Here is a 113,845-nt window from a genome sequence, read left to right as displayed (position 1 = left end):
CGAGATACAACATTCCTGTAGAGTTTGTACAGAGGGTGTTCTTGTAGATACTCATATGACTGTTTTTTACATTATGTACATTTTTCATTTAAATCTGTTTTTGCTATTTCAACTTGTCATTGGTTTACATACACTGAACCACACGCTCTATACTGCTGTACACACTGACACAGAAATGAATTACCTTAGTGGCGTTCAGACCCCAAGCAGACTAAGAAAGCCTTGTCTTCAATTATGCTGATTTCCTGTAGCACTTCTACACAGAAGACCCCTTCAGGCAAGAATGCTTTGGTAATACTTTAGGTACAATGTGATATACTCTTCAAAATAAAAAAAAATTGTTTGAATGTACTTTTTATAGCATTAGTATAGCAGTTTGCATAGTAAAATAGACAGTTCCAAAGAACCTTAACCTATACAGAAATCATTAAGACATTAAATAGTCACTTTCAAAGGTCAAATAAAGTTCAAGGTCAACAGAAATCAGTAACGGGTATGCCCACCATTGGCATCAATGACGGCCTGACATCACCTGCCCATGGATCAAATCAGAGCCTGGATAACATGCCAGGGAATGGCAACCCACTCGGATCTGGTGATGGAGAAGGCCAGGGAATCACTTGGACATTGTTCTGAGTGAGGAAAGCTGTGGTGGCCTGGGCTGTGTGCAGTCATGCATTGTCATGCTGGAAAATGATGTTACGATGGTTCATGCATGGGATCACATGACAATAGTGCTGAGTTGTCAGGTTGCCTTGAACAAGAACAAGGTTGATTCTGCCACTGTCTGAAATTGCTGCCACACCATGACACTCCCACCACCAAATCTGTCAACGCTATCACACACAGTTGGCAGCAAAACGTTCACGAAGTCGCCTGTATACCCGGGCTCTTTCATATGCACTTTGAAGCAGAAATCTGGATTCATTACTGAACACCACATTTCTCCATCTTTGTATGGGCCATACTCTGATCATGACACCACTGAAGTCGTAGTATAGGATTTAGCCGCCTTGCCTGGATACCAGTCTCCCGTAGGCAGTTTCTGACAGTCTGGTTGGAAATTCTGCGCTTTCCTGGTACTGCAGATGTTGTAGAGGTTGCAGTGGTGAACTTGTCACATAAATGACGTAAGTGTATAAATCTGTCCTGGGCTGTTGTCGTCGCACATGGTCTACCGGATCTTGAGCAGTCAAGTGTTTTGTGTTGGTGGCAAACACCAATAAGACAAGCAAGCTGAGAACACTTCACTTTTATAGCCACATCTTGGCATGTTGCATGTGCAGTGAATGCAGGGGAATATTGCAGGTCTTAAGCAAATGGTGTTAATTTTGGAAATATTCACGTGTTTTGGCGAACGTCATGCGTTTTCGACACTGTCAGCAAAATGTGTTTAAATAAAATACAGTTCCTTTGATCAAGTTTTGTTGCAATTTTTAAGAGATTGAAGAGAAAAAATATCTGCTCTGCGTTTCTTTTTTTCAATGGTATATAATAGGGTTAGCAAATGCAATTTCAGCCCCCTCTTCAACTGTGGTAATCTTTAAACACAATCACAGTTTCAAAGACATTACAGCTGCACATCCTTAGTAGTCAATATTAAAACTACAGAATCACTTGGATCCTTTAGCACCCAGCTTGACAAACATTCTGAGATCAATGAGGTACTAGAAACCAGACCAGCTTCGATAGGCTGAACGGCCTCCTTGGTGCACTATTGAGATCTGCTCCAAAGAAGCTGAGCAGCTACTGACCGCTCTGACCTCGAGAGTGTAAAAATCAGCTTGTATTCTGCAGTGCTCTGAACAATATATACCATTGATATCAACTACATTTCATAACATGGCATTTCCTGTATGTTCAATATCCTATTGGGCTCACTATCTGATATTTACACTATCGGTGTCAGCTTCAACAACATTACAGGGGAGTTGTTTCCAGATTCTCGCAATTCTCTGTGTAAAAACGTGCCTCCTATTTTCTGTTCTGAATACCCCTTTGTCTAATCTCCATTTGTGACCCCTGGTCCTTGTTTTTTTTTCAGGTCGACATTGTCAATACCTTGTAGAATTTTGAATGCTTGAATCAGATCGCCACATAGTCTTCTTTGTTCAAGACTGAATAGATTCAGTTCTTTTAGCCTGTCTGCACATGACAAGCCTTTTAAACCCAGAATAATTCTGGTCGCTCTTCTTTGCATCCTTTCTAGAGCAGCAATATCCTTTTTGCAGCGAGGTGACCAGAACTGAACATAATATTCAAGATGAGGTCTTACTAATGCATTGTACAGTTTTAACATTACTTCCCTTGATTTAAATTCAACACTTTTCACAATGTATCCGAGCATCTTGTTGGCCTTTTTTATAGCTTCCCCACATTGTCTAGATGAAGATATTTCTGAGTCAACATAAACTCCTAGGTCTTTTTCATAGATTCCTTCTCCAATTTCAGTATCTCCCATATGATATTTATAATGCACATTTGTATTTCCTGCATGCAGTACCTTATACTTTTCTCTATTAAATGTCATTTGCCATGTGTCTGCCCAGTTCTGAATCTTGTCTGGATCATTTTGAATGACCTTTGCAGCTGCAACAGTTTTGCCACTCCTATTTTTGTGTTGTCTGCAAATTTAACAAGAATGTTAAACATACACAATCCATGTCTCAATTGTATCAAAGCTTAAAAATCATTATTTAACCTGTCTCCCCTTCATCTACACTGGTTACATCAATAAGGGATCACAGCTTTCACCTGGATTCCCCTCATCAGTCTATTTCATGGAAAGAGCAGGTGTTCTTAATGTTTTGTACACTCAGTGCAGAGAGAACTGCAAACACATGGTGTCTGTATTGGCACAGAGCAATCAACTAGACCATTTTGCCTTATGAAGCTATTCTGACTGTACTGCAACCAACTATCTCACTGTGAAAAGGCAGCTCCACCGAGGCTACTGGCTTGAAAACTAGATTAGAATCTGCCTCCTTCATCCTATACCTTCACATGCTGGAAAAGGTGCTGGGTATAACAAATGCACTCTTCGAGCAACTACAACAAAGCGGTCTTGTGTTGCTGCAGACTTGATCAAAGTTACCAGCAATCCGAAGTCAGAATTGGAAGCTACATTGGCGAATGCAAAACGTTTTGCTGAACGTGTTAGTGTTGCGATCGATTTCAACCCTGGCACTTTCAATCTACATTTACATCCAGACCAACAAGAATCCACCAAGTATCAAAACTCTTGAGACTGTTTTACCAACTCCAGTACAGGACAACGAAACAATGATGACGAGCCAAGCAGCATTCCTACAAGATGAGATGACTTGCTCGCTTCACTGCCGAATTGACGCGACACTTTAAGGATAATGAAAAACTTCAATCAGTGGAAGCGCTTGATACCAAGTCTCCGAAGTTCACGGATGTCGACAAAATTGAAGAATTTTGAAAAATGTACAGCACTCACATTGATGGGGTCGTTTTGAAATCTCAAACCTGTGCGGTCAAACCGTATTTACATTCAGTCCATCAAATGCAGAGGACTGCGACATTCTCACACTGCTTAACAAATTGCAGACTCTGCCTGTGGCGTATTGAGAAGTTGTGAAGGTAATTCAAATCTCCCTTCCCTTACCAATCACACCGCTGCCAGTGACAGATTCATCTCAGTTTTAGCAGTGAAAACCTACATCAGGACAACTATTGGAAACGAAAGCCTCAGCAATTTAATGCTGATGGCAACTGAACAACAGTTCGTTAAAACATTTCATCTTGATGTTTTAGTGACTGGTTTTGCTAATATTCGAGAACACAGCATATTCAACCCAAAACATCAGCGTGCAAGTGGCTGTAAATTTTGTAGTATTTGCTAAGAAGAAATAGTGTGTGTAAAAACTGTGCGCGCTGTTTATTGTATATCACACCGATGGTTTACAGTTCATTCAGCTGCCCTGTTTGTGCGCACTGTTTATTGTATATCACACCGATGGTTTACAGGTGTACATGCCATTTAGCTGCCTTGTTGTGAGTTAAGGGACATTTTAAGTTTAGTTAGTGCTCAAGGAAGAGCTAGGTTTTTGCTTTCATTTCGTAGGGAAAAGTGTTTTTATTTTTCTCCTTTTTCTCCGTCACTGTATATGTATACGTTTGTGTTCCTGTGAGGAAAATTTTGGCCACTGTTTAACTCACCGTGTGTATGTGAAAACACGGCACGACTTAAAGGGATTGTGAATAAAAACACCCAATTCACTAGCATCCTACCCTAGCCTCGCACATAACACACACACACACATCCTGTTACACTGTTTAATTATTGCCTTGTTACTGTGGAGTTTGAACTGTTGTCTGTAGCTGAAGGACTGAAATACACGTAAACAGCTGGTAAAATGCAGGGGTTACGTTGGAGCTCATCGTACATTACAATACAAGGATTGACAGGGAAGAAAGCCTGTATTTTTAACTTTATAACTGTCGTTATTATTGTCTTGGATAAATTGTTACCTGTGGCTTTTGTTTGAGGATACAGCATTCGATCACAAGTTTACTCATTTTGTTAAATATTTGTGTTTGTGTGATGTTGTGTTGGAGTTTTGTTATTGTTTTATTATTTGAGTGTGGCATGTTGATGTATCGTTGCTTTGTTCATTAAAGTGTGTAAAGTCATGTTTCACCACCTTGTGTTAAATGTATATAAGATTAGCTGGACATGAAGTGTTTCCTGTGATGAACCCCAATGAGCACCACTAAGTAATCAGGTTTCTAATTCGCCCCCTCCCCGAAGCTTTTGCTGAATTGACGACACTGCGTAGTTACATCATCCCTTCAAGCACACAAACATGCTGCATACAGCAAATGTAAGGTCAGTGTCATAAATAAAAGAGTATTCATAGTTAGAAAGCAGTGCCACACAGTGCTTGAAGGGGATATGGGCATTTTAAAGAGTAGGCTAGCCGAAGTATATTTCCCAAAATGCATCTGGTGGGCAGACTACATTTCCCAGAATGCCTCCATGTTATGGGGTAGTTTTTAGTTTGAAGTTCGGTGCTGCAGAGCCCTTTAGCAGCTGTCAGCTAGTATTGTGTAACGTCTTTGTCAGCAGTTTTGCATGAATCTTCTGCAGTCATGTTTGCTCGTTCTATATGTGGATCCACGCTACGCAGAGGAATGTTTGTTGGAACTCTGGTTTTAAGTAAAAGTGCCAGGATTAACCCGAGCTGTGTGAGGCCACTTGCTCTGCACACTCCAAGCAGGGGGGAGCCACCCCTTTCAAAGGGATTCCTTTTCCAGCTGGCCCCATATAGAGGGCTGTCTGGATCCCGTTTCAATGTACCACCAAGTGCTGAATTTGTTGCAAGACCATCAGGGATTGCTTCCATGTTTAAGCTACCTATCCAGGACTCACCTGTGGGACTTGATGCCGCTTTTGTGGGGGTTCCCATTGACACTGGCACCTCCAATCGCCCTGGCGCAAGGTAATGTTATGTCATATTTCAATCTCTTTTAAGTCTCTTACAAAACATTTGTCCTTGTGATCCAATGGCCATTGCAGGGTGCCACTTCAGGAGCAAGTTGGTTGCTATCGGCTGATTACTGAAATGAACACATTATGTTTATATTTTAAATATTTTGTCACAGTGTTGTATATGGAATTGGTGACCGTCTCTTTAATTGTGTACAGTTGTAATATGGGAAAAAGCGTGCTGCAGCTTCCATGCTCAGTGTTAGCAAAGTCCTGATCTGACAGCATTCACATTTGGAATGTCATCTGCAAACTTTGTTGTGAAGCAATAAACAAATTATTTTGCTACCACTTGAAATGGGTAACGTTCACAGTACCCCAGGAGCAGAGGAGGCAAGGGAGGCAGTGTCACTGGAAGCTGATTGGCTGTTCGTACTCAGTTGTTTTCTAAATATATATTGGAATGTTATTGCCCATATATGTATTGTTGTGTAGCACCATAATATAATAATGTTCAATAAAACAAAATTAAATGAATTTAAGAAAATGACATTTTAACTAAACCCCAGATTCAACAATCCTATATTAACAGCAGTTCTGGCTCCTCAGAGGAGGCAAGTCTCTATTAGAAACTCCTATCCGCTATGAAGCGCAGTACTAGCAGTAGCAGATCATGTGATCTGAGCACAGGTTTTAATTGAAGGAGCCACTCAAACCCTCCCGCCCCGTGCTGAAGCACTGCTACTGAGTGTGCTCCACTATGAGTGAAGTGTTGAATAATAGAAATTGCAACATTTAGTTTTGCGTTCCATTTTCTGAAGGAGATTTTAGAGTGACCAGAAATAAATCCATCATAACTTAGGAAAAATGTTTAAAAAAATCTTGACAAAGTTAAATGCGAAGCCAGCATTGTTGGCATACGTGCATGACAGGAGTTGTAGTTTTCCAGATCATATATTGCATTGTTTGTGGCATTCTAAAGGTTACATGGGTTGACGATAAATAAATGAGCAGTGCTACTGATCATAACAATAATAATTTCTTAATTACAGTTGCCGAGTCTCTCCACATCAGTAAGGTGGAAGCTTTGGCTCCATTAACTCTGGCTGAAGACATCTCCAAAAAAATAATGTCTAAAAACACCTGTAGCCAGTGCTGCATGGAGAGTTGGTGAGGAGGGAGCCAGAGTTGCACAATCATTTTCTTTGCAGCAGTCATGCTTGCCAGCCACAATCTACGCTCATTCTCAGAGAGAGGAAATTTAGAAATGTCACCCAAGAGAAAAAGTGCAGGGTCCAGTGGGAAGAGTCTTCAGATAATAGCAGAAATGAAACCGGCTGCCTGCCCCCAAAACTTCAGAACATCTGGGCAGTCCCACAGTATATGCATTGGAGCCTGGTACTCCAAGGGTGCGCAAAGTACAGCATGGGTGGGAGGCTAGCCCCATAAACTGTCTTTTACGAGGGGTCAAATAAGTGCTGTGGCATATTTTAAAGAGGCAATGCGGGCAGGAACTGATGCTGGTAGTAGCGTCCATCTGTACAAATCCCCCTCAATTACTGTTTAACGCTTTTGTGTAATTGTTTTGAGCAGTTGTTGATATGGAGGGATGTATCTCAATAGCCAAACAAGTTGTTGATGTGAGACTGGAATGATGGGGGGATTAACTCTGCCTGCCTCCGCGTTAAGTAGCATTAACACGATTTTATATTTTTACTATTAAACAAAAATCTTCAAAAATCTTAAGTATATTTGGAAGAGAGCGCTGTAAATCGGACACATATAAAAGTGTGTCATTGGCCTTTAGTGAAATTGAGTGGCAGGACGATCCAATTTTTATTGGTGAAACTAAGGGACTTTGGTGGATAAATTGGGCTAAGGGTTCTAGTGATAAGTCAAAAAGTAGAGGGGAGAGAGGGCACCCTTGTCTGGATCCACAAGAGATACTAAATAAGTCTGAAAAGATTCCACCTGTGGTAACTCTCACAGATGGCTTAGAGTACAAAACTTATATCATTCTAATAAAATTTGGACTGAAAGCAAATCCCTGTAAAACACACCATAAATACTGTCATTCCAAGCGGTCGAAAGCTTTTTCAGCCAACTTGATTAATTCAGTTTTCCAGCTTCAGCAGTAATATGCAGTAAGCGACGAATATTGTCGGATGCTAATCGACCCTTGATAAAACCAGTTTGGTTAGGATTAATCAAACCATTTATAACCTTCTCCAAAGGGAGAGCAATAACTTGAGCGTGCATTTTATTGTCCGCATTGATTAAGGAAATAGGCCTGTAACTTGGCATTCCTGGGATTCTTGCCGGGTTTAGTTACGGTAATTAGTGCAGTATTACAGTCTCGGTGAAAACACCCCTTTGTGATTGCAGAGTTTATGGTGGATAACCAGATTGGGCCCACAGTATCCCACAATGCTAGATATAGTTCAGCTGGCAACCGTCGATCCCAGGAGAGCTGCCTTTTTTAGTGGTTTTTACAGCTTGATGTAATTCATCTATTGAGATTGGAGAGTCTAGGTGCTCTAACTCCTCTGCAGAGATATTAGGAATATTCAAATCCTGTAGGAAGGCTTGGCAGTGGCCAGGGGAGGGCTGTTTCTCAGAGGAGTATAATTTTGCGAAAAAGTATTGAAATGTTTTGTTGATATTTTTTGGATTTGATTTGAGGATTGGATTTATCCAGTTTGGAATTGAAAAAGGTGTTCATATCAGACCCCATAATCAGTGAACACTCTGCCAGTGGTAATAGTTCTTTGGTAAGCCATGGAAAGAATAAAGGGTCATAGATGGTGGGTGCATACATTCTGACAAATGCCACTTTCTTACCCTGAATGGAGGCGCAGCAGAAAGCTAATCTGCCAGTGTGATCAGCACTCTCTCAGTTGTTAAATTTCTGCTTCGTCTCATCAGTATTAACACACCTTTTGTTTGAGAACCATCTCCAGAAGCAACTATTAGTTTAAATATACTGTTCTGGAGTCGAATTGTATCCTTTGGCTTTAAATGCATCTCCTGTAGGAGAGCTATGTCAACATTTTTCCTTCGTAAGAGATCCAGGACCCATGTGCGCTTAAATAGTGAGTTTAGCCCTCTAACATTGAGGAATACACTGTAATGTTAGCCATTATCAAAGAATTCCAAACACCATCAGGGAGTCTGAAACATTTGAGCCTGGGCACAGCATGAATATAAATGATCTATGTAAGATCACAAGAACATTTATGGTAAAGAAGCAGGAAAATCCATGTAACCCACCCCCAGATCCCCTCTGTAGCAAACACCTGTGACGAACATGATGTGATGTCAAGCATCAAACATCAAACACCAGTGACGAACACGATGCGATGTCAAGCATCAAACGTCAAACACCTGTGACGAACACGATGCAATGTCAAGCATCAAACATCAAACACCAGTGACGAACACGATGCGATGTCAAGCATCAAACGTCAAACACCTGTGACGAACACGATGCAATGTCAAGCATCAAACATCAAACACCAGTGACGAACACGATGCGATGTCAAGCATCAAACGTCAAACACCTGTGACGAACACGATGCGATGTCAAGCATCAAACATCAAACACCTGTGACGAACACGATGCGATGTCAAGCATCAAACATCAAACACCTGTGACGAACACGATGCGATGTCAAGCATCAAACATCAAACACCTGTGACGAACACGATGCGATGTCAAGCATCAAACATCAAACACCTGTGACGAACACGATGCGATGTCAAGCATCAGACATCAAACAAATAGGAAAGTCTATCAAATGGTAGTCTAAAGAGGTTAAGCTTTCAAATGATATAGGATAGACTTTGAAATGATATAGGATAGGCTTTGCCCCACTTTCAAATGATATAGGATAGACTTTGCCCCACCTACCGGTAATGATCACCCAAAATTTTGTGCTTCAGCCCACATACTATTAAATCAACAAAATATGATGTATATTAAAGTACTTCTGGAGGCTCCTGGTTTTGAGTGTTCTCAGGGGGCACGCTAGGGTGGAAGGTAGGTTCGGAGGCTCCTGGTTTTGAGTGTTGTCAGGGGGCATGCTAGGGTGGAAGGTAGATTCAGAGGTTCCTGGTTTGAGTGTCATCAGGGGGCACGCTAGTAACAGCTCCACACTGCACATTGAGAATGATATCTTTACCAGGTGTAGTAGCAGCTCCACACTGCACATTGAGAATGATATCTTTACCAGGTGTAGTAGCAGCTCCACACTGCACATTGAGAATGATATCTTTACCAGGTGTAGTAGCAGCTCCACACTGCACATTGAGAATGATATCTTTACCAGGTGTAGTAGCAGCTCCACGGTGCACATTGAGAATGATATCTTTACCAGGTGTAGTAGCAGCTCCACACTGCACATTGAGAATGATATCTTTACCAGGTGTAGTAGCAGCTCCACACTGCACATTGAGAATGATATGTCTCTAATGGTCAATTTTCCAACTTTCATCAGCGAAAGGGGTGAGAAGTAATTGATATGAATTCCCTTTTGAATAAAAGGTAAAGAAAGATAGCTCTTCTTCACCTGTGCCCCATAATATTGTGCATTGTATCTTCAGCATTGTGCATTGTGTGTATCTACAGCATTGTGTGTGTCTTCAGCATTGTGTGTATCTACCACCAAATCCAAGGAGGTTGTGATGAGGTTGTATAATGCACAAGTGAGTATTGTGTTCACTTCTGGTCACCACAGCACCAAAGGGACATTGTGGTCCTGGAGAGATTCCATCGAAGAGCAACCAGACCAATCCCAGGTCTAAAAGGAATGAGCTCCGAATCTCTTCAGCCTGGAGCGAAGAAGAATTAGGAGGGACGACTGAAGTCTTTAAAATCTTAAAAGGAGTTGACAAAGCTAACCCTAACTAATACTTTAGCAGCACAGAAACCAGGACAGAGGACAGCTGTAATGAAGTAGGTCAATTTCACTCCAGTGGTCTAGTAGCATTGCAAGCACGTAACCCTTCAGAAGAGGAAGTGGTTGGGTATTGGGTATGTGGAAGTGGCAGATTATTTGTAGGATGATTGATTATACAGTGTGGGTTATTGAATGTGTTTGCAGGTTTGGACCTCGTCAGATTAGAGCTGAATCCTCCTTGATGAGGGCTTACAATGGCGGCACTCGTGCTGCCCCGTATGAGTCTCTGATGGTTGCAGACATTGGGGACGTGAATGTCAACATGTATGACCTGAAAGACACCTGCAAACGAATCAGAGAAGCCTACCAGAAGATTGTTGCAGGCGGCTGTATTCCATTAACACTGGGTAAGAAACGAATCCCAAAGAATTCAAGTGTTAGAGTGATATGAACAGATCAGGGCTGTGATGTCACCCTTACTCTGCATTCATACTAAACATGGGCTTAATAATATTAATGAAGATGATGACCTGTGTGTAATGTCGGTGTGCCTTCTTAATGGAATCTGAGACCTGCGCCTTCAGTAGAATTCTCAGAAACATGTGGTACACAGCAGCGTAGCCACACCCTCTGCAGCACTCTGCACAGCTCGACACAACACAGCTACACTAGACTGCAAGTCAGCCTCAAACGTCGTCTAAACTGGAATTTCTTTCTGCAAGAATATTGTCTTAACTGACATTAAAAATTTGAGTCCAAATTATGTCTTGTTAATTAAGTGAACACAGATAACAACAGTTTACGCAGTTACTCTTCAAGTCTAACTGTATAGCTTGGTATTAAACATTCATTCATTAATGGAAGTGTTGGTAGACGTGTTGGGATGGTTTAGCCATCTTAATGAATTAGTCATTTAGCAGACACTTTTATCCAAAGCTTAATGAAGTAGCCAAAATTTTTCTGAAACTACAAGATGGTAACTTTGCCTCCAAGTGACTTTCAAACGACACTTAAGGATTTTCTATGGAAATGTCTATTACCACATTTCAAATGGCACTGAAAGATTTCATATGGAAATGTCTATTAAACATAATACCGATCTACAAGGGAGACAAAACCGAACCAGGCAACTACACACCAATAATAATAACTTATATTATATGGAAACTAAAACAAAATCCAAAATGGAAAATTATTTCTATGGCAGTTGTTTAGGAAAGGGAGATCGTGTCTAACTAACCTGCTTGATTTTTCTGGGGGGATGCAACATCGATAATGGATAACTGCAAATCATATGACATGGTTTATTGAGATTTTCAGAAAGCTTTTGACAAAGTCCTGCATAAAAGATGAATTCTCAAACTGAACGCAGTAGGGATTGAAGGAAATGCATGCACGTGGTTAACATGTAGAAAACAGAGAGAAAAACACATGTTATAAGGTCCTCTGCTCTTCCTAATCTTAATGACTTAGATTCTGGGATAGTAAGCAACCTTGTTAAATTTGCAGAGCACACAAAAATAGGAGGAGTGGCAAACACTGTTCCAGCAGCAAACGTCATTCAAAATGAACCAGACAGCATTCAGAACTAGGCAGACAAATATGGCAAATTACATTTAATAGAGAAAAGTACTGCACACAAGCAATAAACGTGCATTATATATATATGTAGCGGGGGTTTAGATCTGTCAAATATTTAATAAATAATTTATGGTAGCGGTCTACGCTGCTGAAGGCACCTCCTTCAGATTCGGTTCAAAATGTCTGGGTTCTTATGTTTGGCACGGGAATGAATTTAGACAAGAGAAAAACACAAAGCAAGTTCAACAATTTATTTTTCAAGGGGAGAATATAAATAACAAACAATATTATTTTCAAGGGGAGAATGCAAATAACATACAATAAAAGTTTAAAATACAGAATAAAATGTTATAAATCCAATGGGGTCTTTCTTTGATTTCTTTTGTAGGCCCTGAAGCACTCTACAAATCAAGCTAGCAACTATAAGAGTAAACTAGCCACTGCCCAATCCCACTTACTGTTTCAGGCACCTCAATTGCACTATGCTTTTAGCCTGCAAGAGACTATCCAAATTTATGGCCAATTCTGAATATAGATTTTGACTTGCAGTACCTTAAGCACCCACTACAGGCAGGGGTGCTAAAGAGCACTTCAATTAGCTGGCCAGTGATATTTAAATAAAATGGATCTCCTCCAGCCCCCCAATAAAACAATTAATCACAATACATAAATAAAAAGAGAAAATAGTTGGCCAAATAAGCTGGCCAAATAAGAATTAAAACAAACAAAAAAGGCTGCTAACTGCATGCTTAGTTCAGACCTGTCTGCACACTGTTATCAAAGTCCAGTTCAGTCTTTTTCCTTTCTTTCGCCGCATTTCCCTCGGTTGGGCTGGTAGTCTTTCAACTGCAAGGCGTAGATTCAAGTGAGGTCAGCAAGACCCAACACACTCGAAGAAGCTGTATAGGCACGCGCACGGGTCGTCATCAGCACGCACTCTGTGTCAGACCAGGAACATGAACCTTCAAGAACAACACCTAGTGTCAGACTAGGAACAGGAACCTTCAAGAACAACACCCAGTGTCAGACAAGTAACAGGAACCTTCAAGAACAACACCCAGTGTCAGACCAGGAACAGGAACCTTCAAGAACAACACCCAGTGTCAGACGAGGAACAAGAACCTTCAAGAACAACACCCAGTTCCAGACCAGGAACAAGAACCTTCAAGAACAACAGCCAGTGTCAGACCAGGAACAAGAACCTTCAAGAACATCACCCAGTGTCAGACGAGGAACAAGAACATTCAAGAACATCACCCAGTGTCAGACGAGGAACAAGAACCTTCAAGAACATCACCCAGTGTCAGACCAGGAACAAGAACCTTCAAGAACAACAGCCAGTGTCAGACGAGGAACAAGAACCTTCAAGAACAATAGCCAGTGTCAGACCAGGAACAAGAACCTTCAAGAACATCACCCAGTGTCAGGCAAAGCAACTGTGTTTAAGAAACAGAAACCAGACAGTAATTAAAACAAACCTCATACAAAACAGAAACTAACCTTCAAGCGCAAGACGCAGCATCAGGCAAAGCAGCTTGACATGGATTCTGAACAGCTGGCTTTTTAATCTACCTGAAGCGAAGTTTGGGGGACGGGTCTCTTGCTTTACAACCTATCGTAAGATCTTACAAATCATTCCATTGAACCTTGTTGAGCTCCATAATATGCTGCTTACGTCCCATCAAATTAAGAAAATCACTCATGCAAGACAAACTAAATAAAAATGTGTGCAAAAAATAAATAGTTATAATAATAAGTAAAAACACACAATAAATATAAATACTATGTTACAAATACAATATTTGAGATACTGAAATTGAAGATGGAATCTATGAAAAAGATCTAGGAGTTCATGTTGGCTCAGAAGTGTCTTCATTTAGGCAAAGTGGGGAAAACTTTATAATGTATTAATACGACCTCATCTAGAATACTGTGTTCAGTTCTGGTCACCTCTCTACAAAAAGGATATTGCTGCTCTGGAAAGAGTGCAAAGAAGAGCGACCAGAATTATTCCTGGTTAAAAGGGCTGTCATATGCAGACAGGCTAAAAGAATTGAATCTATTCAGTCTTGAACAAAGAAGACAACGTGGCGACCTGATTCAGTAGGGACCAGGGGTCACAAATGGAGACTATATAAAGGGGCATTCAAAACAGAAAATAGGAGGCACTTTTTTTACAGAGTATTGTTGGAGTTTGGAACCAAGTCCCCAGTAATGTTGTTGAAGCTGACACCCTGGGATCCTTCAAGAAGCTGCTTGATGAGATTCTGGGATCAATAAGCTGCTAACTACCAAACGAGCAAGATAGGCCGAATTGTCTCCTCTCGTTTGTAAACTTTGTTATGTTCTATGTCTGTTACCACATTTCAAACAACACTGAAGGATTTATTATGGAAATGTCTATTACCACATTTCAAACAACACTGAAGGATTCTTGTTTAAAGACGATGCTCATAAAAATGAGAGCCATATTTGTAAAAGATTAACACAAAAGGGCCAGTTTATATACAAAAGAGTTGTCATGTTAGGTGTAATAATGTCACTGTGGAAGGGTGGTGGGTAATTCACTGACACAGGAGACAGACAGGTGCATTTGGCAACACCGCACAGGTGCCCAGTTTTATTTCAGGGTGCTGTTTTTTCTTTAGTCCCACAGATGGCGCTGTGGGTCTGTGGTCTGATTTACCAACGATGGTAAACAGAACCACGGGCATACCAAGCGATGGTACACAATACCAGCGCCCTTGCAGGTGCTTCAAAACAGAAGGCACAAAGAAACAGGGAAAATAAAACAGTAACAAAAACTACAAAGAAAAGGTACTGCACTTTGCAGCGATATCCCGGTCGCCACTGCCTGTGCGACCCGGATCTCCGTCCTACACTGCCGGCTCACTAGCCTGCTCTGATATACTAATCAGGGGTCTGCCCAAGGGTTCTCCGCCCTCACTGTCTCGCTCTGAACCTCCGTTTCTTTCTCTCCCACTGGTTCTTGGTCGTTGACCAGCGCTTCCGCACTCTCGGCGCGTTTAACAGAGCAGACCTGAGGAAACAACAGAGTGTTAACTTATAGGGCTAACAATCTCCCAAGACGCGCCTCTCAGCCATTCAGAGAGGGGGAAAGTCCACACACCCACTTTCCCACCTCCCCGTGTCACTGCCATGACTCACAGGCGGTTGTTGGACGACTGCCGCCCTCTTCCTGCAGCCCGTTAACACGCCAGCAGAGTCAGCACAGATCTCTCCTTGTTACAGTCACACTAAGTATAATAATGTCATGTTAAGTGTTAAACACAAACTTGTTAGTTCATGTTGTCTCCAGTTCCTGCTGCAATACAAATGATGGAACACGTGTCTTTACTTTATTTCATATTTACGCTCACCCTTTTTTGTATATAACTCAGCCCATTTTTCCAGACAGTTAAGGATGACTTTTTTTGAAATTCAGATATTCTTAGATCAAGAAAAGGGTGGAATTATTTTCTTTAAAAGCCTATTTTCATTCACATTGAAAATACCATTGCCATGTATACAAACTGGAAGGCCAACAATGGCTGTTTCTCATGCAGCACCGTGCCAGAAGAGTGAACTGGAAGAAGTGTAGTAGCTGCTCCTCTCTAGGAAAAACTGTTGATTCCAGGACACAGTCTCCTTACAATGTTTAGCCTAATTTGAGTTGTGATATTTGTTTCTTTACAGGTGGAGATCATACAATATCCTATCCAATTCTCCAAGCAGTTTCTGAAAAGTAAGTGTATTTAAAATGTCAATCCCACCCCCCACCCCCCCCGAAAACTAGTTTCTGTTCAAGAGCATTCCAGAGAAAACCCAGCTACTACTCTGTGAAACCACATGACCTGCTCTGTGAAACCACATTAGAGCAGTGATAATGTATTGTGATGATGCTGAGAGCAGTGTGATAATGCATTGTGATGATGCTGAGAGCAGTGATAATATATTGTGATGATGCTGAGAGCAGTGTGATAATGTATTGGAGTTTTAATTATATGTTTAGATGGTCCCCAGCAAGTTTGACAGTGCCCTCCTATTCTTGTTTCCTGCAGACATGGGCCGGTGGGACTAATCCACGTGGACGCCCATGCAGACACCAGTGACGTGGTCCTCGGAGAGAAGATTGGACATGGCACACCGTTCCGCCGCTGCGTGGAGGAGGGGCTCCTGGACTGTCAAAGAGTTGCCCAGATCGGACTACGAGGCTCTGCCTACTCAGCTGACGCATACCAGTGGAACAGAGAACAGGTGGGGCTCCAAACCAGCCATCTCAACCAAGAGATGCACAGAACTGGGATGGTTCTTTCAGACAGTCTTCTCAGCATCAATAACATTTCAGCTTGGTAACCCATTTCACACCATCTTCACTCTGTATGTAAAAGTGTCTCCTCTGTCCTAAGTCTCAACTTCATTTTAGCTGTCCTCTGGTTCTGGTTACTGGTTACTTTTACAGAACAACTTGCTTTCTTCAATGTAATGTGATGTCTGGGTCATGCTCCTCAAAGCATTCACATACAATTCTGACATGGTGGATTAGTGTGCTATTGTCTTGAAAGTAACCACTGCCACCAGGGTATTTGTGCATCTTCCCATTCCAAATGGAAGTCTCAAGTGTCCAGTTTTGAAAGAAATCTCTGTTTGCAAGCCATGCTTTCAGATAGTGTTGCACTTGCATGGTCTTTCACCTGGAGGGTGGACTTGCTATCAGCCAGTAACAAGACCCAGAAGACACTGTTGAGGTGAAACGACCCAGGAAGTGCAAACAGATAACTGAGAATAAAAATCAAAACTGAGCCTCCATTAACCAAAACAAGTACCAGAGGTTTGAAAATTAAAATACATGTGTGCTATAGCAAAACTCTCGCAAAACTGCACATTTTACCAATATATGTACTGGATAACTGGTAAGCTTTGTGAAGTGATTTGTGAATTGATTGTGCAGGGTTTCCGAGTGGTAGAGGCCGGGGAGTGCTGGTGGAAGTCGTTGACCCCGCTGATGGCAGAAATCCGAAAGCAGGTTGGCGATGGCCCTGTGTATCTCAGCTTTGACATTGATGCTCTGGATCCTTCCTACGCACCCGGCACAGGCACTCCGGAGATCGCAGGGCTCACTCCCATTCAGGTAGTGAACAGGAGGATCTGGACTGGGGTTTCCTGTTCAGTTTATAAAGCAAAACTATGAGAAATCTAGTCAAGCAGATGTTTTTGCTTTTTGGAATTGCACGATAAACTCAATCTCAAACAGCAAAGCATTTACTCTAGCTGATTTTTTAAAAGGATGTCATGATAAAACTACAAATGAAGAAAAACCTAACTTGAGAGCTTAGGAGCAACATGTTACATCCCTGAACCTCCTGGTATACCACGTACACCAGTGTGTACCAATTAATCTGTCCTCTTACAACAAGTATGTATTTGTATGGTTACTGAAGGATTTCTTACACTTCAAATACGAGACATGGGGGTTGTTCTATGATGTACCGTGTCTTTCAGGCTCTGGAGATAATCCGTGGATGTCGTGGGATGAACATTGTAGGCTGTGATCTAGTGGAGGTGTCCCCTCCCTACGACACCACAGGTAGGGCTGAACAAAGAGACAAAAGCAAAGCAGCTGCATTTCTTTGTGCTGGGGTCATGGTTTCAGCCTTACTTATATAGCCTACACTATTTACATTCCTTTTGTTATTGTTCATTGTCACACTGCTGTACATAATGTATCGTATATTACTAAAGAAAGCAGTCCACAGCAACCATATTTATTACATCTTCAACTGATTAGTCTGAATTGCATGTACCTGTCTAGCACTACACACCAGAAGAAATATTGCGTTAATCTGTACTTCCAATAGATCCCCAATGGAAATGTTAAAGGAAATAAAAATTAATGTATGCCTCCCAACAGCACTAGAGAAAACTATATCAGATGAAACATCTACATGCTAATACACACTATATCAGATGAAACATCTATGCCAATGTCAGACAAGTTCTTAGTTGTCTGCAGTTATAGACTATGCAAACCTAAATTCATTGATTTTACACAGGGAAATGCAGTCACACCTCCATGAACGGAGCATCATGGGCTAAAGCAAGCACAAGTGATTATGAGATGAAGAGATTTCATTTTATCACCAAAGCAGTTTTCTGGTTAATTCTAACAAAACAGGCTCTTCTGTCTGAGACCCCTGCTGGTGAAACGCTGTGTTGCAGTGTGCATCTCTAATGCAGTTTCTAGTGTAAAATTAAACACTGCTAATACTGGATAGAATTGGAATGCCTTTGGGTTCACAAGCATTCAATAGAGGGCAACTGCTGAGGCATTTTAAACAAGGGTGTGTAGTAATGACACTGTATAATCATGCACATTAAATACAGCTTACAAAACAATAACAAAGTAACAAAATAACATTGGAATTATTTTACTTTGTTATTGTTATCATCATTACTTCATAGGTCTCATATTTCACTATTATTCTTCCATGAAAAATGCACTCAATAAATAGCAAACATTCAGAATGTTTTTTTTTTTTAGTGAAATATGCATTTTTTAAAATGGAGTCTTTGTCTAACCGTGTGTCATGCATTCCTACTACGGGACAGGGAGGGGAATACCTAATGTGTGCATCTTTCACACAGGCAAATGAGAGATCTACAAAGTTATGTTACTGTACACAAAATCATAGTTGCTGGAATTATATATATATATATCTATCTATATCTATATCTATATATATATATATATATATATATATATATATATATATATATATATATATATATATATATATATATATATATATATATATATATCTATATATATAATCATCATCTTCAGCCTTTTTCAATCCACTGCTGGATGAAGGCCTCCCAAGATTCTTCCATAAAAGCCTGTCTTTCTTCTTGCTACATGTACAACCAACACTGCCATTTCCATACCTGTCAACCCTTTTTGAGCCCAGCTTATATACCAGAGCTTTCAAACCCTTAAGGAATGCTTCCAAACCTTATGAAATTCAGCTCTGACTCGAAAATCATAGTATCAAAAAATATGAAAGAAAAATAGAGAACTTCTCCCAGTTTGTTAATTGAAATCTGCAGAAAAAAGCTTTTTCATCATTTGCTATGTTCATTGTTATTAACATCTTTAACATTTCACATTCTTCTTACATGGAATACAAAACACGTAATCCCCACCATCAGGATCAAGTCACGAAATCCGGGGTCGTCCTCCCGTTCCTTAAGGTACCGTCCACTGTACAACTTTCCAGTTTTCTGTTTTTTTGTTGGCGGGGACATTTTTATGAACTGCTTTAGCCTTTTTTGAAGGAAGCAATCGGTGCCTCACGTGCCCTGCGTGCTTTCCCTGACCATGAGGTTTTGATTTGCCCATGAAAAACTGTAAGAAATACGGGAAACCCGTAAGAGATGACAGGTATGCATTTCAGTTTTTTCGCTCATAACACTGCATACTTTTGTTCGCGCTCTTGTCAATTCTTTTCCTGTCTCTTCTTGTTATTCCTAGCATGCATCTTTGTTTGTAATTCTTCTAGGCACGTTGTAAATATAAGGATGTCAGCAGCAAATCGCAGGTGATTCAAGTAGGCTCCATTGATCTTCAGCCCCTTATTTTCCCAGTCCAGTGTTTTAAAAATGTCTTCTAGGGTGGCCATGAAGAACTTTGTGGAAATTGTATCTCCTTGACAAACTCCTTTTTCAATTTTGATTTTGTCACTGTTTTTATGGAGTCTTACTGTGGAGGTTGCATGCTTGTATATGATGCTGATCAAGTCTCTGTATGTTTTCTCAATTCCTTGTTTTTTCAGAGAGCTTAATACAGCTCTTGTGTAAACAGAGTCAAAGGCTTTTTCATAGTTGATGAATCCCAAGCAGACTGGTAGTTCATACTCGTTGCTGGTTTAAATCACTTCTTTAACTCCTTTCTTATGTAAAACTATCACTTTCCTGTCTTCATATGTTTGATAGCATGTTTAACTTCTTCTGGTAGAACATCTGGAACTTCTTCCTCGGGTTGCGTTTTTTTCTGTCTCGTCTTCGTTATCTGCTACATTGCTCTTTTCATCTTGATATAATTTTCTGTAAAAGTCTTTGATTCGCTTCAAAATCAATTTGCGGTTCTTGATGACAGTCCCGTCGTCTTGTTTGATTGCTAAAATCTGTTTTTTCCCAATGATTAGTCTTTGTTTAGCTTTCTTCATGCTTCGGTTGTTTTCAATAGTTTTCTCTGCCAACCTACAATTGAATGACCGTGTATCCTTAGTAATGCACTTCTTACTGTCTTGCAGAGCTCATTGTCTTCAATCTTTGACTTCAGAGCTGCTGTTTGTTTCATTTCCCTTCTTTTAAGAACATAAGAACATAAGAACATAAGAAAGTTTACAAACGAGAGGAGGCCATTCGGCCCATCTTGCTCGTTTGGTTGTTAGTAGCTTATTGATCCCAAAATCTCATCAAGCAGCTTCTTGAAGGATCCCAGGGTGTCAGCTTCAACAACATTACTGGGGAGTTGATTCCAGACCCTCACAATTCTCTGTGTAAAAAAGTGTCTCCTATTTTCTGTTCTGAATGCCCCTTTTTCTAAACTCCATTTGTGACCCCTGGTCCTTGTTTCTTTTTTCAGGCTGAAAAAGTCCCTTGCGTCGACACTGTCAATACCTTTTAGAATTTTGAATGCTTGAATTAGGTCACCACGTAGTCTTCTTTGTTCAAGACTGAACAGATTCAATTCTTTTAGCCTGTCTGCATATGACATGCCTTTTAAGCCCGGAATAATTCTGGTCGCTCTTCTTTGCACTCTTTCTAGAGCAGCAATATCTTTTTTATAGCGAGGTGACCAGAACTGCACACAATATTCAAGATGAGGTCTTACAAGTGCATTGTACAGTTTTAACATTACTTCCCTTGATTTAAATTCAACACTTTTCACAATGTATCCGAGTATCTTGTTAGCCTTTTTTATAGCTTCCCCACATTGCCTAGATGAAGACATTTCTGAGTCAACAAAAACTCCTAGGTCTTTTTCATAGATTCCTTCTCCAATTTCAATATCTCCCATATGATATTTATAATGTACATTTTTATTTCCTGCGTGCAGTACCTTACACTTTTCTCTATTAAATGTCATTTGCCATGTGTCTGCCCAGTTCTGAATCTTGTCTAGATCATTTTGAATGACCTTTGCTGCTGCAACAGTGTTTGCCACTCCTCCTACTTTTGTGTCGTCTGCAAATTTAACAAGTTTGCTTACTATACCAGAATCTAAATCATTAATGTAGATTAGGAATAGCAGAGGACCTAATACTGATCCCTGTGGTACACCGCTGGTTACCACACTCCATTCTGAGGTTTTTCCTCTAATCAGTACTTTCTGTTTTCTACATGTTAACCACTCCCTAATCCATGTACATGTGTTTCCTTGAATCCCAACTGCGTTCAGTTTGAGAATTAATCTTTTGTGCGGGACTTTGTCAAAAGCTTTCTGGAAATCTAAATAAACCATGTCATATGCTTTGCAATTATCCATTATCGATGTTGCATCCTCAAAAAAATCAAGCAAGTTAGTTAGGCACGATCTCCCTTTCCTAAAACCATGTTGACTGTCTCCCAGTACCCTGTTACCATATAGGTAATTTTCCATTTTGGATCTTATTATAGTTTCCATAAGTTTTCATATAATAGAAGTCAGGCTTACTGGTCTGTAGTTACCTGGTTCAGTTTTGTTTCCCTTTTTGTGGATCGGTATTACGTTTGCAATTTTCCAGTCTGTCGGTACCACCCCTGTGTCAAGAGACTGCTGCATGATCTTGGTTAGCGGTTTGTAAATTACTTCTTTCATTTCTTTGAGTACTACTGGGAGGATCTCATCCGGCCCAGGGGATTTGTTTATTTTAAGAGCTCCTAGTCCCTTTAACACTTCTGCCTCAGTTATGCTAAAGTTATTTAAAACTGGATAGGAACTGGATGACATGTGGGGCATGTTGTCAGTATCTTCCTTTGTAAAAACTTGTGAAAAGTAATCATTTAACATATTTGCTATTTTTTTTTCTTCCTCTATGATTTTGCCATTTGTATCTCTTAAACATTTAATCTCCTCTTTGAATGTTCTCTTGCTGTTGTAATATTGGAAAAACATTTTGGAATTGGTTTTAGCTCCCTTAGCAATGTTCATTTCTATTTCTCTCTTGGCCTTTCTAACTTCCTTTTTGACTTGCATTTGCAGTTCTGTGTACTCTTTCTGTGTACTTTCTTTTTGGTCCTTTTTTAAATGCTCTGTAAAGTGCCTTTTTTCGCTGAATATTTTTTTTAATTGATCTATTAAACCATTTTGGCAATTTAGTTTTACATTTAGATTTGTCTACTTTAGGGATATAATTGTTTTGCGCCTCTAGTACTACATTTTTGAAGAACAACCATCCTTCTTCTGTGGGTGTTTTCTCTATTTTACTCCAATCTACTTCTGTTAGTCTCTGTTTCATACCTTCATAGTTTGCTTTTCTAAAATTGTAAACCTTAGCTTTAGTCTTTACTTTTGGGGATTTAAAAAACACTTCAAATGAGACCATGTTGTGGTCTGAGTTTGCCAGTGGTTCTCTGACCTCTGTTTTAGTTATTCTATCTTCGTTATTTGAAAAGACTAAATCAAGGCATGCCTCCCCTCTAGTCGGTGCCTTGACAAATTGTGTTAGGAAGCAGTCATTTGTCATTTCCACCATTTCTATTTCATCCTTCGCGCTACCCACCGGGTTTTCCCATTTTATTTGGGGGAAGTTGAAATCCCCCATTAGTATGGCTTCTCCTTTGCTACACACATTTCTAATGTCATTGTATAACAGATTATTGTGCTCACCGTCTGAATCTGGCGGTCTATAGCATGCTCCTATTATTATGCCTTTTGAATTTTTGTCTGTTATTCTGACCCATATTGATTCGGTTTTATTTTCTTTGTCCAGGTTTAACACCTGGGCTTCAAGACTGTTTCTTATGTATAGCGCTACCCCTCCTCCTCGTCTGTCCTGCCTGTCTTTCCTATACAGTGTATACCCACAAATATTATATTCGTCCCCATCACTCTCAGATAACCACGTTTCTGTAACACCTATCACATCATAGTTACCTGTTAGTGCAGTAGCTTCAAGTTCTAGAATTTTGTTTCTGATACTTCTAGCATTTAGATAAATACATTTAATGGTTGTCTTACCTGAGTTGTTGTTCTTGTTTTGATGCGGTCTCCCTTCTGTTTTTTTGTTCATTTCTCCCCCCTTCCTTTCTAGTTTAAATGCTTCCGAACCTGCTCGAGGATCTTTTCTCCAAGTAGACTAGTTCCCTTGTTATTTAAATGCAGTCCATCCCGTCTATACAGATAGTCCTCGTTGTAGAAAGTGGTCCAATGATCAAGATAGGTGAAGCCTTCCCGTGTGCACCACGTCTTCAACCATTGGTTTTGATTTATTATTTCCAGCTGTCCATATGGTCCTTTGCAAGGTGCGGGTAGTATACCAGAAAATACCACAGTTTTGGTTTTCTCTTTTAATTTCCTTCCTAGCTCTCTGAATTTGTTTTGCAGGGATTTTGGTCTGTCTCTTCCAATGTTGTTTGTACCGATGTGGACGACTACTACCGGGTCGTCTCCTGTTCGTTCTAGGAGCCTGTCCACGTTCTCAGTGATGTGCTTGACCGAGGCTCCCGGAAGGCAGCACACTGTTGTAGTAAGGGGGTCCAAACTGCGAACTGAACTTGCTGTGTTTCTCAATATGGAGTCCCCAACAATCATGACCTCCCTTCTTTTTACTGTCTTGTCACCACTGTCAATAGGGTCCTGGATGTTGTTCCTTTCATTCTCTTGTTGTTGGTTCTGCTCATCACCATTCTGAAGTGACTCAAATCTGTTGGTTGTTTTGATTTCTGGTGGTGTTTGACGAAGTTTCTTTTTTTGCTTTTCTTCATGAGGTCTTTTGTCTCTTGCAGCTCTTCTGGTCTCATTTTGCACTGTGTTCCTGTGATGTTTTTTGCTGTTTCTGCAATTACCTGCGTCACTTCCTCGTAGATTTTGTTTACCTCGATTGTTTCATCATTTTGCAGATCTTGAAGAGCACTGAATCTATTCTTCAGTTCCAGTTGAAACACCAGGCTTTGCTTCTGGAGCATTTCTACATTGATTATGTTGGATTTCGTCATCACGACTTTCATTCCCTCCAGTGCTGTGTTTAGGTGTATTTTGCATCAAGTCTGTGGTCACTTCCTGTGTTAAAATTGTTTAGTACTGAGACATCTTGTACGGTGTGATTCTTGTTGGCGAGTATGTAGTCAATTTCATTCTTCACTCCACTGGGTCCTCTCCATGTCCATTTCCTGGTGGATTTCTTCTAGAAGGTGTTCATGATGATTAAGCTCTTGTTCTCTGCAAATTCAACTAGTCTATCGCTCCTCTTGTTCCTGTCACCATGTCCAAATTTGCAGGCCAAATTCATGTGTAGTTCTTGTATTTCTTCATAAAAATCTTTGACTTCATCCGAATAGCTTGTTGTTGGTGCATATACTTGGATGACCTAACGGTCATATTTCTTTGAAATTTTTACTGTCAGACTTGCGGACCTCTCTGATGTGCTGTCAATCTCTACTACCTTACTCTTGATTCTCTTGTGGACATTGAATTCAACACTTCCTGCTTGTCCATCTGTAGTGCCTCGGTAGAAGAGATGTCCACTCTTGAGTTGTAGTAGTCCTTTGTCTTTTTGATGTACTTCGATTAGTCCTACGATGTCCCACTTGATTCTTCCAAGTTCTTCCAACTCTTGAAGTCTTGCTTCACCTGAGAGAGCTCTGCAGTTGTACGTGGTCAGGGTCAGTGATCTGCGGCAGCCTAAAATCGTAACCCGGTGATTTTTAGCACTCTCTGCCTTCATGCCTAACCGGAGGCTGCCTTAGTCGGTGGCAGTCCAGCCTCTGGGGAATGAGGGCCATGCTTTTGTCTGTGCTTTCATCATGGAGGGTTGGCCATAACTCACCACTCTGGCCAGGCAGGTTGGTGAGTGCCCCTTCCACTTTAGCTGAGTATGTTACTCAAGCTTTCGCATCATGGTTGAACCTGACAGTCAGGGGACCCCGCTGTATTTCGTCTTGAGAACCCGTTGTCACCCTACTTCCTCGTTGAGGCAGTGGAAGTTGTGCTTTAGTAGGGATAGATAGATAGATAGATAGATAGATAGATAGATAGATAGATAGATAGATAGATAGATAGATAGATAGAAAGTAAATATGGACTGGAGAGGAGGGCTATAGTGGAAAATTATTGGCCCGATGGAAAACTATTGTTACCGACAGGGGGCTGTAATGCCTGAAGCCATAACAATAGTCTTCCCGAGAGGCATTTCATTTTCCACTATAGCTGAGTCTGCAGTACATATTTAACATTTGAATCAGTCAAGAAAATAAGAACATAAGAAAGTTTACAAACGAGAGGAAGCCATTCGGCCCATCTTGCTCGTTTGGTTGTTAGTAGCTTATTGATCCCAGAATCTCATCAAGCAGCTTCTTGAAGGATCCCAGGGTGTCAGCTTCAACAACATTACTGGGGAGTTGATTCCAGACCCTCACAATTCTCTGTGTAAAAAAGTGCCTCCTATTTTCTGTTTTGAATGCCCCTTTGTCTAAACTCCATTTGTGACCCCTGGTCCTTGTTTCTTTTTTCAGGTCAAAAAAGTCCCTTGGGTCGACATTGTCAATACCTTTTAGAATTTTGAATGCTTGAATATGTCGCTGCGTAGTCTTCTTTGTTCAAGACTGAACAGATTCAATTCTTTTAGACTGTCTGCATATGACATGCCAATAATTCTGGTCGCTGCACTCTTTCTTTGCACTCTTTCTAGGGCAGTGTGGCAAAGTGGTGAATACGTGCAGGTGAGTGCAGTGCAGAGTGGATAAATGACACAGACGATGATATACAGGTGCAAGGGTGTTTATTAAATGAATTCAATGTCCAGAGCCTTATAGCAAACCTGCAAATAATAATAATGTTGGAAGTGGTACAGCGGCGTGTATCACTTCTAATTTATAATCCCACAGGTTTGACCCGTAACCCAAAGTCCAGTTCTTTCACCCACACAAAACACAGACACAATTCCGACAGTGCGTGATTTTAGTGCTCGTGGTGCAAAGAGACGGTTCCTGTAGTGGAAAGGTGAGTGGTGATATCCGGGTTTTACGCTGGCCTGAGGCTGCAGCTCCGGATCGTGCTCAGTAGTCTTAGTGAAAACAACACAAGACAAACAGTGTTAATACACAAACAAGCAGGACACTCACGGTTTCGGTATACAAACGGGCTCCTTCTGGGTTATTTAGCGTAACCATGTGCAAAGGAACAGATCACAAAGCCACGCCCCCCTATTTATACCCTCGCCCATGACCCCTAGGTTAACGAGTGCATCCGCTCCTCCAATCTTCAGACGCCACACCGTTTACCGTCCGGGTCAGTGAGCTTGGGTGCCGTAGCTCCGCCCCTTTCCTAAATGGCTGACTTTCACCTACCCTTCGGAATAAATTGTCTTGCCATTTGTTTAAGGTTACTCTGTTCCTTCTTTCTAGTGCCCTCACCGGTCGGGAAGGATATCTAACATCAAGCGTCATTCGATCTCTGTCACAAGCAGCAATATCTTTTTTATAGCGAGGTGACCAGAACTGAACACAATATTCAAGATGAGGTCTTACTAGTGCATTGTACAGTTTTAACATTACTTCCCTTGATTTAAATTCAACACTTTTCACAATGTATCCGAGCATCTTGTTAGCCTTTTTTATAGCTTCCCCACATTGTCTAGATGAAGACATTTCTGAGTCAACAAAAACTCCTAGGTCTTTTTCATAGATTCCTTCTCCAATTTCAATATCTCCCATATGATATTTATAATGTACATTTTTATTTCCTGCGTGCAGTACCTTACACTTTTCTCTATTAAATGTCATTTGCCATGCGTCTGCCCAGTTCTGAATCTTGTCTAGATCATTTTGAATAACCTTTGCGCTACAACAGTGTTTGCCACTCCTCCTACTTTTGTGTCATCTGCAAATTTAACAAGTTTGCTTACTATACCAGAATCTAAATCATTAATGTATATTAGGAATAGCAGAGGACCTAATACTGGTACGCCACTGGTTACCTCGTTCCATTTTGAGGTTTCTCCTCTAATCAGTACTTTTTGATTTCTACATGTTAACCACTCCCTAATCCACATGCATGCTTTTCCTTCAATCCCAAATGCGTTTAGTTCAGAATTACTTATGCGGGACTTTGTCAACAGCTTTCTGGAAATCTAAATAAACCATGTCATATGCTTTGCAATTATCCATTGTTGATGTTACATCCGCAATAAAATCAAGCAGGTTAGTTAGACACAATCTCCCTTTCCTAAAACCACGATGACTGTCTACCAGGATACTTTTACTATATGGGTCATTTTTCATGACAGAGGGAGACTATTGCCCGATGGTGTAAGGATGATGTTAAGGCAATATTTCAACCTATTGCTCCTATGATGAGATTTTAACCAATCACAGGCCAGTATTTCCAACCACAGATTCATATCTATATATGAATCAGTATATATCTATATATTTATTGCTCCTTTGCTATAAGGCTCTCGTTATAATGCGCCTCGGATATAACACTCCTACAGCATGTCCCCCAATTCCCTATATTAGTGATTCATGCAATATTTCTACAGTAAATACAGTACCAGTGTTATTCAAACTGTAAACAACTTCTCAGTCTAACTTCCGTTTCTGTCTCTCCCTTTTGATACAGTATCTGAAATAAAGAAAAGCTGCACTGGCACTTTATAACACAGACCTCTTACTCAGCATTCGTTTTATGACTAAATAAATATTAGGCCTATTACATGGTTCTTTCCTAATGTATTAACTTTTTTGCTGTGAGAGGAGCTGTGGCTTTCTCGACGAAACGCTTCAGCTTCGCTTCAGCCCCGCTCCCTCAGCCGAACCTGGGGCGAGCCCATTCCCTCTTCCCCTCTCCCGACCCGCTCTCCTTCTCGCACTTGGTTTGCTTGTCTGTCACTTCAAACTGAACTTCCGACCACAATTTAGCCTGGCTATTTATAGTTTAAAAACTGCAAATTAAAATGAATGTTACCTTATTTATTTATTTATTTTTTTTTGTAAAAAATATAGCGTTGATAACATGGTGCTTTATGCATGCATCACTATATGTGCATTATACAGAGTGAGTTATTTTATTTTGTATTTCAGTCAGATGTGTGTTGTGTCCCGTGGCGCCCCCCACCTCCTCTCCCATTTATAACGGTCTTCAGTTACAGTGCTCATAGTGTGTGTCCCCCAAGACCCACATTAGGGAGTACTGTGTGTGTGTGTGTGTGTGTATATATATATATATATATATATATATATATATATATATATATATATATATATATATACAGACAGAGGCTTGTCACATATTTTAAATCCCTGCGCTGCCAGGAATTTAAAGTATCTGTAGCATCTTGTTTACAGTTACAGATGAACAGCTGATAAAACCGAGTGAGCAAGATTCCAGCTGTCCGTATATTGGATGGATACAGACAGAGGCTTGTCACATATTTTAAATCCCTGCGCTGCCTCACAGAATTTAAAGTAATGGTAGCCATCTTGTTTACAGTTACAGATGTACAGCTGTAACACTAAAACTCGAGTGACCAATTATCTGCAAAAATCCCTAATTCTCAAACGCAGGCACTTCGTCTCATGCAGCACAACGCCTTTAAATCCACTGTTTGACCTGGATTAGAAATGCAGTAAGGCCCTCAGGATGTCTGTATATGTTGAATAAACAGACTTCTCAGGGTTGCAGGCACTTCGTCTCCTGCAGCACAACGCTCTGAGGCATCCCTATATTCTCAAGGTTGCAGGCACTTCGTCTCATGCAGCACAACGCTCTGAGGCGTCCCTGTATTCTCAGGGTTGCAGGCACTTCGTCTCATGCAGCACAACGCTCTGAGGCGTCCTTGTATTCTCAGGGTTGCAGGCACTTCGTCTCATGCAGCACAACGCTCTGAGGCGTCCCTGTATTCTCAGGGTTGCAGGCACTTCGTCTCATGCAGCACAACGCTCTGAGGCGTCCCTGTATTCTCAGGGTTGCAGGCACTTCGTCTCATGCAGCACAACGCTCTGAGGCGTCCCTATATTCGACATATACTATTGCATATAGACAGTTGTAGTCAGAAGTTTATATCCCCCAATGGAAACGTATAATTTCTAGAAATTTGTCAAAAACAAAGAATTTTAGGTACAATTTTTTGTAGCAAAGTTTTGTTTTTGTGGATGAGGAAAAAGTTACAAGAAATAGATGTCTACAATTATTTATTTCAGCATTTTTTTTTTTTTTTTTTTTTTGCAAAACTCCAAAAATGTTTACTCAAAAGTATTCATACCCTTTGATGCTATGATAGTATTGTCTACAATGTGCTAGAAATTTCAATATGATAATGTAGAACCTAATTCTAGAAAAGTCTGAAACTGTTGGTTGTAGGTGAACATGCTTAGAGAGTATAAAAGGGTTAGGCATAGGATGATTGCTGTCATTACCAATAAGTCAATATGGGAAAAAGTAAAGAGCTATCTGAAGACCTTAGGCACAACATTATTTAATGTCATAAAGCTGGAGAAGGATACAAGAAGATCTCCAAGCATTTGAGTATCCCAATTTCAACTATTGTTTCTGTTATCAAGAAGTGCAAGACTCATGGTACTGTCACAAAGCTCCCTCGGTCTGGAAGAAAGAAGGTTCTTTCACCAAGAACAAGTAGAAGAATTGTGAGGAAGGTTAATAACAATCCAAGATTGACTGCCAAAGGTATTCAAAGTGAATTTGCTGTAAGTGGGACTGGTGTTTACATTTCAATCATAGGTCCAGTATTGCATGGTGAAGGTCTCAATGGTCACAGGCCAAAGAAAAAGCCACTCTTAGGAAAACATCACAAGGACAATCGCTTAAAGTTTGCAAAACAGCATTTGAATGATGGTTATGAGTTCTGGTCAAAGGTTTTGTGCAGTGATGAAACAAATCAAGCTATTTGGTCACGCTGATAGTCGCTACGTTTAGAGAAAGTCTGCTGAGGCGTACAAAGAAAAGAACACCATACATACAATCAAGCATGGTGCTGATAATACCAGTGCCATCCACAGGAGACAACCGTGACCAGCCAACCTTCACCAGCTGGCTGCAGCTGCACAGGAGGAGTGGTGGAACATCCCACAGCAGTCTGGCCAGAGGCTGATCAGGTCTATGCATCAACGCTGCCAGGATTGTGTTAATGCTCAAGGAGGGCATACCAGATACTAACTTTCTATTGTTTTCATTTTGACAGTGTGTCATGTTTCATAATGAAAACTTATCATGATTCTTTGATCTGTATTTTTGTTCACATTTTCTATGATTTAGTTTGATATATATTTTTTAAATATTTGATTAAATCCATTAGCTCTGAGTATTGTATTAGTGTGTGCATGTGTGTGTGTGTAAATGTTAAATATATATATATATATATATATATATATATATATATATATATATATATATATATATAAAGTATTGAGTACACCTGCTTGAAACCAGGTTTTTCATGATTATCTATGCTTTTAACTGTATAAAGTTGTCTATAAACACTTAATATTTCATTATATGATACGTGTACTTATATAAGCTGATAATCATAAGTGAATAGCGTTCAAAAATTCAGAGCAAGGGGATTTCAGTCTGAAGCCCAAGTCAGTTAAAAGTCTGAAATGTGTAGAACACTGGCCTAAGTATAAAAGTGTCTTTGTTAGATGTTCTCTGAGTTAACTAGCATGTTACCTAATTAACCTTTTGTCACCCATTATTGTTAACAGGTGAGGGTCCATGATTACTATAAATATAGGTAGCAGAGGCACAAGTTTGTCATTCCTGAATGTAAGGGAGCAGAAAATGGCTCAATATGCTCAGTTAAGCAAAGAAAAAAGACTGTAAGTCTGTAATTACTTTAAGAAATGAAGGTCAATCTTTAAGACAAGTCACGAGAACTTTGCAAGTGTAACTGCTGTGTCCAAGACCATCAAACGATTTGAAGAAACTGGCACTCATGATGACCGAACAAGGTCAGGCAGGCCAAGGATGACCTCAGAATCAGAGAACAAGTTCATTCAGTCATAAGTCTGCGAAACCGGCGATTAACTGCCACTGAAATACAAGCCCTGCTAAATGCTACTAGAAGTACAGCTGTTTCAACATCAACTGTTTGTGTGAAGCTGACCTAACTGGAAGAACTGCTGCCAAGAAACCATTGTTAAGAGTGCAGAATAAGAGGAAGAGACTTACCTGGGCCAAAAAACACAGAAACTGGACGTTAGAGGAGTGGAAGTCAGTCTTATGGACCGATGAGTCAAAATTTGAAATATTTGGGTCCAACTGCCGAGTATTTGTAAGACGCAGAGAGGGTGAGTGCATGAGTTCTGCATGTGTGGTTCCCACTGTCAAGCATGGAGGAGGCAGTGTCATGGTCTGGGGTTGCTTTGCTGGTGACAGAGTTGGTGATCTTTAGCAAGTCCATGGCAAGCTCAAGCAGCATTGCTACCATAACATACTTCAGAGGCATGCCATTCCATCAGGATTACAGCTAGTTGGGCAGTCCTTCATTCTTCAGCAAGATAATGATCCGAAACACACCTCAAAGTTGTGCAAGAACTATCTGGCGAAGAAGGAAAGTGAAGGACATCTCAATCTATTGACCTGGCCTGCCCAATCTCCAGACCTCAATCCCATAGAATTTGTAGGGGATGAACTGGACAGAAGAGTCAAAGCAAAGCTACCCACAAGTGCCCTACATCTCTGGGAATTGCTGCAGAAGAGCTGGGAACACATGTCGGGTGATTTCCTGCTGAAACTCGTTAACGAATGCCTCGTGTTTGTTTGGCTGTTATTAAGACAAAGGGTGGCTATTTTGAAGAATCCAAGATTGAGACAATTTTCAATGTGTATGTATATACATACTTTAAAGTCATTTTCCAGTCTCCCTAATTTGCAAGAGAAACACTCCAGTTTTGTTTTGTTATGATGATTGATATGTATTTCTTCTAAGTTTATTTTGTGTTTAAAGATGATTAATATGTATTTCTTCTTTCTTTGGTTTTGTTTAGGTAACACAGCCTTGACTGCTGCCAACCTGCTATTTGAAATGATGTGCGTTCTTCCAAAAATAAAATACTTCTGATCTTTCAAGCCATCTTCAGATTCTGTTGAACACACTTTTCAGAATTATAACATGTCATAAGCAACCCTTGTTAAACATGTCAAACCTGTATTTTATTGATCTAAATTTAAGAAACACAATATAACATTTTTTATTCGATATTCACAAAAAATGAATTTAAACGTTCCTGATTATGTCACCTGCTATCTTTTTCTTAATAAATAAATACCATGCAAAACCTTGTTACTTTGTTGAAAGGTATACAGGATGTGGGCTGACTGATAAAGCCTCCTAGTTTGTGGAGTGTCTGAGCTCCAGAGTAGCTCCTCTCTAACCCTGCCTCCCATCTTCATCAGTCCCTCCTCGTCCTGACCCGAGAGGAAAGGACTTACAGCCTGTGAGCAAACTCAACTGTGGTCCTAAAGGTTGTTCGTTCAAATCATAACTCTTAAGAGGAAGTAGCTTAAATTTATTTTTTGTCCCCATACCTTTCTATGATGTCTTCAATAATTCTGAGTGGTTCTTAAGACCAGTCAGTATTTGCCTGTGTCTGGAAACTGCGCTCCAGTTCTAGTTACATTCATTACATATGCCTGACAGGCAATTTGAACTGAAGAGCAGCTCCTGAACTCCTAGTCAGAGCACTAGCCTACAGTCCCAGGCTCTATAAACAAACCAATCGAGAGAAAATTTTACTTTTAAAAACGCTACTTTATTTTAGTTCTGGAACATTGATGCAACATATATAAACCACAACATGACCTTTGTATTGCATGAGATAATAGGAAAAAAAAAAATTACTTTAATTAGTTATCACACATTAATCCAACAGTGCAAAACATACAAATCTCTTCTCCCATCAAGAGGCCTTTACACATAAAACAAGCGTAACTTCTAAATAATATTAGATCTGCATATGAACTTTTACATCTCTGCCCATGTACTAAATTTTCCCTTTTTATTTTAAAAAGCATCACACCCCCAGCCTCCTGGTATACAATCTACAGTACTATTTGTTGTATACTTCTCATACACTAGGGAACCTCACAGTGGTGCATTGTCTATGAAGCTGCTGTTGTTTCTGATTACAGCACAATAAATTAGGCATCTAAAAGGTGACCAAACAGCTAACATGCAGTAGCTGAGCATTTAGAAGAATCTGAAGCAATGGTGAATTAGGTAATCCAATGCATGCCAAATCAAAATGCAAATAAGTTTATCAAGGAAACATTCAAAAGAATTAGCACTGGCGAAATTATTCCTGTAAATCGTAGCTCATAAAATGACTGTTTTATTAAACATGTATTTGATTTTTTATATTGTTTCATAGCAGTTGCTATTTTCGGTGCTTTTGTAAAACCTGCTTTTGTTCTCAGCAACTGCTTTTCCTGACTTGTGTGTTCAACAAGATTGACATTTTTTACAAGAGCAGTGTGCATTTTTTTGATCAGCAAAAATTTACAAGAAAAACTAAATTTAAAAATCTAAATACACATGCACCACAATGTTTGAGTCATTTGCATTGGAAATCACCTGCTCTGTCATTCAAATACGAAGGCGCTGCGAGCTCTTAACTCTTTATTAACACATTCCCACAACATACCATGAAACTTAACTCCAGACTGCTGCTGCAAAAAAGTAGCAGTCTATTTAAGGCATTTAAAAAAAATTAATAACTAAAAAGTGTGTTGCATTAACAAGGAATGTGTCAATAGAGGGTTATACAGTGGGTACCATTGGTGGGATTCAACTGAATTACTGAAATGAAAAAAACACCTTTTGCAGCTTTTCATTAACAGTCATGCCTAAGATGATTCTTATAAGCTTTACAATACTCCAGTTCCTGATGGAGATTTGTATTTTAAACCAACTTTAAGCTAAATTTGTTTAAAATATAATCTTGTCTGGAGTTTGAGTTTGGAAATAATTGTACATTTCTGGTTAAAACAATTTCCTGTGACTGTGAACTATTTTATTTAAATTTACCCCAGAGGGTTGGTCAACTAGCAAGAAGTAAAACCCTCAGCCATTGTGGGGTTGGTAAATTAAAACATTATGTATGAATGGAGCATGATCGCCCACTCCTTTTTCAGAAACATCAATGGAGTAAGATTAGAACACGCTCGCTCCCTGTGCTATTCACTTCGACTCGGTGAAGCCACGTCTCCTGCACTTTTGTGTTACAAAAAAGGGATCCTCCCCTAAACTGCACACAGGAAGCCGTGGGTTCCTTTTACTATGAATGCATACAAATGAAGACTAGAAGCCACATGCTCACACAGGCTTCAGCTGAGTTCAAGTGAAAAATTCAGGAAAACAAATAAAACAAACAACAAATCCATAATGGAGACTATTGTACCTCCACTGAAGAGGTTAGCAATTAATTTAAAACCTTGCTGCTTATTCTCAATATTCAACACTTACAACATGACTGGCTTGGATATTCTTTGTGAATATCGCCACCCTACTCAAGGAGGGTTGCAACAGTGAGCTTGCTAGAGAAACCATGAGAACACAATGACCCCTGGTGCAGCTCCCCAACACACACAGACAATGCAATGCCAGCTATTTACAAGTACACTTTTTAGCTAAACAATAAAATGGAGTGGAGTCAGAAATGCAGTGCTTTCTCCTAGTCGGGTAAGCAGAACAGGTATTATTGAGCGAATGGAAATCATTGCTATGTTTATTTGGATGTAGTCATTTTGTCCAGTCCCGGCCAGGATGGGATATAGTATCTGGGTAATGTTCCCTCCAGTAGCCTCTCCATCCACAAGCCCAGCCTGTCTAGTTTGTGGTGGATCTGCAGACTGGATGAAGCCGTTTTCTTGCGAGTCGCTGCTTCGTCTCTGGAGGATGAAGAGGCTCTGGTGCTGCCGTCCTTGTGGAGGTCCTCCCCAGTGTACACGGGTTTGAATAAGCACAGGTACTTCTTGTGTCCATTCAAAGCCAACACGTATCCCGTGTAGTCCGCTTTGTGCTGGCTGTCGTCCTCGTCGCTGTCGATTTGCACAGCGTCCTGAGCGAACTCCAGAAGGGACTCCATCCACTCGCTGTGTTTGTCCAGGTTCAGAAAGGAGAAGTGCAAGGTGAGGCTCCTGGGAACACAGGAGAGAAATCATGAAACACAAGCAACCAGCTGAAATTTAAATTTGTATTGTTTTTTTACCTTGATGATGTTTGCAATTAGGGTGTAACGATACACTAATGTCATGACACAATACGGATCAGCCTGTGCAGGTCGCGAGTCGATACAGATCAGTGTGTGCAGGTCGTGATTCGATACGGATCACACCAGCACTGTCAAGAGTGCATTAGCCAGAAAGTGACAGGATCTAAGCGACAGCTTACTGGACAGTGCTGGCTTTTACTGCTCAAAAAATAAATAATAAAGGAAATCTGAGTAACTGCAATAAGGTTACAATGTCTTTTGTAGTCACAAAAAGTGACTTTAAAATTTTGATGAAGACGGTTAACAATGATCTAAAAGAGCTGTTCTTGTGATTACAGTTACAATTCTCAATACAAGAATTCTGCTATAATTAAAACAGTTCCTTTTGTCAAAGGAAACTTAACAGATAACAGCTTTATCGTATCAAGCATAGTTTCACTAGAGCCGCAGGGATTCAAACCTGATTTTTTTCCGTTCTTCAGTTATTATGAACGTTTGACTCGAACTGCGTCGTTAAACCGACAAGCTTACGAAATGTAAAAACAAAATTTCAAAGAACTTAACCCGCTGGAAGGGGTAAGAACGAATACCTAAAACAAAGGAAAAGAACACTACATTCTGAGTCGGGAACACGTAGGCATTAGTTTTTCTAGTGAATGGTCCTTAAGTTTTGGAGTTCATTAACCACTGAGATGTAGACTACGAGAAGAACACTTTTTTTCAAATGATTGTATGTTTGAAAACAAATGAAAAGAGACAAACAGACCATGCTGAAAGGGAACAGAAAAAAAAAAAAAAACGTTATTAACCGACAAACAAACTCTTGAATATCGTTTTCGTTCCAGAACGTAATAATTTTGTTTCGTTTTTTGTTTGCAATTTTATATATTTTCGTTTATCGTTCCGGTTCCAGCTCCATTTCGAATCCCTGTTCACTACTTTGCAACGTAGTAATACTGTATTAACAATCCATCCAGTGTGTTTGGTACAAGGAACGCGGTCTAGTTATTAATATTACAAGGTTGCAGACTTTTATGAATAGAAGTATGGATTGACATTTGTGAAACTGTAGAACATGGTTGGTCTAATTTGCTTGAAATGTGTTGAGATTCAGTGTTTGCGAACCCGTACTGTGGGCATAGCCCTACCAACCCAGTAAAGGAGTAGACTTCCTTTGCAAACTTGCTGAGCAGAGCGTTCTTGGTAGCATCGGTGAGAACGAGCACGACATTCATGTGGCCCGGCCTCAGACGAAGCAGGTTGCTGGTGTAGGTAATATCCGTCAGCTCCGTCACCTCCACAAAGCTTTTCTTTGGAGCCCTGCTGTAAAGGGGAGACATTAAGCAGCACATTAAACTGTTAACCTGAAAGACAGACAATCAGCCGAAAATACAGCAGGGGGCTAATGGACATGGGGTTTTGGTTTGTTTGCTATAACAACTTTATATAACTTTAATTCTACATTAACATGCATATACAAATGACTGTTCTCTTAATATACTGTATTCTCCTTGTTTGCATGTCAGTCATCACATGCTGGCGACTGTTTAAAACTCTGAAGTATAAAGGCACCCCTGTAACCCCAATAGGACTCTCAAACACGTCTCTCAGCACAGCTGGTACAGTAACCAGTAACCCGTCCCCCTGCAACACTGCGTCTCAAGTGGATGGAAGAAATGCCATTCTATGCAGCATTTCTACTGCATGGAGGGTATAGTGTTGGGGGGTTAATGGTGACACACTGTGGTACCAGCTTTTGTGCAATGCAATCTAGTTAGTGAAGCTGGCAAGTATTTTGCAACCAAGGCTATGCGTGCGCATGTGGTTTCCTAGCATTTGTAAACAGAGGTTTGGTCTATTCTGTTCCATTTCCTTTTCAATAGCATGCAAATCCATTCAAGTACCAGACCTTAAATATGTAAAGATGGCAAACAGTATTCAATAAGCACAGCCCGGTGCTAATGTATTTAACTCGACCAGCCTGCTAGTAACACATCTCTGCTGCTCTGACAACCACTTACACAACTTTGGTTCAAACCTATTACAATGCAAATGATGTTTTTACAGGCAGCTTGGCTGGTGTAAATGCAGTTTAATAAAGAAATGAAATGCGTCTCCTCAGATGTTTTTTCTGTGATGTCACTTACACGGTAGGATTCACAGCTGCAGTGTCCCTACCTGGATGTGTTTGCGTTGGGGGAGCCATTCTCAGAATTATTTTGCGGCTCGTCTTTTGTCTTTGGCTTGGTTTGTTTTTCGTCACTCGAGTCACTGAAATAAAGAAAAATCACAACTGAATATACAGTAATCCGCCCTGACCGTTTATCCACCATGATCACGCTCTTCAGCAACGTCACCCACGTGTGCAGTGCTAATGCAGAATGCAGAGGTTTTTACTTAAACCCTATGCACCTGGCTAATGCGTACGTATATGAGCCAAAACTAATGCAAGCGTGTCACATTTATACAGCACCTTACGTCACAATGACCCCAAGGTGCTTTACAGAGAGTTAAATGAATCCATTCTAATAAAACTGTTAAATACTAACTTCATCTCCCCAATAGAGACAAACTGGAACTTATTAGAAAGATAAGACCTAAACCAAGACAAGACCCTCCTGACAAACCCACTAAATGTTCAAGACAATTCAATACAGTGGAATGGGCCACAGTACCAAAAGCAGCACTAAGATGTCAAAAGATCATTTACTACCTTAACAAGGGCAGTCTCTGTGCTTTCTGCAGCACGAAATCCAGACTGGAATTTCTTAAATACAGTATTACAAGTTAGAAACTTGTGCAATTGATTAGTAACAACTCTCTCTAGAACCTTGGATAAAAATGGCAGATTGGGTATTGGCTTATAATTGCTAAGGGCTTTACGGTGGAGGTTGTTTTGTTTTTGTTTTTGCAGGGCTAATGCGGTCAGGTCTTGTAAGGTAATCAGAGAAAAAGCCTCCAAACGTCACTCTATCAGGTCTAATAGGTTCAGGGAAGAAAAAATGGTCTGTCCTAGGAGTGTGTAAAATGTGATCTCTAATGTCAAGTATTTTATTTTGGAAAAACTTGAAGAGGTCATTGCAGTAAGAGAGGAGCCAATGGTGCGGGTAGAAGCATTAGAAGGTGGATTCACTAATGTATCTGTGGAACTAAAAAGAACCCTGGGATTATTTGTTTCACTCAGGTTAGAACAGTATGAAGATCTTTCCTAGCTTTAGCTTGATGGCTTTTCCATGAAAAGTGCAGATTAGAACTATATCTGTGCACCAATTACAACTCTCAGATTCAGATACAACTCAAATACAATATCAGATACAACTCAGACACAATATCAAGGTTATAGTCCACAATAAAATCCCTGACTAGGGAGGTTTATTAGACCTAACATTAAATAAAGCCAAGCATAGATTTTATTTAGCAGAAGTAACAGGGATATGTAGGAGATTAGTGATTAGGATATGTAGGAGATTAGTGGAACACACACTTTTACTTTCCCTCTATCTTTCTAATCAAAGGATTTAGGGGAGCTCCCTAATAAAAGCCGAATCTCAAAACAATAACTGCGTGAATATAGTAACTGTTACAGCTGTGTGTAATGGTATTTAATTTACATATCTGTCTATACACTGGTCCCACCGCAGTCAGATACGCGAAGTACTACTGTGTGTGTGTGTGTGTGTGTGTGTGTGTGTGTGTGTGTGTGTGTGTGTGTGTGTATATATATATATATATATTTTTTTTAAATGCTCCTGAAGACAATAAAATGCGAATCCTAACTTACCTGAAAGCCTGAATAACAACTGTTCCAAACAAGATGAAGAGTGCAGAGAAGATCAAGGACAGGAGAGGCATCATTTCACGCCTACAAAGCAAACAAATAGGGAATAAGGTGAGAACTCCTGGGTGCCATAACTTCCCTGAATAAAATATGTATTTAAACAACTGAATCAGTCCCTGTCCAATACAGCTACAGGAACAGCTAGTAAAAGTAACCCTGCAGAGTTGAGACTTTCTCATGCTGTGATGACTACGATTTCTTAATTATACCAAAAAAGGTGAGTATCTAACTCTGTTCAACCAGGATTAGTGAGAGTGTAACTCTGTTCCACCAAGATTAGTGCGAGTGTAACTCTGTTCAATCAGGATTAGTGCGAGTGTAACTCTGTTCAATCAGGATTAGTGTGAGTGTCTAACTCTGTTCAATCAGGATTAGTGCGAGTGTAACTCTGTTCCACCAAGATTAGTGTGAGTGTCTAACTCTGTTCAATCAGGATTAGTGCGAGTGTAACTCTGTTCAACCAGGATTAGTGCGAGTGTAACTCTGTTCCAGATTAGTGTGAGTGTCTAACTCTGTTCAATCAGGATTAGTGCGAGTGTAACTCTGTTCTACCAGGATTAGTGCGAGTGTAACTCTGTTCTACCAGGATTAGTGCGAGTGTCTAACTCTGTTCAATCAGGATTAGTGCAAGTGTAACTCTGTTCCACCAAGATTAGTGCGAGTGTCTAACTCTGTTCAATCAGGATTAGTGCGAGTGTAACTCTGTTCAATCAGGATTAGTGCGAGTGTAACTCTGTTCAATCAGGATTAGTGCGAGTGTAACTCTGTTCAATCAGGATTAGTGCGAGTGTAACTCTGTTCAATCAGGATTAGTGCGAGTGTAACTCTGTTCCACCAAGATTAGTGTGAGTGTCTAACTCTGTTCAATCAGGATTAGTGCGAGTGTAACTCTGTTCCACCAAGATTAGTGCGAGGGTCTAACTCTGTTCAATCAGGATTAATGTGAGTGTAACTCTGTTCTACCAGGATTAGTGCGAGTGTAACTCTGTTCAATCAGGATTAGTGCGAGTGTCTAACTCTGTTCAACCAGGATTAGTGCGAGTGTCTAACTCTGTTCAACCAGGATTAGTGAGAGTGTAACTCTGTTCAACCAGGATTAGTGAGAGTATAACTCTGTTCCACCAAGATTAGTGTGAGTGTCTAACTCTGTTCAAGAGCTTTTTGCCCTGGTTTTCCATGTAATACTTTACTATGTGCATGCGGTTTGTCAACAGGGGAGAATATAGGCCACGGCGTTTTCACTGAGCTCATGCAAGTGCAGACACGCAGAGAAAGGCAGGGTAAAATGGGAATAGAGTTTCAGTGCAGAAAAACTAGATTATGCAAGTTTGCAATGCAACAATGTTCCAAAAGGATGTGAAGTGAGGGACCAAGGTGTTTGATACTGTAGACGTCCATACCAGTTGTTGTGCAGTAAATCATCACCAATCTGGGAGACATAGTCATACGCAGCATAGATCCACTGCAGAAGAAACATCTAAAATAGAACAATCACAAGAGTGAAAAATACTGCAAAACTAAACTAAAATCTCCAGACAGAACACAGGTTAGGAGCCCAAACTAAACTATTTTTGTAGTTAGCAATGACCTTTTGATATGCTGTCACTAGGCACCGGGTAGTTAAGGGTTAATGCAATTCCAAATAACCTCGAACAATGAATGCTTTGCAAACCTGTGATATCCAAAAGATACCTTGAACATTCATCAGACACACTGCTTGTAAAATGGTAGCATTATTGTGACTAGTACTACCACTGAGCCGTTCCATCACCATCAGCTAAAACATTAACCCTTTGCGGTCCTATGTGGGACCAGGTCCAGCAGTACAATCTTCCCTTTCCAGTCCGATGTCAGACCCTGTCCGACATCAAAAAGACATCAAACACAGGTCCCTAGTCGTTTTGTCTCCGGAAAAAAGCAGAGAAAACCTTTCAATGGCCGAGTGAGACAGATAGGAGCTGACAGAAGCCGAAAAAAAAAGGGGTGGATCTGAACAATACACATAGCCCCTGCACCACAGAGATAACACTGACTTAAAGATAGCTGCTTCTGCATCCAGCACTCAAAGAATATCACAGGCAGAGCTTTTTGACACATATAATACAAGATACAAAGGTAAAGTCATTGGTTTGTTGTAAACGGGATGTTTTACTCTCTTGTAATACAGGTGAAATACTTTGAAGTCATGAAACTTACAGAAGCAAACTCGTTGTTGAGCTCTGGAAGTACAGCAACGCTGGTGAGGAAAGCAGAGTCCTTCTGCAGCAGCTCCAGCTGTTCCTGGAGCTGAGACTTCTCTTCTTCACTTCCATTCCACCCGCCCGGCACTGATTTATAGCTCACTTTTCCTGCTGTGTTGCGCCTCTCCAGAATTAAAACCTACAAATAAGAAATACATGAACACATTTGCTCAAGCTCACAGGGAGCCTGGCCAGTAGGGTGCGCTGCAGCATGACGAGGTGAACCAGTAACTGCTTGTTTTGCCTCCTGAACCTGGGGGAGCGGCAGAGCCAATACAACGCTTCGTTAGATGGCCTTGACACCTTGTTTCTATATTATTTTGATTTATTTTCTGTAAAGTGTTTTGATGGGTTCTACCATTCCATTCTTTTATACATTTGAATGGTTAAGTGCCATGGGATCATTCATAAAAGCTGATATTACAATGATGATAGTTATAGAAGAGTCACGCTGCAAGAAGACTGACCATTAACTCTACCAATTTGTCATTCAGTGATAGGATTCCAGCTCATTTCCTTCGCTATTGTTCTGCAATGCCCTGAACAATGTAGCCAGGTATACAGTACCTGAGATGGGACGCTCTCTTTGTCCTTCAGCAACACATCACACAAGGCTTGTTGCTGTTTCTGATAGACATAGGCAAACCTAAAAATCTCTTTGGTGTTAGAAGCAGCAAACGAGAGGAATTCCTCTATTCCATTGTTAAAGGAGTCCTCTCCACTTGTTACCAACAGGACACAATACCTAAAACACAGGGTACATATAGAAGCTCGTCACGAGATCTGAACAGTTTGTCTCTGATGAGCAGGACTTGACATTCCATGTCCTAATTATCACAGCCGTTTTGTCCAGAGACATCTTGGACTGGATTTGTATGGCTGAATCTGCTACCTGCTCTGTAGTTTAGTTTGCCAGTATGGGAATAAGCTGGCTCCATACTTGGCTCATACTATTAATCTATCCTTCAGCATTGGCATCCACTGCCACTGCTGCTCCAGCTCAAGTTAACTCAGCATCCAGCAGGAGCTTGAGCTTGTGCAAGTGCAACACCCCCCCCCCCTTTGATTTGTCTCACTTTACATTAGTCAACCTGATATGACATAACCTTGAGAATATGCTACCATGGATGCTTTGTTTTTTCACAACTCCCATTTCTAGAAGAAACAAGGACCTGCTAACAGCTGAGCTCTTACTTTCTCCGCCGATGGAACTGCTTCACTGGGCACAGCTCCTCGAAGAGCTTCTGGTTTACAAGTCGGGGAACCAAGAGGAACTTATTGTTAGAAACAAACTCATCAATGATTTGCTTCTTCATGCCTCTAGCCTGAAAGACAGGAAAAGAGCCCAATGAATCTTCAGAATGTCTCCAGATTTGACCAAGGCTTATTGGCACAGCAACATACTCATCTGGAGGAGATGGGTGGGTTAGTGTGTGTGTCATGGATACAACTTCAGCTAGGCTTGTTTCCTATAGAACTGGAGCTGCGAAATCCTTTTATTTGGGCTTGGTCACACTAATGGGGTCAATTACCAGTATTCAAATGTAGTTTTTCTTTTTTGCTTCTGTGTTTAAAATCTGATAAGCACATATTACTTCTAGAAATATTGGTTGTACAATAAAACATTATGGAGTTTGTGTTTTTATTTTTTATAAAACGCAATCAAAAATTGCTGTCAGATTGGGACACTTCAGGGCTTAATTATAAACTTTATAATGCCTATTGTATAGAAATTTAAGAGAGTCAATTTCGTACATTACTGTATTAAAAAGTGTTAAACTAACAATGATACATTTGTAACTTAACATGTTTGCACAATATAAAAGCTGGTTTACATTCAAATATATTTAACTCTAAACAAAAAAACAAGGGCAAATATCAAACGGGATGTGTATCTACTATTAGACTATAGAAGGATGCATACATGCCAACTGCAAATCTATAAACCTCCCATTTGCATCATACAGAACCACACAATTCAGTTCAAAGAGATGTTAGACACCTGGATGATGTCAGCAGGCTTGTCCGTGCGCTCCTTGAAGAGTAACATGGTGGGAGCGTATGTGTTGATCTTGTACTGCTGGATCAAAGTCTCCGTTTCAAACAGACCCTGGTTGACGTATCCAAACCGGACATAATCTTTATAGGCAAAAGCTGTCAGCTGTTTTGGGAGAGAATTGTTATTGGAGAGGACATGGAGTTTGAATTGTTCCTCAATATGGGACACTTAAATCTGCGCGTAAAACAAGTACACAGTACATTATTAAAGATTTTTCTTTACGACATCTACAAGTTCTGTAATTGTAAAGTAGCTTGCATTAGACATCTTTCATTCAAAGGAAGGACAGCCCACCTTATATAAGAGAGGTACAACAGGCACTTGATCAAACAGCAGCACGTGGGGTTTGTTTTCTTCATGCCAGCTATTCAAGAACTGCATATAGTTCTTATCGGTGACCTGAGAACAAGAAGCAAGAGAGCGTTAGGCCAAAAATATCAACTGCAATTTAAAGCAGTTTCCTTCTTAGAAAATATGCAGCGACGAGTCTCCGAGACTCATCCTCAAACACTCAGGATTCAAGGAGCAGAATGACTGGGGGAGAGTCTCCGAGACTCATCCTCAAACACTCAGGATTCGAGGAGCAGAATGACTGGTGGAGAGTCTCCGAGACTCATCCTCAAACACTCAGGATTCGAGGAGCAGAATGACTGGCGGAGAGTCTCCGAGACTCATCCTCAAACACTCAGGATTCGAGGAGCAGAATGACTGGCGGCCTTTCCGCCAGTCTCCATGTATCACTGAATGGGCAACCAAGACCCCTCACACTTGTGAGTTAAGGGATGCAGGGCCCCCTTTTCTCATATGTGAACGCTGCAAAAAAGAAAAGGCAGCCCAGGGCTGCTCTAGATGTAGGCCACTATTTCAATGTGGCCCCGGGGCTGCAACCCGGGACCAGGGCCGGCCTTTACATACACCCACCCCTTGTTATACTGCGGATTCGGATATATCCCCGTCCCGGAGTTGGCTCCCAATTTTTACTGTCTAATTGCATATGCCTTAGCTGCAATATACACAGGCACTTAGAATTACTGTTCGTTTTATTTCACACTGCACACCACAAAACAACAATATACAAAACAATTAAAAACAAAGCATTAATATCGTACTGTTATCATATACACACGTACTGCACAATAACACAAAACAATTTAAATATGTACTTGCTGAAGCGGTTTTTATTTTAGCCAATGAGGTGTTCACGTGTGGCAACAATGCAATAGCAAAAGCCACAGGGCAGTGACGTCAGCTCCATAGCAACAAGCCTCCTATGTTGTTGTTGGGAATGGATTCTTTCAATGCAGCGAGTTTGTGCATTTGAAAAAGAGGAAGACTCATTAAATGAATTGGAGACTGAAGTTGATGAGAAGCAGTTACCCTAGGCTGTATGAATTAAAACAGTGTGCTGCTTTTTATAAGAATAATGAGAAAAAGCAGGTTGCGTAGAGGATTTATACCGGACCCTGACGCCCCTGAAAAAACAAGGGAGCGGTTGTACAGTATGTGTCAGTCTATTTGTTTTTCTATGGGTCTCTCACTGTATCGCAGTCCTCGCTATGTAGCGGATTTATACTGGACCCCAACACCCGTGATATATAGAGTGGGTGGTGTATATGAACACAAATCAGACTGAGGGCTTCCTTTTCGTATCACAGGACCAGTTTGATTAAGTAGCTCAATAGCAGGGATCCTACGAATCCGTTTGCTGTGGAATAAAAACGCAGATTTTCTATGAAGCCGGAGATTTTTTTGTTTTCTGTTTGGGGAGGGGCAAAAAACATGCAAGGTTTGATAATAACCAAATCAATACACGTACCACATATCAACATTAACACAGGCAACTGTGCTTTACATTTACATAAACATACCCATCTAATAAAACTGCTTCCGGTATTCAAGATCAGTGTTGAACGAGGCTTCAGTTTACTTCAGTCGGTATCCAGAGCTGTTCAAAGATGCCAAAACCAATAACAATCACCCGTAAAGATCGTGTCAAGGAGTTTGGCAAAGACTGATTTCACGGCTAATGTGCTGTTTTGTGCTTAATGCAGTATGGCTGTGGATTACACTCGTAGGTACACCATTGCAGAACACATGGGAAGTGCTAAATGTAAATTGAATGAAAGGAAACGTAAACCCCAAACCTGGGATTCTTTTCTGTGCTCAAAGCCAGCGTCTCATGACAATCTGGCTCGAACGCTGAAGCTCTGTTTTACAATAACCGCCCGTATGACGAAGGCTAACTCGGAGTTGAACTAACACGAACAATTTGAAGTTCAAAACCATTTTTAAGGATTTGGGGCTCCACCAATCCACTGTCAGACAGATAGTCTACAAATGGAGAAAGTTGAAGACCACAATCACTCTACCCAGGAGCGGTCGTCCTACCAAAATCTCTCCAAGAACAAACCGGAAAAACATCAAGGAAGTCACAAAAAACCCTGTAGGCCACTCTCGCCTTGGCTAAGGTCAGTGTTCATGACTCCACCATCAGAAAGTCACAAAAATGGGATTCAGAGTAGCAAGGCGGAAACCACTGCTCACTAAGAAGAGCATGAATGCTCGTCTCAAGTTTGCCAAAAAGCACCTGGATGATCCTCAAGAGTTCTGGAACAATGTTCTCTGGACAGACGAGGCAAAGGTAGAACTTTTTTTGCCTCATTGAGAAACGTTGTTTTGGCGAAAACCAAACACTACGTTTGAACAGAAAAACCAACCGTCAAGCATGGTGGTGGGAGTGTGATGGTTTGGGGCTGCTTTGCTGCCTCAGGACCTGAACGGCTTGCCATCATTGACACAACCATGAATTCTGCATAGTATCAGAAAATTCTGGAGGAGAAGGCCAGGCCAGCCATCTGTGAGCTGAAAGTGAACCAAAAGTCAGTCATGCAGCAAGACAATGATCCTAAACATACCACCAGATCTACAAAAGAATGGCTGCAGAAGAAGAAATTCAGCATTTTTGAATGGCCTAGTCAAAGTCCGGACCTAAATCCCATAGAAATGTTGTGGCAGGACCCGAAGCGAGCTGTCCATGCAAGGAAGCCCTCAAATGTCATCAAGTTCTGCAAGGAGGAATGGGCCAAAATTCCTCAAAACCGATGTGAGAGACTGACCAACAGTTAGAGGAAACGTTTAGTTGAAGTCAAGGCTGCTCAAGGGGGTTCCACCAGTTACTGAAGCTAAAGGTTCATATACTTTTTCACACATTGATATTGAATGTTGAATCATTTGTGGATAAATAAATGTTGAAAAAGTGTCATGTTTTTGTGTTATTTGTTTAATCAGGTTATCTTTATCTATTATTAAGACTTGGATTAAGATCTAATAACATTTTAGGTTTGAAATAAGTGAAAATCCTAAGGGGTTCATAAACTTTTTCTCGGCACTGTATGTATGTATTGGTTTATGTTAGATGTATCTATGCAGAGGTACATGGAGTGTGGGCTATGTAGCATGGGTGACCGACAATGTATATTTGTACTCAGGCACAGGGATTGCACAATCCCTTCACGTCCAGAGTAAAGTGTGTATTTATATGTGGGCACGGAGATTGCACAAATGAGTTCACGTGCAGACTGTGCCAGGATTCAAGTGAATGATTAATTAGCAATTGAGTCCCGGTACAGCTGTAGATAAAAGCAGCACAAACGTCTCACTTGGGGGTTGGTGTGTTCAGAGTGTTTCAGGAGGTAAAGAGATAGACAACTAAAAAGAAAAACAATAGCTACGCATGCTGGTTAGACCCCAGCACGATACAGGTCTGTTTTGTTCCGGGTTGTCCGTTTGTCTGTCTGTTTTGGCCTTTGTGACGTTTTGTTTGGATTTAGTGTTTTCTTTCCTGTTTGCAAAAAGTGCTTCCACACCCCAGCCCTGTGCGTCTGTCTTCCTGGTCTGATGTCACCACATACGCCATCTTGTGACAGATTTATACAAACTTCTAAAGAGAACTGCAGCAGGGATGGAAATCAGACTCCTATTGCATCACAGTCTCCTCCATTCCAGGTCTTAAAATAAGCCTGATTAGCCACAGTGTACAGGTAACAAGCTCAGGTGTGTTATTAAACAAACAGCAAAATGAGGAATGGATCAAACTGCTATGCAATGGGAGTCTTATTTCCACCCCTGATGCAATACAATATAAGGAATAACGTCCACCTGAAAAAGGTAAGGCTGTTCCATCAATCCATTACAGGAACATGAAACTGCAGCTTTTGTAAATGTGCTTCTGTAAAACGGACTGTCAAAGAGGGTTTAATGGAAATGCATTTCATTAGCTTCTCTGAAGGCATTTCTTTCTAAGTAAATCTCTCATTATTTTGATCATCTTGCATACTTGTGTCAAATCACAGAGCCATCCTGGCTGTGAATGGTGACCCAATACCCCAGTGACCACGTCCAATACTGGATGTGTATTTCTAGTGTGGTACAATCCACATACCTTCTCCACAAGCCTTGTTGGAAGCAGGTTCTCCACAAACTGCCGCAGATGTTCCCTCACCACAGCATAATGAAAGAATGTAACTTTCCCATTGATGAGTCCAAGAATAGAGGGTGTGCGGTGTGCTCCGAGGTGGTTTGCCAGGCGACGTTCATATCCCACATCCACTACACCAATCCCCACACCTATAGGAGGGAAGCACAGCAAATAGCTTACATGTCTATAGTTCTACTGGATCTGTACATTTGGAATCATTCAGAGCAGTCTACAATTACTACTGAAATATGATTTTTTATTCACTAGACTTGGTGTTTTGTTAATTATTGTTCCTAAATGTGTAACACAGGTGTCAAAGTGTATTAAGAACCAGCATCATCTACTAGATAGCTACTGGGTATTGCCCACTACAAAGGGAAGCTTGATTTACTACGACTATGGCAGCAACTATAAAAACTTTTATTTTATTTTATAACCCTTTGCAGTCCGTTTATTCAGCACTTGTCAGGTGCGTCAGGTCCAATTTATTTTCACACAAGCTCTTTATTTTACATGCACTGTTTAAAATATCCTCCCCCCCCCCCCCCCCCCGAGTAAAACAGGTTTAAAAGTACTGTATCTCCAGCCAAGCCCCACCCCTTGTTCGCTGTATTTTTCACATACCCCTTTTAGATGCGAATACTGATAAATCTTTACCTGATCACTCATTTTATCACCAAACTCCTCAATAATACAAGTCATTATTTTAATACTATAACATCTCAAAAAGCTATGCAAATGTCTGTGATATTCTTTGAACACTGGATGCAGGAGTAGCTACCGCCTTTGTTTATGTCCGTGTTATCTCTATGCTGCATGGGGCTATCCTTGTGCCCCTAGATAATGCTACTCTCAATAACGTGTACTGAAGAATGTTCTCACCCAGTTGCATCACAGCTCCAGATACATGGCAAACTCTAGTGATAGACACAGAGTCAATTATCTTTACTATACCCCATTGACAGGATCCTAGCAGGAGTCATGAAACTCTACACAATACATGAGAAAGGCGCAGCTCTTGGTCCTCCACCCACAGGTCTTATTGTAAATGCAGCTCAGTGTAAGAAGCAGCACCTACCCAGGGCTTCGAGCTCCAGGACAACCTCTTTCCACACAGGCTCAATGTGAATGCAGCTGAAACACCAGTCCGAGGTAATCTTAATAAGGTATGGCCTTTTAAAGCTGTCCGGGACAATGTCGTTCATGTACTGAGAGAAATGAATCGTGTACTTATTGTCTGCAAAGTCTCTGCTCCCTTTGTTGAACTGGTAATGAAAGAAAGATTCGTCAAAGTAAAAGCTGTCGTGGAAGTGCTGAAACTGCTGCCGCTGCTGTGCATAGTCTTGCTCTCCAGCGCTTTCTCCATACCGCTCATAGTTAGCTCTCTTCTCTTCATTCGACAGAAGCTGTTTCAAAATGTAAAAAAAAATACAGAAATGTTGACGTTGCATCATAATAAAACACTTATCCACATTTCAATCAGTTATTTTAAATAATACCAATTTTAAATAATAATATTCCTGTTGAAATTTCTAGGAACTTTTATATTTTGTATATGACATTAATTAATTTCTAGTACTGTATATTAAAACAAAATGTGTACTGTAAAATTGAATGGATATTGTAGTTTGTGTGGATATTCTGCTTAGATATTTATTTGCCATGCTTACTATCTACTGTAGCAAAACATGCTCTGAACAGACCAAGGCTGATTTTCTAAAGGGAGGTGGGGAAGCACAGTGTTGCAATGAAGGGGGGGGGGGGGGGAAGCACAGCAGTGCTGCAATGAAGGGGGGAAGCACAGCAGTGCTGCAATGAAGGAGGGAAGCACAGCAGTGCTGCAATGAAGGAGGGAAGCACAGCAGTGCTGCAATGAAGGAGGGGAAGCACAGCAGTGCTGCAATGAAGGAGGGGAAGCACAGCAGTGCTGCAATGAAAGAGGGGAAGCACAGCAGTGCTGCAATGAAAGAGGGGAAGCACAGCAGTGCTGCAATGAAGGGGGGAAGCACAGCAGTGCTGCAATGAAGGGGGGAAGCACAGCAGTGCTGCAATGAAGGAGGGAAGCACAGCAGTGCTGCAATGAAGGAGGGGAAGCACAGCAGTGCTGCAATGAAGGAGGGGAAGCACAGCAGTGCTGCAATGAAGGAGGGGAAGCACAGCAGTGCTGCAATGAAAGAGGGGAAGCACAGCAGTGCTGCAATGAAAGAGGGGAAGCACAGCAGTGCTGCAATGAAGGGGGGAAGCACAGCAGTGCTGCAATGAAGGGGGGGAAGCACAACAGTGCTGCAATGAAGGGGGGGAAGCACAACAGTGCTGCAATGAAGGGGGGGAAGCACAACAGTGCTGCAATGAAGGGGGAAAACACAGTTGCGCTGCAGTGGGCACTGAAGCCTGGGAACACCTCGTTTCAGAAACAGCAGCTCCGAGGAGTCTTTTCAGAAGCGTTTGTTTGTTTTGCTGGAACAGTTATTAAGCAAGGCAATGACCTAAATAGAAACCATATATAATAATATAGAAAACACACAAAATTATACTGAACAAGTAAAAAAAAAATACTAGCAACCTGTAGATGATATTAATATTTGTATGTGGGACAGATGGCAACAGTTTTGTACAACATTCACAGTTTACCTCATAAGATTTAGTAATTTTAATAAACATATCCTGTGCTCCAGGGCTTTTGTTCTTATCTGGATGCCTGAGGGGTGGAAAAAAAAACAACTATAAATATAAAATAGACAAATTCATCAGCTATACAGGAATCTACAATCTATTATAAACAACGATAATATTATGTTGATGTTCAGTATTTTACCTGGTGTTCATATATATATATATATATATATATATATATATATATATATATATATATATATATATATACAGCTCTGGAAAAAATTAAGAGACCACTGCAAAATTATCAGTTTCTCTGGTTTTACTATTTATAGGTATGTGTTTGGGTAAAATGAACATTTTTGTTTTATTCTATAAACTACTGACAAAATTTCTCCCAAATTCCAAATAAAAATTATCATTTATAGCATTTATTTGCAGAAAATGACAACTGGTCAAAATAACAAAAAAGATGCAGTGTTGTCAGACCTGATTCATGTGTCCTTCACAAAGACAAATCTGCCCGATTCCAGCCTTGCTGAAGCACCCCCCAGATGAGTCCAATTTTTATCTTTGCCCAACACCTGGTCGTCTAATGGTTAGACGGAGACCTGGAGAGGCCTACAAGCCACAGTGTCTCGCACCCACCGTGAAATGTGGTGGAGGATCGGTGATGATCTGGAGGTGCTTCAGCAAGGCTGGAATCAGGCAGCTTTGGCATGAATCAAGCCAAGTACAAGGTTGTCCTGGAAGAAAACTTGCTTCCTTCTGTTCTGACAATGTTTCCCAACTCTGAGGATTGGTTTTTCCAGCAGGACAATGCTACATGCCACACAGCCAGGTCAATCAAGGTGTGGATGGAGAACCACCAGATCAAGACCCTGTCATGGCCAGCCCAATCTCCACCTGAACCCCATTGAAAACCTCTGGAATGTGATCTAGAGGAAGATGGATGGTCACAAGCCATCAAACAAAGCCGAGCTGCTTGAATTTTTGCGCCAGGAGTGGTATAAAGTCACCCAACATCAATGTGAAAGACTGGTGGAGAGCATGCCAAGACGCATGAAAGCTGTGATTGAAAATCAGGGTTATTCCACCAAATATTGATTTCTGAACTCTTTCTAAGTTAAAACATTAGTATTGTGTTGTTTAAAAATTAATATGAACTTATTTTCTTTGCATTATTCGAGGTCTGACAACACTGCACCTTTTTTGTTATTTTGACCAGTTGTCATTTTCTGCAAATAAATGCTCTAAATGACAAAATTTTTATTTGGAATTTGGGAGAAATGTTGTCAGTAATTTATAGAATAAAACAAAAATGTTCATTTTACCCAAACACATACCTATAAAAGTAAAACCAGAGAAACTGATAATTTTGCAGTGGTCTCTTAATTTTTTCCAGAGCTATATATATATATATATATATATATATATATATATATATATATATATATATATATATATATATATATATATATATATATATATATATATATATATATATATATATATCTAAAATCTATTATTTTACTTTTTATTGTGGCAAAATGGTTAAAAGATTAAGTAGTTAAGATATTGGGAAGAAATCACAAGCCTTAACATTTCAAAACGATGTGGTGTACTTGCAAACTATTTGAGAGTTACTGAGTGATCTATTGTTCATAATTGAGGAATCCCTACATCGTATGTATTTTTTTGTTTCAAGTATTTCTTAGAAATCTGGAACTGCAGCCATTTGACTCCGAGTAACAACTAAAATTTAAAAAAAGGAACCGTGCATTTGAAGAGAGTAATGAGCACCAGCGCCACCTACTGGACACTTACTGTGTACTGACAAACTCAAATGGATGCTCAGTTTACAGTTGCTGTACACTAGATGGTGCTGGAACTTACTAACAAAGATACTTAGGCTGATCTAACTGGTGCTAAATGTCTCTGCCAAGCAGAACAAAAGCAGCTTCTGAATTCAGACCAAAGCACCTTAAACACAGACTCCATTTAAATTAAACACACAGTATGTTAGTAATTGCAATACAAACTCAGAATGATTGCAAGGATTCCACACTGCTTTTGATAAAGCAGGGTTGACCCGGGTGACTGACGCAAGTACACAATGCATGTATCAATGCCCCTGGAGCAGCTTGTTACGAACGCTTGCATCCAAGCTTCTCTGGATTGAACTGTCTGACCAAATGTTGATAAGAGCAAACGTTTCTTCCTCCCTGCTGCAATCTGGCTCATGGTGTGTCTCAAATCAACAAAAATATGGCTAAACTGAATAAACAGAAACGTTCCTTGTGGAACTGAAACCTCCATGCAGGCGTGGCTGTCTGTTATTTCCTCGGCTTACGAAGGGCTGTCATACATTTTGTCTCCCTCAACCAGGGTCAAAGCGTGTCGACCCACAGCCTAAGGTGGGTCGCTGGAACTCGGATACGACCCAGGTACTTGGTTTCACACCCCAGGATTGTGACCTGGGTAGGAGTGCTTGTGTGAAAGGGGCTTTAGCATTCCCAAACTGGCTGTAATCATGAAAGTAGCAGCATTGGTGTGCAGCGCATTCAGAAAATATTATAGACTTACAGATATATTCAAATACACCCCTCCCCAACCCGACAACAAAGAGTTTATAAATTAGCAGTGCAGCAAGTTAACAGAAAATAACAAAGTTCTTACCATTCTCGAGCAAGTTTCTTGTAAACCTTCTTAACTTCAGCTTGAGTGGCACTCTTTCCGATCCCTAACACTGCATAAGGGTCAAACTCGCCAGCAGCAAGCGGGGCAGGGCAGCATGACAGCAGCAGGAAAATCAACACAACAATTCGTAATGTTGAAAACACAAGTCTTAATCTTGTCATTTTCTTTCGCCTAAAAAAATATGTTACAATAAATTCTGTGTTGCATTTATTCACGAAATATCTAATTTGATAGGCCAAGTCTGTGTAACTTTTTAATAAACATGTTCAGTGTTGCAATATGCTACCTATGATGTCCCTTCGTCCGAGTCGTGTTTATATAAACAGGCGCTATAGGGTTCTGTTGGGGTACCTATTAATACGTGAGAATGAAGCTTTGCAAGCTTACGGGTTTTGCTGTCTGTTCACTTTTTCTGCACCAAAACAAAACAATGTTTTTAACTAAAAAAGACCAACATGCTGCTCTAGAAAGAGTGCAAAGAAGAGCGACCAGAATTATTCCAGGCTTAAAAGGCATGTCATATGCAGACAGGCTAAAAGAATTGAATCTGTTCAGTCTTGAACAAAGAAGACTACGTGGCGACCTAATTCAAGCATTCAAAATTCTAAAAGGTATTGACAGTGTCGACCCAAGGGACTTTTTCAGCCTGAAAAAAGAAACAAGGACCAGGGGTCACAAATGAGTTTAGAAAAAGGGGCATTCAGAACAGAAAATAGGAGACACTTTTTTACACAGAGAATTGTGAGGGTCTGGAATCAACTCCCCAGTAATGTTGTTGAAGCTGACACCCTGGGATCCTTCAAGAAGCTGCTTGATGAGATTTTGGGATCAATAAGCTACTAACAACCAAACGAGCAAGATGGGCCGAATGGCCTCCTCTCGTTTGTAAACTTTCTTATGTTCTTATGTACTAAGCTGCTAACGTACTATTGAAAAGGTTTAAAGGCATTGGTTTGGCTAACAGTAATGTCATAATTAATAGCAACAAAAACATGGGACTTCTTTTTTAGCATTTTAGTATTTGAAAGCGCACATTCTGTTAATAAAGTTGACTTTCTCCCTGGTATTATGCTTTGATAGAGACAAATAAAAATACATTTGGTAGCATTCCAGAAATATAAATACATACGATTTCCTATCAGCAATGAGATATACACCACAGCTCCAAATCAACAGACGATTGCACCGCTTCCAAATTCACATAGCACGCCTTTTCATCGCAGTCCTTAGGTGTATTTTATTGTAAAATCACTCGCTCGCTCACACCTAGTAACCCACAATTGCACCCTCCATCCAGATTGCACTGCAAATTTTCAACAAGCGCTTCCGGTCACCCGGCGTAATAGCATCATTACGAGAGGCGTGGCTTCAATGAAAACAAGGAAGAAACTCACAAAATCTTAATTGCGCTGTATCGCTTTCAGGGACGCTTCGTGTTAAAACTGATTAAAGGCGTTTCCAACGAAACTAATGTGTCAGTGCTCGCCCAACCACAAAAACAGGTTCTAACAAATGACGACAAGCAAGGACGGGAGATCACATACGGAACTGGTCTGGTAAGTACACTGTTACGTTACTTTCAGTTTCAATGCACAGTAAATTAATACACTACTCTAAACTTTAGAATACCGGTAACTACATTCTGCTGATATTGTACTACACATTATATACATGTGCGTTCAGGGTGCTAAAAGACACACACAGTTGATTCTGTGTTTAGTGTTGGAGCAGTGATCCAGGTGTGTGCACATCTTCAGTGTTTACTGATCGCCTGACTGGGACTGACTGCTGCGTTGAATCGTCGCTGGTTTACAGGTATGGCGTTTGATGTGTAGGGTTGTGACTATAGATTAACAGCTCAGGCAGACAATGTATATATCGGTTGTGTTTAGGATTTGGCTTGTTCAGTTATTCAGAAAACTTACAAACCAATCTGTGTTTTGACCCAGTAAACGTGCAGTTTCAGTAAAGTACTGCTTGTCTGTTGTAATGATTGATAGTTGCAGTAACTCGTGGTTTGTGTGTTTGCTACCTATGATATACAGACACTCGTTTTGAACACTTCAGAGGTCTCTGCAGATGTAAGTGGAAATGTAAGGAAATTGGGGTTCTTGTTTACATTTGCATTTGAATTTCAATACAATTCAAAGTACATTTTATGTCACTAATTACTTTGTGCTTGACACAAAAGTCTTCTGCTTCCAAAATAGGTATTAGGCTTGTCAAAGACGCAGGCAAACACATTTGACACAACCCTACAGCTTTGCTCACCATCCTTTGTTAGGCAGGACTGATTTATGTTTTTAACTTTAAGAAATCCAGGTTAGGTGAAAGAAGACATGGTTGTGTTATTGCTGTATCTCAATCCAAACACATTATAATATTCTATCTCAATCCAAGCATATTGCAATACTCAATCTCAGTCCAAGCATATTGTAATATTCTATCTCAATCCAAGCATATTGTAATACTCTGTCTCAGTCATAGTTTTGGGCATAGTCTTTTTAACCAGCAGGGATGGAAATAAGACCCCCGTTGCTTAGCAGTTAGATCCATTCCTGGCTTTATTAGTGTGAGTCTGATAAGCCACATCTGGGCTTCTTACCAGTACACTGGAGCTAATCAAGCTAGTATTAAAATCCGGAATGGGCAAAGCTGTTATGCAATCTTATTTCCACCCATGACCAATATCACTGTACAGGTTACAACTGTCTGAAATATGAAAACCCTTTTAAACAGTCCTGAAGAGATGAGCGTTGATTATGAAAGTCCAATTGTATATATTTCGCTTCTCCATAAGTTTGGTGTGAATCTCACTACTTCCCCAGCAGCATTAATCTAGTCAGTTTCACTTCATTTTAATGTGTTACAATAGCTACACTGAAACAGTAACCCTATAAATACCTAGCTACAATGCTATAAGGAGTGGTGTGTAGACACATCTCTGATATAGGGTGCTGACTTAAAGAGGTACTTTATACAATCAACATTTCCCGAATACAGTATTTATTTTTTTACATGTTTAATATATCGTACTAATCTTTGTGTTCTGTATTATTCTTTATAATTATAATAACGAATCCAGCCAAAATGCTTGTGAGGATTTGACTGTGGGGAAGCATATTAGCGTTGCACAGGCTCCAGTGTACAGAGCAACAATAATATGCTTCCCCACTTTCTCGCAGTCAGCTTAGAGGGATCTTTTCAGAAGCAACTTTTGATGAAATAGTTAGTTAGCATGGTAATGATGTAAAAGGAAACAGCAGTAGAGAACCATACTGAACACACAGAGTATATTCATGGAAACGTTGTTTAAAAAGTCCCCTCTATGAAGCTGCAGCTTTCTGAGGTGTTCATTTATAACACAGGCTTTTAGGCTCATGCCTTCATTAGCAAGGAAGTAGCAGGGTTCCTAAAAATAGGGCGTTACTCGTCCCCAGGTGCTGCTACAACTGTTTAAATAACGCATCTGTCATTTATTTTCTTCATTGTTAACATCCTGACAACTTTTTAAACTTATAATGTTAAAGTCTGTTTCAAAGCTCTTTTCAAAATGTCTGCTCTAGTGCACTGGGGTTTGAGATCTGTCCTCTAAATCACTGCAGGAAGAGCAATTTAAAAACAAAACAAAAAACATAAATGCTCCGGCTTTTCTTTTCTGTACCACATCGTGGATCGTTATTGCTGTGGTACATGTCTGACAGTGTGGGCAATAATGTCAGTGCACTACAGCGGCCATTTTGAAAAGAGCTTTGAAACAGACTTTAAAGTTCTAAATGTATCAGGATGTCAATGAAAAATGACAGGTAGTTATTTAAACAGTTGTAGCAACGTGTGAGGACGGGTAATGCTGTAATTTTAAGCTTTATTCTTTAAGCTTAATGACTTCTGTCTTTCATACAATGTTGTACAAGCAACAATGGGCAGGTGCCCCATTGTGAAAAGGATATGAAGAAAAGTAAATCAAATCAAATAGTGTTTGGAGATTGTTAATACAGGTTCCACACGTGTCATAATTCAGCCAAGTAGTGTCCATGTGTCTGCAGGAGAATTCCCTTAGACCGTGTTTGTATATCACAGTTAATCTAATGCGCAATGTCAAACCTTAACAAATCTAATTTTAGAATACATTGATTACAATGGCAAAACCAATCTCTTCACATTATTCTATAAACAATCATCCTATCCCATGTCATTATCCAGTTGTAAACTATAGTCCAAATGCTAGAGACCATTCACTAGTCACCAGGTAAACCTGCCTTTTAAAGCCTATATGCACTTGCATGGGTTCAGTTAGAACACCATATTCCTGATGAAGCAGCCAGGAGACTGACTGTGGGATAATACTGCAAGGGACTGTCTGGCAGCTCTGATGATACTGCGAGGGACTGTCTGGCAGCTCTGATGATACTGCGAGGGACTGGCTGGCAGCTCTGATGATACTGCGAGGGACTGGCTGGCAGCTCTGATGATGCTGCGAGGGACTGCCTGGCAGCTCTGATGATACTGCGAGGGACTGGCTGGCAGCTCTGATAATACTGCGAGGGACTGCCTGGTAGCTCTGATAATACTGCGAGGAACTGCCTGGCAGCTCTGATAATACTGCGAGGGACTGCCTGGCAGCTCTGATAATACTGCGAGGGACTGCCTGGCAGCTCTGATAATACTGCGAGGGACTGCCTGGCAGCTCTGATAATACTGCGAGGGACTGCCTGGTAGCTCTGATAATACTGCGAGGAACTGCCTGGCAGCTCTGATAATACTGCGAGGGACTGCCTGGCAGCTCTGATAATACTGCGAGGGACTGGCTGGCAGCTCTGATAATACTGCGAGGGACTGCCTGGTAGCTCTGATAATACTGCGAGGAACTGCCTGGCAGCTCTGATAATACTGCGAGGGACTGCCTGGCAGCTCTGATAATACTGCGAGGGACTGCCTGGCAGCTCTGATAATACTGCGAGGGACTGCCTGGCAGCTCTGATAATACTGCGAGGGACTGCCTGGCAGCTCTGATAATACTGCGAGGGACTGCCTGGCAGCTCTGATAATACTGCGAGGGACTGCCTGGCAGCTCTGATAATACTGCGAGGGACTGCCTGGCAGCTCCGATAATACTGCGAGGGACTTCTTGGCAGCTCCGATAATACTGCGAGGGACTGTCTGGCAGCTCTGATAATACTGCGAGGGACTGTCTGGCAGCTCTGATAATACTGCGAGGGACTGCCTGGCAGCTCTGATAATACTGCGAGGGACTGCCTGGCAGCTCTGATAATACTGCGAGGGACTGCCTGGCAGCTCTGATAATACTGCGAGGGACTGCCTGGCAGCTCTGATAATACTGCGAGGGACTGCCTGGCAGCTCTGATAATACTGCGAGGGACTGTCTGGCAGCTCTGATAATACTGCGAGGGACTGTCTGGCAGCTCTGATAATACTGCGAGGGACTGTCTGGCAGCTCTGATAATACTGCGAGGGACTGCCTGGCAGCTCTGATAATACTGCGAGGGACTGTCTGGCAGCTCTGATAATACTGCAAGGGACTGTCTGGCAGCTCTGATAATACTGCGAGGGACTGTCTGGCAGCTCTGATAATGTTGTCACATTCTGAGATGTTGACCCAGAATCATTTGTCTGTCTGGATGTTCTGAGCTGGCATGGAACAACCCTTCACATTTCTGATCAACATATATTCTGATGCATTAGCATGCAGATTTATATAAGAAAACAAATAACCCTATTTTCACAGTGGACTCTTTTCTTTTTTTATTCTAGAAATCTTTCTACGGTCATAATGGATGCCAGACACAAGAAAATTCTGCAAAGCAGACGCTCCTTTCTGGTGCTTGAATTGGATCCATCTCTGCTGTACGATGGACTGATTTCCAGAGGAATATTCAATCAAGACATGATTGATGAAATAAAGGTAGACTTATATTTGATTTGTCCCTGGGCCTGATTGAATCTTACATTGTGGCTTTGTAGCGAGCGGTTGGGTTCCGGGAAATATTCAATGAGAATTTAAGCCCTGAATACAGATATAGGTCCCAAGCGACTCAGTTAGTGAAAGCACTGTCACTGGCCTTGGGGCTCCGTAGAGTCGGGACAGACGGACAGACAGACAGACAGACAGGCATTTTGCAATGTGTAGTGCTGCTGTTGCTTTCATATGGTATTGCACAGATCAGCGTGGGAATGTACCACTAGACCCGTGGTGATGCTGAGCAGTGATGCTCAAATCGAATCCAGAGCATTTTTTTTCTGGCTATCGGTATCGCCGATGGATTGACCAATCACAGCCAGCACGTGCTTGCCATGAAAAATCATAAAAACATAAGAACATAAGAAAGTTTACAAACGAGAGGAGGCCATTCGGCCCATCTTGCTCGTTTGGTTGTTAGTAGCTTATTGATCCCAAAATCTCATCAAGCAGCTTCTTGAAGGATCCCAGGGTGTCAGCTTCAACAACATTACTGGGGAGTTGATTCCAGACCCTCACAATTCTCTGTGTAAAAAAGTGTCTCCTATTTTCTGTTCTGAATGCCCCTTTTTCTAAACTCCATTTGTGACCCCTGGTCCTTGTTTCTTTTTTCAGGCTGAAAAAGTCCCTTGGGTCGACACTGTCAATACCTTTTAGAATTTTGAATGCTTGAATTAGGTCGCCACGTAGTCTTCTTTGTTCAAGACTGAACAGATTCAATTCTTTTAGCCTGTCTGCATATGACATGCCTTTTAAGCCCGGAATAATTCTGGTCGCTCTTCTTTGCACTCTTTCTAGAGCAGCAATATCTTTTTTATAGCGAGGTGACCAGAACTGAACACAATATTCAAGATGAGGTCTTACTAGAATGAAACTGTTGTCTACGGAGGTGCCCAACGCCCTGAAGTGTTTGATCCCTCCCATATTTCATACAAGGACAGGCAGATCAGCAACAGCAGCGATACAGGTGGCAAAATGCCTGGTGTGCCATGCCTATCTGGCCCTGTAGCCAGTTTGATACTCTTATCACTTTCTGCCTTTTTTAAAAATTATTATTTCTGTAGATCACTACTATTTTTTACTAAATAATTGGTTGCAAAATTATATATTTTCTAACACTTTAGTAGTGCACCTGCATATAGATGACAGAAAAACAAGTTTGATAAACAGTAGGTTATGTGTGGGGCATTGCAGCTATGGCCAAAAGTTTTGCATCGCACCCTGTAGAATTCAGAATGTTACGTTACCATATTGAATTTCATCTCGCTTTTTAGTTTTCCAAAAATTGAAAAATGTGACATCCTCTATGGCAGTAGAAAATATTTATATTGTATAATAATTGTGAAAATAGGTTAATATATTTTGTTATTAAAATCTCCATACTAAGTAGAGATGTTACCAAACTACTGGTAAGCAAGGTGAAAAGAGCTGGTTTAACAGTGAGATCACAGGCTGAGCTTCAGTCCTCCTGATTAGAAAGAGCTGGTTTAACAGTTAGATCACAGGGTGAGCTTCAGTCCTCCTGATTAGAAAGAGCTGGTTTAACAGTGAGATCACATGCTGAGCTTCAGTCCTCCTGATTAGAAAGAGCTGGTTTAACAGTGAGATCACAGGCTGAGCTTCAGTCCTCCTGATTAGAAAGAGCTGGTTTAACAATGAGATCACATGCTGAGCTTCAGTCCTCCTGATTAGAAAGAGGGTTGCAGTAGCAAGGTGACGTTTGAATTGCTTGTTTCAAATCATGGGTTTTATGAAAAAGCACTTGTAAAACATACACCGCTAGAGAGGCACTGTAGAACTGTGACATAATGCAGTCTGTATTGAATCAATCTCTACCGTGAGAGACACTGTGGAACTGTGATATATTGCAGTCTGTATTGAATCAATCTCTACCATGAGAGACACTGTGGAACTGTGATGTATTGCAGTCTGTACTGAATCAATCTCTACAATGAGAGACACTGGGAACTGTGATATAATGCAGTCTGTATTGAATCAATCTCTACCATGAGAGACACTGGAACTGTGATATAATGCAGTCTGTATTGAATCAATCTCTACCATGAGAGACACTGTGGAACTGTGATATATTGCAGTCTGTATTGAATCAATCTCTACCATGAGAGACACTGTAGAACTGTTATATAATGCAGTCTGTATTGAATCAATCTCTACCACGAGAGACACTGTGGAACTGTGATATAATACACTTTGTATTGAATCAATCTCTATCATGGAGGTACGGTGCAGCACTGTCTCTAATTTACTTTAAAATTTGTAAAAAAAATATATATTTTTTTCACTTCAAATACAAAGCACTGGTACAATCTTTGAATGTTGTTTTTCTGTGCTCAGAGCGCAGGACCTCGCAGAGATCAAGCCAGGCAGCTTATGATCGACCTGGAGACCCGGGGAAGCCGGGCTTTCCCTGCCTTTCTGGAGTGCCTTGTGGAAACAGGCCAGAGCCGTGTGGCAGATCTCCTGAGCGCTGACCTTGGGATTCAGCCACCTTGTTCCCTTCCCATTCAACCCATCCCAATACCCATCTCAATACCCACCTCTCGCAATCATGGAACACAGCGTGAGTATGATGCCCTAGTTTCCTTCCCATCCCAATACCCATCCCCATACACATCCCAATGTGCATTCCAATACCCATCCCCATACACATCCCAATGTGCATTCCAATACCCACCCCCATACACATCCCAATGTGCATAATACACATCCCCAATGTGCATTACCCAATACACACATCCCAATGTGCATTCCAATACCCATCCCCATACACATCCCAATGTGCATTCCAATACCCATCCCCATACACATCCCAATGTGCATTCCAATACCCATCCCCATACACATCCCAATACCCATTCCCAACACATCCCAATGTGCCCCATACCCATCCCCATACACATCCCAATGTGCATTCCAATACCCATCCCCATACACATCCCAATGTGCATTCCAATACCCATCCCCATACACATCCCAATGTGCATCCCAATACCCACCCCCATACACATCCCAATGTGCATTCCAATACCCATCCCCATACACATCCCAATGTGCATTCCAATACCCATCCCCATACACATCCCAGTGTGCATTCCAATACCCATCCCCATACACATCCCAATGTGCATTCCAATACCCATCCCCATACACATCCCAATGTGCATCCCAATACCCATCCCCATACACATCCCAATGTGCATTCCAATACCCATCCCCATACACATCCCAATGTGCATTCCAATACCCATCCCCATACACATCCCAATGTGCATTCCAATACCCATCCCCATACACATCCCAATGTGCATTCCAATACCCATCCCCATACACATCCCAATGTGCATTCCAATACCCATCCCCATACACATCCCAATGTGCATCCCAATACCCATCCCCATACACATCCCAATATTCCAATAACCATCCCCATACACATCCCAATGTGCATTCCAATACCCATCCCCATACACATCCCAATGTGCATTCCAATACCCATCCCCATACACATCCCAGTGTGCATTCCAATACCCATCCCCATACACATCCCAATGTGCATTCCAATACCCATCCCCATACACATCCCAATGTGCATTCCAATACCCATCCCCATACACATCCCAGTGTGCATTCCAATACCCATCCCCATACACATCCCAATACCCAATACCCATCCCCATACACATCCCAATGTGCATTCCAATACCCAATACCCATCCCCATACACATCCCAATACCCATCCCCATACACATCCCAATGTGCATCCCAATACCCATCCCCATACACATCCCAATGTGCATTCCAATACCCATCCCCATACACATCCCAATGTGCATTCCAATACCCATCCCCATACACATCCCAATGTGCATTCCAATACCCATCCCCATACACATCCCAATGTGCATTCCAATACCCATCCCCATACACATCCCAATGTGCATTCCAATACCCATCCCCATACATCCCAATACCCATCCCCATATACATCCCAATGTGCATCCCAATACCCACCCCCATACACATCCCAATGTGCATTCCCATACACATCCCAATACACATCCCAATGTGCATTCCAATACCCATCCCCATACACATCCCCAATACCCATCCCCATACACATCCCAATACCCATCCCCATACACATCCCATCCCCAATGTGCATCCCAATACCCATCCCCATACACATCCCAATGTGCATTCCAATACCCATCCCCATACACATCCCAATGTGCATTCCAATACCCATCCCCATACACATCCCAATGTGCATTCCAATACCCATCCCCATACACATCCCAATGTGCATTCCAATACCCATCCCCATACACATCCCAATGTGCATTCCAATACCCATCCCCATACACATCCCAATGTGCATTCCAATACCCATCCCCATACACATCCCAATGTGCATTCCAATACCCATCCCCATACCCATCCCCATCCACATCCCAATACCCATCCCCATACACATCCCAATGTGCATTCCAATACCCATCCCCATACACATCCCAATGTGCATTCCAATACCCATCCCCATACACATCCCAATGTGCATTCCAATACCCATCCCCATACACATCCCAATGTGCATTCCAATACCCATCCCCATACACATCCCAATGTGCATTCCAATACCCATCCCCATACACATCCCAATGTGCATCCCAATACCCATCCCCATACACATCCCAATGTGCATCCCAATACCCATCCCCATACCCATCCCAATACCCATCCCCATACACATCCCAATGTGCATTCCAATACCCATCCCCATACACATCCCAATGTGCATCCCAATACCCACCCCCATACACATCCCAATGTGCATTCCAATACCCATCCCCATACACATCCCAATGTGCATTCCAATACCCATCCCCATACACATCCCATCCCAATACCCATCCCCATACACATCCCAATGTGCATTCCAATACCCATCCCACCCCCATACACATCTCAATGTGCATTCCAATACCCATCCCCATCCGCATCCCAATACCCATCCCCATACACATCCCAATGTGCATTCCAATACCCATCCCCATACACATCCCAATGTGCATTCCAATACCCATCCCCATACACATCCCAATGTGCATCCCAATACCCATCCCCATACCCATCCCCATACACATCCCAATACCCATCCCCATACACATCCCAATGTGCATTCCAATACCCATCCCCATACACATCCCAATGTGCATTCCAATACCCATCCCCATACACATCCCAATGTGCATTCCAATACCCATCCCCATACACATCCCAATGTGCATCCCAATACCCATCCCCATACACATCCCAATGTGCATTCCATATACCCAATCCCCATACACATCCCAATGTGCATTCCAATACCCATCCCCATACACATCCCAATGTGCATTCCAATACCCATCCCCATACACATCCCAATGTGCATTCCAATACCCATCCCCATACACATCCCAATGTGCATTCCAATACCCATCCCCATACACATCCCAGTGTGCATCAATACCCATGCATACACATCCCAATACCCATCCCCATACACATCCCAATGTGCATTCCAATACCCATCCCCATACACATCCCAATGTGCATTCCAATACCCATCCCCATACACATCCCAATGTGCATTCCAATACCCATCCCCATACACATCCCAATGTGCATTCCAATACCCACCCCCATACACATCCCAATGTGCATTCCAATACCCATCCCCATACACATCCCAATGTGCATTCCAATACCCACCCCCATACACATCCCAATGTGCATTCCAATACCCATCCCCATACACATCCCAATGTGCATTCCAATACCCACCCCCATACACATCCCAATGTGCATCCCAATACCCACCCCCATACACATCCCAATGTGCATTCCAATACCCATCCCCATACACATCCCAGTGTGCATTCCAATACCCATCCCCATACACATCCCAATGTGCTTTCCAATACCCATCCCCATACACATCCCAATGTGCATTCCAATACCCACCCCCATACACATCCCAGTGTGCATTCCAGTACCCATCCCCATACACATCCCAATGTGCATTCCAATACCCACCCCCATACACATCCCAGTGTGCATCCCAATACCTATCCCCATACACATCCCAATGTGCATCCCAATACCCATCCCCATACACATCCCAGTGTGCATCCCAATACCCATCCCCATACACATCCCAATGTGCATTCCAATACCCATCCCCATACACATCCCAATGTGCATTCCAGTACCCACCCCCATACACATCCCAGTGTGCATTCCAATACCCATCCCCATACACATCCCAGTGTGCATCCCAATACCCACCCCCATACACATCCCAATGTGCATTCCAGTACCCATCTGCATCCCAATACAGTGCAATGCAATACACACACACACACACACACACTCACACACACACACTCACACACAAATTTGGAAGCAAAGGGGCACTGAAGTTTTTACTGACAACTAGCAGATTAAGCTATCCATCACTATCCATTTTTAAGGACAATCAATAACAATCAGTAACAGTAAAATGCTAATTTATTATATGTAAGTGCAAATAAGAAGCAAGTTAAATGCAGTGATTTATTTTGCAGAAAAGGAAATGGACAAACCAGACAGAGGACACATCTCTAGAAAGGATGAGGGTGTGGAAAAGAGTGCTGATCACCCCATTCAATGTGAGTCTGTTACACACCACAGGCCTTTTACACTGCATGCTTATCAAAAACGGAATCTATTGCTGTGCTTGTATCATTATTATTATTATTAGAATTCTAGTGCCAGGATTATTGCCCACATTGCCAAACAGGTACAGCAATAAGGACCCATGATGTTACGCGGAATACAAAGCCTGGTTTTTATTTTCTAATAGGCAGGCCCGATCCCAAACATGAGTGCATTGGAGCTGACATCTTGAAAAGAGCTTTGAAACAGACTTCAAACTATTACATGTAAAAAGTTGTCAGGATGTTAAAAATAAAAATAAAAATGACAAGTATGTCATTTAAACTGTTGTAGCAACACATGGGGACGTATAACACTATGTTTTTAGAAACCTTGCTACTTCCTCTTTAAAATACAGACCATTTCTGATCAAATTTGTAAATTGTTATAAACAGATTTAATTACCAGCTACATAAAATGAACTGATATAAAGTTCTAGGAAAAGCAATTCTAATGTGTTTGTGTGATAAATATGCAAGAAGTGACAGGGCTGTGTTTGTTTTAGGTTCTGAAGGAGATGAGCGTCCTTCTATACCCAGACTAAGGAGAGACAGTCTTCAGGTACAGTCCCTTCATCTTGGTTGTCAAACGGGGGAAACACTCATTGTTCTGTTAAATAAGCATAGCTTGATTTATATTAAAAAACTTTACAATACTAATTCCTAATTTACCAAATGATTCCATAGTTCAGTCTTCTGTGAATTTGTATCATAAAGTAAACTGGTTGACAGCCCACTTCATTTCCATTCCCCACAAGCAGTGATAAGCTCCTCCCCTTAAAACCTACTTGTAAAAACACAATGATCCAAATAGACCCTACCTGCAGCAGCGGAAGGTTACGCTGCATCTTCACGCGCTGGTAAAACCCCAACATGGAAACATTATCAGACTAAAAATACTACAGTATAACACTGATATTGCATGTAAACATTATCAGACTAAAAATACTACAGTATAACACTGATATTGCATGTAAACATTATCAGACTAAAAATACTACAGTGTAACGCTGATATTGCATGTAAACATTATCAGACTAAAAATACTACAGTGTAACGCTGATATTGCATGTAAACATTATCAGACTAAAAATACTACAGTATAACGCTGATATTGCATGTAAACATTATCAGACTAAAAATACTACAGTATAACACTGATATTGCATGTAAACATTAGCAGACTAAAAATACTACAGTATAACACTGATATTGCATGTAAATATTAGCAGACTAAAAATACTACAGTATAACACTGATATTGCATGTAAATATTAGCAGACTAAAAATACTACAGTATAACGCTTTGATGTGTTATTCATGTAAATGCTATAAAATCTGAATTCATATATTTTTAATTTAATTGTAAATGACTCCTTTCATTAGGGGTCATGCCAGAGCAAAGTGTCACTCACTCTTCCTCTCTCTTGCTCACCTCTCTGTCTCTCACCTCTCTCTCGCTCACCTCTCTCTTACTCTCTCTCTAATTATTTGTTTCTTTTTTTTTTTTTTTTGCAGATGTACAGAATGGATGCGAGGCCTTGCGGTCAATGCCTGATTATTAATAATGTGGAATTTCATCCAGACAGTAATCTGAAGAACCGCACAGGATCTGACATTGATTGTGCCAGACTTGAGAAACGGTTCAAGTCATTTCACTTCATTGTTGAGGTGAAGAGAAACCTCACATCGCAGGTAAATAGGAATTCACCTGGGTTGATTTATGCTACCAACAGTATACTCTCTGCTATTTAACGTAAAAAGGACCATATTTGCAAAGTGTTTACTCTGGTCTTTAACTGTTTTTTGAACAGAGACAAATTCAAGCTTATACTTTTGCTTGATTGGTGCTTGGGAGACCTTGTGTTATATTTCTTAGTTGTTTGGTTCTGACTTTGTCATTGGCAAGTGTTTCTCTCCAACCCAAGAATAGGACTTAATTAAGACTGTAGCAAACGCTTTTTAAAGGGGCTGTCAGTGATAATTTGACTTACACTTTCTTCCTCCCAGTGGCCTGGCCTGCCCTACATAAACTTGACTTCTAATTTGCAAGTGTGTTTGCAAGCCCAGTGATGGCCAAACAGGGAATTCAGCTTGCCTTGACTTTGGAAAAGAAACAGAGAAACCACAGAAGGGAGCGAAGAAATACAAAATAACTGGCCACTTTATGAAATTTCACTCAAATATTTTTTGAAAATGTGGTTAACAGAAGCAAAGTATATTTGTAAACTTTACCATTGAAATAAAACAAAAACTAAGAAGAGTTAAAACATTTTTTTAAAAACCCATGGTTTTCTTTTTTTTTTTTAATTTGGTCACATACAAATGTAATAAGAAATCCACCTTGACATTTTTTTTAAGAAAGAACTTTGCACATCTCTAGTTTTAGGAACCCTGTCTATAATGTTGCTTTGGTGTCATCCTGTAAATACTCTTAACCTTTCTCCCAATATAGGCAATAAGACGAGAGCTGCATGCCTTGTCACAGACAGACCACACTGCCTTCGACTGCTGTGTTGTAATAATCCTGTCCCATGGCACTGAGGTTAGGGGGTTGGGGTTGGGGTTGGGGTTAGAATACCTTGTTACAGACAGACCACACTGCCTTCGACTGCTGTGTTGTAATAATCCTGTCACGTGGCACTGGGGTAAACTGACAGAATGTTGCTTTTCTCTTTGCTGACAGAATATTTCCATACATTTTTCCAACATGCACATCCATTCATGATCAGTATTGGGGTGTGACTCTAGTCTGATTAGATCTGATTTTTTTTTTTTTATTAGATTTGATGGCTCCTTTTTCAGGTAGGTAATGAATTACACCTCATGTAAACAATTACACAGTTACTGTTCATTACATTTAAAAAAAGGCTAAGACACGACGTGGGAATCAGAAAGTGCTTCCACAGTGCAAGTCAAACCATGCATGTTACAGGAACATGTTTTTCACAGCTGGAAAAGGGCATCAGAGAACAAGTGGGTGCCATAACTGGATCTCATAAGAATATTTCGAGTTGCAGCCTGCTGTAAAATTTAAAGTGCACTATGTGTAACTAACTAGTTAAAATGTTGTTCAGGTAACTTGTAACTGTAATGGATTACTTTTTAAAAATAACCTTCCCAACACTGTTCATTATGTAGGTCTCAAATGTGCAGTTAAATAAATTTTATTTTATTTTAAAAAATGTAATTAACATGTTTTAATGAACATGATATCTGGTACTACACTAGGTTAAAGAAATCTCTGTTTGTAAGCCATGCTTGAGGGCTGTGGTACGCTTCCTGGGTCATTTTATCGGAAGATTGGCTTTGTTCCTGTTAATAACCAATCAGCTGCTTCCCCTGTTGACTGAGATCCTTTCAGCCAGTAACATGACCCAGAAGACACTGCTGGGGTGAAACGACCCAGGAAGTAAAGCAGTAACAGACTTGCTGGAAGGCAAGGCAAGCACATTCTTTAACCTTGTGTGATACAGAGGTCTGTTTAATATGAAATCCATGTTTTCTTTAAGTGCCCATTTCAGAGCTGTGTAGCTAATGGAAGTGGAAGGGGTCAGATTGAGGGGATTATTAGGTTAGCTACAATCACTTTAATTAAAGGTTGTGTCTTCTCATTGTATTGAATTTAGTGACCCGGATTCAAATGATTACTCTCAATTCTGTTCCATAGGTGAACCACAACAGGTTTCCAGGTGCTATCCATGGTGTTGATGGCCCAATAGTTCCAGTTCAGAATATTACCAATTATTTTAATGGACAAAACTGCCCAACACTACAAGGGAAACCCAAGCTCTTCTTCATCCAAGCGTGTGGTGGAGGCAAGTACTGGCTGCAAAAATCATACAGAGAAAGAATTGAGGGAAACTTGGTAGGGTCTGAAAAGTTACATTTAACTAATCTGTTGTTCTTGTTTAGAATCACTGTGTATATCTTTGTGACTGTTTAAAACTATCGAACTCTCTCAAATGTATTTCTGTTTAAGCTGGTTCACCACAGTGGAAGCAGTAACCTGCACTAGTGGATACATACTACAGTTCTACAGAAATAAAATGAACTGCACCTCTACAGAAACACACTAAACTGCACAACACACTAAACTGGACCTCTACAGAAACACACTAAACTGCACCTCTACAGAAACACACTAAACTGCACAACACACTAAACTGCACCTCTACGGAAACACACTAAACTGCACAACACACTAAACTGCACCTCTACAGAAACACACTAAACTGCACCTCTACAGAAACACACTAAACTGCACCTCTACAGAAACACACTAAACTGCACCTCTACAGAAACACACTAAACTGCACAACACACTAAACTGCACCTCTACAGAAACACACTAAACTGCACAACAAACTAAACTGCACCTCTACAGAAACACACTAAACTGCACCTCTACAGAAACACACTAAACTGCACAACACACTAAACTGCACCTCTACAGAAACACACTAAACTGCACCTCTACAGAAACACACTAAACTGCACAACACACTAAACTGCACCTCTACAGAAACACACTAAACTGCACCTCTACAGAAACACACTAAACTGCACAACACACTAAACTGCACCTCTACGGAAACACACTAAACTGCACAACACACTAAACTGCACCTCTACAGAAACACACTAAACTGCACCTCTACAGAAACACACTAAACTGCACCTCTACAGAAACACACTAAACTGCACCTCTACAGAAACACACTAAACTGCACAACACACTAAACTGCACCTCTACAGAAACACACTAAACTGCACAACAAACTAAACTGCACCTCTACAGAAACACACTAAACTGCACCTCTACAGAAACACACTAAACTGCACAACACACTAAACTGCACCTCTACAGAAACACACTAAACTGCACCTCTACAGAAACACACTAAACTGCACAACACACTAAACTGCACCTCTACAGAAACACACTAAACTGCACCTCTACAGAAACACACTAAACTGCACCTTTGAATGTTTGCATGTACCTGGAGAATCACTTTTCATTGTTCGTTTCTTATTTTAAACTGCTGTAGACTATTCTGTACAAACTGTTGATATATGTCATGGCCATACTGCTAGCTGTCGTTTAGATTGTACTGCTGTGCCAGCCAATGCATGTTACTTGCATGATTAAAAAGCAACAGTTTCTAATGGCTGCTGCTTCTTGGTGTCTCAGATACAGGGTTTGGGAGGGTTAGGGTTAGTGAGGTATCTACAGCTGTTTCTTCTTGGTGTCTCAGATCAAAAAGACAGAGGGTTTGAGGTCTCTCCAGATGAGTTTGAGCCGGCGGCCGGTGGCATTGACGATCACACAGACGCCACGCCGATGTCACCCAGGGAGGAGCTTGGGGAAGACTCTGATGAGCCCGATGCCAGAGCAAGCCTGCCCACTCCCAGTGATATCTTAGTGTCATACTCCACTTTTCCAGGTAAAAAAACAGTCCAACTCAGATGGGTTTATTTTAGTTTTTATGTTCTGTCAACATGGCATAAAAAATACAAATTGAGATACAAACTCCATATTAGCAGGACCAGGAACACCTTTGCCCGCCTGTGTGTCATGTGTGACTGTTTCACTGCCTAGGTCATTTCACCTCAGTGTTTAACTGGCTGCAAAATATGTCAGTGAAAGGGAAGCAGGCGTTGAAGGACAATTTCATTCTCCAGGTGAAATGCCAAGGAAGTGCAATGCTAACTGATAATAAGGTGGACAGAGATTTGTGTAATGTTGTGTAGTACCAGATCTGTTTCAACATGAAAATCCATGTTTTTATATCATGCGGTTCTTTCAAAACTGCACATTGAGAGCTATGTAGGGAATGGAAGTGTACAGCAGGTAAGATGTGTGGAATAATATCGCCTACAGTCCCTTATAAAAGGGATATAATTGAACATTCCCTTATACTTTCCCTCTCATGTCATTTGTATGTTTAAGGGTATGTGTCTTGGCGAGACACACAAGCAGGTTCTTGGTATGTGGAAACTCTAGACAATGTTTTGGAAGAATTTGCTGGATATGAAGACCTGCTTACTTTGCTGACGATGGTAAATATATATTTGATTGTTTTTTGTTTTTGTTATATCCCACTGTAACAAACAAACACAATTTTTTTCCAGTTATTTGAAAACATTTACAGTTCTAGAAAGTATTTCTTTTTCAATTAGGTTTGTTGACATGTATCTGAGTTTTAGAAGCTTTCTTGGTCATTGTGACAGGATAGCCGGGAGGACAGAGACCCTGAGACAATAAAACTGCAGTGAAAGCGCTGCTGCGCTGTTTAATCAACAAAAAGTAAATCAAAAAGTCAAACAAAACACGGCTCACAGAGCCAGAAATAAAAGGTCAAACAAAAAAAACTGTTCAGGCTGGGCAGAGCATTCGCTGAACTTTGTAACACACAACACAGAAACATTCACCCCAAAAACACCTCCACCAAACAAAGTAATTTCCCCCTTTTTTATAGCATGTTGCTAGAGCCTAATTATCAATTATTCAATTAGCTCCAGCCACATTCTCACGTGTATTTTGGCAGGGATAGGAAATTAACCCCATCCCACCACCCCACAATATTTACAAACAGGGCCCTATCCTGCCACAGTCATCCATAACTTTGGACACTCAAGCATCAGGATCTTCTCAAAGCAAGAGGACGTACTAGAGGTGTTAGATTATGTTACTCGGAAAACTTACAACTGAATAAATATCATTAACCCTTTGCAGTCCATTTATTCAGTGCTTGTCAGGCGCGTCAGGGCCAATTTATTTTCACACGTGCTGTTTATTTTACATGCACTGTTTAAAAGTATTTTATTTTCACAGGAAAACAGGTTTAAAAGGCTCTGCCCTGCATGTCTGTGATATTCTTTGACGATGGATGCGGAAGCAGCTCTCTTCTTTGTTTGTGTCCGTGTTGTCTTTGAGGTGCAGGGGCTGTGTATTGCTCAGATACGCCCCTTTTTATTCCGGCTTCTCTCTGCTCCTATCGGTCTCACTCAGCCATTGAAAGGTTTCCAGAGAAAAAATGACTAGGGAACCTGTGCTTGACATCTTTTTGATGGTGTCGGACAGAAAAGGGAAAATTGTATTGATTGACAGACCTGGTCCGACATAGAACTGCAAAGGGTTAAGGAACATCTATATTTAAGAACAAAATAACTGTTTGGAAGAGGTTAGGGTTAGGGTTGAAATGTTTGGAGGAGAAGAGGTTAGGGGTTATCTGCATGGAGTGCAGGATGTAATTTATCTTCAATGTAAAGTTTGACATGTTCAGAGATATTGTTTTCTAAAAACTATTGCTTTAGTTTAGATGAGTTTCAGATCCAGCACATTGTGCTGAATCATGTTGAAATCTTCCTGCTGGTTTTATTAGCCTGGTCAAATGAAGAGCCATTAGAATACAATACTGTACCATCAGCACACAGGTTATTCATGTAAATTACGAGTATAGATCCCTCAGGAACTCTTTTTGAAATTAAATTATATGTGAAATGAATTCCTCTGATTTTGTATTTCCTTCTAACCTATACTGATATCCACAAGCCATTGACTCAGAAACTCATGCTCCTCTGCTTGTTCATGCTCCTCTGCTTGTTCATGCTCCTCTGCTTCTGCATGCTCCTCTGCTTGTTCATGCTCCTCTGCTTCTTCATGCTCCTCTGCTTCTTCATGCTCCTCTGTCCTCATGCTCCTCTGCTTCTTCATGCTCCTCTGCTTCTTCATGCGCCTCTGCTTCTTCATGCTCCTCTGTCCTCATGCTCCTCTGCTTCTTCATGCTCCTCTGCTTCTTCATGCTCCTCTGCTTCTTCATGCTCCTCTGTCCTCATGCTCCTCTGCTTCTTCATGCTCCTCTGCTTCTTCATGCGCCTCTGCTTCTTCATGTGCCTCTGCTTCTTCATGCTCCTCTGTGTCCTCACGCTCTTCTGTGTCGTCATGCTGATGTGTCCTCGTGCTCCTCTGCGTCCTCATGCTCTTTTGCGTTGTCATGCTCCTCTGTGTCCTCACGCTCTTCTGTGTCGTCATGCTGCTCTGTGTGAACAGCCCCAGAAAGGTCAATGAACTAAGGTTGCCAAGATTATTGTTTACTATGGTATTTTCGATATTGTATTGCTACATTACTACTAAGCGTATGGATTTTAAAATTCCGTAGAATACAATAAAAATCGAACCATTTGATAATCACGATAATGGAAAATTAGCTAGTCACATTGCCAATAGCAAAGTGAACCGCAGATAAAAAAAAAAAAAAAGCCACAATCCATCACATACACATTTTCCACCTGTACGCTTGCGCGATTTCCACTCTGATAGGTGAAGCTGACGATTGTGCCTCTAGAGGGCGCTCTGTGCTGCTCATGATTTTTGAAACACAATGTTTGTGCATTTTGTAGAAGTCTAAATGCTCTGGTAAACATAAATAATAATCACAACACTCATACTTTGGCAGTTTTAGATGTATTTATTATAGCGGCTACATTTTAGCCACAGCAGTAACGGTTGCTTGAATTTGTGTTTTCAGTGTTTGAAATGAATACATTTCTTACTTACAAAACTGAAACGAAGGAAGAAAACACATAAGAGTCTACAGAAAGTGCAAAGTGACAGAAAGTTATAGAGAGTCCCTTTGGATAATGTTTATGTTTGCTTAAAAAAAAAAAAAAGTTTATCATTGTTATTCTAGTTTAATCTTGAGGTTAATGTTTTTGATACAGTAAACATTTCAAACAACACACATAATTATACTGAGGTGAGAAGTAAATGGTAACGTGATAAACATTTACAGTGTAGACTATTTTGTATTATATATAATGACTTTGCAGAATAGAGAGTGAATACGAGTATTTCCAAAGAGATTCCTAAATCTTTTAATTCTGTTTTAATAAAGACATATAATTACGTTTTCAGAATGAATCTACTGTTTGGTATTCTGTCTTAAACCAGCTGTGAAAAATAATATATAAAACTGCTTTATTTGCGACTGGTGCCATTCAGCGAGTGAAAGTTGTAAAGGGCACTCTAGCTGAAACCTCCCAACAGGAGGGGTACAGTGTCTAAAAAGGGTTGAAAACCCTTGCCTTAGGCCTGTTTGCTATTACAGTATATAATCCAATTATGAGTGAAAGCAATTCAATAGGATGGGAAGTTGTTTGCTTGGGTGTAGGAATGTGATTGATACTGTTAAGTGTACAATAAAGGGAAATGTGTTTCAATCAGGATTGTCAGTCATTCACATCAGAATGTTTCTATCTAAATACATACGAACATTGAAAACACTTTTAAAACTAAGTGAGTTGTACCTGTTAACTTGAATTTATAGTACATTATTTTAAACCACTTAAGCAACTAGAAAAGAATTACTGCCATTTGTAACCCTAAAAATGATGTAGCTAATTTTCATATCGTATCGTAGATATCTAAATTTCAATAGTTGTAGAATAAAAACGGATCAATAATAGAAAACTGTCATTTTGTTATCATTTCAACCCTACAGTGAACACAGACGCACATACTTCATTCTACCAAGATCCAAGGTCTATCATCCACAACTTCTAGAATGGCAAACATTTCTGTCATGTTTTCATCTTTTCTCCAGGTAACAGACAAGGTGTCACAGATTTCAGCTAAAGGAATCTTCAAACAGATGCCTGGATCCTTCAATTTCCTGCGGAAACGTCTCTTCTTCCAAGTGAACTGTTAAATGACAAATCAAATTCTCTGTCGTAATTTACCTACACAAAATGTAAAGATTGATGCAATTAGCCTGTCCCCTTTGTACTAAATGAATCAAACTGCAAAAGGCAAAGTCTCTCAGTAACAGGGAAGTATGGAGTGACTAGAAGGGCCAAGGTATTTAATACACTGTGCGGAACGGGTGAAAGGAACACGTCACCTTGTGTTCGACAGATGTGTGTGTCTGAAGAGAACAAAGCTGTTTCCAGTAAGTGTCACACTAAACGTTCAAAGTTGTTTGTATTTTTTTGTATATTTCATGGAATAACTTTAATTTGGCACAATGCTCCTGTATTGAGACATGCACAAGAGCTTCCCTACAAAGTTGTTCAAGTAGAGAAGCACCCCTCAATCCCAAATTCCCCGATGCCTTCACAGTTCATAGTGGTGCTGGATTGGGTGGGTGCATGGTGGTGCAAGTAGAGAAGCACCCCTCAATCCCAAATTCCCCGATGCCTTCACAGTTCATAGTGGTGCTGGATTGGGTGGGTGCATGGTGGTGCAAGTAGAGAAGCACCCCTCAATCCCAAATTCCCCGATGCCTTCACAGTTCATAGTGGTGCTGGATTGGGTGGGTGCATGGTGGTGCAAGTAGAGAAGCACCCCTCAATCCCAAATTCCCCGATGCCTTCACAGTTCATAGTGGTGCTGGATTGGGTGGGTGCATGGTGGTGCAAGTAGAGAAGCACCCCTCAATCCCAAATTCCCCGATGCCTTCACAGTTCATAGTGGTGCTGGATTGGGTGGGTGCATGGTGGTGTAGAATGCTGAGCTGAGGTCACCAGACCCACACCTCCAGAGGTGACAGGCTTGTGAATTTTCCCGCTGTGCCACTGAAACTTGCGTATTTGCAGTTTTGTGCTCTTAGCATGGAAGGGACCAATCACTTAAGTGCATTTCAATATTATTAGCATTACATTTTCTACAGAATCAATTTTTTTTTAATTGAAAGAAATGGTCTTCATGTGTAAATACTGTGTCTACGTTCCTAGTGAACATGTTTACTAGTCACTGGAAGTAGTGTGGCATACTGCCTGTAGTGACAATCTGATGGGAAACATTGATCTTGAGATTCAATTGGAATATATGTATATATATATATATATATATATATATATATATATATATATATATATATATATATATATATATATATATATATATATTTTTTTTTTCATATGTAATTGTTAGATCTAAGCTGTACTGATTGAATGAAGTCCCAACTGTGTATCACATGGTTTTGTTTTTCTGTTGATTTCATTAGTATTTCTTCAAGGGTTTGTTTTTGACACCTTTTTAATGGACCAGCTTATGATGACAAGTTAACACAAGAGAATACCAATATCCATGTAAACCTAGTGATGGAATCACAGCCAAGTTTTAACACAGACAAAACAAATGTCAAGTGGATATAACGGTCCTTATTGTTGTTTCCCCCCCTAGTCTGAGGAAATGTATGTCAGGTGGTGCTCCTCATTCTTCGGTGTACTAGGTATTTATTTAGCTCTTTTGATGTCAGGGAAATCAATATAATAATGAACCCATTCCATCCCCTCCCCACTCTCTGTGTGAAGAAGAGTGTCCTTCAACAACATGACTAGTTAGTCCATTCCATTCCCCTCCCCACTCTGTGTGAAGAAGAGTGTCCTTCAACAACATGACTAGTTAGTCCATTCCATCCCCTCACCGCTCTCTGTGTGAAGAAGTGTCTCCTTCAATAACGTGACTAGGTAACTGTGACAGAGAACGAACGAATGAATCTTGGTTATAAATCTCCCTCTTGACCCGTGAGGGCGCTGTGTAAAGGAAACAGTATGCTCCAGACTGGATGGTCTGACAATTCATTCCAGGGGAAGTTGGAAGTCAGCCAACTAGAAAGGGGGTGGTACCAGGGTACACTAAGTCATCACCCCAGAAGGGAAGTGTTGTTGCAACCGCGGATTGGAGGAGAAACGGTTGCACTCGCTAACCAAGGGGGCGTGACTGACGGGGACGTGGCTAAGCGATCTGTTCCTTGTTTATGGTTGAGACGAACCTAAAAGGGCCGAGAGTAAAATAACCATCAGTGATCAGTGTTTGTTTTGTCTAGTACTAATTGTACTTGTTTGTTATTATTAGACAGCTAACGTACCGGGAACTGTCGCTTGTAAGGCCAGCACCAACCCAGACAACACTTTGCCGTTGTACACTGATAAATTGTATTTCTCAACCTGCACATAAGCCACTCACTCCGGACTTGTGGTCGTGTCTGTCTTTTTCTGTGTTAGCACTTGTATTATTATTTCCGGGCTGCAGCCCGTTGTGTTGGAACAGTGCAATACCCTGGAATTACTCTTTGTAGTTGTCAGACCAGGATTATAAAAATAAAACCTGTTTGGATGGTGAACTTTGTTGTGTGTCTTCTGTTTCATAATAGCATCACCTCTACACCTGCACATGGCAAGCCACCTTGCCACCGTGCCATTGCAACTCAGTTTCGCCCGCAGTGGCTGTGTGTCTTGCATTAATTTCCTGGCCTAACGTCACCCCTACAGCCAGCCTGTTTATAGCACCACATGGATTTTCAGGGGGTCTTTGCTATTTTGTAATACACACACTCCTGAGATTGAAACTCTTCCCTAGGTCCTGCCACCCCTGAACTGCAGAGATGAAAATCACACATCCAGCATTTAAATACACATGCATCACAAATCCAACATTTAAATTCAGTCTATACAAAAAGAAAGTACTGATTAGAGGAAAAACCTCAGAATGGAGTGTGGTAACCAGCGGTGTACCACAGGGATCAGTATTAGGTCCTCTGCTATTCCTAATCTACATTAATGATTTAGATTTTGGTATAGTAAGCAAACTTGTTAAATTTGCAGACGACACAAAAGTAGGAGGAGTGGCAAACACTGTTGCAGCAGCAAAGGTCATTCAAAATGATCTAGACAAGATTCAGAACTGGGCAGACACATGACAAATGACATTTAATAGAGAAAAGTGTAAGGTACTGCACGCAGGAAATAAAAATGTACATTATAAATATCATATGGGAGATATTGAAATTGGAGAAGGAATCTATGAAAAAGACCTAGGAGTTTTTGTTGACTCAGAAATGTCTTCATCTAGACAATGTGGGGAAGCTATAAAAAAGGCTAACAAGATGCTCGGATACATTGTGAAAAGTGTTGAATTTAAATCAAGGGAAGTAATGTTAAAACTGTACAATGCACTAGTAAGACCTCATCTTGAATATTGTGTTCAGTTCTGGTCACCTCGCTATAAAAAAGATATTGCTGCTCTAGAAAGAGTGCAAAGAAGAGCGACCAGAATTATTCCGGGCTTAAAAGGCATGTCATATGCAGACAGGCTAAAAGAATTGAATCTGTTCAGTCTTGAACAAAGAAGACTACGTGGCGACCTAATTCAAGCATTCAAAATTCTAAAAGGTATTGACAGTGTCGACCCAAGGGACTTTTTCAGCCTGAAAAAAGAAACAAGGACCAGGGGTCACAAATGGAGTTTAGAAAAAGGGGCATTCAGAACAGAAAATAGGAGACACTTTTTTACACAGAGAATTGTGAGGGTCTGGAATCAACTCCCCAGTAATGTTGTTGAAGCTGACACCCTGGGATCCTTCAAGAAGCTGCTTGATGAGATTTTGGGATCAATAAGCTACTAACAACCAAACGAGCAAGATGGGCCGAATGGCCTCCTCTCGTTTGTAAACTTTCTTATGTTCTTATGTTCTTATACGTTTTTGGGGGTTTTCTTACATTTGGTGAGTGAACATTTAGCTGACATGTTAAACCTGGGTTTCTATCAAATAACTCCATGAATTTAAATATTTTTTTACACTTGGCAAGTTAACAATTAGCTGGCAAATCTAAAATAAATCTGCAAAAAAATACATGTAACTTAAATCTTTTTTTTTTTTTTTTTTTAACTTGGCAATTCAACCTTTACCTAACAGATAAATGTGAAAAACTATATCATTCAGAATTAAATCTGAAAAAATCGATCTGGGTTTTCACAAAATAAAGTATGTACACCGGGAGCGAAGCGAGCAACACAAATACAGCACAAGGACAAAAAATAAACCACAACTGTAGCTAGTCATGAAAAGAAAAGACTGGCTCCTTTGTGGAGATGAAATTAAATAAAACACAAAGAACTAGAGTATGGGTACACCACAGGCTAAAAAAAGGAAACTGTTCTGATTGGCCTATTGCAACACGAACAGTGCATAGGCAGCTCAATGGAATATCCATAGAAACTGTCCTGAGGACATCAGATGATCCTTAAAGGTTAGGGTTAGGGTTAGGTATTATGTTTAGGTTTAGGTATTGGGTAGGGTTAGGTTTTAGGGCTGGGGTTGGTTAAGGTTAGAGTTGGGGTTGGATTAGGGTCAGGGTGGAGTGACGTCAGAATCGCCGAGCTCGGAAAATACAAGGTGGCAGTGCTTCTAGGTAAATGCCCTGGAATCATAATGTTTCTAGTGGATATTTCTTTCTGCTGCACCTCGTAGCGCAAATCCAAATAAAACAAATGAAGTTCTATATTTGCTCACTTCGCTTGCAGTGTGCATTGCTCCATTTAAATCAATAGTTTTAATGATTTTTTATTTGCTCGTTTGCGTCCGGTGTGCATAGCCCTTTAACATGCAAGCCCACGCCCACTGATGCGTTTGATTTGACACTGCATGCTGCAAAGCTGCGCTACACTTTTAACAAACTGTTTCTTAACATGTATGTATTTTGCTAAACCTGGTCTGTTCTGGTTAAGCCTAGGAAAAAATATGCGATTTACATTAAATCCGGGAAGAAATACCTGAACATGAGTGCTTTTTCTTTTACACGAGTCTCCCCCATTCACTGCAGTTTCACTGACACACTTGCCACTTCAAACATAACTTCTCCAGTTCTACAACTCTAAAGTGATCGTCAACGGCTCATTTAAAAAGGTAAGAACTTGGAATAATTCACTGTCGTTTATGTATTTATTTAAAATGTATCCTTAAAAAAACATTTTTATACAGAAATGCCCCTTAAATCATAGTTGTGCCCCCCACATTGCACACCACTGCCTTAGACTATGGTGACTATACAGTGGCTTTCAAAAGTATTCACCCCCCTTGGACTTTTCCACATTTTATTGTGTTACAACATGGATTTAATTAGGAGTTTTTGCCACTGATCAACACAAAAAAAAGTCCATAATGTCAAAGAGAAAAATAAAATCTACAAATTCTTCTAAATTAATTACAAATATAAACAGAAAATAATTGATTGCATAAGTATTCACCCCCTTTGCTATGACACACCTAAATAAGCTCTGGTGCAACCAATTGTCTTTAGAAGTCACATAATTAGTTGAATGGAGTCCACCTGTGTGCAATTGAGGTGTTTCACATGATTTCAGGTTAAATACACCTGTCTCTGGGAGGTCCCACAGTTGGTTAGTACATTTCCTAACAAAAACTACATCATGAAGACAAAGGACCATATAAGCAAATCCAGAATAAGGTTCTTCAAAAGCACCAATCGGGTAGGATATAAGAACAATTCCAAGGCATTGAATATCCCCCAGAGCACAGTAAAGTCCATTATTAAGAAATGAAGAGAATATGGCAATCTGAATCTGTCTAGAACAGGCCGTCCTCAAAAACTGAATATCCGGGCAAGAAGGGCACTAGTCAGGGAGGCCACCAAGAGGCCTATGGCAACTCTAAAGGAGGTACAGTCTTCCACGGCTGAGCTGGGAGACTCTGAGACCAAGTGGAAGAAGATTCTATGGTCTGATGAGACCAAAATAGAGCTTTTTGGCCTCAATGCTAAGCGCTATCTTTGGCGCAAGCCTAACACCGGACATCATCCTGAGAACACCATCCCTACCCTGAAGCATGGCAGTGGTAGCATCATACTATGGGGATACTTCTCTGCGTCAGAGCCTGGAAACCTTGTGAAGATGGAGGGCATAATGGATGCAGCAAAGTACAGAGAAATCCTGGAGGAAAACCTGCTGAAGTCTGCAAGAGACTTGGGACTTGGAAGAAGATTCATCTTCCAGCAGGACAATGACCCCAAACATACAGCCAAAGCCACACTGGAGTGACTTAAAAGCAAAAAGGTCAATGTCCTGGAGTGGCCCAGTCAAAGCCCAGACCTCAATCCAATTGAGAATATGTGGAAAGAGTTGAAAATTGCTGTTCACCAAAGGTCCCCATCCAATTTGTCGGCGCTTGAGCAATTTTGCAAAGAAGAATGGACAAAAATTGCAGTGTCCAGATGTGCAAAGCTGGTAGAGACTTATCCAAATAGACTCAAAGCTGTAATTGCTGGCAAAGGTGCCTGTTACAAATATTGACTCAAGGGGGTGAATACTTATGCAATCAATTATTTTCTGTTTTGTATTTGTAATTTAGAACAATTTGTAGATTTTATTTTTCACTTTGACATTATGGACTTTTTTTGTGTTGATCAGTGGCAAAAACACCTACTAAATCCATTTTGATTCCATGTTGTAACACAATAAAATGTGGAAAAGTCCAAGGGGGGGGGGGGGGGGGGGAATACTTTTGAGAACCACTGTATCCAAGAGTTTGCTTCCAAGCAGTCTTTACACAAATTGGATGGAATGTATAATTCATGCTGCAAATTTGTTCTAGATTGTCCCTAAACCCCTAAACTGCAGAGGTGAGAATGAGATAAACACATGAGAATGCAATGAAGAAAAGATCCTCGAGCAGGTTCAGAAGCATTTAAACTAGAAAGGAAAGGGGGGAGAAATCAACAAAAAAACAGAAGGGAGACCACATCAAATGAAGGACAACAACTCAGGTGAGACAACCATTAAATGTATTTATCTAAATGCTAGAAGTATCAGAAACAAAATTCTAGAACTTGAAGCTACTGCACTGTCAAGTAACTATGATGTGATAGGTGTTACAGAAACTTGGTTGTCTGAGAGTGATGGGGACGAATATAATATTTGTGGGTATACACTGTATAGGAAAGACAGGCAGGACAGAAGAGGTGGAGGGGTAGTGCTATACATAAGAAACAGTCTTGAAGCCCAGATGTTAAACCTAGACAAACAGAATAAAGCCGAATCAATATGGGTCAGAATAACGGACAAAAATTCAAAAATTCAAAGGGCTTAATAATAGGAGCATGCTATAGACTGCCAGATTCAGATGGCGAGCAACATAATCTGTTATACAATGACATTAGAAATGCGTGTAGCAAAGGAGAAGCCATATTAATGGGGGATTTCAACTTCCCCCAAATAAAATGGGAAAACCCGGTGGGTAGCACAATGGATGAAACTGAAATGGTGGCAATGACAAATGACTGCTTCTTAACACAATTTGTCAAGGCACCAACTAGAGGGGAGGCATGCCTTGATTTAGTCTTTTCAAATAACGAAGACAGAATAACTAAAACAGAGGTCAGAAAACCACTAGCAAACTCAGACCACAACATGGCCTCATTTGAAGTGCTTTTTAAAACCCCAAAAGCAAAGACTAAAGCTAAGATTTACAATTTTAGAAAAGCAAACTATGAAGGTATGAAACAGAGACTAACAGAAGTAGATAGGAGTAAACTAGAGAAAACATCCATAGAAATAGGATGGCTGTTCTTCAAAAATGTAGTACTAGAGGCGCAAAACAATTACATCCCTAAAGTAGACAAATCTAAATGTAAAACTAAATTGCCAAAATGGTTTAATAGATCAATTACAAAAAAAAATTCAGCAAAAAAACACACTTTACAGAGCGTTAAAAAGGGACCAAAAACAAAGTACACAGAAAGAGTACACAGAACTGCAAATGCAAGTCAAAAAAGAAGTTAGAAAGGCCAAGAGAGAAATAGAAATGAACATTGCTAAGGGGGCTAAAACCAATTCCAAAATGTTTTTCCAATATTACAACAGCAAGAGAACATTCAAAGAGGAGATTAAATGTCTAAGAGATACAAATGGCAAAATCATAGATAAAGAAATAAAAATAGCAAATATAAAATTATTACTTTTCACAAGTTTTTACAAAGGAAGATACGGATAACATGCCCCACATGTCATCCAGTTCCTATCCAGTTTTAAATAACTTTAGCATAACCAAGGCAGAAGTGTTAAAGGGACTAGGAGCTCTTAAAATAAACAAATCCCCTGGGATGGATGCGATCCTGCCAATAGTACTCAAAGAAATGAAAGAAGTAATTTACAAACCGCTAACCAAGATCATGCAGCAGCCTCTTGACACAGGGGTGGTACCGACAGACTGGAAAATTGTAAACATAAGACCGATCCACAAAAAAGGAAACAAAACCAAACCAGGTAACTACAGACCAGTAAGCCTGACTTCTATTATATGTAAACTTATGGAAACTACAATAAGATCCAAAATGGAAAATTACCTATATGGTAACAATATCCTGGGAGACAGTCAGCATGGTTTTAGGAAAGGGAGATTGTGTCTAACTAACCTGCTTGATTTTTTTGAGGATGCAAAGCATAGGACATGGTTTATTTAGATTTCCAGAAAGCTTTTGACAAAGTCCTGCATAAAAGATTAATTCTCAAATTGAACGCAGTTGGGATTCAAGGAAACACATGCACATGGATTAGGGAGTGGTTAACATGTAGAAAACAGAAAGTACTGATTAGAGGAGAAACCTCAGAATGGAGTGTGGTAACCAGTGGAGTACCACAGGGATCAGTATTAGGTCCTCTGCTATTCCTAATCTACATTAATGATTGAGATTCTGGTATAGTAAGCAGACTTGTTAAATTCACAGATGACACAAAAATAGGAGTTGCAAACACTGTTGCAGCAGCAAAGGTCATTCAAAATGATCTAGACAAGATTTAGAACTGGGCAGACACATGGAAAATGACATTTAATAGAGAAAAGTGTATGGTACTGCATGCAGGAAATAAAGATGTGCATTATAAATATCATAGGGGAGATACTGAAATTAAAGAAGAACTCTATGAAAAAGACCTAGAAATTTTTGTTGACTTAGAAATGTCTTCATCTAGACAATGTGGGGAAGCTATAAAAAAGGCTAACAAGATGCTCGGATACATTGTGAAAAGTGTTGAACTTAAATCAAGGGAAGTAATGTTAAAACTGTACAATGCATTAGTAAGACCTCATCTAGAATACTGTGTTCAGTTCTGGTCACCTCGCTACAAAAAGGATATTGGTGCTCTAGAAAGAGTGCAAAGAAGAGCGACCAGAATTATTCCGGGTTTAAAAGGCATGTCATATGCAGACAGGCTAAAATAATTGAATTTATTCAGTCTTGAACAAAGAAGACTACGCAGCGACCTAATTCAAGCATTCAAAATTCTAAAAGGTATTGACAATGTCGACCCAAGGGACTTTTTCGACCCGAAAAAAAAAACAAGGACCAGGGGTCACAAATGGAGATTAGACAAAGGGGCATTCAGAACAGAAAATAGGAGGCACGTTTTTACAAAGAGGATTGTGAGGGTCTGGAATCAACTCCCCTGTAATGTTGTTGAAGCTGACACCCTGGGATCCTTCAAGAAGCTGCTTGATGAGATTTTGGGATCAATAAGCTACTAACAACCAAACGAGCAAGATGGGCTGAATGGCCTCCTCTAATTTGTAAACTTTCTTATGTTCTTATGTTCTTAAATCAACAGGCTGGATTGCAGCGTTATATATTTTAATTTGTATACACAGAACACATACTCATGATGACAGACGGATAAAACAAACACTACAAGAAAATTCATAAAATTGCAAATGTTTCTGCTGTCTTCAATGTGATCGGAGTGAGGTCACCTCCTGTTCCGACATTACTTTAAAAAGATGGTTTCTTTGGGATGGTGACCATACCGAGAAAAACAAAACCACTCAGAGGTTCCTGACTGGATGAGAGGCTAATGATCCCAGGAATGCTGGGATACTAGCTGCTTTACTCAGAGTAAAAATGCCTGGAGCGTTCAGTTTCCTGTGTTTATTCCAGGCACTCCCTGTGCTGCACCAGGGTTTGTAGCGTTGCTTCAGTGAGCTGCCGTCTGTGCATTGCCTTCATTTCACTGTCCACTCTCATATCCTATTCATGGTGTAACCCAATGAAGAGCCAGCGAAGTCTAAAGCACCTTGCATGGAAGCTGAACAAGAGACTCACTGGACAGCAAGCTGGTAACCCTTAGTGACCAAGTACAGCTGACTGATTCATTCTTTCTACCCTGTCTGTGCAGTCAAGATTCCCGTGATCCTGGAACATTCCTATAAAACTGTGCTGGAATGATGGCTGTGGCCAGTTTAAGGAAGGGGAGTCCTGTATTATGGGACTAGTAGCCGACTGTTTTTCTTGTGCAGTCGACAGGTGCAATCAGGTGTCACTTCTTGCTGTGTTTGTCCGGCCAGGTGCCTCTGCAGGGAGGCTGTCCCGTGCCTCACTGCCTCGCTCTGTGCTCAGCCTCCACCATCACACTGCTGTCTGTGACTCGGATCCCATACCAGCCTGCCCAGAACTGTGTGTCGCTGCCTCCATGGCTGAACTTCACAAAGCGCACCCCACGCCCATAGCCACTGAACACGTGTGTCATCTGAAAAGGGACACGATACTGAGCTGTAAATAATAATATCATAATATCTTTATTTTTATATAGCGCCTTTCATAGTGGCCCACCATTACAAAGCGCTTTACATAGGTAGGCTGTGAACTGTGCATTATATGCAGAGTCCCTTACAAGAGGACACTGATTTAACATCTCAGCCGCAGGATGGACTCAACAGGGACTGAACAGGGTCTGTGAAACAGCATAGCCCCCTCTCCCCTCCCTCACTGCTCTCACCCCATGAAACAGCAGCACAGCCCCCTCTCTCCTCCCTCACTGCTCTCACCTGCTTCCACTCCATGTCGTTCCACTGCGGGAAGATGACAGGCTCGGGTTTGAATTGCTGGATCACTTTCTGTTTTGCAGAGAGCAGCTGGATGCAGACTTCGTACTTTGAGCCACAGTCCCAGCGTGGAGCGTACCTGAGCACAGGTAAGACAGAGTGAGAGAGAGAGAGAGGAGAGAGAGTTCACAATGTCACTAAAATAACCTAGTTTTATGATGTTTACAATGTCATAATTTGTGAAATAATTAAACAAAAAAATGCATAAAATATCACAGAAGAAAGAGACCAAACAAACTGAAGGAGTACAAATGTACTGAAACAAAAGGAAAAAAATAGAGAACAGAGTCCAGAGAGAGAGAGAGAGAGTTTAAAATCCCTTTATTGAACCAATAACAACATTACATAAAACAAGACAGCCACAAAAAGAAAACCACCACAGCACAGACAGCAATAAAAACTGTAAAAAATCAACAAATGTTACAATACAAATATTTAGTGTGATGGTTAAGATAACAAAATGAGGTCTCCTGCCTCACTCACATCACACAGCCCACCACCTCACACTACCTCTGTGTAAACTTGTCCAAGTTCCTTACCAAATGGTAATTTAAAACAAAAAACAAAAACAAAACACCTGAATACTACTAACAAGCAAACACTCCAGGCATTGGTAAAACCAGTGGCTGAAATTTTGTTTTTTTGGGATTTAAAAATGGCTAACTTCGCTTGAACAAGGATAATGCACACTTTTTAAATTTTTTTTTTTTTTTTAATTTAGTAGTTGGCAATTAATTTTACCCCACTTTTCTCCCAATTGTATTTTTAGGCTCAGCTCACCGCTACCACCCCGGTGCTGACTCAGGAGCGACGAAGACAAACACACACTGTCCTCCGAAGCGTGTGCCGTCAGCTGACTGCTTCTTTTCACTCTGCAGGCCCACCAAGCACCCAACCCAGAGTTACAGAGAACAGTTAGAGACAGAGACAGCTGAGAGAAGTTAGTGGGAACAGGTAGAGACAGAGAAATGTTAGCAGGGTGCAGGTAGAGACAGAGAGAGGCAGAGGGAGGTTAGCTGGGTGCAGGTACAGACAGAGAGAGGCCAGCTGGGTGCAGGTAGAGACAGAGAGAGCTGAGAGAGGTTAGCTTGGAACAGGTAAGAGACTGAGAGAGGCAGAGAGAGGTTAGCTGGGTGCAGGTAGAGACAGAGAGAGCTGAGAGATGTTAGCTGGGTGCAGGTAGAGACAGCAAGAGCTGAGAGAGGTTAGCTGGGTGCAGGTAGAGACAGAGAGGGCTGAGAGAGGTTAGTTGGGAACAGGTAGAGACTGAGAGGGCTGAGAGAGGTTAGCTGGGAACAGGTAGAGACTGAGAGGGCTGAGAGAGGTTAGCTGGGCACAGCTCCCCTGCACCACCAGGGCACTGTCCCGACAGGGGAATTCTCACCAGTCGCTGCAGACGATGTCAGGCTGAATCTCATTAAGCATGTGGTCTGAGTATCCTTCCTTCCACAGATCAATGATCTGGGACTTCATGCAGGTACTGAGAGGAGAGAGGAGAGTCAGTGACATACTGGGACTTCATGCAGATACTGAGAGGAGAGAGGAGAGTCAGTGACACACTGGGACTTCATGCAGGGACTGAAAGGAGAGAGGAGAGAGTCAGTGACACACTGGGACTTCATGCAGATACTGAGCGGAGAGAGGAGAGAGTCAGAGACACACTGGGACTTCATGCAGGGACTGAGAGGAGAGAGTAGAGTCAGTGACACACTGGGACTTCATGCAGGGACTGAAAGGAGAGAGGAGAGAGTCAGTGACACACTGGGACTTCATGCAGATACTGAGAGGAGAGAGGAGAGAGGAGAGAGTCAGAGACACACTGGAACTTCATGCAGGGACAGAGGAAAGAGTAGAGTCAGTGGCACACTGGGACTTCATGCAGGGACTGAGAGGAGAGAGTCAGTGACACACTGGGACTTCATGCAGGGACTGAGAGGAGAGAGTCAGTGACACACTGGGACTTCATGCAGGGACTGAGAGGAGAGAGTCAGTGACACACACCATACCACTGACACTATAAAATGAATATGTTTCTATTTCATTGTGGAGGGTAGAAACCTGTGTAAAAGCGAGCTTGGGGAGGTACTCACGAGAACGACGTGACAAAGTACTTCTGGACGGTTTCATCAGGGAGGGCATGTTGCAGGTCAACGGGTTCAATTTTCCACTTGTTGCCTCCGTTTGTGCACAGTGTCCAGTTGTTAAAACCCTCTGAGAGACAGACAGAGGAGCACGGGGTCAGTCTGGATCCCTCTCCTAGTTTATACTCTGAGCCGGTCTCCTTGAGGGTCTTTGACTGATCTCTGTTCACTCTGAAACATAACCCACTTTCTCAATACTACTGGACTGTACTCTTATACATTCATCTGTATAGTTCACTATTGTGATAGAAAAACTAGAATACTTGTGATAGAAGGTTTCTGCCAAAGTTCTCCGAGATCCTGTGCAATACACATTGACCTCACTGTGATGTGACCTCCCTGGGACCCCTCTCTGACCCCTCTGTACCCACCCTCAGCTCGCGGGTTGCTCAGCAGGTTCCTCCTCCACTGGCTCAGGAAGTAGAAGATTCTCCAGTCCGCCTGGGAGGATGCGGGGTCTCTTGGTCGTAGCCCCTCCCTCTCGCATTTCCTCTTCCACAGGGAGGCGCTGTCCACCACGTCACGCCACAGCGAGCTCACCAGCCGGCAGCGATGGACCAGGTCCAAGGCTGGCACTTGCACCAGGATCTCCTCAAGCAGAAACACTGGCACTTCACTGAACAGGGACTGCATACTGCCAGGCTGCAGAGAGGAGAGAGGGAGAATAAAATAATTCCAAACAATTACTATACATCCAGAAATAAGACATACACACACACACACACACACACACATATATATATATATATATATATATATATATATATATATATATATATATATATATATATATATATATATATATATATATTCTTTCTTTTATCTTTTAGTACAGGACAATAAGGATATCTAGTGGTAAGTGCAGCACCCTTGTGTTCACACAGGCAGTAAATATGAACCCTTAACACGCCCTTTAGAGTACAGCTCTACAACAGGAACTGTATTCATTCTCAGTTCTGACTTTCTCAAGAACAGACCTCTGTGCAAAGCTGTTTATACCTCTTGTCGTTATTTGTATGACCTAAAAGACACCGACACTGTCTGTGAGCTCACTAACGAAGTGAACACTAGACAGGATTCAAGGAGCTCTACAACGACTATAACACGGAAGTAGCTGAATTGTTTTATGCGTAAAATTCAAGTTAGAAACGAAGCGCAAATCGCGTAGCTGACCGGTTACTCGCAAACAATAACCATACCCCTGTCACACTCGAATACGACCCGTCCAAATGTGACGTGTCCTGCTAAACACCCCCCCGCTTTAATTAAAAATAAACCAATTAACCGCAAGGATAATGGCCACTGTATTACCTTACCGTTCCTTCCGGCTTCCCTGCGTAGCTTTCCTTCTTTCCCTGTGATTGGCCCATTCTTCTTCCAGACCGTCGTACCCAACGAGAAGTGAAGAGAGATTGGGTTACACTTTCTTTTCCAGTCGGAACACCGATGCTCTATGTTAATATACACAGTAAATGACAAAGTCATGTACGGCTACTTCTTAGGTCATACGTCTTCATCCTTGTCTAATCTCTCCCAGTCCCTCCCAGCGCACTGTATAGCCCAGTCCCTGCGCGGCAGCTAGTAGTAAGCATAATAACAAACTTGCTGTTTCATCTCAGCCAGTTTGAACCCGCAGGCTGCGCAGGAAAGGATCGGCTTCACAATTTCACTGCGAGCTCTGAGGCGTCGCTCCACACCAAGAAAGAAGCTCACGTGGTTTGTGCGATTTCACTTTCTGTTAGTTTTGTAACCTCTGTGATCAAGAATGAAAGCATCGTTAACTGGAATGCATCGGGGGTGAAAGTGAAGTGAAATGAGTGTGTTTCACTCAGAGATATACAGCCCGCCTTCCGCCCCCTCCTCTTTCTGCTAACACTAACACTACACACACACACACACATACTGGCTAACACTACACTACACACACACACACTGACTAACACTACACTACACATACTGACTAACACACACTCACATACTGACTAACACTTCACTACACACACACACTCACATACTGACTAACACACACACACACACACTCACATACTGACTAACAATAACACACACACACACACACACACACACACACACACATTGACTAACACTCACTACACACACACACTCACATACTGACTAACACACACACACACACACACTCACATACTGACTAACACACACACACACACACACACACACACACACACACACACACACATACACTAACACACACACTGACACACAGGTTTAAATTCCTGTATTTGTGGGGGCTTCTCATTCACTCTCACTATATTTTTATTTACTGTTTCTAATTCCAGTCAGACAAAACTCCACACAGGGTGAAAGTCGACAACAAACTCAATATTTTGGCACTTTTTTTTTTTTTTTTTTTTTTGACGGCATATATAGTTCTAGAAAAAGTGTTTTACGAAGTGTGGCCGTTCCCACAATGCTGTTTTTTCAGGAGTTACTGTCTTTGTGGGGACATTTTCTCAATTTGTCTGCAAATTACCTGCCCACACACACACACGCACACACACAATCAATTAATCAATCTTTATTGTATATAGCGCCTTCATAGTGGAACACCATCACAAAGCGCTTTACAAGATGCAATAAATACAAGAAAATCCATAATACTTCAAATAGAGAAATACATAATACATGATATACAGTGGAAAAAAGTGATACACTTTTGATATACATGATACACACACACACACACACAGCATGTAATATCTAGAGGTTTCTGATTCAATACGGGTACCTGTTGAGAACTGGAGGGGATTTCTATGTGCATGATGCACCCTGCCCCGGCCGGCCCACACACCATTGCAATAGTTTGTGAGAGACCAGACCCAAACCAGGAAGAGGCACAACCAGAGGGGTTATTCCTGGCAGTGTGACCCAGGGGGCCTTGCCGATGAGAGTGTGCAACCCAGCTCCCAACGTCCACTCTGTCCCTTTGAGAGAAACACTGCAGAGAAGCTCTGGAGAGTGCAGTGTCTGCAATCCCTGCTCTGCGGTGAGAGAGGGGGGGGGGGAGGGAGGGAGGGAGGGAGGGTGGGTGTAGCCAGTGCCCTCTCATAACACAGACCATCGATGCACTTCCAGAGCACAAGCAAACAGCTCAGTCTCACTGTGTCACTGCTGTGGGCTTGCTTTTTGCTTCAGTGTTTACTGAGAGCTGGAGATCTGGTTTTAAACCCCAAAGGGTGAGTACACTGAGCCACTGGCATGGTGGGGCCTCTAAACTGGGAACGAGTTGCTGGGAATCAAAGATTGATTTTAGATTTTGTTTTTGGTGTCAGTAAGCGTGATGGTGCTGTTTCTGCTACAGGTCAAGTTCTCTCACTTCAATAATCTTTATTTAAAACCTCAGTACTCCTAGCAGCAGCTGTGTCTGTGCTCTGCATAGCAGACTGAGGGGTGATCAGGGAGGGACCATGTGTGGTAATGCAGTCTGGGGTGAGCAGGGATCATGTGTGGTAATGCAGTCTGAGAGGTGAGCAGGGTTCATGTGTGGTAATGATCATGTGTGGTTACCTATATGGTAACAGTATCCTGGGAGACGGTCAGCATGGTTTTAAGGAAACCTTAGAATGGAGGGAGGTAACCAGTGGAGTACCACAGGGATCAGTATGAGGTCCTCTGCTATTCCTGATCTACATTATTCTGGTATAGTAAGCAAACTTGTTAAATTTGCAGACGACAGAAAAATAGGAGGGGTGGCAAACACTGTTGCAGCAGCAAAGGTCATTCAAAATGATCTAGACAAGATTCAGAACTGGGCAGACACATAAGAACATAAGAAAGTTTACAAACGAGAGGAGGCCATTCGGCCCATCTTGCTCGTTTGGTTGTTAGTAGCTTATTGATCCCAAAATCTCATCAAGCAGCTTCTTGAAGGATCCCAGGGTGTCAGCTTCAACAACATTACTGGGGAGTTGATTCCAGACCCTCACAATTCTCTGTGTAAAAAAGTGTCTCCTATTTTCTGTTCTGAATGCCCCTTTTTCTAAACTCCATTTGTGACTCCTGGTCCTTGTTTCTTTTTGTTTCTTTTGTCATTTACATGGCAAATGACATTTAATAGAGAAAAGTGTAAGGTACTGCACGCAGGAAATACAAATGTGCATTATAAATATCATGGGAGATACTGAAATTGAAGAAGGAATCTATGAAAAAGACCTAGGAGTTTATGTTGACTCAGAAATATCTTCATCTAGACAATGTGGGGAAGCTATAAAAAAGGCCAACAAGATGCTCGGATACATTGTGAACAGTGTTGAATTTAAATCAAGGGAAGTAATGTTAAAACTGTACAATGCATTAGTAAGACCTCATCTTGAATATTGTGTTCAGTTCTGGTCACCTCGCTACAAAAAGGATATTGCTGCTCTAGAAAGAGTGCAAAGAAGAGCGACCAGAATTATTTCGGGTTTAAAAGGCATGTCCTATGCAGACAGGCTAAAAGAATTGAATCTGTTCAGTCTTGAACAAAGAAGACTACGCGGCGACCTAATTCAAGCATTCAAAATTCTAAGGTATTGACAGTGTCGACACAAGGGACTTTTTCAACCTGAAAAAAGAAACAAGGACCAGGGGTCACAAATGGAGATTAGACAAAGCGGCACTCAGAACAGAAAATAGGAGGCACTTTTTTATACAGAGAATCGTGAGGGTCTGGAACAACTCCCCAGTACTGTTGTTGAAGCTGACACCCTGGGATCCTTCAAGAAGCTGCTTGATGAGATTTTGGGATCAATAGGCTACTAACAACCAAACGAGCAAGATGGGCCGAATGGCCTTCTCTCATTTGTAAACTTTCTTATGTTCTTATGTAATGCAGTCTGAGGGGTGAGCAGAGAGGGATCATGTGTGGTAATGCAGTCTGAGGTGAGCAGGGATCATGTGTGGATAATGCAGTCTGGGGTGAGCAGGGATCATGTCTGGTAATGCAGTCTGAGGTGAGCAGGGATCATGTGTGGTAATGCAATCTGGGGTGAGCAGGGATCATGTGTGGATAATGCAGTCTGGGGTGAGCAGGGATCATGTCTGGTAATGCAGTCTGAGGTGAGCAGGGATCATGTGTGGTAATGCAATCTGGGGTGAGCAGGGATCATGTGTGGTAATGCAGTCTAGGGTGAGCAGGGATCATGTGTGGTAATGCAGTCTGATGGGTGAGCAGGGATCATGTGTGGTAATGCAGTCTGGGGTGAGCAGGGATCATGTCTGGTAATGCAGTCTGGGGTGAGCAGGGATCATGTGTGGTAATGCAGTCTGAGGGGTGAGCAGGGATCTTGTGTGGTAATGCAGTCTGAGGGGTGAGCAGGGATCATGTGTGGTAATGCCGTCTGGGGTGAGCAGGGATCATGTGTGGTAATGCAGTCTGGGGTGAGCAGGGATCATGTGTGGTAATGCAGTCTGGGGTGAGCAGGGATCATGTGTGGTAATGCAGTCTGAGGGGTGAGCAGGGGGTGATCATGTGTGGTAATGCAGTGCTGTGGACACAGCCTCTCTGGTCAGTATTATGATCTGTAGATTTCAATGCTACATTAATAAGCAGTCCCTGTGGATCTAGTTTTAACCCTTTATTTAGCAGCAGGTCCCTGCATGAGGATGTCTGAGCTCAGCGAGGAGATGGTTGCAGAGCTGCTGTCTCTGGAGAAGAGGAATCTCATTCAGAACCCCCACGGAGCAGGTTTGCATCCCCAGCTTCCCTGCCTGTGCTTTTACTCAATGATGCTGTCATGGCTGTGGTGACTGCTTGCTGTGATTCAGCTTTAGTTTTGATGTTCATTTGGTGCAGTTTCCTCGCTGTCCAGTAGTCCCTGCTGTTTCCTCTTCCGTACTCTTTTACAATGCACTCCCTTCAGCCTGCTTCCCTGGGGGTCTGTCTGCATGCTTCTGTCATGCTGTGCTGATAGAGTTGTCTTTTACTTTGCTTTTTACTGCACGTGTTTCTCCCCACTGTGAGATTTGTAAAGCCCGGAAGAGCAGTTTGAGGGATGTGGGATATCTATAAAGAGGGATATCCCTCTCTCTGTCTCTCTTCCACCACTCCCCCTCTCTCCCTCTCTCTCTCCATCTCTCACAGAGCAGTTTGATGGCTGTGGGATTTCTATAAAGAGGGATATCCCTCTCTCTGTCTCTCCTCTACCCCTCTACCCCTCTCCCTCTCCCTCTCCCTCTCCCTCTCTCACAGAGCAGTGTGAGGGCTGTGGGATATCGATAAAGATAAATATCCCTCTCTCTATTTCTCTTCCACCCCTCCACCTCCCTCACAGAGCAGTTTGAAGGCTGGGGTATTGATATACAGTTTAATTGACTCCCTCTCTCCCCTTCCCTCACAGAGCAGTTTGAAGTCTGGGGTAGTATTGATATACAGTTAAATTGACTCTCTCTCTCTCCTTTTTCACAGAGCAGTTAGAAGGTTGGGAGATCACAGAAAATGGTGGCTGTCAGTGGCGTGTGGAGGAGCTCCCAGGGGATTGTGGGAAGGAATTCCCAGACGAGACGGTCCAGAGCTACTTTGCTACGTCCTTTGAGTATGAGCGAGTTCCTTACTCTCAGCTCCCTACTCTCTACTCCTAGCTCCCTCCTCCCAGCTCCCAACTCCCAGCTCTCTGTCTCCTACTGGGCCGCCAACCCTCTACTCCTTCAATATACTAGTGTACCCCTGGGGAGCCTCCTCATACCCAGCCCTTCTGTCTCTCTGTCGTTAGAGACTCCTAACTGCCTCTCTGTGCTCTGCAGGCTGTGTCTGAAGAAGCAGCTGGTGGACCTGCGAGCTGAGGGCTGCTCCGAGGAGCTGCTGGACACGGTGCAGCCCAAGATCATGGTGCAAGACTGGTGAGGATGTGTCTTAACCTCTCCTCTCTCCCTGCCTCCCTCACTGCCCTCTCCTCTCTTCCTGCCTCCCTCACTGCCCTCTCCTCTCTCCCTGTCTCCCTCACTGCCCTCTCCTCTCTCCCTGCCTCCCTCACTGCCCTCTCCTCTCTCCCTGCCTCCCTCACTGCCCTCTCCTCTCTCCCTGCCTCCCTCACTGCCCTCTAATCTCTCCCTGCCTCCCTCACTACCCTCTCCTCTCTCCCTGCCTCCCTCACTGCCCTCTCCTCTCTCCCTGCCTCCCTCACTGCCCTCTCCTCTCTCCCTGCCTCCCTCACTGCCCTCTCCTCTCTCCCTGCCTCCCTCACTGCCCTCTCCTCTCTCCCTGCCTCCCTCACTGCCCTCTCCTCTTTCCCTGCCTCCCTCACTACCCTCTTCTCTCTCCCTGCCTCCCTCACTGCCCTCTCCTCTCTCCCTGCCTCCCTCACTGCCCTTTAATCTCTCTCCCTGCCTCCCTCACTGCCCTCTAATCTCTCTCCCTGCCTCCCTCACTGCCCTCTAATCCATCTCCCTGCCTCCCTCACTGCCCTCTCCTCTCTCTCTGCCTCCCTCACTGCCCTCTCCTCTCTCCTGGGGGAGTCACTGCCCTCTCCTCCCTCTCTGTGCTGTGTAGGTATGCAGGGCGCTCAGACTGCGGCTGCACTTACCAGCTATGTGTGTCTCTGCTCAACGAGAGCCAGGAGATAGTCCAGGAATTCAAACCAGACCCTGTGACCTTGGAGCCGGAGAACTCAGACTGCAGCTGGAACCAGGTCAGCAGTGTGTGTGTGTGTGTTGTGTCAGTGTCTGTGTGTATGTGTGTGTGTGCTGTATGTCAGTGTGTGTGTGTGTTGTGTGTCAATGTGTGTCAAAGGGTGTGTATGTCAGTGCGTGTGTGTGTGTCAGTGTCAGAGTGTGTGTGTGTATCAGTGTGTCAGTGTCAGTGTGTGTGTGTCTCCTCTTCTCTCCTATCTCTCTCCCCCTCAGCTTTTCCTCCCTCTCCTCTCTCTCCTCCTCTACTTTTCCTCCCTCTCCTCTCCTCTTTCTCTTCCTCTCCTCTCTCTCCCCCTCCACTTTTCCATCTCCCTCTCCTCCCTCCCTCTTTCTCTCTCTCCTTTCTTCTCTTTCCCCCTCCACTTTTCCTCCCTCCCCTCTCTGCTCTTCTCTCCTCTCCTCTCTTCCCTCTCCTCCTCCACTTCTCCTCCCTCTCCTCTCCGCTCCTTTCCTCTTCTCTCCTCTCCACTCCTCTCCTCTCCTCTTCTCTCTCTCTGTCCCACAGATGACGCACACCTTCGAGGGTTATGGCCCTGGAGTTCGCTTTGTTAGTTTTGAACACGGAGGTCAGGACATCAAGTACTGGGATGGCTGGTTTGGGGTTCGAGTCACAAACAGCTCAGTGGAAGTGCAGCCATGAGGGAACTCTACAATACGTACTCTATCTATCTATCTATCTATCTATCTATCTATCTATCTATCTATCTATCTATCTATGCCTGTCTGCTTTGCTCTTGTTCAGACATCACTATGCTGAGCTTCTGCAATAGGGAGGGTGTAACCCTCCACTCCTTCTCTTGCTTCAACCAGGAAGAAATATCTATTTAAATCTGCTTTGAGCAGCACTGCACTCTATCGCCGGCTGCATTTCATATCAATGTAATCCACTGCTGCTGTTAACTACAGCCAGTATCTAGGGGACAATGTGGAACCTGTATGTACAGAGTGAAAGAAATACTATAGTTTATTTGGAGACCTGTCCTAAGCAGGTGAATTTGTGATCCGACAAAAAGCTGTACATTTAAGTAAATGTATATTAAATACATTGCTATACCATAAGTGTTTGGTGTTTGTATTATTTTTTTAGGACTAACAGCTCTGTACCTGATTAAACAGTTTCACTGAGCGAGGAGGCTGAACAGAGAGCAAGACAGGAAGTCAATCCCTGCAGACAGACACCGAGACACACACATACACACACGCACGCACGCACGCTCACAGACACACACACGCACACACACACACACACACAGACACGCACGCGCACACACACACACACACAGACACGTACGCACACACGCACGCACACACATACACACACACACACACACACACACACACGTACGCACGCACGCACACACACACACACACACACACACGCACACACGCACACACGCACACACACACAGACACGCACGCACGCACCAATATTGATATTTTGATATGATATCGTTAATAATATCGATCGTTAATAATTTCCATATCGCGGTATCATGGAATTTAAAAATAAATTCAGATATGCTCGCAGACACATACATTTTAGAGCTATTACTGCTAAAAATACAAATGCAGTATAATCAAGTTTATTTTATAATTTATTTTATACAACAAACTTTATACATACTGTAAGATTTTGTCAGGGAGAGAGTGGAATTCTCGATTTTAAGATTTATTGCTAATAAACAAAATTCCTTTCAGGGCCCGGATTTCACGCCACCAAAATAATGAACCCTTTAGTTGGATGCAAAGTGGTTTTATTTCTGGGAAAGGTCAACCTACGTTCAGGTCCTTTGTTGGAGCAAGTCGAGGAAACCTCTCAGCCCCGGGCTGGGGTGATGGGGGGGGGGGGGGGGGGGGGGTCTGACTGCTGACTGCTGACGATTTCCATTACATGAGAGTAGATTCTGTAAACTTCATATTTGAAGTGACTTAAGATGCTGCTTTGATAAGCACCAACTAAGATGTAGCTTTGCAATAAACTAATGTGATCTATCTGCATCTCCATCCATTTGCATTGTTTTCCATCTGATGGTGTAGATATCCTTCTGTCTGGTGTTGATTTCTGAAGTGTAATGCTGGCTCCAGGGATCAGCTCAATTTGCCTCCCCAGCGCATCAGCACACACAACGGCTGCGATGCTGGCTCCGGGGATCAACCCAGTGCGGTCTCCCCAGCGCATCAGCATGACAACCGTTTGGATTGAGCTAAGTAGGGTACATCTCTGGGGTCTTCAAGTGGGCACCTTCCATCCTCTGTGTTTTGTTGACTAGCCCACGACACCTCAAGAGGGCTCAACAGTGATTCTGGCGTCCCAGCATCACCACCCTCCATCCCCCACTCAGCTCAGCCCAGCTTACTTACCTGTACATCAGCGTTGCTTTCTTTCTATTGTGCTTGAGATCCCCATCCCCAGGGTTAGCTAACCCCAGGATGGTGAGGTTAGAGATCCAGGGAGGAGCGACTGGCTGTCTGCAGTCTCCTTCTCTTCTGGCTGGGCTTGATGTGCAGTGGACCTGGGGTGGTCGGTCCGTTCTCTCCTCTCTCACGTGTTCCCCCAGAGGTCTAGTCACGCTTACCCTCCTCAAACACAGCCTCCACCCATTCTGCGTGGGCCAAGGCAAGCTCTAGGGAGGTTAAGGCAGCGAGCTGGACCTGTTGGCGCAGGGCATTCAGGGTCAGGCCACGGACAAAGGCCACCATGGCAAAGTCCCCTTACGTGGCAGGCAGGGAGACAGGGTACCCCCGCCTGGCCAAGTACATAATTCGGCTGCAAGCGTGCCCAGCTTCTATACGGGGAATCTGGTTCGTATGGCCAGGCACTGGCGCAGGCCGACAGCAGGCTCTGAGGCAAGTGCTCCATAATCCCGCTTCTGTACACTAATGTAACTTTTTGTCAGGTTTATGAAGCAGGACTCAGGGAGAGTGTGGAATTCTTGATTTTATGATTTATTGCTAATAAACAGAACATTTCTTTTAGGAGCCAGAACTGACACCTCCAAAATAATAAACCCTTTTATTATTATTGCTTTCACTGCAGTCTCTTCTCGCTGTCACTCATGCAACCCCTTATATACACTCTCCTCATGTCCTGCCACTGTCCTGCTCAACCAATCAAACCCATGCTGTTTTCCCTCTGCTAACTGGGAGAGATAAAGCATGGGATAGCAGCAGCATGCATTCATTTACTCATTCACTCCCCCTCAATGCTGGTCTCAGGCTGTGCGGGGCCCTAGGCAGTGACAAGAACAGAAGAACAGAAGAAATGTTGCAAATGAGAGGAAGCCATTCGGCCCATCTTGCTCGTTTGGTTGTTAGTAGCTTATCGATCCCAGAATCTCATCAAGCAGCTTTTTTTCAGCTTCAAAACATTTAGAAAAGCAAACTATCAAGGTATGAAACAAAGACTAACAGAAGTAGATTGGAGTAAAATAGAGAAAACACCCACAGAAGAAGGATGGTTGTTCTTCAAAAATGTAGTACTAGATGCGCAAAACAATTACATCCCTAAAGTAGACAAATCTAAATGTAAAACTAAATTCCAAAATGGTTTAATAGATCAATTTAAAAAAATATTCAGCGAAAAGAGACACTTTATAGAGCATTAAAAAAGGACCAAAAAGAAAGTACGCAGAAAGAGTACACAGAACTGCAAACGCAAGTCAAAAAGGAAGTTAGAAAGGCCAAGAGAGAAATAGAAATGAACATTGCTAAGGGAGCTAAAACCAATTCCAAAATGTTTTTCCAATATTACAACAGCAAGCGAACATTCAAAGAGGAGATTAAATGTTTAGAGATACAAATGGCAAAATCGTAGATGAAGAAAAAAAATAGCAAATATATTAAATGATTACTTTTCACAAGTTTTTACAAAGGAAGATACTGACAACATGCCCCACATGTCATCCAGTTCCTATCCAGTTTTAAATAACTTTAGCATAACTGAGGCAGAAGTGTTAAAGGGACTAAGAGCTCTTAAAATAAACAAATCCCCTGGGCTGGATGAGATTCTCCCAGTAGTACTCAAAGAAATGAAAGAAGTAATTTACAAACCGCTAACCAAGATCATGCAGCAGTCTCTTGACACAGGGGTGGTACCGACAGACTGGAAAATTGCAAACGTAATACCGATCCACAAAAAGGGAAACAAAACTGAACCAGGTAACTACAGACCAGTAAGCCTGACTTCTATTATATGCAAACTTATGGAAACTATAATAAGATCCAAAATGGAAAATGACCTATATGGTAACAGGGTCCTGGGAGACAGTCAACATGGTTTTAGGAAAGGGAGATCGTGTCTAACTAACTTGCTTGATTTTTTTGAGGATGCAACATCGATAATGGATAATTGCAAAGCATATGACATGGTTTATTTAGATTTCCAGAAAGCTTTTGACAAAGTCCCGCACAAAAGATTAATTCTCAAACTGAACGCAGTTGGAATTCAAGGAAACACATGTACATGGATTAGGGAGTGGTTAACATGTAGAAAACAGAAAGTACTGATTAGAGGAGAAACCTCAGAATGGAGTGTGGTAACCAGTGGTGTACCACAGGGATCAGTATTAGGTCCTCTGCTATTCCTAATCTACATTAATGATTTAGATTCTGGTATAGTAAGAAAACTTGTTAAATTTGCAGACGACACAAAAGTAGGAGGAGTGGCAAACACTGTTGCAGCAGCAAAGGTCATTCAAAATGATCTAGACAAGATTCAGAACTGGGCAGACACATGGCAAATGACATTTAATAGAGAAAAGTGTAAGGTACTGCACGCAGGAAATAAAAATGTACATTATAAATATCATATGGGAGATACTGAAATTGGAGAAGGAATCTATGAAAAAGACCTAGGAGTTTTTGTTGACTCAGAAATGTCTTCATCTAGACAATGTGGGGAAGCTATAAAAAAGACTAACAAGATGCTCGGATACATTGTGAAAAGTGTTGAATTTAAATCAAGGGAAGTAATGTTAAAACTGTACAATGCACTAGTAAGACCTCATCTTGAATATTGTGTGCAGTTCTGGTCACCTCGCTATAAAAAAGATATTGCTGCTCTAGAAAGAGTGCAAAGAAGAGCGACCAGACTTATTCCAGGCTAAGGCATGTCATTTGCAGACAAGCTAAAAGAATTGAATCTGTTCAGTCTTGAACAAAGAAGACTACGTGGCGACCTAATTCAAGCGTTCAAAATTCTAAAAGGTATTGACAGTATAAGATTGTAAATCTCGAAAAACTACTCACTTCTAAATCTTCTTCTTGTAAATACAGTATAATTGTAAATCTCAAAAAACTACTCACTTCTAAATCTTTTGTAGTCATCTTTGTATTACTTTAGTATAAATACATGTTAATTTGGATTCATATCTTGTTTTTTTCTGACTTTATGTGAACGAAAAGACACACATTTTCCCATTTTCCCATTGGAAATAGTGATATTTTGAATTAGCACTGTCCTGGTCACAAAAGCAAAGTTTGTGGGGAATAATAGCCATTTTCTATACTTTTGAGGCATAAGCAATTAGGAAATAACACTTACTACCCAGGAACAAAAAAAAAAAAAAAAAAAAAATGTTACACAGTGTTATTATTATTATTATTATTATTATTATTATTATTATTATTATTATTCCATTCAGAAATACGGTATTTTACTGGGTAAAAAATCAAAAATCTAATTCACAGAATGATGAACGGTATTAGAAACAATCGCGCTGTATATTAATATAATCTCTTCACACCAACATTGCTGTAGGATTAAGAAACCTCAACCAGCAGTTCTGAGGAGCCCAAACGTACCACATATTATTAACAAAAACAATAGCTCTGAATTCATTGAATTGTATTAATGGATTCAATTAGCATTCGCTGCAACAACTGATTTGGGTTTAACATAAATCTGTGATTATGTGCATCTAATCAAAGCATGAGTATTCTTTTTTTATCAGCATGTGATTATAAACTAGCAAAGCTTAACTTTCATGGTAAATAAGAAGCTTCCGAACATGAAACATTCTTTTACAAATATTATTGTTAAGTCTACTATTGCCCACATATCTGTTTGACTTGCTGAACTCATTGATAACTGTATAAAGTGCGCTGCGACATGTTTGCTACAGAGTACTTTCCCACAAGACACAAGAACCTTCTCTCCTGTGTATGTGGATGAGTCAGTCTTAAGCAGAAACCCATCTTATTTACTTGTGACAAGTCCCTGTGCTGCTGGAGACTCTGTTCCTTCTCTCTCAGAGCTCAGGGTTTGAGTAGCTCTACAAAGACAGTGTCCACAAGCCTCTCTCTCTCTCTCCCCCCTCTCTCTCCTGTCTCTCTCCTCTCTCTCTCCTGTCTCTCTCTCCTCCTCTCCCCTCTGTCTCCTCTATTTCTCTCTCCCTCTCTCTCCCATCGCTCTTTCCTCCTCTCCCCTCTCTCTCCTCCTCTCTTCCTCTTCCCCTCTCTCTCTACCCCCTCTCTTTCTCTTCCCTTCTCTTTCTCCCTTCCTGAGTGAATACCAATGTTTTTATTAAAGCTCTGGGTGTGATTACGTTAGGAATCCTCTTCCCCACAGCTAGTGTTTTTTACACTGAATAACTGAATAACCTACGCACATGTCTTTGACTCTCACAGATCACTCACATGGGAAACCCTTTCAGTGCTGGAGATCCTACAGCCCTTCAAACACTTCCTCTAAAAACAAATTCCAACAATCCTTATACAAATATAATAACTACACCTACATTGTGCTTCCATAAAGACAAGGGCAGAGATTCAAATCCATGCATTAGCTGGTGCCCCACTATAGAGGTAGCAGAGACCTCATTATACAGCTAACTCTCCTGCAGTGAAATCATTCAGGGCACCTCAATGTAGTGAGGGGAGAAGAGCAACAAGCCATTCCATAGTGCTCTGAATGTCTCCTCTCTGAGGAGAGAAATAATGAATAATGAATAATGAATAATGAAGCTTGGGGGTATCCTGCGGTGAAGTTAGATTTTTTCTTTTTACGGCCGTCTCTCTCCTCCATTCTTCTCAGTTTTACGAGCGTGTTTTTAATCTCTGATGATGATCTTTCTAGAGCGGCAGAGTATATTACAGTTGCCAGCTCCCATTGTAAACCATCAAAGATCCATATTTACAATGTGTTTCAACAGCCTCGCTGAAATCTTAATGTGTGTGTGTCAGAGTGTGTGTGTGTCAATGCTGGTGGTTGCTTGTGTGATTGTATGGCTGGTCGCTCGTGTGATTGTGTGGCTGGTTGCTTGTGTGATTGTGTGTCTGGTCGCTTGTGTGATTGTGTGTCTGGTCGCTCGTGTGACTGTGTGGCTGATTGCTCGTGTGATTGTGTGTCTGTTCGCTCATGTGATTGTATGGCTGGTTGCTCGTGTGATTTTATGGCTGGTCACTCGTGTAATTGTGTGGATAGTCACTCGTGTGATTGTGTGACTGGTCGCACGTTTGACTGGTTGCTCGTGTGATTGTGTGGCTGGTCACTCGTGTGACTGGTTGCTCATGTGATTGTGTGGCTGTTCGCTCATGTGATTGTGTGGCTGTTCGCTCATGTGATTGTGTGGCTGGTCGCTCATGTGATTGTGTGGCTGGTCATTCGTGTGATTGTGTGGCTGGCCACTCGTGTGATTGTGTTTCTGGTTGCTCGTGTGATTGTGTGTCTGGTCACTCGTGTAATTGTGTGGCTGGTTGCTTGTGTGATTGTGTGTCTGGTCACTGGTGTGATTGTGTGGCTGGTCACTTGTGTGAGGCAGGCATCCCCAAGCGATGACATGAAGGCATCCACAAGCGATGACATGAAGGCATCCACAATCGATGATGTGCGGGGAGTCAGGACAAGCTGGGGTGCGGGTTTTGGCCCTCTTCTTGGCCACTGCGGCCAGGCGGTTCTTCTCCGTGCTTCCCTCAGCAGCCTATGCAAGGGCTGCTGAGGACCGCCAGCATCCAGTCCTGGTCCTCCTGGTGCAGGGAGAGGCAGCTCCTGCTCCTCTACCCCTGATAGTGATGGAGGCAAAGGCAGCTCCAGCTCCTCTCCTCGTGATGGTGGGGAAAGTGATTCATCCTCTGCTGGTGGAAAGGGACCCAGCAGGTATTCACCCTCTGCTGGTGGAAAGGAACCCAGCAGGCATTCACCCACTGCTGGTGGAAAGGGACCCAGCAGGCATTCACCCTCTGCTGGTGGAAAAGGGACCCAGCAGGCATTCACCCACTGCTGGTGGAGGTGGCAGAGGCAGAGGCAGCTCCAGCTGCTCTGCTCCTGCTGGTGACGGAGGTAGAGGCAGCTCCTGCTGCTCTGCTCCTGGCAGTGGATGAGAGGCAGCTCCTGTTGCTCTGCTCTTGGCGGTGGAGGAGGTAGAGGAGGAGGCAGCTTTTGCTGCTCTGCTCCTGCCGGTGGAGGTAGATGCAGTTTCTGCTGCTCTGTTCCTGGCGGTGGAAGTGGTGGAGGTGGGAGCAGCTTGTAGCCTACTGGCGTCAGAGGTGGGAGCGGCATGTAGTCTACCCTTGTTACAGGGGACTGGTGTGGCTCTCCCTCACTTGCAGGAGACTGGTGCGACTCTTCCTTACTTGCAAGGGACTGGTGCAGCTCTCCCTTGCTTGCAGGGCACAAAATCAGCAGACATTCTTCCTCTGCTGGTGGAGATGGAATCAGCAGGCATTCTTCCTCTGCTGGAGGAGATAGAAACAGCAGGCATTCTTCCTCTGCTGGTGGAGGTGGAAAAAGCTGTCCCTCGGGCTTTGGATTCCTGCGGTCTCCCCATCTAGTCACTGGACGCTCAAGTTCCCCCCCCCGTATGGGCGCTGGATGCTCATGGTCCCCCCCCATCTGGGCGCTGGATGCTCACGGTCCCCCTGTCTGGGCACTGGATGCACAAGCTCCTCCCCCTCTGTGTATTGTGTGAGGCAGATGGTAAACGTGTGCCCATACACCCCACAGCCGGGGCACAACTCCGCCACAAGGTTCTTTAAAAAAAAAACTCCCAACCGTTATCCCCAGCCTCCTCCTGCTGTTGCTACAGTTGCTGCTGCCACTTTCCCACTCCTCCTCCTCCTCTTGGAAGGGGCAGACAGCCACCATGTTCATGTACACCCCGCAGGCAAGGCACCAGCTTTGATTTCTCTGATTCGCATTGCTGGAGGGAGAAGAACAAAATGCCTGATATTCCCATATTCTAGTTCTCAGAATGAAACACACAGATGAATGCACTTGCACACCCCTCCATGCAATCAGCTTGCAGACCCTCACGCTGTGAGTAGCGGTCTGAGCACTTTGTGCTTATTGTGTGGTGTAGGGAGAGGTGCTCAGGTATCAATGTTAGGGGTTGTGTTAAAATTGATAGTTTATCAGTAAAACAGAATTTCAAAAGAAAGCTCAAGATTAAGAACCAGGAGGAAGGGGAGCAGAGCTGCAGAATATTACCAGTCAAGACTGGCAGAGAGGAGAATGCACAGTCAGCACAAACAGCACCATGGGTCGATCGTATGAAAACTCAAAGTAATTACTGTCAGAAACACCCTTAAATCCCTCTCAGGGGTCAGTCTGCACTCTCTCAGGGGTCTGTCAGAGTCCCTAGCACTCTGCAAACACAAGCTCAGTGAACACAGCACCTCAGGAGTGGAAGACAGCCAGGCACCCTGCCTCAGGGTTAACCCTTCATCTCCCAGGCTGCAATGGCTGGGAGAGCTGGCAGATAACCCCTCCTGTGTGGGTTGAACTGGTCTGGGGCTGAAACCAAAAGGCAAGCACACCTCCAACACAATATTCTGACTGCCAGCGTCTCAGATACAGCTGCTCCTGCGTCCCAGGTCACTCCTGCCACCTCACAGCTTCGTCAGGCTGCACTGTGCAGGTCGCCTGCAGGTAAGAAGCCACTGAGTCCAGTCTATATTTCTGTTGTCCAGCAGAGTTTATGTTCTGCCTCAATTGAAGAGTCTGAAACCTGCTTGAAAATGTATGTACTGACTTTGTGTTTATCTTACTGTTACAAGTATTATTATTTTTGTACTCATTTTTTGATGAAAGCATTTTTTAAAATCATCTACTGTGCTATTACTATTTATATTTTTACATGCTGAGAGAAACACAGATGAGACAGTAGGAGATATTTCTTTGTGCCGGTCTCCAAAACATTGAGCTGAGTTCATAAAACTGTGTGCATACACCGGTATGAGTAAGAGATTACTAACATATGCACACTACAGCACAGTGCACACACACACGCACAATTCATTCATCTTTGTCTTTTTTGCCTGTCGGTGTGTTGGTTTTGTATTGGTGTGGTGTTTGTGTGTGTGGGGGGGTTTATTGGAGGCCAACCGGACACCACATTCATTTTGCTTTAGTGTTAGTTTGTTTAGTTCTATTTACTTTCTTACTCACCTGTACCTTCCACTGTTTTAGTGCGGTTATGTCTTTCAGACCAGCCCATTACCAGCCAGTTCCAGAGAAGTTTGCAGGCTGCTTAGGAACAGGAACCCCAGACAAAGCCGCTCTACTCCTGCCCCCCTCCCGGAGAGGAAACCGGCTGACCTTCGGACCCTACTCGGCCCTGCGCAAGTGACTCATTTTTACTCAATCAGCTGTCGTCAGAAATACTAAATACTAGTTCATTGGGCTTGTTGGATTATCTCTCCCCCACAGGGGCCTTGAATCCTGCAGACAATGGAGGCTGTTCAGAGTGCTAAAGAATATACATCTGCCAGGACCTGGACTCATCTCAAATGTCCTGGAAGTTTCATAAAACACAGCCATTTTTAAACAAGAGATTTTGAACCACTTTTAAGATCCTTTTTAATTTTCTGAACAATTTTTTTTAATCTATAACGTTTTGGCTGATCAAATTCTTCTATTGTGGCTTTCCTTGTTATAACGTGAGCGGAGTGGAGAAATAACCTTAGATCAGGGAAAAAACTCTCTATTTCTACTCCCCTTTTCCCTTTTGTTTCTATCATAAAATCATTTACCTGCTCAAGTGTGTATAACTTTTTCTTACTGACGGGTTGGCTATCAGGGATGTCTGAGAGCCTTCACGCCGTGACCTTAGGAACAGCTGAGAAGGCGAGTAGTCAGTCTCTTTTTTGGGTCCTCTCGCTCGCCCCCGAGAATCCGTTCCTCCGCAGCTCCCTCCGACTCCCCGACACCGGTCTCTGCTACAGCCGGCACCATTTCAGGCGGCTGAGATTCAGCTAGCGGAGAGTCTTGCACCGCGCCCGGCTCACCCTGCGCTGTGCTCTCTTCCTCCGCGTTGGGAGGGACTGACGCCCCGCCTGGAGCCCGCAGTCTCCCTGTCTGCACGGGTTCGGAGTTCTGCACTGGCTGCGCTCTGCCATCCGGCAGCTCTGCAGCCTTCCGCTGAATTCGTGTCTTTTTCGCTACTACCTTGAATGATTCTTCACCATTCTCAGTAGTAGCGGTATTATCCTCCGAACCCGTCAGTGACAGGCTGCGGCTGGGTCTCTTTGTGTGAGGCCGTGGTGTTGGTGGTTCTGCTCCGGTTTCCCTCTGGATCGCCCCCTCCTCGGTCAGCACGGGCTCGCTCTGCGGCTGCGCTGGGGGAGCCGACTCTTCCTCCCGCTCACCCCCAACACCCCCGACTTCCTCCCCGCCAGCATCGCCCTGATCCTGCCCTGTCTCCGCTCTAGCCTCCTTTCTCGGGCAGGCTTTTCTCTGGTGTCCCTGTTCTCCACAGTAAAAACATCTCATCGTTTCGGAACTGACAAAAACTACACAATTCATCCCTTCCACGTTAAAATTCCAGGCAACATTAATGACTTGGTTAGGATCATTTAGTAAGACAAACGCCTGCCTTCTAAACGACATGACGTGCCTAACACTGTTATTTTTGCACCCCAGCGGGATTCCCTTAATCGGGGACACCAGTTTACCAAAACGAGCTAAATTCTTTTCTAATTGCTCATTTTTTAAAAACGGAGGCACATTAGAAATAATAACTTTCGTAACCGGGGTTACTAGAGGGGAAACCTGAACAAATTCACCTTTTACTGTAAATCCTTCCTCTACCAGCTTGTGTACCAGAGACACCTCCACTAAAAATATTACCAGCGCTTTATTCATTCTTGACGCCGACATAATATTTTCAAACCCCACCACCTCTCCTACTGCCAGCAGGCACTCCTCCACCGAAACCCCGGGGTCAGGCAGGCAACGGACCCCGTGTCGGCGGGTGAGAGCCCCCAGCCCTCCTGAACGAGACCCCATAACGGGATCTCCAAACAAACAACAAACAAACAAACACACACACACACCACTAACCAACAAACAAACAAACACACAAAAAGAACAACTAAGTAACTATCAAAACAAACAAACAAAAAATAAATAAATAAATAAATAAATAAATAAATAAAGTTTTAAATTTCCCTGTCCTACCGCACCGGCGTTCCACCTCTCTGCAAGCCCTTCCCACAATCCTCCACGAGAGAGAGAGAGAGAGAGAGAGAGCGAGAGCGAGAGAGAGAGAGCGAGAGAGAGAGAGCGAGAGAGAGAGAGAAAGCGAGAGAGAGAGCCCTCTTCCACCTCCCCGTGTCACTGCCATGATTGACAGACGGGCTCTTCATGGCTCCCGAGCTCCCCCTGCAGGATCATGCACGCACCAAAAAGCCAGCACAGGTCCCACCCTGTTACAATATCCTTTGTAATATTTCTACCAGTAGAGCTCCAATGATAAACACAGCTCAAGGTCTTGAGGGTTATATATTAAAGATTATGTAAACAGCAGATTCGATCGTCACTTTATGAATGTATTTTTGTAAAGCATATCAGTAGCTGGATGGAAGGTGTTCGGTTTGGGAGACAAATGTTCAGATATTTCACTTATGAAGATCATTTTGTTGGTGTTTGTGAGGGACTAACGACGCACTGTAGCATGAGTGAGTGATATTCATTCATTTGTTCTTTTGTAACTCCTTTCTTTCATTCTTTCTGCAGCTGGAATTTCAAATCTCTAGTTCACATCCCAATAAAGAGGGCAGGAGAGACATAAGAAAGTTTACAAATGAGAGGAGGCTATTCGGCCCATCTTGCTCGTTTGGTTGTTAGTAGCTTATTGATCCCAGAATCTCATCAAGCAGCTTCTTAAAGGATCCCACGATGTCAGCTTCAACAACATTACTGCAGAGTCCCACGATTTTCTGTGTAAAAAAAGTGCCTCCTATTTTCTGTTCTGAATGCCCCTTTGTCTAATCTTCATTTGTGACACCTGGTCCTTGTTTCTTTTTTCAGGTCGAAAAAGTCCCTTGGGTCGACATTGTCAAAACCTTTTATAATTTTGAATGCTTGAATCAGGTCGCCATGTAGTCTCTTTATTCCAGACTGAATAGATTCAATTCTTTTAGCCTGTCTGCCTATGACATGCCTTTTAAACCCGGAATAATTCTGGTCGCTCTTCTCTGCAGTCTTTTTAGTGCAGCAATATCCTTTTTGTAGCGAGGTGAGCAGAACTGAACACAATATTCCTAGATGAGGTCTTACTAACGTCTTATTAACTCTTATTAACATTACTTTCCTTTATTTAAATTCAACACTTTTCACTATAAATCAGAGCATTTCGTTGGACTTCTTTTATAGCTTCCACATATTGTCTAGATGAAGACATTTCTGAGTCAACATAAACTCGTAGGTCTTTTTCACAGTGCTGGCTCACCTCCTCCCACACAGGTTAGGGTTAGGGTTAGGGTTAGGGCAGACTTACAATGCTCACAGTAATGATTTGCGCTTAAAGATGCGCTTAAAGATCAGTGGGGCAGTGAAAGAAAAGAGGATGGAACACTGGTTCCAGTTTATACAGCTGCAACTCACAGCAAAGCAAACACAGGAGAGGCACAGGACTGGGGCCCGAGTTCAGATACAGGGCCAATGCAAGTGAAACATCGGTCAAAGAGGCCTCTTACAACCAGCCCAGTGCCGGAAAGGGGCAGGGCGCTGGGGAGGCGTGGGTTCGAGCGGTCCGGGCTGCCCCGCTACATAGGGACTTCTTTAGCCTCCACCCCTCAGACACTCAGAGCCAGCCTGCCCCTGGGCTCTTTCGCTTACTGCCCCCCCCCCCCCCCCCTCCCTGCTCTCCTACCGCTTCCCTATGGAGCAGGGAGGCAAGATCTACTATGATGGCATGGGACAGGAGCTGGCGGACATTCAAGGTGAGAGACTTTCCATCCCTGACCAAGCTGCACAGTGCTTCCATAGACATGCTTCTGCAATGCTTAAAGCCTTATTATAGCTCTCATAGACATGCTTCTGCAATGCTTAGAGCCTTATTATAGCTAGCATATACTATGCTTATATTGCTAGTGGGAGTGTATGTTAAAATGAAATTGAAGAATACAGTACCTACATTATCAATGCTAACGATGAGCTCAGAGGTGGACTAGCTGCTGCTGCCTTGTTGTGGAATCTCATCACCTCATTCAGTAGGACTCTGTCACCTCCCCACAGGCGCCCTGCACCTGACGATCACGCACCCTGAGTTTTACTCATACGTAGACGAGGGCCTGACTGCTGGGAATATGCGCAGCGAGATCCTATTCAGGGCGCCGCTGCCCTCCTTCCTGTCGCTGGTGGACTGCAGAGAGGAGCAGAGGTGTCTGTTCCAGAACTTTGTTATCTCCTATGCAGACATGCTGGCCCAGCAGTCCACCAGGTGAGGCTCGGCTGAGGGGCAGTGATACCCACCCACAGGGCACCTTACAAAGCACTGCAGGATTTCTGCAGCCAGCTGCAGTATAATAATGCGTTTTTGGACAATGTGAATCAGTTATATGGATACAAAGACATAGCTGAGGATACAGGAATGCCCAGCATTCTCGGCTCCTTAATCAGATCTCCCAGAAAGACGCCCCACCAAGTAACTTAATCACCATGTGGCTGTGCAATAGGTGCCATCTTTGCTCCAGGCTGTTCCCCCACTTGAGCCAAGATGGCTGCCAGCCTCAAAAACATTTATTTTAATGTGCAGAATTGGAGCCTGTGTTCCAGTATTGAGCTCTCTTTGTGTTTCACTCAGTAAAGTGAAGGTGTTGTACGGAGGCACTGAGCTGTTTAATTACGAGGTCAGACGCACCTTCCACAATGACATGCTGCTGTCCTTCATCAGCGGTGCCTGCATCATGCTGCTTGTCTGCATCCTCACATCCTTCTCAGGTGCAGTACCATGGACACCTGTGCACTACCATATCACTCCACAGGCACCTATGCGTTTAGATAGGGTTACCATATCACTCCACAGGAACCTGTATGCTTAGACAGGGTTACCATATCACTCCACAGGCACCTGTGTGCTTAGACAGGGTTACCATATCATTCCACAGGCACCTGTATGCTTAGACAGGGTTACCATATCACTCCACAGGCACCTGTGTGCTTAGACAGGGTTACCATATCATTCCACAGGCACCTGTGTGTTTAGACAGGGTTACCACATGGACTGTGGAAACCTGTGTGCTTATTGCCTTGTGGTTACTGCCCTGCCCTGTCTCAGCGAGGGGGAGGGGGAGAGTGTAGCACCATGGGCACGTGTGCTTAGACAGGGTTACCACATGACTCCATGTGCACTGGGACAGTTTGGGACAGTTCAGGCTTTTCAAATCACATCACAATGCAGTCTACATTTAACCTGTCTCGGGTACCTTTCACAGCAGGACTGCACTTAACAGAATGCACTGGGGTGTGAGTTGAGAAGCCTGAACTGGCCCAATCTGTCCTAGTGTACATGGAGTCAATGGTAACCATGTGTTTCTATTTGACCTGAATATTGTACAGCTCCAGTCTCAGCCTTACTTTCTGTGTCCTCCTGCAGACAGAATGATCCACACCGTCGGCAAAGCCACCTTCTTCACCTCCTTCACCACAGCAGCAAAGTACGCAGCCAACACCTTCTCACAGGTAAACACAGAATATACACCTGTGCACAGGTAAACACAGTATATACACCTGTGCACAGGTAAACACAGAATATACACCTGTCCACAGGTAAACACAGCCTATGACTTCTCTCAGGTAAACACAGTAATATGGTTCTCACTCCCTCTGAGATCCCTGCGGTCCATGATTTTGGCCTCTTCATGTCCCTCATTGTGAGCTATTGCTGGATCTCTGTTCTGTTCATGATGCCGGCAGCACTGTATGTGTGGAGCCATTGTGTGGAGCCCCTGGAGAGTGCATGCCAGCACGGTAGGACAGTGAGGGACTCTGTGTGAGTGTTTGTGTGTGTGAGAGTGAAGGACTGTGTGTTTACGAGTTTGTGAGAGGATGTATGGGTAAGTGTGTCTCTATGTGTCTGTGAGTGTTCCGCAGCCCTGGTAACAAGCTTGTCAGAAGGGAGTGAAGGCTCGTTAACAGGAAGTGGACAGCACCCTGCTCTTTGGCTGTTTGGAGTTGTGGATGAATTTCTGACAGCATTGGACAATCCACTCAACACAAGAAGCAGCATTGCTGTGTACTGTTCTACAGGGTTAGATATATGGTGTTGCCTCAGAATCATTTACACTTAACAGCAGTGATATCTGACCTCATTTTACTTAGCAAAACTGACCATTTTGTATTTATTCATTCATGTCAACATATTTCTACAGGACAGAGCCACTGACAGGTAATAGCCAAGGGATTCAGAAATGTCTGTTTCTGTGGTGCCTGTCAATGCCTGGGTGTTTGGGGTGCCTGTCATGCTTGTGTTTGGGGTGCCTATCAATGGCAAGTTAGTGACTGTGCTTCCTTTCTCTCAGCTGCCCTGCCCAGTGCGTGAGGAAGAAGCTGTGCCTGTCCCAGGTTCAGGTGAGGTCTCAGCCACCAATCAACCTTCACCCTTCAATGCACGACAATGGCCACATGCAGAATAGCCCTCCCCAGCACCCGCAAGACCACGCCCATCTGCCCTACCTGGATGATGACACCCCTGCTGTGTGTGGAGGAGGAGCCAGGTGCACTGCCCCGTGTTTTGTGTTCTGTAACAGACTGTTCTTCCCACCCTCCAGGTGTTGCAGAGGATATTCTGCTTCACTCCGTGGTTTTGGAAAATGTCCCATCCCAGTTGGAGCAGCACAGTCTAGGTTTCATCAGCTCCCACATACTGGGGGCGCTGCAGCGCTGGGTGGCTCTTCCTGTCATTGTGGGTAAGTGTGCATCCCAAACCTAGTCAGTGTTCCTCTCATGGTCTCCCCCCCCCCCCCTCTGCCTCTTGCCAGGTGTGTGAGAGACTCCCCCTCTCTCTCTGCCTCTCCCCAGGTGTGTGAGTGATTCCCCTATCTCTCTCTCTGCCTCTCCCCAGGTGTGTGAGAGACTCCCCCCTCTCTCTCTCTGCCTCTCCCCAGGTGTGTGAGTGACTCTCCCCTCTCTCTGTCTCT

The 113,845-nt window shown here is 42.2% G+C and overlaps 6 protein-coding genes across 16 annotated transcripts in view; 4 read left to right on the top strand and 2 right to left on the bottom strand.

The window, feature by feature from the left end:
* The first annotated feature begins 4,986 nt into the window (after positions 1–4,986).
* Positions 4,987–33,824, top strand: LOC121329076 (agmatinase, mitochondrial-like). Its single transcript, XM_041274391.1, has 7 exons — positions 4,987–5,468; positions 10,558–10,760; positions 15,631–15,679; positions 15,996–16,191; positions 16,886–17,065; positions 17,437–17,521; positions 32,143–33,824. Exons 1-7 carry the CDS (start codon positions 5,119–5,121, stop codon positions 32,214–32,216), a joined length of 1,137 nt encoding a protein of 378 aa, XP_041130325.1. The 5' UTR covers positions 4,987–5,118; the 3' UTR covers positions 32,217–33,824.
* A 99-nt stretch (positions 33,825–33,923) lies between these two features.
* LOC121329074 (dnaJ homolog subfamily C member 16-like) lies at positions 33,924–54,592 on the bottom strand. 2 transcript variants are annotated; one of them, XM_041274388.1, is made up of 15 exons: positions 54,424–54,592; positions 53,274–53,465; positions 50,613–50,679; positions 49,060–49,387; positions 47,946–48,130; positions 43,799–43,903; positions 43,448–43,606; positions 42,640–42,770; positions 42,013–42,190; positions 41,402–41,584; positions 40,606–40,682; positions 39,149–39,229; positions 37,546–37,638; positions 36,520–36,690; positions 33,924–35,293 (listed from the first exon to the last, which is right to left on the bottom strand). In XM_041274388.1, exons 2-15 carry the CDS (start codon positions 53,453–53,455, stop codon positions 34,882–34,884), a joined length of 2,352 nt encoding a protein of 783 aa, XP_041130322.1. In that variant the 5' UTR covers positions 53,456–53,465; positions 54,424–54,592; the 3' UTR covers positions 33,924–34,881. The 2 variants fall into 2 exon arrangements, with proteins under 2 accessions (XP_041130322.1, XP_041130323.1); XM_041274389.1 differs by having other exon boundaries at positions 36,520–36,687.
* Positions 54,593–54,761: 169 nt separating this feature from the next.
* Positions 54,762–78,161, top strand: LOC121329059 (caspase-9-like). 3 transcript variants are annotated; one of them, XM_041274347.1, is made up of 11 exons: positions 54,762–54,850; positions 59,067–59,217; positions 61,627–61,852; positions 65,902–65,985; positions 66,537–66,592; positions 67,549–67,725; positions 68,486–68,575; positions 69,701–69,848; positions 71,289–71,477; positions 71,984–72,093; positions 75,639–78,161. In XM_041274347.1, the coding sequence occupies exons 2-11, from the start codon at positions 59,086–59,088 to the stop codon at positions 75,741–75,743; spliced, it is 1,317 nt and encodes a 438-aa protein (XP_041130281.1). In that variant the 5' UTR covers positions 54,762–54,850; positions 59,067–59,085; the 3' UTR covers positions 75,744–78,161. The 3 variants fall into 3 exon arrangements, with proteins under 3 accessions (XP_041130281.1, XP_041130280.1, XP_041130282.1); XM_041274346.1 differs by lacking the exon at positions 54,762–54,850 and adding an exon at positions 54,880–55,109; XM_041274348.1 differs by lacking the exons at positions 54,762–54,850; positions 59,067–59,217 and adding an exon at positions 54,882–55,109.
* A 7,280-nt stretch (positions 78,162–85,441) lies between these two features.
* LOC121329367 (F-box only protein 6-like) lies at positions 85,442–90,652 on the bottom strand. 5 transcript variants are annotated; one of them, XM_041274941.1, is made up of 6 exons: positions 90,158–90,644; positions 89,218–89,488; positions 88,796–88,916; positions 88,090–88,185; positions 86,649–86,784; positions 85,442–86,350 (listed from the first exon to the last, which is right to left on the bottom strand). In XM_041274941.1, the coding sequence occupies exons 1-6, from the start codon at positions 90,329–90,331 to the stop codon at positions 86,198–86,200; spliced, it is 951 nt and encodes a 316-aa protein (XP_041130875.1). In that variant the 5' UTR covers positions 90,332–90,644; the 3' UTR covers positions 85,442–86,197. The 5 variants fall into 5 exon arrangements, with proteins under 5 accessions (XP_041130875.1, XP_041130877.1, XP_041130878.1 ...); XM_041274943.1 differs by having other exon boundaries at positions 90,163–90,313; XM_041274944.1 differs by lacking the exon at positions 90,158–90,644 and adding an exon at positions 90,046–90,148.
* A 1,059-nt stretch (positions 90,653–91,711) lies between these two features.
* LOC121328420 (F-box only protein 2-like) lies at positions 91,712–97,543 on the top strand. Of its 4 annotated transcripts, none has more exons than XM_041273067.1 (6): positions 91,712–91,868; positions 94,449–94,547; positions 95,268–95,394; positions 95,603–95,698; positions 96,348–96,486; positions 96,993–97,543. In XM_041273067.1, exons 2-6 carry the CDS (start codon positions 94,460–94,462, stop codon positions 97,125–97,127), a joined length of 585 nt encoding a protein of 194 aa, XP_041129001.1. In that variant the 5' UTR covers positions 91,712–91,868; positions 94,449–94,459; the 3' UTR covers positions 97,128–97,543. The 4 variants fall into 4 exon arrangements, with proteins under 4 accessions (XP_041129001.1, XP_041129000.1, XP_041128999.1 ...); XM_041273066.1 differs by lacking the exon at positions 91,712–91,868 and adding an exon at positions 91,928–92,058 and having other exon boundaries at positions 96,356–96,486; positions 96,993–97,133; XM_041273065.1 differs by lacking the exon at positions 91,712–91,868 and adding an exon at positions 91,929–92,058 and having other exon boundaries at positions 94,446–94,547.
* A 12,823-nt stretch (positions 97,544–110,366) lies between these two features.
* The window catches only part of disp3 (dispatched RND transporter family member 3), a 4,364-nt gene continuing 885 nt past the window's right edge, over positions 110,367–113,845 (top strand). Inside the window, 7 exon segments of the mRNA XM_041274035.1 lie at positions 110,367–110,549; positions 110,551–110,647; positions 110,943–111,147; positions 111,511–111,647; positions 112,303–112,388; positions 113,228–113,276; positions 113,477–113,614. Of these exon segments, the coding sequence (XP_041129969.1) occupies positions 110,367–110,549; positions 110,551–110,647; positions 110,943–111,147; positions 111,511–111,647; positions 112,303–112,388; positions 113,228–113,276; positions 113,477–113,614 (895 nt within the window).

This window comes from Polyodon spathula, chromosome 16 (genome assembly GCF_017654505.1).
Source record: "Polyodon spathula isolate WHYD16114869_AA chromosome 16, ASM1765450v1, whole genome shotgun sequence".
NCBI classification, from domain to species: Eukaryota; Metazoa; Chordata; class Actinopteri; order Acipenseriformes; family Polyodontidae; genus Polyodon; species Polyodon spathula.
This window is presented reverse-complemented; position numbering and strand designations above follow the sequence as displayed.

Excerpts from the sequence above, each read along its gene's own strand:
- LOC121329076 (XM_041274391.1), top strand. The coding sequence starts at position 5,119 with ATGTTTGCTCGTTCTATATGTGGATCCACGCTACGCAGAGGAATGTTT. Across the intron at positions 16,192-16,885 it reads ACCAGTGGAACAGAGAACAG|GGTTTCCGAGTGGTAGAGGC; the intron begins GTGGGGCTCCAA and ends TTGATTGTGCAG. Across the intron at positions 17,066-17,436 it reads CAGGGCTCACTCCCATTCAG|GCTCTGGAGATAATCCGTGG; the intron begins GTAGTGAACAGG and ends CGTGTCTTTCAG.
- LOC121329074 (XM_041274388.1), bottom strand. The coding sequence starts at position 53,455 with ATGACAAGATTAAGACTTGTGTTTTCAACATTACGAATTGTTGTGTTG. Across the intron at positions 43,607-43,798 it reads TTGTACCTCTCTTATATAAG|CTGACAGCTTTTGCCTATAA; the intron begins GTGGGCTGTCCT and ends CTCCCAAAACAG. Across the intron at positions 40,683-41,401 it reads TCAACAACGAGTTTGCTTCT|ATGTTTCTTCTGCAGTGGAT; the intron begins GTAAGTTTCATG and ends GTTCTATTTTAG.
- LOC121329059 (XM_041274347.1), top strand. The coding sequence starts at position 59,086 with ATGGATGCCAGACACAAGAAAATTCTGCAAAGCAGACGCTCCTTTCTG. Across the intron at positions 61,853-65,901 it reads TCGCAATCATGGAACACAGC|AAAAGGAAATGGACAAACCA; the intron begins GTGAGTATGATG and ends TTTATTTTGCAG. Across the intron at positions 72,094-75,638 it reads TGCTTACTTTGCTGACGATG|GTAACAGACAAGGTGTCACA; the intron begins GTAAATATATAT and ends TCTTTTCTCCAG.
- LOC121329367 (XM_041274941.1), bottom strand. The coding sequence starts at position 90,331 with ATGACTTTGTCATTTACTGTGTATATTAACATAGAGCATCGGTGTTCC. Across the intron at positions 89,489-90,157 it reads AAGCCGGAAGGAACGGTAAG|CCTGGCAGTATGCAGTCCCT; the intron begins GTAATACAGTGG and ends TCCTCTCTGCAG. Across the intron at positions 88,917-89,217 it reads GAGCAACCCGCGAGCTGAGG|AGGGTTTTAACAACTGGACA; the intron begins GTGGGTACAGAG and ends TCTGTCTCTCAG.
- LOC121328420 (XM_041273067.1), top strand. The coding sequence starts at position 94,460 with ATGAGGATGTCTGAGCTCAGCGAGGAGATGGTTGCAGAGCTGCTGTCT. Across the intron at positions 95,699-96,347 it reads AAGATCATGGTGCAAGACTG|GTATGCAGGGCGCTCAGACT; the intron begins GTGAGGATGTGT and ends TGTGCTGTGTAG. Across the intron at positions 96,487-96,992 it reads CAGACTGCAGCTGGAACCAG|ATGACGCACACCTTCGAGGG; the intron begins GTCAGCAGTGTG and ends TCTGTCCCACAG.